Source organism: Mytilus californianus, unplaced genomic scaffold (assembly GCF_021869535.1).
Source record: "Mytilus californianus isolate M0D057914Y unplaced genomic scaffold, xbMytCali1.0.p SCAF_6, whole genome shotgun sequence".
NCBI classification, from domain to species: Eukaryota; Metazoa; Mollusca; class Bivalvia; order Mytilida; family Mytilidae; genus Mytilus; species Mytilus californianus.
The window spans coordinates 66,329,259-66,473,437 of NW_026262712.1; the positions used below are offsets into that span (position 1 = coordinate 66,329,259).

General features: G+C 34.0%; 1 protein-coding gene and 1 long non-coding RNA gene across 4 annotated transcripts; both read right to left on the reverse strand.

Annotated features, from left to right (window-relative positions):
- Nucleotides 1–63,990: 63,990 nt before the first annotated feature.
- LOC127704228 (uncharacterized) lies at nucleotides 63,991–115,274 on the reverse strand. Its single transcript, XM_052208182.1, has 4 exons — nucleotides 115,025–115,274; nucleotides 106,394–106,760; nucleotides 101,224–101,234; nucleotides 63,991–64,802 (listed from the first exon to the last, which is right to left on the reverse strand). Exons 2-4 carry the CDS (start codon nucleotides 106,650–106,652, stop codon nucleotides 64,146–64,148), a joined length of 927 nt encoding a protein of 308 aa, XP_052064142.1. The 5' UTR covers nucleotides 106,653–106,760; nucleotides 115,025–115,274; the 3' UTR covers nucleotides 63,991–64,145.
- LOC127704230 (uncharacterized) lies at nucleotides 71,986–79,651 on the reverse strand. Of its 3 annotated transcripts, none has more exons than XR_007983191.1 (3): nucleotides 78,046–79,651; nucleotides 76,432–76,969; nucleotides 71,986–73,744 (listed from the first exon to the last, which is right to left on the reverse strand). It is a non-coding gene; the product is annotated as an uncharacterized LOC127704230 (long non-coding RNA). The 3 variants fall into 3 exon arrangements; XR_007983192.1 differs by lacking the exon at nucleotides 71,986–73,744 and adding an exon at nucleotides 73,764–74,281; XR_007983190.1 differs by lacking the exon at nucleotides 71,986–73,744 and adding an exon at nucleotides 75,213–75,356 and having other exon boundaries at nucleotides 78,046–79,635.
- Nucleotides 115,275–144,179: the final 28,905 nt, after the last annotated feature.

A 144,179-nucleotide genomic window follows, 5' to 3' on the forward strand; every position in this document is an offset into this window, starting at 1 on the left:
TTTATTATTCTACCATTGCCATTTGTTGGTATCTTGATGTTGTTGAAGCGAAGACTTGTTCTTCTTGAGTACTGCTCTTGCTCTTCAACCCTTTTTCCAAGATCAGTTACTTTGGTTTGCAACTTGTTGATCGTTAATGATTGTGTTTTGTGATGTTAAGGCTTGTTTATTTTGTTCAATTGCTTCAATATAAGGTTGAATTTTGTCAGATACAATTTGCTCGACCATGGGTTTTATATCTAGAAGCACTTTTTCTAATACCATGGGAACTATTGCCTGGACGAGAGTATATTGGATAGAGACAGAAATTTTGCCTTGCACCTGGCAACCAACGAGTGGTTGCAGGGGTTCTTAGTGTGTAGAGAGCGTGGCACTCTCTCTACACGCCCCATTCTTATGGACGCAGCTGTGAACTTGTACTTTGCTCCAAGATGATTGTCGTACGATAACTTAAAAAGGCGGAAGTAACAAATACGGAACTACCCCTTAGTACAAAAATCAAATATTCCGTTTCCTTTTATTTGCTATTTAAAAAAAGAGGCAGATTTAGGGGGCAGGGGTGCATCCACCCCTAATGGAGCTACATATATGATAAATGCATACACTTTTTACAAGCATCAGACCAAACGTTGGCTAACTAGGCCCCCACCTTTTCAAATTCCTGGATCTGTACCATTATTGAAGCCCCTCATTGAGGTCTCCAAGTCAAATATACAGACATATACTATTAAAAACTTCATTAAGAGCAGTAATCACAAAGTTGACAAGTATACATTTTGCATATTGTTTGTTTATTTAGAGAATCAAAGTGTGTCAAAATCAGGTCTTACTAATAAATTTTTCAGACTTAGAGGAAACATATTTCTCATTTTCACCCTGTAGAGCAAACATGTTAGCCTTTTGTTTTATGTTATATTTAGTTTTTCAGAAAATATTGTTTTCGTTTTTATTTGTTTTGGTAAATTTCATTTCGTTTCGTTTCATTCTTATTCCGTTTCGCACTTGTAACAGGTATTCAATTTTTAGTCCTTTCCCCTTTCCTATATTTTAATCAAAAATTAAAAAATTCGAACTTTCAAAAAGCGAAATGATCAAAACTGCACGTTATGTTTAGTATTTTTAAAGTTTGAATAACTATCTAAACAATTACATTTTACAACGAATTCTAGAATTTTAGAATTTTTAATTTTTGGAGAAATTAAAAAAAAAAATATAAAAATTTAGAATGTTGATATTTCAAAACTTTGTTCAAAAATCCAAAAATCTAGAATTTGAAAACTTTTTTAGAATTTTGAATTGTTAAGTGTTTCACGGACCATTAGTTTCAGGAACTTTTTAAATTTCTATGACACAGTGACTAATTTATAATAACAAGTAATACATTATTTACTTAAATCTGTAGCACCTATTGCAATTTGCCACATGGCATTCGGAATGTCACTCTTAGAGATGGATTTTTTTTCAATTAAACAGAACAATCAGATACATTCCAATCCATTTATGAACCATATACAGAGTTATGTTTAGCTACTGGACAAAAGTCATAAAAGATCAAATGTTAGTAGTTTCTTCTGAACGATTTTTTTTATTTTTGCAAGTTTACTCGAAATCAGTTCTTTATATCAATGCCTCAAAAACAAAGTCATACAGATAAAAAGTGTAGAATCAGATGTTATGTTTCAAAGAAGAATGAACATAAGAGCAATACGTTGACACAGTATGTCCCTTTATTACCATGATTTACGAATTTGACCTCTGAATTATCAAACCAAATGTTTGACATACTCAACACGAGGTAATATTTCACAAATTCGGTGCCAGCATAAGAATAAATGCATATGAAATTGAGATAAAATTAGCACAGTAAACAGAAAAACTTACGTATTATGGTGTGCGGGAAACTGAGCGTGAAAACCTTTATTGGCGTTATCAAAAGTATGTCTGCAAACATTTAAGGTAAGAAAATGATGCAGTAGCGTGTCACAGAATCGGGATAGTCAAAAGGGTCAAACATAAAACCTGTCCAATTATCATTCGACTTGCCTCTAGGGATTTAAAGATGAAAATACTAACTAGCCAAAAAAATTGAAAGGTTACAATGATTAAGTTCTTGTTATTCAGGATCTAAAGACCATGCTTTTAAAAATTATATTTTTTTTAAACCTATGGCTCTGTTAATAAGCTTTAACCAGGGAAGGCAAAAGAATGTGTCTGATAAGAAACAATAGGAAGGAAATAGTTGAAAACCCAGATTAACTTTGTAAGCCTCGGATCGAAAGTGTCAAAAACGCTAACTTCTGATTACTAGACATTTAGTGGAAGACACCGAAATTTTAGAGATGTAAATACACAAAGTCCCAGATTTAACAGAGATAACTTAAGGTAGTTTGCTATTGTGCGGGAATACAACCTGTAAAATTAATTTAAACGGCGCTTAACATTTGCGCCAATTTTGAAAATATCATTTTTTTTTTCATTTGTGCCAAAACAAAGTTTTCATTTGCGCCACTTATAAATTTTTCATTTTTGAACAGGTCCGATCTGATACATTTTAGACAACTACCGTGACTTAGTAGGTAAGTGGTATTAAATGAGTTCATGTTCATGTTATATGTTATGATAAGATGGGTCTGTTGATTACCAGAGTTCTCAAAATCCTTTTCCCCTGGTGGTCCAATTCTCGGCTTTCTAATATTCGGCTTTGAGCGTATACTCAGAAAAGCGCTTCGGACGCATGAAATTATTTAACGTGTTTTTTTTATTTTTTTACAGCACTGGGTCGATACCTCTGATCGTGGATTATCTTAGTCTTGGTCTTAGATGCATGGTTTTTTTATTCGTTGTTATTGGCTTTGAACTAGCTGTCAGTAACTTCGAAAACTCTCAGATCTGTACTTGGTGTCTTTTTGTTGTTGGGATGTACAAGTACCCGGTCACGTCCACTCTGTGTTGTTGGGATATACAAATACCCGGTCACGTCCACTCTGGGTTGTTGTTAGATGTACTTCTATTTGTATCCATCTGATGAGTTAAGCCTTTTTCAACTTATTTTTATAATTTGTTCTTATGTTGTACGGTTGCACCACTGTCCCATGTTAGGGGGAGGGTTAAGCGCCCGCTAACATGTTTAACCCAGCCACATTCGGTATGTATGTGCCTGTCCCAAGTCAGGAGCCTGTACTTCAGTGGTTGTTGCTGTGTTACATATTTGTTTTTCGTTCATAAATTAGGCCGTTAGTTTCCTCGTTTCAATTGTTTTACATTAGTCATTTCGGGGCCTTTTAAAGCTGACTATGCGGTTTGGTTTTTTGCCCATTTTTGAAGGCCGTACGGTGACCTATAGTTGTTAATTTCTCCGTCATTTGGTCTCTTGTGAACAGTTGTCTAATTGGCAATCATACCACATCATCTTTTTTATATCAGTCCCCGAGTGTATCATCAGCTCAGTAGTCAGTACTTCGGTACTGACATGACTTATAATAAACTTTTCTTAAGTTGTCCGTTTATGAATTTTGAAATTATAAATAAACTGAGGTGTAGACTCCCTTAGTCAGAGTTGACCTGAGATGAATTTGGCTATTTTTTTTAGGTTTTTTTTAGTCTTATAGCTCTTCAACTGTTTCAGTTCTTGTACATTCTTCGCTTTCAAATGTTCGACTTTGAGCGTTCCTGATGAAGGTATTTTAATTTTTTTAAGAAAATCGGCTGTTCATCACTATTATTTTTATTGCAAAATACAAAAACTGTGTTGGCCCTTCTAAAATTTTGGGGGTTCAAACCTTTCAGATCACCACTTTTTAAGAACACAGAATCAAAAACATTGTTATCATATTAATACATTCTGTACAACTTATATGTCTCATGGCCTGCGTTTACCTGTTAATTTGCGCAAATGAAAAAAAAATATTGGCGCAAATGAAAAAAAAATATTGGCGCAAATGAAAAAGAAAATTGGCGCATATGAAAACAATCATTTGCGCAAATGCAAAACGCCGCTTTAGTTAGTAGTTCCGTTTCATTGATTTGTGATGAATCCGGCAATCAAAGTGTATTCATTCCGAAAGTTCGTCCAAGTTAAATCAAAATATAGGCTTTAAACGTGTGTGGTATTAAAATTAAAATTCCCTGATAAGGAAAAAATGTGCACATTTCGATATATTGAGTCCAAGCTTGACAACCTGGACGAAGTTGAGTTCTCAAATTTTGTAAAATTACCACCTTTAAGTAAAAAACGTACAAAGCATAAATCTGGTGGCATAGAAGTCTCTGTAAAAATCTTTTTATATCGAATATTATTAAAGTTCTTGAAAGCGCATATTTTGTATGAGTCTGTTTTATTGCATGTGTGCATGTTATATACTCCTAGAAAGCAGTTTTTATAGCTCCATTTACATTTTCGATGTTATCGAAGCTGAACTTTTGAAATACACAGTCTACAAAACCTGAAAGGTCTGCTTTCTAGACGACTTTAACGCGCATACCAGAAAAAAATGTTATATAAATCACTATGTTGGTGAATTTTTTCAACTTGACAATGAAATTAAACATAGTTTTGAATTTGTATACTTAGATGCATTAGGTATTTGTACTAAACATACGTGCTAGTCTGGATATGATAATTATGGAAATAAATTATAACTGTTATGTAAAGATTTAAAATTATTAAATTATAGAGTGTTCAAAGATAAAAATATTGACGCACTTACTTGTAAAGAATCCTCTATAATAGACTATTGTGATATGTCTCCTGAATTATTTACAAATGTTATGGATTTTAAAATTCTTCCTTAAGATCCAATGTTGCGATAGATCTGAATTTTATCGGATTTGGATCATATGTCGTTTTTAGTCTATCTCCAGATATACGTCAAGGTATATGATACAATTTCATACATTTTTTATTGACCAACCTCTATTTGGCACTGAGTCAAAATTTTTAAGTTTCATAATTCTGAAAGTTTTTTTTGTAAAGTTAATTAATTTTAAAATACCTCTTGAAATAATTACTGTTCAAATTAATCTGAGGTAGAACATTGATATTATCACATATTTTTCAAAAAGCTTTTAATAATGATTTCAGTACAGATTATAATTAAACATTAAATGGAAGCAATGTAACTACATTGGTATTCTTTATTCATTATTCTATTAGTTTCATAATATTGCAAAAATACTTAAGTTGAATATATACACCCTCTCCCGACAACAAAAAAAGACACATGAAATCCAAATGAAAGTAAAAATGAATGAAATTTTCACGTTTGGTTATAAAATTGTTACTTCTGTACATGTCAATAACTGTAGACTAAGAGGGTTTATCATTTGTTTTTCTCACTTTTCTCAGTGTAGAGGATCACAATGCTCAAATTTTCAGAACATTTTTTGTTAGATCTTTCTATTAGTTTCCGCATAAATCACTTCTTCAAAATGAAGCACCGCATAATACAAAAAATATTTTAATATGCAAAATATAAAAAGGAAATGATAAAAGATACAAAAAGTTGATAGAGTGATACTGTAAACAGCAAAAATGATCAGCAATACAAGATAGGCAAAACATATATTTTGGTCATGAATTATATACAGTCTATTGTGTTTGAGAGTGAACATTGTTGAAGATGCACATATGTTCAGGTGAGCCACACAAGCTCCTTAAAGCCTCTAGTTTAAGTAATTAAGTTGGATAAACAGTGGGGAAATATTCATAATCAATATCATCTAACTATACAGACACATAACATACCGCAAACTATAAATATCTTAAAATGTCCTGTACCAAGTCAGGAATATGGCAATTGTTATAAAATAGTTCTTTTCTATGTATGTTGACGTTTTTTTTTATAGCAGTTCAGTGTTTCTGTTGTTTCGTTGTTTTTCTCTTATAGTTGATCTGTTTCCCTCGGTTTTGGTTTGTGACCCGGATTTGTTTAAGTTAAATAGATTTATGACTACTGAACAGAGGTATACAACAACCTCTTTTATACGTTATAAAAGTCCATTACCGATGATAATTAGCCAATTGTAGGCAAATAACGTATTTTAATAAATAGGTTTAATCATGGATTCAAATAAGTTTTAGACAAAAAGAACTGTTCTTATAATAAATATTTTTGGGGTATTTTTATCTACGCAAACAAATATGAGCTGACAGGTTTACTTATTTCTCTGAATAAATCAAATAATAAGTGCATGAAATCTTAAATTTATTGTCTATCTGAGTTTTGAACATCTCTTCAGTTAAGTATTCAAAAAAATGTAGGACTTTTTTTACTTTTTATAGAATACATGTATATAACTCCTATATGCCTATAATAATGTTGTTGTTTTTTCCATACATGGGGTTAAGATAAGAAAAAAAGGGTTCAAGAAATGAGATGAGGTCAGATTTGGAACAAATAATTGTCAAAGCGAGGGGCTGACATGAAAAAGGGGTTCTAGAATGATTTCCGTCGTGAGTTAAACTTCCGAAAATTGGAAATTCTATCCCCACAGTCACTGACCGCTCTCTTGGTCCGCCAATTGAGGTGAAGGAGGAAAGAAAATCAAGAAGAGAAAGTTGTTCATGTAGTAAAGGGGCAGGCCTGCGTTTCGCAAAACTTCTCCTAAAATTGATCACAAGTATACTGAATTATATACAACTTAAAGTACGACCAATTTTAGTTGTTATATTTTGTTTTAAACGCAGGCAAGTTCTACAATTGTAAATATTTATTTTTACCTGACTGACTATTATTAGTTTTAATTGTTTGCTTTTAAGTATCCACTTTTTCGCTCCATGAGCCTCTAAATATAATTACCTATCCTTAAATTTTCTTGTTCATCTGTTTTCGAAAATCCGTAATTCACACAGACACTGATCTTATTCTAGATAATGTCGACGGACGTTTCCTGAAAACGAAAGTGAAAAAAGTAAAGACAGCTGGCAGACACAAACAAATGTGAATATGTATGTAACTGGTCTAATTGATTTACATGTCAATTATTTGATATGAATTGGCTTATAATCTTAAAGTACCTGATCATAAATGTTTGTCATGGTTGCTTCGATACGAATGCCAGCTTATCAGGAAGTTGAATAGTCATTTGAGTTTTTTATCATTATAAATCAATGAATATATAGTAGAATATGGCGGTCTGTTTTGGATTTAAATGTCATTAGTTTCCGCCCAATTTCAAATTACGGCACTTGCAGTCTCATTTAGCATTAAAGTCATAAACACAACATGGTTAATTTACATAAAGAATTCAAACATATGGTAAATTTTGCACAATGTACCATGCTCGTTCTACTTTCATCCATACGACTTTTAATTACAGTTACAGTTGTATACCATATGTCAAGCTAAACATTAAAAAAATCAATTTAACAAAGATTACCAAACATCTATGAAAGCTGAGAATGATCATTCAATTTTTAAAATTCAAAATTCAAAATTCAAAAATCTATCATGTTTCCTCGCGCTAACGAAACCCAACCAGATCGCACTCGAATATATTACTGAAAGCTATTTTATAAATGTTAAGAACACGAACGCGTTAAAACAAGACAAAGGGTCCATAGAAATTTCAAATGGATGTATTCACCTTTACCATTCGAAACCATTGGCAAAACAGTGTCCTTGCAAGCAGCAACCCTCTATCAAGAAAATTGAACAAGCAACGCAAGCCCAATTATATCGTATCGTATGGTATTGTGATATATATTCAATGTACAGGCGCAGCTGGAATGTAGCTTCACTGAAATGGAAGGTTAACAATGGGAAAACTGAAATCATCGCTTTTTCGTAAAGTTTAGATGTCAACGGACCCTCGTTGTCAATTCCTGAATGTAATACAGACTTACCTGTACCTGTGGTATCGTTATCTTAGGTTCATTGATACAGATTTAGAATAACCTAAGTCGACGAACGCTGAGTTATTCAGCTATGTAGCGAATCAGAAGTAAAGTTAAGATGAATCCCAGTTATTTTCATTTTAATTGAGAAGCTCTTGATTAAAGTCTGTCTCATAATAAAATAAGTGCTTTTCTGATTATTTTTATTTTTGACTGGTGTATAGAAATATAGTCTCCCTTAGTCTTTCATCCGATCGGGGGCAGTAAAACGCATGTCTAATCAGGTCATTTTTGTTGTACGGGACGTATTAATTCGCAGTCACACCCAGTCATATTGGAGACGATTAATCCCATGTCTCGTGTAGAGAGAATGACACGCTCTCTGCACATTTATAACCCTTGCAACATCTTTTTAGGTGTAATTGTGCAAGGGCATTCAGTTTTACCATTGTTCGTCTTTGCTGGACTGGGCATTTCGAAAAGGTACCAAATTTAAGCTTCATAATATAATGAAATATGTAGTAAGCTCCGTGTATTTACCAAACACTGCGGATTTAAAGTGCACCTGGTTCCCCCTAAAGATACAAACAAAAATGTGTAATAAATGTGTAAAAAGGTAGCTTTACAGCCAATTTTGCGTCACAAGGAGATCCACTAATTCCTAATTCTAAAGAGCGGCCCCCTATCTAACATCAAAGCATTGATCCACGTCTGACCTGTGACCTTTAAAAATGTTTAGATGTAATTTTAAAACGTGACCTTCTGGTGACTGATATATGCTATACATGTAATGTGAATTGTGCCTTGCATGTTGACATCTTATCGCTCTAGAATAGTCTATCACTGAGTGACTTAGGGTATTCTACGGGGGGAAATCTACACATTTTAAATGATTCTCAAGTTATGAACTGTGGAAAAACATGACACATTTGGAAAGAATTGAAGTAACACCCAATCTACACCTCTACCAGAGTATAAATGATGAAAAAAATATCACTAAGTCTTGTCTATGCACGCTTATATTATCAATCTACGGTATATATAAGATTAATTGATAAGATTAAGATATTATTTATAGTGTTTGGATTTCAAATGCAATAAAGCAGGATTATCTTTCTTGACTTGCGAGTTTTGAATTTTGAATTTTGAATTTTGAATCTTGAATTATGAATGATCCTTCTCGGCTTTCGTAAATATCAGTCAGACGCGTAGCAACCCGTATGCAAAAACGCAGTATAGCGTACACAACGAAAATTTTACCAAATTAAAATATGGTAAATCTAGTAAGAATAAAACTAAAGTAATAAATTAAATTAAAAACTATTATACAAACATGTAAATAATCACTTTGTAGCTATATTCCGGTCCTGAAATTACCTTTCATTTACGGAACCAGCATTGTGATTATGTTGCTGATGCAAACAGTTAACAAGGTCCTCGAGGTGTCAGAAAACAATTATTTGCCTCCTTACCCAGTCCTGGCATCTTTTCTGAAGATTTCAAAATAACTAACGAAATAAAATATGACGTTCTAAAGAGACCATGGACAACGATTAATTCTCATGATTTTCCTGTGAGGTATGGATAGTCTTAATTACATACATCGTCATATAACAGATTTTTTAAACAGTTCAGTCAGACTTTATAAGTTTGACGGGAGTGGTAAATGGTGATTTTCGTGTATCGTGTTTGCCTCGTTTTTAAAATTTTAATTGACGATCAATGTGTTTTTACATTTTTTTTATTTTTACGTTCGGTTGTGCAAGATGGATGCCTCGTTCAAAGTATTCCCCCAACTTAATTATACGTGCTTCAAAAGATTAAAAGCGCTTATTTTTCCATGCTTCGAGATTTACAGTGCTTGTTTTCCGTGCTTGGTAAAATTAGAAGACTGTCGTTTTGGAAGTTAATAAAAAGAAATCGGAAAAAATTTAATGATTTTCCTTATAGATTTCGCGACTTCAAACGTATATATTATATACTTGCCAGTTAAAGGTTTCCAACCGATGATATGCGTTCGTTATAGTAATTTTTGTCGAGCCTGCGACATCTGTCACAGAAAGCTCGACATAGGGATATGTTCCGGCGGCGGCGGCGGCGGCGGCGTTAATTAACTTCTTGAAAGCTTTATGTTTTAGAAGCTGGAAAACCTGGAGGCTTCATACTTTGTATATAGATGCCTTATGTTATGAAATTTCCGTCTGTCATATGTCCATGGTCCTTGACCTCATTTTCATGGTTCAGTGACTACTTGAAAAAAAAAGTGAAGATTTTTTTGTAATGTTAATTTCTCTCTAATTATGAGTAATAGGATAACTATATTTAGTATTTGCGTACCTTGCAAGGTCCTCATGCCTGTCAGATAGTTTTCATCTGACCTCGACCTCATTTCATGGATCGGTGAACAAGGTTAATTTTTCCTGGTCAAGTCCATATATTAGATACTATAAGCAATAGGTCTACTATATTTGGTGTATGGAATGATTGTAAGGTCTAATGTCCAATTGGCAGGTGTCATCTGACCTTGCCCTCATTTTCATGGTTCAGTGGTTAATGTTAAGTTTTTTGTGGTTTGGTCTTTATTTTTATACTACAATTACTACTATGCAATAGGTCAACTATATTTGGTGTATGGAAATATTTAACGATGAACATGACAGTCTGGCAGATTTTATTGTACCTTGACCTCTATTTCACGGTTCATTGCTCAGTGTTAAGTTTTTATGTTTTTTAGATACTATAAGCAATAGGTCAACTATATTTGGTGTATGGAATGATTGTAAGGTGTATATTTATATTTATTTAGGACTATCAACATAAAATTAATTGTCAGTAAAGTTGATGTCCTAACTTTACGAAAAATACTCTTTCGAAAACCATAGCCCTTGCCTTAAATGGATACTTGTCTCATTGCGATATTACCAAAAATGGTTTTTATATTAAGACAAAAAAAGCAACAATAAAGAACTTTTACTGTTCCCTTCAGTTTAAAAAAAGACTGTGATTAGAAGATTTCGTGTCATTTGAATGGATCAAGAAATACATTATTATTCTTGTATGTTTGTAGACGAGAAAATAGTCAATTATCAGATCTGCTTTTATATTTTGGTGAACGATCTTTAGCTATTAAACCAGGTCTAATCCACCATTTTCTACATAAGAAAATACCTGTACCAAGTCAGGAATATGACAGTTGTTATCCATTCGTTTGATGTGTTTGAGCTTTTGATTTTGCCATTTGCTTAAGGACTTTCCGTTTAGAATTTTCCTCGGAGTTCGGTATTTTTGTTATTTTACTTTTTTCTTAAAAGTTGTCATCTTAGCTATAAATTGATCCAATCTGATTAAAATTCTGATCCATATTAACTCGCGTGCTTGTATATATACAATCATCTCATATAAGTATAACGAAATCGGAGAACTATTTTTAATTAGATTGAAAATGATCGTTCATAAATAATTAAAAATCCAGGGTAAGTAAAAGTAAAACTGTAATACTAGTATCCTTATTTTTTCTTCGATCTTGAATTCAACACACAAAAAAAAAAACATTATCTTCTAGGTAAAGAAATTTTGTTTTTCGTATGCGTATTATAGGATCTCGAACTAATTAGTCCCGCATTACTGCTTGGTAGTAATTTTATTCTCTGCCTGAAACAAAACTATAGAGTTAAACAAATGTTTCTCTCATCATGTGCTAAATATTGATAAAGTTAAAAATGGTGATGTTATATATCAGAATCTATTAAGCACGATTATTACCGACCATGGGAAAAATTCAGATGGTTTAATTGACTCCTTTGAAGACTACACTTAACACAGAATGAACACATAACAATTAGTAACTACGTGTACACACCCAAACGAATTGTAAATATGTCATTTAGATAAATTCGCATAAATCTCAAGGTGTGTTTTTCATTTTCAATCTCAGTATTTTAAATTTTGTTTTGAATCTCAATGTGCAATTTGTAAATCTCAGTGTGTTTATGTTTTAGTTTTTCCACTTTTAATTTAGTGTAGTTTTTATATAAATATGTCCCAAATATTGCTTAAACAGATATGACGACTTCAGCTTGTCATGTGTCCAATATCTGAGATGTGTTCAGCACATTAATACTATATATTGGACGTATCATGTGGGGATTTCCACGAGGCATAGGATGACAACAATGTGATAGTCTGGGGGAGGGGCAGCAGGATTTTCGGCGGATTAAATATTCAATAAGCATCGTTGCCGCGCATGCTTATTATTTATTTTTTTTCTTAACATTTTCACGTTTGTATACAATTATTTCCTGAATGTTGTGTTGCAGAATATTTATTGGCATCTTATCTTTGGCCAAACTATTTATTTTCTGTTCTCTTCTGTTGTGTGTCCAAAACTGGATGAGTCTAATATGGGGTCCATCCATATAACTAGCATGTGTGCATCAAACGTTAACTTTGTCCACATTTTAGCATGAAGCGCCTCTTCATACAAAATATACTTCGATCAACTCTTTCACATTTGAATAAAAGTGCTAAAAGAAGCATTCAGCCATTAAATAAAAAATATCGATCTGCTCTTTACAATCTAAGTTGTCAATGGTCAATCTTGTATATACAATATAAACCGAATCTATAAAAATCTAGTGGATATGATCTGCATTGGGAGAAAGGTGCCAAAAACTAACATTGTAAACGTTGGAAATGCTGTTTTAAAAAAATACGTTGCAACCTAAAACTTATTTTGTTAAGCCCAATGGCATTTCGGCTTAAGGCGAAGTGTACGTAATCAACTACTCCACAGATTTTTTTTAAATTTTACATGTGGATTCTGCTTGTAAAAATACATCAGACAATAAAATAAAAAAAGGGGGTAACCGTTTTCGTTTTTCAGATACAAGCTGTTGAAATTAACAGCATGATACGCCAAAAATACAAAGGATATATAGGGAAAATCATAAAAATCGGCAGATGTTTTTACTTTATCAAGATTTTCTAATTCGTTGGTCCACAGAATTTTTTTAAAAATCGATATGAGATTCAAAAATGAACGACGAACCCATTGGTGCAAAGAAAATCCTTAGCAACCGTGCTAGTTTTCAAGCTATATCCTGTGGAAGTTTGATTTTTAGCGGAAAGAATAAAAAACATTCGGCGACGTTATTGATGTCTACTGTAACGTCATCACAATTTCTACTCTATAACGCTATTATACCGTACAGTGTCGTAACAAAATCGTGAGTGTTTATAACCCATTTTCCTAATTATTGCAAATGCTCAAGCGTAATCAATAGATAAGGAAATAAACTGACTATTTTTGAAGGATATTTCTGCTGCCAAAATAAAAGCAAATTGGCAAATAAATATACTACAAGTGAAAGAAAGTTACTGTATAGACTTTTACTCCATCTTTTCTTAATTAGACAGGGTTCCACATCTTTTTAAAAATGCTTGTATTTATAGCTGACTATGGGCTTTGATCATTGTTGAAGGCCGTACGGTGACCTATAGTTGTTAATTTCTTGTCATTTGGACTCTTGTGGAGAGTTGTCTCATTGGCAATCATACCACATCTTCTTATTTTTATATTGTATTGTTCTAATAATTATGAATCAAATATCAAGTTTGAAATTGTCCCGATTAACACAGCGTTGACAAAATGATTCTATACGTATTTAAATAATCGGTTATAATATTGGGATCGCGTATACACGTCTTTTTTAAAATCTTATTTCTGCATGTATTTATTTTTAAAAAAGTGAATATAATTTGCTGCATCTTTTCATGCTCACCATTTCCGGCGCTATTCAAGGTATTGCGCACAAAACCCATTTTATTTGTCAGGTTCACACACGTACACGTGACACAACTCTGCAATTTTATTTTAAAAATTTCCTGTCTAGATCGCTTTCCCTTTTCTTTAACTACACGACAAAGCATGATATAATGTTTGCCGGAGATGTTAAGTAAAAAAGGAAATAATTTCTTGTACCATTATTTGTTAAATATCCACATGCACAACTCCCAAAAAATAAGAAAACTGCATCTGCATATTATCTTGAGAATTTTTATGGCTGTAATAAGGCCAAAAGAAGAACCCGCATATGACTTTTAGCAAAGTAAAACACAATCTAATTAAAATATAGATCTCGAATTTCGTTATACTACGTTATACTACATACGAGGTAGTATAACGTAGTATAACGAAATCCGAGATCTATATTTCAATTAGATTGAGTAAAACAGATCGGAGATTTTGATATAACTTCCCGTAGCACAGATCATTCCCAGTGTTAGCCTTAGCATTGTGTATATTGTGTACAATGTATAATGCTATAGCATTGTGTATAGTGAAATGCTAAAGCTTTGTGCATAGTGATATGCTATAAATGTACTGGCGTAATACTATAAATGTACTGGTGTAATGCTATAAGAATGCACTAAGGGCGATGCTATACGAGTTTACCTAGTGTAGTGCCATACAAATTGTTCCTGTATATAATGCAAATGAATTGCAGTTTTGTTAATATAATATGAAAATAAGGAGATGTGGTATGATTGCAAATGAGACAACTATCTGCCACAGTTTAAGGTAGATCTGGTGTCAATCTAATTAAAATATAGAACTCGGTATTCGTTATACTGCATACGATCGTATGCAGTATAACGAAATCCGAGTTCTATATTTTAATTAGATTGATCGGGTGTCTTTTTCTGAGCGTCCGTTCTTATCATGTTGCAAAAATACTTTTTTATTTTAAAAATATTTTACCAAGTATCATTTAATATACAACAAAATACCTAACACTTGAAATTTAAAGATTGAACTATGAAAAATTAAGTGTCGTAAAGGATATTTAAAATTTTTGGGGATTTTTTCAAGAAAATAAGGCCCGTGACCCCCTATTTTTATTTGATATTTCTGAGTTATTTATGAAAAGCAATTATCTTATCGAATTTTAGCCAATTCTATCGTTTAATGTTTCCTCAATAAGGAAAACTTAAGTTTCCCCTATATTAACAATATAAAATAACCCAAATTTCGTTAATTTCAATGTGTTATTACGAAAAAACAAGGTCCGTGATCCCCAGTTTTTATATTAAAATTTGAAATTACATTGACCCAGAAGTCTTTTACAGAAGTTTAAGAAAAATTTATCGTCCAACATTTAGACACCCCAGCTACCTTAAATGATGTGGATGTAAGCAATTATTATAGCCAACCATACGGCCTTCAACAATGAGAAAAATCCATACCGTATAGTCGGTTATAAAAAGCACCAACATTGTAGACCTTATTTTCTTCACCCCTCCCCCTTCTTCCCCTACCTTATACTACTGCTGAATGATACACAAAAGCACAACAAAAGAAAACAAATTTCGTTATCCCTTCGAAATTGGAATTTGATAAAGAAAAAATAACACGCTCTATTTTTTTTATCATGCAGGTGTAGTTTCAGTTTCAACCATGGTTCTAAATTTAGATTTTACTTTCCCCAAAAATTGCGAACGGAATAGAAGACACCTTCTAATATTTGCTATACTGTCAATTTTCTGCACCTTGAAAACTGAGATTTGGATGACATAGATTTTACTTATTCTGAGATAAATGTAATAGTGCTCAATTCTTAGTTTCTGAGTGTGTAATGTTTTGTGGACGGAATCTGATAGTTTTTTTTTTGCTGTTGGCTTTTTCTTCGGCTTATAAATGTTGTACTAATGGTCGATTATCTCTTAGTATCTTTTATACTTTTTACATAATTAAATAATAAAATATAAAACATCATAAAATTTCCAATTGCATAAAAACGGACATGCCAATGTCTTTCTAGTTCAACACACAAATTCACATGCAATATAAGTATTCGTTACCTACAATTTTACGCTATACTGTGAATTTCGTTCAAAACTTTGGTTTTTCAAAAAATATTGTGGGGTCAATTCTGGTTTGATTTTAATGAATTTGATACGAATAGAAGCAGAATTGTCACTTGTTTATTTGTTTATTTGGTTATAATTTTGTTGTTTAGACGTTTTTACCTTCTGCTGAAATAAACACGAGTCGTATTGTATACCTGCTCCTGCGTGTCTAAAACAAAAACAGTGGTAATAGAGTCAGACTAACTCACAATAGGATACTCAGATTTCTGATTGGAGTCATTCTAATAATTTCTTTGAAGTTATTAGATGGCACAGGAATACTTGTTTGGATTCATGATAGACCGCACGAAGTCATTTTTCTTTCATGTGCCCATTTTTCCTTTCTTGGAGTAGGGGAGATAACCCGCGTAACTAACGACGCACGTTTTTTATCCTAAATTCCACTAGAGGCGTGCAATTACGTACACTTCGCCTTAAGCTCTCAAACGTTCTATATGCACTGTGCTTAAACGGCTGTGGGTAACTTAAGTTACCCACAGCCCAAGATGGAGCCGCCTGGCTTCGGTAAGAAACTTCTCTCTATATAATAACAATATACAATGAAAATAACACAAATGTTCAGTAATTAAAAAGTTGTATCAATCTTTTAGGGAAACACCTAAACATAAAAGATGATTAAATACTGCAAAATAAACGATCACATTACGATTTTCGAAAACACTTAGGATGTCCGTAACTTGAAAACAACTTGTCCGTAACTTTTTTCATTATACCAATAGGGATGTCTGTAACTTTAACGGGATGTCCGTAACTTTAACGGGATGTCCGTAACTTTAACATGATGTCCGTAGCCTGGGACATAATATATTATAGTATAATAGTCCCAGCTATAACTTTCAAAGAATCGATATTCGTGCATGGATGTAATAATTAAACATATTATAGAAATTGCATCGAATATATAATCAGAAATAAGTAGATTTCTAGTATGGTATAATTCTTTTGTGAATACCATGATTTCTGGTATTGTACCAAGCTAATAAACTCGAAATTGTTTTTTAAATTACATGTGTTAGTTTATCTAGTGACATAGATACCATGTTTATCACTCAATCAGCCAACACAATGAAACTTCAAAATTTAGCATAAGGAAACTAGTTTTGGACGAAAAATCAGGACATGCAGCTTATAAATCTCACCACTTCCCACTGCAGATATCACAAATTTCAGATCAAATTACTCAATAGATATAAGAAGATGTGGAATGAGTGCCAATGAGACAACCCTCCATCCATGTCAAAATTTATAAAAGTAAACTATTATAGGTCAAAGTACGGTCTTCAACACAGAGCCTTGGCTCACACCGAACAGCAAGCTATAAACGGCCCCAAAAATTACTAGTGTAAAACCATTCAAACGGGAAAACCAACGGTCTAATCTATATAAAAAACGAGAAACACTTATGAACCACATCAACAAACGACAACTACTAAACATCAGATTCCTGACTTAGGACAGGTGCAAACAATTGCAGCGGGTTTAAACTTTTTAATGGTACCAAACCTTCACCCTTATCTGAAACAATAGTGTAACATCACAACATAGAAAAACACACTATAAAATATCAATTGAAATGGTTTAACTCAATCAAAAGACATATTAACACCGGTGAACATACACTGAACAAATAAATTTGATCAATGATACAATGCAAATACAAAATAAATAAACTAAGGGAAGAATAATTAAAGTAACATGTTATACCGCTGTGAAATGTTAAACAATTTAGGAAAAACAATATACTTGAACACAAATATCAGCCATTTGCAATTACTTTAAACACAGGTAAAAAAAATAATTTTGTTGTTAGGTATACTTGTACAGTTCAGATAGAGAAATGAAATATTTTTAAAAAATAAATAATTTTGATGTTCATAGTACGAAGAAGTGAAAATTTATAGTAATACCAAACACTTATCAAAGCTGGTATATAGACCAGATATAACCCTGAATAACATTAAATTACAAAAAAGCATTACAATTAGTATCAACAGGTCATAAACAAGAAAGTACGATTTGAGAGTACTCGCAGTTACTGGCAGCTAGTTAAAAGCCAGAAACAATTAATAATAAAAAATCATGCATCAGAGACCAAAATCAACTAAAACACATCCCAGGGATTTAATATATTTTAACGTCATGGACAGTCAAAGAAGACAGGACTTGTGCAATGCCAAAAATAAATGTATCGACAGGCAGTAGGCTAGTTAGGAGTTAACCTCTTTATAGATCAAAATGAACGTGGATGTGTCTTTATACATCCCGATTCAAAAGAATACAAATTTAGTTATGTTTTAATTTGCTGATGACAAAATCGATATTAGTGCCAATGTAAACTATATTCAAAGATCTAATTACAACATTGGTAAGATAACCTTTACTAATAAGTTTGTTTAAAGGTTCGATGAGTTTACACGGATCACATAGTGATTTCCGCGCTTTAAGTACAATATTACCGTAAAATTTAGGATATGAAATACCATTTTTAATCAGTTTTCTACAGGTACAGCCAAATTCAGTAATCAAATCTTTGTATCTATGAAAGAATTTAGTAAACGTTTTACGTAATTTATGGTAACGAAATCCCTGACTTAATAATTTACCAGTGATGCATTGATTACGTTCGTTAAAAAATATGACATCACTACACACACGGGCATAACGAACGAGTTGGGATATATAAACATCGTATGATGGAGCCAAAGGAACATCGCCGTCTAAAAAAGGAAAATTCACAATAGGGAATGAAAAGTCGTCTCTTTTGTCGTAAATTTTAGTATGGAGTTTTCCTTTAGAGATAGACATGTCCAAATCTAGAAAAGGACAACTACTGCTGTTTATGTTAGATTTAGTTAAAGTAAGTTCTTTTGGGTAAATTTCGGTAGTATATTTAGAGAACTCTGGATTATTTAACGAAAAAATATCATTTAGATAACGCAAAGTATTGTTGAATGTATCAACCAAATGTAACAATGACGTGTCTTTACTGAGTTTGGTCATAAACTGAGATTCCTAGCAATACAGGAATAAATCTGCTATTAAAGGGGCGCAGTTAGTGCCCATAGGAATGCCTACTACTTGTCGATACACTTTATCGCCGAAACGTACATATATGTTGTCCAGGAGAAAATTTAAAGCTTCAATCATATCTTCACATTTCCAGTAAGTGTATCTAGCATACTTTCTTTGTTCGTTACAGAAAAAGGCTTTAAACGAGTAACAGCAAATAAATTTGTAATGAGATTTTTTAAAAGACCATTTAATTAAATATGAATACTTTTTCTTGATAAGATTGTGTCAAGGCTTTAAACCATACATTAAAAGTGAACATACGAAAATCACCTTTAAGAGAACAAGTTCAGATGTCAATCCTGAGCGGAAATACATAGACGGAGCTGTCTAGACCCCTGAAAAAGATATTTACGCTTTGATACCAAGTGTTATTGAATCCCTGAGGTCAATGAAACGTTTAGAAGATTTTAAATCTACCTTAATTGCTGTTATAAACGGACACCTGTTCAACAATATAGCTTTCCATTTACTTTAAGATGTTGGCATTTTATTTCATAACACCAGGTATAGTAGAGACCATACTTTTTTGGCTAACAATTCGGAAATTATTTAAAGGAAAAGGTATCAATTTTGCCCGCGGCTAAAGTGCCAAGGACTCAACAGTGAACAATCTATAAAGCCAGAAGAATGTAAGATAAATTTCGCCGTACCATCAGATCTTTTTTTATGTAAACACTCTGCAAAGTATACTTTGGATGCTGCTAACCAGGTTTACTGGATTAATCTATCAACATATTATCCGAAAATCGGGAATAAATTGAAAAAAACAACGGTAAATCCGTAAAACTCGGGTCTGATTTTTTACAGCTTTGTTCTCTTTTCTCTTGGTTATTTTGACGCATATCGTAATAGTATAAAACTAGGTAATAAATACGGGATTTGATAGTGTTTATTGTCCTTTAATTGTTGAAATTATCAACCTTACAATTTTGAAAACAAAAGTTACGGACAGTCTGATTAGTTTTGACCATAAAGTTACGGACATCTTATGCATTTTTAAAGTTGGCCTTGCGCTAAAATGAACTCAAAATTAACAAATTTATGGTAATGGTAAGTGATTTCTTTATTCAAGAATCCTATAAATATTTACATAGTGCATGAAAAACGTCGCAAAAAGTAGATTTTGTATCAATCATATATCAACGAGTTTAGAGACCGCCATCTTGGGCTGTGGGGTAACCTTACCCACAGCCGTTTGAGCACAGTGATATGATTGGCTTTCCAAATGTTGGTCACTTGTGTATATACTCTTTTGAGGTAATTCCAAACTTTGGTAACGTGTGTATATATCCGTTTTAGGTTAGTCAAAACTTTGGTCACGTGTTTATCCGTTGTAGGTTATTGCAACACTTTGTTCTCGTTTGTACCCTTTTGGGGGTTATTCTAATCTTTGGAAAAAGTAAAATAGCAAGAATACCGAACTCCAAGGAAAATTCAAAACGGAAAGTCCTTTATCAAATGGCAAAATCAAAAGCTCAAACACATCAAACGAATGGAAAGCAACTGTCATATTCCTGACTTGGTACAGGCATTTCCTTTCGTAGAAAATGGTGGATGGAACCTGATTTTATTGCTAGCTAATCCTCTAACTTGTATGACAGTCGCATATAATTCCATTATATTGACGACAATGTGTGAGCAAAACAGACCGACATAATAGGTGAAATTGTCAAAATTTGGGGTACAGCCGTCAACATTGTGTTATAATCTTAATCACTATAAAAACAAACAACTATTTCAACAACGAAAGCAAAATTGCATATAGACAAAGTACATGAGCAAAAAGGAAATACAAGAATATAAAAATTCACCATAGCACAATAACACGCCAAAAGTAAATCACCAAAAATGGACTAAACAGTTAAGGTTAAAAATATATCAAGACAAATAAAAAGAACACTATAACACGTAACTAAGATAATAAACAACGTCCGTACCTAGAATCTACACTTCAAGACCATCATATATTATTTGTGAGGTTAATATGGAATATTTATCAACAAGGTCTTGGTATCTCCCGGGAAACGTATTTAGAAAAAAGGACGAGACGTTCTTTGATATTACCCTGGTTCATCAACTTTCTGCTCAGACACTGGTGACATTTTATAAAGTCTGAGTAGCAGCTGCAAGCTCTTGAATATCGAATGAGTTGGGGAAATGTATATTCCATATGTAGGTGAAGTTGGTATATTGCTGCTTAGGTGGGGGAAATTTATGATTTCCAAATAAAAATCGTTTTGTTTGTCACAGATTCTGGTACTGAGATGACCGCTTATGTCAAATTAGAGGTATAAGTCTAAAAATGAGACAGACGAAGCTATGTCTGTTGTTTCTTTAATTTCTAGTTCTAGAGGATTTATTAATGAAACCCAATCAGAAAAGTTTGGATTGTTAAAGGAAAGAACATCATCAATATATCTGAATGTGAATTAATGATGATCTGGCTTCTTTGATCTTCTTGTTTTTGACAAGTGTCTGAAGGAAATCGTATGAAAATAAGAAGATGTCGACAAGGAGAAGGGCAAAGTTCGTTCCAATAGGAATGCGGACAATTTGTTGAAAACGTCTACCTCCAAATTCAACATATATGTTGTCAATAATAAACTTCAGCATACTGATCACTTGTTCCTCTGTGCAGCATCTTTTACTTTTTTGTTTTCCATTATGCTTTATCAGTACATCAAATAAGCAAACATGTTTAAAAAGCGACCTTACAATTTTCATATACTGTTTATACGCCTAACAAAAATATTCCGGAATGTGAAACAAACACAAATACAAAAGAATCATCTCGAAAAAAATTGAATAACACTAACTAAAATGTATGTTTAAGAATAACATGATTGATAGATGAGTTCCGAAAACGCAAAATTTGAAATTTATATTTATTCTATCAATAAGGAGACAGAGTTTGATAACCGCTTAATTTGATACAATAATCTATGCCCTATACAAGGTCTCCTATTATTGTTGCCGGTACTTAGCGACGCCTTATTGAAAGGGTGTACGTGATACAAGCCCAATATCCTTCACAGCATGGTCCTTTGTGGTCCAGACGAACTGCTGTATTCAACAATCTCAAACTCTGGATGTTCACGAAATTCATACATTAAAATCCCATCCGACATTAGGTTTACATCATCAGTGTCATAACTCCATGGACCAAACCGGAAGGAGCATTCGGTAATACCTTTACCTACATCGTTACAATCGTCAGCCAAATCCGAGATGATGGAACGTACACCATTCGACCACCGCCATACAACAACACATTTGGTTCGTAGTCAAGGTGTGTCGTTGGTCTACAAAAAAATATTACAAAACATGTTTTTAATTTTCATAAAAGAGGCATACTGTAAACATTCTAAAATAAGTCTAAATCACCGTTTTAATTATAAAAAAACGCACAATTTCAATAATATAAAAATAAATTTACTTTCGGAATTTTGGGCCCTCGATGCTCTTCTACTTCGTACTAGTTCTTGATTATGCCTTTTTAACTTTCTTGATAAGAGCGTCCATGATGAGTCTTATGTAGACGAAACGCGCGTCTGGCTTACACAATTTTAATCCTGGCATCTAAGCTGAGTTTATTATCAGCTAGTGATACTTTTCCATGTCCTTGTCTTTTGTATAGTATATGCTTTGTCAAAGAAACCTCATTTGTCACCATACGAAATAAAAATAGATTTTAAAGTTGTTGAATCCTCGGAAATCACGTATTATACCTACTTATTTTTAATTGAACATTAACTTTTCAATCAGATATAAAATATGAAAATCTTCGCATGAAAATCAATAATACCAGTTACTGTATCACTTGTTTGAAATGAAATTATAAACAAATTCTACAATCTAATTAAAAATAAACAATATAAGCAATATCACTTACCGCTGGTACAAAGTAATATCGGGTACCCATACTACAGACTGCGGAGTAGAAATATGACTGAAATCGTCCCGGAATCTTTCTGCTGCTGCACTGAGTCGCGTATCAATCCAAGTTGTTGGCACCCATGCAAAAAAGCAGAAATCAAATATTAATGTAGTGTTACTACTAAATTAAAAAGATGTTTGAACTGTAGTTATTTTAGCTCTGAAAATGGGCTAGTAGTCCTGCTTGTAGTATTTTATGACATGTGGTATACAAAAAATATTATACACTAATTTAAACACATGTGCTAGGGGCCGTCTCAAACTTGCAGTGAGGGAGAGTTTTTGCTCCGTGTTTAGGGTCTTACTGTCACTTTGAGATGAAAAACAGCAATAAAAGCGTTGATCATTTGTTTTTTTGTGTGTTTTGCTGTGTATGTATTGGTTTTGTGTCATGGATGGATACCCCATATCCTTTCTTTTATGATAAATATTATCGTTTGTCTAAATACCAGGAGACAATATTTAAAAACAAGGAGATTTAGTATGATTGCTAATGTGAAAATTATTCATAATAAACCAAAGAACAACAATGTAAACAATAAAAGGTCACCATACGGCCGTTAAAAAATGAAGAAACACTTAACCGCTATAAAACGTCCCGGAATGACAAAATGTGGAGCAACACAAAGAGAAAAAAACAAACAGTCTGATTTATACTACAACAATAAAGGAATAACAACTATAACAGACATGTACCGACCACAGCCACTGGATTACAATTATAACAGACATGTACCGACCACAGCCACTGAATTACAGGCTCCCAACTTGGGACAGACATGTACCGACCACAGCCACTGAATTACAATTATAACGGACATGTACCGACCACAGCCATTGGATTACAATTATGACAGACATGCACCGACCATAGCCACTGGATTACAATTCTAACAGACATTTAACGACCACAGTCACTGGATTACATGCTCCCGGCTTGGGACAGACATGTACCGACCACAGCCACTGGATTACAATTATGACAGACATGTACCGACCACAGCCACTGGATTACAATTATGACAGACATGTACCGACCACAGCCATTGGATTACAATTATGACAAACATGTACCGACCACAGCCACTGGATTACAGGCTGCCGGCTTGGGACAGGCATGTATAAGTAAATTTGTACACCCGTATTTGATTAGTGAAAAGGCTAATTGCAGAATAAATATAGTGATAAATATATGCTAATCTTTTATTTCTTTCTAATTGTTAGGTTTACTCTTTTAGGTTTGCAAACTCTTCTTATTATTTTCCAAAATTGTTAGATAACACTTACACTTACAAACTTCACTATCCTTTGTATTGCTAGACTGTGATTGACGTTAGAAATGAGCTGTTCCTTGTTTGAGGGTCAAACCATTTTGTTATAGTAAAGACAGGAAATCATCTTCGTTCATCAAAACACTATCTACTCGGTTTCCTACATGTACAGCAAGAGTTATGAATATTCATGTTCGTTGCACTGAACTGAATATTGATTAAAGGATATGTTGGATATACGTTAATGAGACGGCAAAATTAATGTCTACTCTGATTTATACATATTTTATTAAAGTGCAAATACTAGTATATAAAATTCATCAAATGAATTTATTTGCAGGATTTAGCAACGATCTATACAAATTGCACATAAGAACGTAAAACATTAATCGCATGCATGCTTGAAATTGATAGTTTATTTTACAAGTTCAATTTAAACATCGGCAAATTCATATAATTTAAATATCCTTATTGTTTTAATTTTTATATTTTTACATGCGAACTGCTGCTTTGTGGGGACAAAAAATATCACATGTTACACTATACCACCTTAAGCGGTTCTTGTAAAGTAAAACGTCACCCATTTTATAATGCTTATTCACATCAAAAATATTTTCCAAAGCAGTTTTTACAAAGTAATTCTAACCAAAAGAAAGAAATAAACTTATCCGAAAGATACATCAAAAAAACTTTAAAAATAAAATCGCAAACAGTTAAAACATCTTTTCAAATAGTTTTACTTATATTAAAGTTGAACTTACCACAGCTGAAGAGAAATACGATAAGCATCAACATCGTCTTTGAACATAAGAGCAACCGTCACGTTGAAGTTATTTCTATTAGTATGTTAAAATTGTCAACTGTATACTGTATTTACATGTATGTATTTTAGATTGGACAATGTCTAGTGGATTATTAAATATACTCACACGCTGTAATGTTGCACTGCATTTCGATGAACAAACTGAATAGATATATTCTATCTAATTTATCAAAAGAAATTCCCCCCTACCCAAAAAAACACATAAACATTTAATTTTTCTTGACTTCATTGACGCTAATTTGACATAAAGAAAATATGTTAAGTGTATACCTTAATGATACATCGCACAATTAGAGAAAAAATAAAGTTTCGCTAAAAACGAAACTCCACAGTTAAATTAAGATCTTTGTTAGGTCTGATAAGAGTCAAGGTATGATTCAAGGGCCGTAATCGAAGATGTACTTATGTATTGTTTTTGTTGTACTTGTATTTTTATTGCGATTAATTGCATGTGCGGTTGATTTGCATTAGGCGGAACAAAGATTTAAAAGACTCATAATCTTGTAGGTCCGAATAAGTCTTACGTGTACAAGTTATGCCAGATACACAAATAACATAAAAATATTAAATTAATTTTAGATCTTCGAATGTAATGCGTATGCGTTGATTTTTTCAGTTTGAGATTAAGTTCAGTTTAGCCTTCTTGTTGTTCTAAAAAGAAGTGGTGCATCCTTCATGTTGTTTCTTATATTTTAAAAAATGTGGTCAATGAAAATCTAAATTAAAGGTGAAATCAATGTTGAAATGTCCAGAATAATATCATAATAGAAATGAGTATCTGTTAGTTAAAGTTATAAGTGTGTTATTGCTTTTGTGCAATCATCTAAAACTATATTTAAATAACACCTATTGGACAAAATTATTAATAATTGCAGCAATGATATTAAACATGTTTTATTTATACCATGGTCACATAATTTCACAAAAATTATGGTCATATAATAATGCTATTGACATATAAGCCAAGGTCATCAATGATAGGTTTCTTGCTTTCACCTTTGGCTTCGATAAATAGAAGATACTTGTGTCGTATGCGTTAAAACTAAATGTGAATAATATAGAATTATGTTGACTCTATTGAAATAACTTACGTGACGGGTGGAACAGTATCTGCTTACCCTTCCGGAGCACCTGATACCAGTTTTTGGTGGGGTTTGTGTTGCTCAGTCTTTAGTTTTCTATGCAATAGCATTGTTAGTTTTTAGATTTATGAGGTTGAATATTCCTTTGGCATTATTCGCCTCTCTGTGACTCATATAGCTCCTCGTGTGTGTATACGTATTTTGACATCCCTGGCTTTCAATTGTTTAGGTTTGAGTGTTCCTAATGAAAGTAAATCCAAAAATCGCTTCAGACAAACGAAATTTAGAAAATGTTATTTTCATTTACTACATGTAGCACTGGGTCGCTACCACTGTTGGTTGATCATTTGTTCTCGGGGAAACCATCACTTCAGTAGTCGGTGCTTTGATACCTAACATGATTTATAACATCTCTTTTTAAATTCCTGCTGATATATCAAGAAACTGAAGTTCCAACTCCCTCAGGCAAAGTTGACCTAAATGAATTCGTTTTTTTTTTTGTCCCTTTTTATAGTTCTTAACGCCTCTTCGTATTTTTACATCACTGGCTTTCAAATGGTTAGGTTTGGGTGTCTTGATTGGGGAAAATAAAGAAAAGATCTTCCGACGAGTGATATTTATAAAGTGTTATTTTTATATTCTATTTCTATTTCGAAAATTCATGGTGTATCTATGTGACACAACTATTATCCAATACGACGATGAAATAGGATAGGCTCGAATTTAACCGTAAAAAGTAAAAAATCAAAAATCAAAGAATGCAATTGAAAAAAATAGTGATAAATCGAAAGACAGGTAACATCATAGACAAACTAACAAAAAATGAAATATTAGTCTAATGAAGGTACAGATGACGAAACAGCAGAATATTTTGACCATGCTAACAGACATCATGCTTTACTGAAATTTACTTACGTGAAATCGCAAACTAAACAACAGTTTTTAGATGACATGGGCGGGTCCAGGTGAGGGCGTAATGGGCGTACGCCCCCCTCCTTTAAAAAAAAACAAAAAAAAACTATCGTAATCTGCTATTGTATTGAATATGGCAATTTATCATATTCATTAATTAAACACATACTCTGATTTCTTTTTATACTGATGATCCCATTCGATGAATGATCCGTAAAATTTCGTAATTATTTTATGTTTTTTAGCAAAAAAAAGGTCGAAAACATTTTTCGCCTCGCTCCGCTCGGCCAAAGATTTCATTCTACGCCCTATCTTTCAAACATCCTAGAAAACGCCCCTGGTAATGTATTGGTATTCAAAGGCCCAAGATTCAGAGAAACAGGTTTCTTAGACCTCACCATATTCCATACAGAAACCGAAAATTATCAGAATTTAGAGAGCTCCATCTACTTTCAAAGCCATAATTAAAGGTGAAATGTTTCGCTTTAAGAGATGTTAAAGCGATCCAGTAGCTATGCATACATCATATGAGTTATCAACCGAAGTCGAAGGGGATATTAACCCTAAGCCGGGAACGTCACATTATATATCCTGTCTGAAACCTGAATTACACATATATTACGAATTACCCCTGCCTTAATTTTTTTTCCAGTAGGTACTTGTTAAACTTCACCATGCAGTATATATATTCAGTATAGGACATGTTATTGTTTCTTAACATTTTGAGTAATTGTTTTAAATGCAAGTTTTGCATCTTGACGAATAATTTTTTTTTTCGTTAAGAATATTTTTTCAATAAAGTTTTTAGATTTCATGTACACTGTTTGTATGTTTGTGACTTTTTATGTATTTTAAAATTGAGAATGGAAATGGGGAATGTGTTGTGTCAAAGAGACAAATACCCGACCATAGAGCAGACTTTGACTTTTTGACAACAAAAAAATTGAAAAACCGAACCTGTTATTTTCCGCATACGTTAACGATTTTGTAATTTGCTGTAAAAATAATTCTATCGTGTATGCAATAGGATATTTTATCGATGACGTCATCTCGGTTCTATTTTTAAATCCGAGGAAGTCAATCGGCCATTTCCGTTCGGCGCCATATGACTGAAACGGAAGTCTGCTGTCGTCTGTTTACCAACAAACTATCCACTGGTGTTAAACTGATAATCGCAACTGGAATTACGACGATCCCAATATGGCGACGGCAGAAATAGGTAAAATCTTTTCAGTCATTTTTCTCAAATGTAGCCCGTTGTTGTCAAGAGTTACTCAGCTGCATGGTATTTCTATACCATTACATCATATTTGAATCGTAACGGTGCACTATAATTGTCCAAGCGATTAGAAAATTGCCATCGAAAAATTCGGGATGATAATCGTAACTCGCAAAAATGATAATCGTAATTTCGGTATTAATAAATAAGAAGATAATCGTAACTGGATAGTGTTTGATTGGTATTGACACGAAAAACGTCTATCTAATAGCATATGATGAAAATAAGGTGATGAATTAATCACGAAAACGTTCGCACATCTTATTACATTTCTTTATGTGCATATATGATTAACAGCTACATACTAGTATATATCATAAAATTGGAAGGGGGACCAGCTTCAATAAATTTGTAAATGGGGAAACACGAACTATGTTAAAATACTGAAAACTCCAGGAAATAGGACCGTCACAAAATATGTGAGAAAATTAAAAAAATGTCATCATGATCTCTTCATGTTTAGAGTTAAAAAGAAATATTGTTTGGTATTCTATTTAAATACGGACTTGAAAACAAATGTCACACCTTTTTGAATGTGTAAAAAGTTGTATAGCCAATAAATACTATAAAAATGCTTAGCTACTTCATGACCGTCACTGACATTTCGATATCTCAGAAAATAACTCTAAATTTTAACAACACCAATTTAGTTTGGCATTCTAATAATATGACATCCTTAAAACGTTTGATGATAATATAAGAGTAAGTTGGAATGCTTTGTGTGTTATGGAGTTAAGCACATGGTGACTTTGAGTTCATTGGCAAACATGGATTTGTGTTCTTTAATAGTTTGGCCAAAAGCCCGAAGATCAAGAAATCAAATTGATGTGGCCTTAAACTACCTTACAAGCTATATTTATTCAAAGAATGACTGCAACTTTAAGAAATCATAGCGCATATTCCGCTATATCAGAAACAAACTGATTCACTAAATCATAAATACTTGGTATATGAAAAATATGCTGCATACATATGCATGGAAGTTATTGTAGAGAAAAAATATTGATGGTAACAAAGAACGTTTTTGTACTTGCATGATTACCATATACTTAGTACTTTTCTATCAAATGAAAACAAAAATTAGCCTTTCATAATTGTCATGCATTTTTCTAAAGCACAAAATATTTGTTTGATTATCTATTAAAGTCTTTGTAATTAAACCAGTTTCGACCGTGATGATCAACATATTATGCCTTCTGAGGACCAATACACATGTATATATAATATATATTTGTTTTTTTTCAGTCCTTCAAATGCTTCGCAAGACTATACGAGCCATTTAGTTAAGGCTAATAAAAACGATAAACACAAGGAACAATAAACACAAGGAACAATAAACACAAGGAACAATAAATACAAGGAACAATAAACACAAGTAACAATAAACACAAGGAACAATAAACGCAAGTAACTATAAACAATAGTAACAATAAACTGGTAACTATTTTAGATCCTTTACCATCCACCCTGTTTAAAGAAACGTCCTAAAATACATGGGTATTTAATCAAAATATTTGAATTTAATTTTCAAAATCATATAAAATATCAGTGTAAAACAGAACAAAAGTGAATTCACTTGAAAAATATGAACGGCTATTTGGACCGGGATACATTTCACTCCAAAATTAAACTATATGTGTTTCTATTGAAATATAAGGAAAAGGGCCAAATGAAAACTCATATCCACCAATCAAAGTATCAACTGTTAAATCCAATAATGCAGTTAAGTAACTGATGGAAAATTTTGTTCATTTCTCGCAGAAATTTAGTATAAACGTTCAGTTAATAGCATGTTGTAACTTATATATTTATATAGGAAGTAACCCACAGCCACCCCCGTGGTATAGGGAATATTGAGATAGGGGAGGTTCACTTGCCCTTTTTATTGATTTAAAAGTCAATTGGATATATGCAATATTTGAGGCAAAACATATGGCATATTGCAATGTGGTATACGGGACTTTCTTTTGAAAGGATTGCACTTTTGGGATATGGGATAATGCTAATACCAACCCACCTAAATATTAACCTGTAAGTTGCTTCATTATTTTTTATTTTGCGCGTAAATGTCATCGTTTAACTGGACATTGCCGTTTTTACACACAAAATACCATTGACAAGCTGGAAGACATATTTATTATTTTTCAGTTACTATTATCCCATAAAGAAATTACGATTATCAAACAAGAAAAATGCCACCGAATTACGATTATCATCCCGAATTTTTCGACGGCAATTTTCTAAGCGCTTAGACAATTATAGTGCACCGTTACGATTAAAATATGATGTAATGGTATAGAAAAACATTGCAGCTGAGTAACTCTTGACAACAACGGGCTACTTTTGAGAAAAATGACTGAAAAGATTTTACCTATTTCTGCCGTCGCCATATTGGGATCGTCGTAATTCCAGTTACGATTATCAGTTTAACACCAGTGCTATGGGTAAAGTGTGTATTGTGTTAGGTTGCAGGCCACATACTCGGGTCGTTCAGCCATTCTGATTTGGGAACTGTGTAGGGATCGGGGAGGCTCTCGGAACCTTTGTTGATAAGCAACTTTTCTCTGTATCTTGTTCTTGCCTCAGGTAATCCATTTGCATATGGAGACAACTTTTCTTCTATTTCTATTGTTTAGTTTTTCCCGCCCATGACAACAACAATTACAAAAATGGCGGATTTTGACCGTCAGTTCATTGCGCAAGCGCGGAAAAGGGAATTCCGTAAAATCTATAATTATAGGTTTCATAACGAGTGATAATTGGATATCGCTTGATATCAACTCGAGTTATTTAATTTCAATATAATAACGAGAGTTGATATGTACCGATTATCAGGTTGTCTGCATATTGATATTGTAAAATAGCTGCGAGTCGCACTATGAAGCTTTTTGTCGAGTGAGCGCAGCGAACGAGTTCAAAAAGGCTTCATATTGTGTCGTGCAGCTGATATTTTACAATATAAATATGTAGACAACAAGATAATCGATTTATCGGTTTGTATTTGCGTATTTTGCATGCTAGTTAGTTATAGAAACAAGTATTTTCTTTGTTTCACCAGCAAACCGGAAGAAGACTTGATAAGTTCATGTCAAACTTATCAACGTCGGTTCATACATTATGACGTCGCTGATATGTCCGGGTCAAAGTTACTAAGGCCTGGGTTGCGTTCAATATCGTAGCGGTTACATAGGGCTACGTAGATTTATGACTAGTGAACGTGTAGCTAGCATAGCTGCTACATAGATATTGATAGCAGCTAGGCTAGCTACTCGTTCAATAGTCATAAATCTACGTAGCACTACGTAGCCGCTACAATATTGAACGCAACCCGGGTCAACATATTTGACGTCACAGAGCCGTGATATGCAATTTTATTAAGAGCTGAGCAGAGTGATACAGACAGTGAGACGACCGATAACAAGAGATATCAAATTATCACGTGTTGTTAAACCTATTTCTCTTCTGGTCAACACTCTTTTAGAAATTCGCGAATCGTTAATCTAGTCTTTTGCACATACCATGAGTGACGTCATATGTCATTTTCCGGCGGCAAACTTTAACCTCAGACATTTCAAAACATTTTGTACGCTTCAGAATGTAATAAAATTTGCCAAAAAGAAGAATTCCGGGAGAAAAGTGTGAGTGTTTTGTATATTATTGAAGAAATCACATATGTCCGTTGCCATGGAAAGTTATCAATAACCTAACGAATAACCAATGGAAATGTCGTTATATCGTCTCATGATGCTAGATAAGCCAATTAAATTAACGCAGTTTTCGTATCACTTTTCCGTATCACACTCCGTGCAGTATGATACGAGATATATCTCTTTATGCAAGAAAAAGATAACAGGCCACAAAACCATAAGATAATTTATATATAAGGATTGTTCCAGCAATAAATAGTGAAATAAGGGGAGTCTACAAAGAAGGCTATTTTTACTCTTTCGTGCATAAAAATCTATCCCAATCAATCAAACTTCATAAGTTCTATCACCAATTGAACCGTACAATCAATTATGGAACAGCTCTTCTGAGTAACTGATGAAAGATAAAAAAAAAAACTTGTTTGTTTTGTAATGGGCCAAAAATTTATAAATAAAATTAGCAGACTAAGCGGGTTTTTTTAGCAACCAACAATAAATCAATCCGGTACAGATTTTTAAACGAACATGGCTGTCGTGGCTTTTTCTTTTTCTGGTGGACTTTGGAAAAGAAATTTCTCAAAAACGGCAAAAGCTATAAAAAAAAATTGAAAGTCCCAAACAAGTGATTCACATTCAAAATGGATGTCTGAATTAACAGATTACATTGCAACCCTATTTTAAATTATTTTTTGCTAATACAGTCAACAGCAGAAAAAGTGAAATTAAAACTTTCTTAACAGGAATGCTCCTTTATAGGAACTTTAGAAGTGTTTGAACTTTGATCTTAAAGAAAAGTAAATGAAGAGGGGGTCAGATAGTTAATAAAATAAGCGATTTTTGGACTGTTTTTTTTTTTGTAGCCTGCAAAAAAAGTCGCAGAATGCCTAAAGATGTGGATGCTGATCTGGGCACGGCAGAGTTGAGTTTATTTTTTTTAAAAGCTTTATATTAGAGAGGGACATGGATACTTTATATCTTGTAAACAGATGCCTTATGTTGGGAAGTATTAGTCTGTCAACGTCCTTTGCCCTTGACGTCATTTTCATGGTTCAGCGAATGCTTAAACTAAAGTTTTCTGTCATGTGAATTTCTCACTTATGACTGTATTTGGTATATTGAATAATTTCTAGGTGTATATGTCCACGTAGAGGGTTTCTTATCGTCGAGTTGTAAATTCCGAGTTAAGAAAATCGAGTTGCGAGTTACAAAAGTCGAGTTACGAGTTACGAAAGCCGAGTTACGAGGGTCGAGTTTTGAGTTACGAGGGTCGAGTTGCGAGTTACGAGGGTCGAGTTGCGAGTTACGAAAGTCGAGTTGCGAGTTACGAGGGTCGAGCTGCGAGTTACGAGGGTCGAGATGCGAGTTACGAAGGTAGAGTTGCGAGTTACGAGGGTCGAGTTGCGAGTTACGAGGGTCGAGTTGCGAGTTACGAAGGTCGAGTCGCGAGTTAGAAATATGAAAATTTTATATTTGAAAAGGTTTACATTTTAAAGATCTAAATTATATGAAAAGGGTGGGATAACAGAACCCCAGCGACACCCCCTATCAATTAAGTATTTCTCAAGGAATTCAGAATCAAACAATTCTTTAAAAAAAACTTACGCCTCTCCAAAATTTGGATGGTAGATGCCTGAAAGTACAACTTGATGCCATACTTACCCGTGCTCTCGTGACAGGCTATGTATGATATTAAAATGAAAAGGAAGCACATTTTTTTTTAGAAAAATGTACAATACACAGCTGATATCTGAAACTACAACATTTGTATCAAGGCTGCATGCAGGTAAAAAGTGAACGTGTGACAGACAAGGCTTCCGTGCTCATACCGTAAAAACACACGCCATAACATTTCTTAAAACTGTTTCTTTATTTTTTGTAACAGCGGTATAGCTTATTGTAGAATAACGTCTTTTCAAGGTAAAAAAAAAAAAAAAAATTATGATCTATGCCAGGAAGTTACCATAATGCCATATAAAGACATCTATAGCATGCTTATTTTTGCGTTGTAGTATTCAGATATACATACAGGAACCTGATGTTCAGTGGTTGTCGTTTGTTGATGTGGTTTATAAGTGTTTCTCGTTTCTCGTTTTTCATATAGATTAAACCGTTGGTTTTCCTGTTTGAATGGTTTTACACTAGTCATTTTGGGACCCTTTATAGCTTGCTGTTCGGTGTGAGCCAAGGCTGTGTTAAAGGTCGTACTTTGACCTATAATGGTTTACTTTTACAAATTGTGACTTGGACGGAGAGTTGTCTCATTTGCACTCATACCACATCTTCCTATATCTATTGAACAACTATTAACATTTCTGACTAATTCATGAGATATTTTCCGAAGTTAAATGTGCAATTGTGTCTATATCACCGTAAACAGGTGCTCTTTAAGACACACTTAGTAAATTATCTTGATAAATACAATTTATTGTATAGAATGCAGTCAGGCTTTCGCGCAAACCATTCATGTCAAACTGCGTTAACAGCTTTATTGGATAAATGGCTTAAAGCCATTGATGATGGCGATCTTGTTGGGGGCAGTGTTTCTAGATCTAGCAAAAGCCTTTGATCTTCTCAATCATGAACTGCTTCTTCAAAAATTATGCATGCCAAATACAAATTTGCTTATACTTCGTTATGTTGGTTTACATCATAATTGGCTGACAGATACCACATGTATCTATTTCAAATACATTTTCAGACGTACAAAAACAAAAAAAGGGTGTACCTCAAGGATCCGTTTTAGGACCTGTGTTGTTTTTAATTTTTATAAATGGTCTTCCTTTATCTAATCCTAATCATAACACCGATTTATTTGCTGATGATAGCACCATATCAGTTATTGGACAAAACAAAAGTTGTATCAGTCAAAAACTTTATACGGTTTTGCAAGATATTTTTTCGCTGGTGTGATGATAATAAAATGGCTGTAGATGTATCTAAAACGAAAGCTATATGTATTGGCTCTAAACAGAAGCTTTCTGTTACATTAGATGAAAACATTAATCTTGCCATAAATAGACAACAAATTAAAGAAAGTACATGTGAAAAGCTTCTAGGTTTTTTGTTGATAAAATTGAGACTGGAAATGGGGAATATGTCAAAGAGACAACAACCCGACCAAAGAGCAGACAACAGCCGAAGGCCACCAATGGGTCTTCAAAGCAGCGAGAAAATCCCGCACCCGGAGGTGGTCCTCAGCTGGCCTCTAAATAAAATTGTGTGCTAGTTCAGTGGAAGTAGACGTCACACTAAACTCCAAAACATATAAATGAACTAAAATTAAAAAACATACTAGACTAACAAAGACCAGAGGCTCCATACTTGGGACAGGCGCAAAAATGCGGCGGGATTAAACATGTTTTATGAGATCTCAACCCTCCCCCTATACCTCTAGCCAATGTAGAATAAAGAAACACATAGCAATACGTACAGTAAAACTAAGTTTAAAAGATGTCCGAGTCCGATGTCAGAATAGGTAACAAAAGAAACTAAGGAACATAACAATGATACATAAATGAACAAAGAACTACTAGCAGTTACTAACGTGCCAGCTCCAGACCTCAATTAAACTGATTGAAAGATTATGTCTTCATCATATGAAAACCAAGTACAATCCCTCCCGTTAGTGTTTTAGTATCATACCATCATAAAATATATGAGAATAACATAACCCGTATCATGCCAACAACTGGTTTTAGAATAAATGTGTTTATTTCCGATGCAAAGACCCTATGAGTGAATCAATATTAATACCAAAATATGCAATCCTTAATGACTTGACAACAGTATCGTAACTGTATCCTTTCCGAATTAGTCTGTTTAAAGGTTTGGTTAGCTTTTGAGGTGAATGCCGACATTTTTGTGCTTTGTAAAGAATATTACCATAAAATATTGGATGTGAAATACCTGAACGTATAAGATGTCTGCATGTTGATTTATATTTACGAATGATGTCCTTGTACCGATGATAAAATTTAGTAAATGTTTTGACTAGTTTGTGATATCGAAAACCCTGGTGTAATAATTTTTCAGTAATACAGAGATTTCTTTCGTTGATATCAAATACGTTGTTACATAATACACGAGCAAATCGAACAAGTTGAGATATATAAACACCATAAGATGGAGACAAGGGTACGTCACCATCTAAAAATGGATCATTAACAATAGGAAATGAAAAATCATCTCTTTTATCATAAATTTTGGTATTAAGCTTCCCGTTAAAGATAAAGATATCAACATCCAGGAAAGGGCAGTGTTCATTGTTAGTATTAGCTTTATTTAAAGTCAGTTCGGCAGGATAAATCTCTTTAGTGTACATACTGAAGTCACATTATTGAGATCCAATATATCATCTAAATATCTTAAAGTGTTATTAAATTTTTGAAACAGATGTTGTTTCGATGGGTCTTTGCTAATTTTAGTCATAAATTGTAACACATAACAATACAGAAACAAGTCCGCAATAAGTGGTGCACAGTTAGTCCCCATGGAAATTCCGATAACCTGACGATATACGGAATCTCCACAGCGAACAAAAATAGTATCTAGTAAATATTCAAGGGCAGTTATAGTATCAAAGCAGGTCCAATTGACATAGTTCTTTTGTTTGTTGTTACATGGACTTAAAAATGACCTAAAAGAGTTTGAACATATATATTCGCATTCCGACTTTTTAAATGCCCATTTAATCAGGTGTGTGAATTTTTTTCTAAATAAGATTATGAGGCAACGTGGTATATAGGATAGAAAAATCAAAATTTTGAACAGATTCGAAATCACCAATATAAGCATGCAATTTATCAAGTACTTCCAACGAATTTTTGACACTCCAAAAGTAATTAATTCCACTATTTTAAAAGGCCTTATTTGAACAATTTATTACCAGGTTTTTGATTGTACCAAATGTACTAGTAAGTAGAATAGATAGTTTAGTAGTGAAACAATGGCTTGAAGACGAAATAAATCTATCTTTGTAAGGAGTTTTATGCAGCTTCGGAAGCCAGTACATAGTTGGAACTTTCATTGTCTTTGGTTCTGCTTGTAAAGAGGTAGCTAAAAGTTTATGTTTGTTACAGATGCCATTTTCCGAAAATGGAGTCAGTTGGAATGTTGGTGAATTCGTGATTTCCTTTTGTAGAACATCGATGTAAAATTTACGTCAAACAATAATGATATTGTTAGCAGCCTTATCAGCCGGGACAAAAATATATTCCTTGGCGAGTTCTTTAGCTTATGTTTGATACGGGAAATTTGGCTATTATGGTTGTTGTTAGGAATAAAATGATCTTTAAAATGTTACATACGTATATCAACTATGTTCATTACCGAATTAAAAAAAGAATCTAATGATTTCTTGTCAGTTCTTTCTCGTTTTATCCATTTAGAGCAGTAAGTACGGAGTGAGTCGTGGATGATGTAACGACACTCATTCCAATTAATAATTGACGGGGGACGGTATTTAGGTCCTTTACTGAGGAATGATTTCAACTCTCGGTCACGAACGATGTTAAGGTCTCCTGTTATAACATGGGAACTGGGGCCATAAATATATTCGGATTTACTGCAATTTCATGAGGTAGGTGTATTTTCACTGATATTAACATCTTTACACACTTCGCTGTAATTAAACACATATTTCCGGGTAGATTTTTTGTAAACATAACAAATAAGAGGGAGTTCAGTATTATGAAAATAGCCAGGAACTTGTTCTTTAACAGAATGATCATTAAAAATACCGGCAATATTTACAAAATCAAAACCTTTATTGACATATTTAATTTTAATAAAATGTTTTTTGTGATCTTCAGGGCGATCAATTTTGGGAAACAATTTAGAATAATAATATGCAATTATAATTTGGACGATTTCATACTTAGGACTGCAATATGGAATTGTGTTGCATTCCTCCAAAATTTCATGTAATTCATTAACAGGCAAAGAACAGAGCTTGGTAAATAGATAGTGTCTACCGTTGTTCTTTGAAATAGAAATTAGGTCCGAAATATTTGTATTGTTATTACGAAATTTTCTTTGATTGCGATTTATTCTACGCCCATGAGAACGGTTTTACGTACTATTTTAGAAACTATATCCAAAATGTTAACAGAATCTGTTCTAGATATATTACCAATTCCCATGATATTGTCGTTAAGACCGAGAGGATAGACTGTCTGTAATTTTTTAATCCAATTTAATTCAATTATTTTTCGTGATCGTACAAATTTTGAATGAGATTTCCCAGGCTGCTTATTAACTACTTCTAAAGGTTGAACTGTTAAATATTTAAAAGGATGATTGTGCTTCTTAAGGTGTTGATAAATGATACTTTTGAATTTATGGGATCTTTTAAAACGATAAAGGTGTTCTTGCGTGCGTTTTGATAAATATCGTCCAGTTTCACCTACGTACTGAATACCGCATCCCGGTTTGTTTCATGTGTGTAAATATATAACACTGTTAGTTTTTCAAGTGATATCAGTTTCAAAATTTAGGGAAAATGTGCGACCATTAAACGTGGACCTTACCGTATTGCTGGTGGAAAGACGGGGACATGTAAGTAATTTTTTTGCATGACACTTATAGATAGAAGAGTAACCACGATTTTTGTTATTAAAAATGTTAGCGATTGTAGTATTTTCAGATAATCGATTTTGAAGATTGAGACGTGAAGATACCCTTTGAACGAGTTTAGTATTAAGTATTTTTCCATTTCGAAGTTTCATGATTTGTTTTTTGTTATCTGTTTTACCAATTGAAAGGAGCAAAGAATGGCGTCCAGAATATGAACCAGTAAACAGGAATATAAAAAAGTAAAAATGATGAAACTGTTCGGCTAAAGACGTCGAACGCTATCCGTCATCAAGTACCCGACAAAATACGTTAACAACCAAACAAAGAAAAAAAGATAGGGTATATCAGGGTAGCGTCTGACGTCTGACTTAATGGTAGAATGGAGCTGAATAGTGAAAACTGTGTTTTGAATAAATATTCCTAAAGTAATGAACATAGAGATGTTCTCGTTCGGACACACACTCCATTAACTAGTATATTATAAGAGCATAAACCTGAAGCACGGGGAGGCACTCTACTGCCTCCACACGGCACTAAAGACAAACTCTGTGAAAAATAAAATTGAAAATGGAAATGGGGAATATGTCAAAGAGACAACAACCCGACCAAAGAGCAGACAACAGCCGAAGGCCACCAATGGGTCTTCAATGCAGCGAGAAAATCCCGCATCTCTATCTTGGTCTACTCATATTGATCATATAATAAAAAAGTCAACTCTTCTTTAGCTTAACTAAAAAGGATAAACTGTTTTATAACGCTTACGTTTTACCTCATTTAGATTATTGTTGTTCAATATGGGGAAACTGCAACAACTTTCTATTTGATAGATTACTAAAACTGCAAAAGAGGGCAGCAATAATAGACTAACATGATTACACCAAACCTTCTAGCAAATTATTTCACTAATGTAACAGTGTGCCGATTACACAAAGAATACATTATCATAAATCATTACTAATGTATAAGGCAAAAAATGGTTTAGCTCCAGAATATTTGCCATGTCTTTTTTATCAGCTTCTGCAAGCCAAAAAATACAAATACGAGATTTTCGTCTTCAGATAATTTTATAATTCCAAAACCAAATACAGAGTTGTATACGTCTAGTTTCTCGTACAGTGGACCAAAAGTTTGGAATGCTCTTCCTAATACAATTAAAAAATCAAACACAGTATTAGAATTTAAGCATGACTACAAATCTATGTACTTTTAACATTACCATGATATTTGTACTGTAATGCCACATATTGTTTATTGAATTTAAATTGTATTGCATCTTTATCTTTATTATTATTATTGAATTTGTATTGCTTATTTGTAATGTAATTATTATTGTATTAAGAGAGCCTCATTGAAAATTGGTGTTATACAAATGAGTTACTCTTTCTAAATAAAGATATTATTATTATTATTATTATAAACCTTTGCAAAAGACGAAGAGTTAGAGCTTGGTATGCTAATGAATATCCTTTGTCCAAGCGTCACTGATGAGTCTAAGAAACGCGCGTCTGGCGTAGAAAATATTACAAGCCTGGTACCTTTGATAAGTATTACTTTAGGTCTAACACAGTGCCATATTCCGTGAGATGTCGATAATTTGCAAGTATATTTCATTTGTCTACATGATTTATTTTCTTATGCTTGATTTTTTCAGTACTGTATACATTTTGTCTCCTATCTACAGTACATCCTGTTTTATTTTAGAAAATGGACAATGTCGCTCTCATGAAAGAAATTTAAGCGTGCGTGACTTTTCAACATATAGACTCTTATAAAAGTATCACATAACTCTTTCAAATCCTGCAATCAAAATACCGGGACCCTCCCTCATGCAGTGTATAACTAAGTTCGGGTACATTTATGCTTTGTTTTAATATTAAATGCGAAGTAAACCTGAAAATTCTGTTTAAAAAATCAGACGACACTACCGTTTATATATACGACCGTTCATAACTAGACTCAAGCTGGCAGCCACTTTTAGCAGCCAATCAAGATAGCAGCCACTTTTTTCCAGCAGCCAATTTTGATGATATGTCTAAAAACCAAAAAACTGTATAAGACTCAAACGTTCCAAATATCTCAAAATCTTAGTTAAATGTAATTTAACAGCGGAATTTGACAATTTCACGGCTTGTAGTCATTCTCAAAGGATTTCAGTCCGTTCTAAATACCAATAATGATAGCAGTCACTTTTTTGTTGGCAGTTGTAAGGAATCGTGTTATATATATAATTCAAACCAATTTGGAATGAATAAACCAGATGCAATGCACGATAGAAAAGTTACATACATGCTTTCCATAAACTCGGCATCCTCAAATATCAAGTATTTTCGCTGAAATCATTTTTAATATTTATTTTTGTACATATGAAATGAAAACATTTTGATATACTTGTAATGGTTATCTATATTTTAATGTGAACAAGTATTTTCACAAAACTCCTGCGTGGACTATTTTGTACGGCATGCATCATTACCAACTCATTGAATTAAAACTGAAACTTTCCTTGTCAAATGTGCCAGTACAAATAATTGACATATAACTAGAACTGTGGTTAAACGGGCCCGGATCCCAGACAAATATTTAAGCGGGGAATAACCTAGGTCAACACCTTTAAAATGAACTAGGTCTGGTTCGGAACTTTGCCGTAGGGAGTTACCGAGGAGTACCGAAAGCATGTGTAGTAAATACGAAAAGTACGTATAGGGACAACTTTGAACCCCTGTGGTGGCCAGACGTATTTTTTTCTATAACAACAACTTTGAAAATCTACAAATACCGAATGGGCCTAACTCCCAAAAAAACCTTCCAGTGGACCCTTCCCTAAGTTATTACTTTTCATTTGAGCCATGTCCGGTAGCGAACTTTGCCGTACGAAGCTGGCGAGGCTTACCGAAAGAGTGTAAGGTGGAGACGTATTTTTTTTCTATAACAACAACTTTGAAAATCTACAAATACCGAATGGGCCTAACTCCCAAAAAAACCTTCCAGTGGGCCCTTCCCTAAGTTATTACTTTTCATTTGAGCCATGTCCGGTAGCGAACTTTGCCGTACGAAGCTGGCGAGGCTTACCGAAAGAGTGTAAGGTGGAGACGTATTTTTTTTCTATAACAACAACTTTGAAAATCTACAAATACCGAATGGGCCTAACTCCCAAAAAAACCTTCCAGTGGGCCCTTCCCTAAGTTATTACTTTTCATTTGAGCCATGTCCGGTAGCGAACTTTGCCGTACGAAGCTGGCGAGGCTTACCGAAAGAGTGTAAGGTGGAGACGTGTTTTTTTCTGTAACAACAACTTTGAATCCTAACCATTCCCAAATAGGCCTAACTTCAACAAATATTTTAGTAGGGCCTTCCCCAAGTTATCACCTTTTATTTGAGCCATGTCCGGTTGCAAACTTTGCCGTACGGAGCTAGCAAGGCTAACCGAAAGAATTTAGGATGTACACGTATTTTTTCTCTTAACAGCAACTGTGAAACCCAACAATTCCCAAATGGCCCTAACTCCCCAAAACATATTTCAGTGGGGCCTTTCCCAAGCTCTTACCTTTCATTTGTGTCATGTCCGGTGGCGATTTTGCCGTAGGGAACTGTACATAAAAATTGAAAAATGTGCCTATACCCATAATTGATAGTTAACTCATACTTTGAACGACCAGTGAAGTCATCATGTGCATTTTCCAACCCAGGTCTTCATATGTGTTGAAGAAATGGATAATAGTTTTCAATCAAACCACCTGTGGTCAAAAACTTTGCAGTAGGGAAATGGGAGGATAGCGATTCCTACCACCACCGCTGTGCTGCAAAATGAAACATTGGTTATATTTCTGGTGCACTTTCCCACCCAGGCATTATTATGAATAAAAGGGGCTTGGACAAGCTTTCAATTCTACTAGCTGTATGTTAATCTTACCAGTAGGACACTGTATACAAAGACTGAAAATAGTGAGACGAATGTACGGTGGACATTTCAACTATTAAAAAAGAAAAAAAAAAGAAACATAAACTTTGAACCCCTCCAATCCCTAGTAGTTTCTAAGTTAGTGTACATTTTCTCGCATTGTCTCTGCAAGCATGACCAGCTCTGTACGGCAAATTTAGTCACCGAACATGGCACAACTGAAAGGTAAAAAATCAGAGCAAGGCCCACAGAAATATATTTTTCTGGGGTTAGAACCTTCTGGGAAATTGATGGGGTTCAAAGTTGGTGTTAAATTTATTTTTCACGTGTCCACCGTTCATTTTTTCGGCAATCTTCAAAAGGAAATAAAAGGTAATAAATCAGAGCAGGGCCAAATGAAATTCTTTTTCGGGGGTTAGAACCTTCTGGGTGTCCTGAAAATGGGCCAAAAGACTTTAGAACATTATGTTATGTAATGGTTTCCCATACTTTCCCGCACTATTGTAATGTAACGTAGCACTATTGTTACTTATCGCATCGCGGGTAATTTATTACGTTGTGATTGGTTCAACACCGTCACGTGATGACTCCCTTTAGATCCGTAGAGGGTTAGTAAATTTTATAGGGGGTTCATGACGTCACGTCTACTGTTAATGGTGACGTCATCTATTGATGTTGTTGTATTTCATTGTTTATTTTTCTACAAAACGCTGCAGAAAAAGTCTCGCGTGCGATAAATTCGTTATACGGTTCACTTCTTACCCCCTACGGACCATAGAGGGTGAATAAAATTACTAACCCTTTATGGATCCGTAGGGGGTCAGTAGCGAACCATATAACTTATAGTATCTACGCATCTTAGAATCATACAGCATCTCAACTTGCAAGGCGATATTTTCTTTCACAAGTATAACAAAGTTAATAGATAAATAAAACAAATAGAGATGGTTCGCAACTCAAAACAGTACGAGCAGCACATCGACGAGCAGTAATAAAGCTTCTGTAAAAAGGAGACCAGACAGAAGATGTTGTTAACCTGAAATCCATCACGGAGCTAATCAAAACAAAGCAAAAGACATTGTCCGATCTTAATGAGAAGACTACGGACATTATTGAACAAGATTAAGACATCGACGAAGAAATTGAAGAAGTTGACATATACGAGTTAGAGATCCAGATTGGTATCACGAAAATTTAGAAGTACATCTCAAAGAAGTAAGTCTGTCAAAAAATCAATCCGCATCAAACCCTCAAGCACCAAACTTCATATGCACTAACCCCAGCGTGCAAGAACATTAAAATCCGATAAATTTCAACTCAGAACAAATTGCCTAAAATCAACCTACCCACTTTTGGCGGAAATAAACTAGAATGGTCAACTTTTTGGGATACATATAATTCTGCCGTACATGAAAATCCTTCATTGAGTGACGTACAAAGATTTAATTATCTGAAATCGTAACTTTACGGAGAAACTAGCCAGTGTATATCGGGAATGCAAATTACTAGTACAAATTATAACCAAGCAATACAAATTCTAGACGAGATTATGGCCAACAACACAAAATTGTATACGCATACATGCAAAACTTAATAAATTTGCCTGCACCAACGCCCAGAATTAAAGGACACGATGGAAAGTTATATACGTGAACTAGAAGGAATCGGTCAATATCAAGAATCGTCTCGAAGCCAATTAATACCACTAATACTCAACAAATTTCCAAATTTAGTCAGACAAAACATTACTCGAGACCACGGTGATGATGATTGGGATATCTCAAGTTTGCGTAAAGCAATAAAGAGAGAAATTTGTATACAAGAGGCCGCTAATGCCAATCATATTGAAACCGACATTATCTCAACCGCATCGATCGTTGGAAACATAAACTACAAATACAAGATGGAGGTCAACATGGTCTAAAGATAGTAACGACAAATGTACATTTAAGACTAAAAGGCCGTGTTTGTTTTGTCAAACCACGTATTACCCAAATGAATGTAAATATCACTGATATAAACGGCCGCACAAAAATTGTCCAGAAAAAAAAGAGTTTGCTTTAACAGTTTCGGTAATCATAAGGGTTCGGAATGTAAGTCACAATATAGTTGCTGATGAGTTAGACACATCATAGTAGCATTTGCCGTAATAATTTACAAAATAGAAATTCCACTTCGAATGAAGATAAAGCCTAATAAAGCCTAACAAAACCTGCTAATGGAGATTTTCTAAGTACTACAGATACAAAGAGCATCGCTATTCATTCTGCCGTTACAGCACCTACCGAAATTCTACCAAAAACTGCCGAAGCGCCCGAGTGATACCATGACGAAAGTGACTAACATTCTTCTCATTGAAGGCACACAAAACTCATTTATTTCTCAAGAAGTTTAAGAAAAACTCCATATCATACCGAATGGTATAGTAAGCAATCAAATTTAAGCATTTGTCGGGAAAGAAGATTAGGTACGCAACCTGGAGAAAGCGACAATATCGATTGAGACCGAAAGAAAAGAAAGAATTCCAATGGAAGTAATAATTGTTCCATAAATTGCCCAACCGATACATATGAAGAAACGTGTAAATATCAACAGCTTGTCCTATTTACGAGGATTACAACTTGGCCACACCGTCACACACGATGAAAAGTTCAACATTTCACTACTCGTTGGAGCAGATTACTACTGGTCTTTAGTAGAAGATGAAATTATCCGAGGTGACGGACCAACAGCGGTTAAATCCAAAATAGCCTATATGCTGTCAGGACCGCTAAACACAGGTATTAATACTAGATAATGGACCTCTACGGTGATGAATGATTTAGTGGCGGACAAACCGAAGGAGTGCGCTTTACAGAAATTTGGGGAGATTGAGTCGAACTGTTAAGAGATGGATTCTGTTGAAAATATAAAAAATGTACAAAACCTAATGCTTGAGTACCAAAAATAAGCATAACTTTTAAAACTTCCAAACTTCCATGGAAACCAGATCACCCAGAGTTACCTACAAATGAATATAAATCAAGAATGAGGACCAAGAATGTTACAGCTGGGTTAGCTAAAGACCCGGATATGTTACATTTATACAAAACGATAATCAAAGAACAGGAGATGAAAGACTTCATAGAAAATGTACCCTCTACAGAAATCGATCGCGAAAATGAACGAATCCACTACATACCGCACGATCCTGTTAAGAAGGAATCAAACACGACCCCAATTAGAATTTTATATGACTGCATTTGCCATGGAAATCTAGGTTTACCCAGCCTTAATGACTGCCTATCTTCAACACCACCTGTTTTGAATAAATTATCAAACATTCTTAGATTTAGATAAGAAAAATATGGAATCACAACAGACATAGAAAAGGCATTTTTACAAGACAAACTTGACAATGAAGACCGAGACGCTACACGATACTTTTGGTTGTCCGATTCAACTGAATCAACACGTGACTTGACAATGTACAGATTTAAAGTTGTACTTTTTTGAGCGACGTGTTCGCCGTTCATTTTAAACGCGACATTCCTAAAATATATCGATGAATCCGAGAAAAGTAGCTACAACTTGTCGTGAAGATAGCGCGAATTACGATCCTATGTTAATGTACTTTTGTTTGTCTACGTCGGAACAATGACTTCGGCGTGGGCGGAAGTCGAAACTACATGTATATGTTATGAAATAGTTGACTAGAACGGCTGTATTTCTATATATCTCCTATCGCCACTACTTTTTGGTGCCGTGACTGTCGGAAACATTGGAATCAAAGTTAAAAGCAGTACGGGCAGGACACAGAGGGCAAGTTACAAAGTTATTAAAGAAATTTGATGAAATTGAAAAGAATTCGGACTTAGACAAAGACGATGTAAAATCGGATGCAATTAAACAGAAACAAAGGACTATAGTAGATTTGAATGTAAAGATACTGGATTTGACGTCGGAGGAGGATGTAGCGGTAGAAATTCAAGAGTCTGATGAGTATATGTTTAATTTCGAGTCCAAGCTTCGGAAAATTAGAAAAATATCACATACTGATTCACTTTCTCAAAATGTCGCATCAACGTCTTTAGATCCAAACGTAAACAGTTTTATGTCATCTTACCCCACAAATTCATCTCTTACCAACGACAATGTTATACACAGCAATAAAACTGAAATTAATGTACAGCAAACCCACTTTGATAATTTCCGCTCCGTGCAAAATACACATCGTGATTTGCATTCTACAAATAATTTGCACAACCAAGGCTTTTCTTCGGTATCAAATAGTAGTCAAAACGACAGATTAATTAAACTTAAACTAAATTTACCGCAATTTGACGGAGAAATTTAACAATGGCAAACCTTTTGGGATTCGTATGAATCAAATATTCATTTTAACAGTAATTTGACAGAGATACAGAAATTTAGTTACTTGAAGGCCCAACTCCATGGTCACCACTCTTAAATTATTAAAGGTTTTGCACTTTACAAATGCCAATTACACCACAGCCGTAAATTTGCTCAAAGAGCGTTTTGGATCGCCCAACAAGATAATTTATTCCTACATGAAAGCGTTAATGGAAATGCAGAGCCAAGTAACAGTTTAAGAACTTGAAGCATATGTCCGGGAACTACAATTATTAGGTCTGACGCAAGAGATGTACGGAGCCCTGTTAATTCCGGTAGTACTTGGAAAACTCCCAGCTGAAATTGGCAAAAATATCGCACGAGAACATGACAGCGACAACATTTCTTTGATTGAATTATGCAAATCGATTGTAAAAGAAATCGAAATACTAGAAGTAGGCCAGACTACAGATTACGGAAAAAATCACATGACCGCTACCTTTTTCGCCAGAGCAAAGTCGAGAGAACAACCTCATTATGACCATAAACAGACAAAAGGGACACATACTTACGTATTTTGTGACGGAAGATAGTGGAGGATAAGGTGATACGAGATGATGGACCTACAGCAGTAGGCTCGAAAATTGGTAATTCATTGTCAGGACCAGTTAAGGATAACAGGACTTCATCAATTTCTCCCGTCCTTTTGAATATTATTTCAAGTCATCATATGGAGGAGAAAAGTTTTGAAAACTTCTGGAAGCTAGAACCACTTGGGATAAATCCAGGTGAAACATATGAAGATTTAAAGTACCTACATACATATCAGCAGACTTTACTGAGATTTGAAAATGGACAGTACCACGCCAAATTGCCATGGAACAGGACCACCATGACTTGCAATCAAATTTTTATATCGCTAAAACGAGAACAGAGAGCACAACCAGAAGACTTTTTTTGAGAACCATAGATACTACATAGATATGGGGATGTTATTCAAGAGCAAGAGAAAAGAGGATTCATAGAAAAGGTAAATGAAGATACAAATCCAGTCAAAACTCATTACGTTCCTCACCATGCTGTTAAAAAAGACTCAGCTACCACACCCATTAGAATAGTATTCGATTGGAGCTGCAGACAATCGCCATACCATGCCAGCTTAAACGACTGTTTAATGCCAATACCACCAGTACTTAATGATCTAACAAAATTCTGATGAGATTCCGACAAAATTGGAGTAAGCACAGATATTGAGAAAGCCTTTCTACATGTTGGCCTAGACAACAGTGACAGAGATGTAACACGCTTCCTATGGTTGAGCGATCCGAACGATCAAACAAGCAAGCTGACTACTTACAGGTTTGAATCTGTATTATTTGGCGCCACATTTCTCCATTTATCTTAAATGCAGCATTACTGAAACACTTAGATAAATACAAAACGGAAACTGCATCCACTATGAAGAATGATTTGTATGTTGATACATCTTGGACATCAAATAGTAGCCATCTACGAGAACTTGCACAATCTGAAAATGTACTTGACAAAGACACCAAAACGAAAATACTTGGACTACGTTGGGATACAATTACAGACAAACTTTCTTTTCCGGAAGTAAAATTGAACTAGGAAATCGGGAATATCACAAATCGGGAGATTTGAGGCTAGTCATCAAGGATTTACGATCCGTTAGTACTTTTAAGCCCCATAACTGTGAGTGCTAAAACATTAATGCAAGATTTATGGAGACAGAAAATAGACTGGGACAAACCTATACACTCGGCAGAACTACAACATCTATGTATAAAACTTGTCAAAGATTTAAAGATAACAACAACTGCAGAAATTGAAAGGCACTATTTCACAAGCTGGTTAGTTATTATGGACCACAATGAATTACATATTTTCGTCAATGCAAGTATGGACGCATATTGAGAATTATCATATATTTGTAATGGAAGACATTCAGCAGTAGTAATGGCGAAGAATCGTGTAGCACCACTAAAGAAGGTGACTCTTCCACAATTAGAACTCATGGCCGCATTTATTGGCGCTCGCCTCGCTAGCCACATCAGAATTACTCTACCTATCAACAAAGTGGTATTTTGGTCAGACAGTCAAATTGTTCTACACTGGTTGAATACGTCAAGACAGTTAAAACGATTTGTTCAAAACAGAATTGATGGGATCAGAAATTTGACTGCACAGGATGAATGGAGATATTGTCCAACTAAAGAGACTCGAGGATTGACTGCAGAACAGTTTTTTACAGAACGCACTCTGGTTTAACGGACATGAATTGCTAACCGATGAGGAAGAATGGATGTCAACACTCACAGATAGTACCGTATAATCATCCTTCGAAGAACACGAAAACAACGACGAACCAACAACAAAAGAAGAAAGTAACAGTCGAAATGAAGCTGGAATTGACATTATTATTGACAGTACTTGGTACAGCACTTTATTCAAAACTATCCAAATTCCAAAATCATAGAGAAAACCCAACCAGCTTACAACTAGTGAATTACAAACATGTACAACATGCCATGGAACTATGAATAATGAACTGTCAGCAGAGACAATACTTGGAGGAAATTGAAAACTTTAAGTCATAGTACAGCAAAAGATTGTCGATCGTGAAACAGTTAAGACTATTTCTTGATACAACTGGAACTATTCGTTGCGGGGGAAGGATTCACAACGCACCATTGACAGAGACTGCTAGATTCCCTTATTTATTAATTAGAGACCACCCACTTACTCGATTGGTTGTTCTGGGTGTACATGAAAGATTGAAGCATTCTGGAGTATTAGCTACAGTAACTCAGATGTGAAAAAACATACTGGATTCCATGCATTCGCCAGTACGTGAAGAAGGTTCTACACAAATGCATAACTTGCCTAAAAGTCAGTGGAAAACCATACATAGTAACTTATCCGCGGCCATTGCCGAATATCAGATTGACAGAAGCTCCGCCTTTCACAGACACTGGAGTGGACTTTGCAGGACCCCTGTACGTTAATGACAGACATTGAAATGAGAGGACAGTATTTATCTGCCTGTTTACGAGTGCTGCAACACGTAACAGTCATCTTGAAGTAGTACCTAACCTAACAGAAGAATCATTTATACAGTCATTTAGAAGATTGACTAGCCGTAAATCTCTTCCTCGTACAATGATCTGGATAATGCGTCTACATACCTAGCAGCAGCAAACACAATAGAGAAATTCACAAATTCATCAACTTTGAAGGACAAGCGGCTTGCAAAAAATGGAACTACATGGAAGTTCATACCACGACGCGCACCTTCGAATGGAGGCTTTTGGGAGCGTCTTATTGGTTTGACAAAAACGTGTTTGAGAAGGACACTTGGTAGGTTATACGTCACTTTGGAGACAATTCAAACTATCATCACAGAAATTGAAGCGATTATCAATGACCGACCCCTGACATATGTTTCTCCAAACATCGCAGACGAAGAGCCTTTGACACCATCACACCTGCTATATGGGAGGAAAATAACTGCAACCCCGTATCCACAAACAGACAATCAAGATCTAGCAAATATTTGCAGTGGAAAATCGGATATCTTGAAACGTGCAAAACTACAGAGTAACATACTGGACAATTTTTTGGAACCATTGGAAAAGGGAATATCTCACGTCATACGAGAATTCCATCGGACTACAGGAAACAACGAAAGAGCAATCAACACTGGTGATGTCGTGCATATTCATGAAGACATGTTACCAAGAAGCAAAATGAAACTAGCACGTCAGATCTGCCGCAGTGAGAACTAGCACAGGACACACAACGCGACCCATTGTTTAACTCTATCCAATTGAAGTGAATCTAAAAACTGACTTTGTACGAACAAACGATTCTAACGATCACGTTAAATCTCACGAAAACACATGTCGTACTTTATCAAAAAGAGAAGCATCAGTGCGAGCGAATGAAAGTATTCACCAGTTTGTATTTTGTGAAAGTTACAATTAAATTTTAGTGAAATCTAATATTGACAGTTTAAAGTTAATTTCATTTTCAACCGCAACTACACATGGACAATGTTGAGAACTATTTCATTTCTAAAAGCAATTAATTGGTAACAGGAAAATTGATTTTTTTATAAATTGTGTTTATTTTCTTTTGCGCGCCCGGAGAATGTCGTGGATTACGTTCATATGTTAATGTACTTTTGTTTGTCTACGTCGGAACGTCAATGACGTCGGCATGGGCGGAAGTCGAAACTATATGTTATTTAATTGTTGACTAGAATGGCTGTATTTATATATATCTCTTATTGTCACTACACAACTCTACAAGAAGACTTATATGTTGATAATGAACTTACCAGCATGTACTCCGAATAAGCAGCAGTTAAATAGAATCATTTTCATAACAGCGTGGACATGACTATTTCTTGGCGCGCTCAGGGTTATCAATTGACTGGATCTGATTAGTTGAACGTTCGACTGTAACGCCCAGTTGTCATATCGTACGTGTTATACACATTTAAACTGTAGGTCGCTAAAGGTTGTAAACGCCTAAATCATATTATACAAATAACTAGAGGACTAAATCTTGTGTGCTGATTTAAATGTGGAATACTTAAACTTTTTTCCCTCTCGTGCACCTGTTTGTATTTTACTCTTTTATTCCATTTATATCCCCACTTGAAGGCCTCTGACAGACTGAGTGAGGGTAAAATCACTGTTATCGATAGCCGATGACAAACCAGTTTAAAGAAAATGATTCAGTTGCATTACCAACATAAGTATTGCAATTGTCCACGCTGTTATGAAAATGATTCTACTTCAATGAATCGAGAAAATTACATAAAAAGGGAGGCTTTAACTTACAGTCATGGATGTCAAACAGCGACAAACTCAGAGATTTTGCCCCATCTGAAAAGTACTAGACACAGACAAGGAGACGAAAATATTAAGTATGCACTGGAATACAGTATCAGATACACTCAGTATTGCCGAAACGAAACAATTAAACAAGGACACACAATTGACAAAAAATGTACTTTTGCGACAGTCTTCCGCTATTTGTGATTCGTTAGGACTACTCGTACCGATCACTATTAGAATAAAAATACTTATTCAAGAAATTTGGGGAAAAGGATATGCATGGGACGAGACACTACCGAAAGAAATTGAAAACCCATGGACGATGTAGAGAATGACAGCTTATACATAACTTCGAAACCTAAATTACAGAGATACTATTTTGCAAACCATGACGAGGAAACTAGCGAATCTAGTCTACACATTTTTTTTGAAAATCAAAAAGCATATGGAGCTTCTGTTTACTTGAGTAAAGGGACAGTGTCGACACTTGCTATCGCATAAAACCGTGTTGCGCCTTTGATATTGATAACGTTACCGAATTAGAATTAATGGCTGCAGTGATCGGAACACGACTCTCATAAGATGTAATCGAAAACTTAGGAATTAAAAAGCAGTATTTTGGAGCGATAGTCAAAAAATTCTACATTGGCTTACCTCATAAAAACCGTTAAACAATTAAACAAGGACACACAATTGACAAAACGTGTACTTTTGCGACAGTCTTCCGCTATTTGTGATTCGTTAGGACTACTCGTACCGATTGTGTAAGTGAAATTAAAGATATAACTGAAACTCACGAATGTAAATATGAACCCACAGAAATGAACCCAGCTGACCTTCAAACACGTAAAATAACTGCATCGCAATTTGAAGATTCGACATTATGGATTTATGGACACCAGTGGATAACGGACGAGCGTAAATGGCCAACGTGGACAGGACATATGGAGATAAGCACTAATATATCCAATCTAACAGGAAAAGAGAGACACAAAATTGACGATAATACTGTACGCAGCGAATTTCACAGATCATAGATATGTCAAGGTATTATAATCTACATAAAATTATAACTGTGACTGGATACGTCTTGAAATACGTAAATAATTGTCAAAAAAACGACCAGATCGACATAGAAGTTCACAAGGTGACAGGAAGCTCAAAAGAATTTTAACAAAATAGGAAATTTCATTAGCTATGAACTTATGGATCAAAGATACACAACAAGGCAGGTTCGTGAAAGAGCTAGAACATATTTCATTGATTCCGAAAATTAAATCACTACCGCTTGTGCAACAATAACGTTTATATCTGGATGAAAGTGGAATCATACGATTTAAAAGCAGAATACAAAATTCATCTCTTTAAGAAAACGCTAAGTTTCCTATTTAATACCCAAGAACTACAAACTTACAGATTTTGTTATGAGGGATGCACCTCTAAGAAATCTACATGCAGGAGTCGGACAGACAATCATACTGGATACCAGCAATTCGACAATGTGTGAACAGTGTCTTACGTAAATGTGTACAATGCCAAAAATCATTGGTTAACCATATAACAGACCTGAACCTCCATCGCTACCAAATGATCGAGTAAAAGACAGCATACCACCGGACATGCCTCAAATGAAAGGTAATAACTTGGAAAAAGCTCCACTGACATGTTCTTGGGGAGTTAAACCCATTCAGGAATTGTTAGGGTTCAAAGTTGCTGTTAAGAAAAAAAAAAGAACGTGCCCACCCTTCATTCTTTCGGTAAGCCTTGCCAGCTTAGTACGGCAAAGTTTGCTACCGGACATGGCTCAAATGAAAGGTAATAACTTAGGGAAGGCCCCACTGGAAGTTTTTTTTGGGAGTTAGGCCCATTCGGTATTTGTAGATTTTCAAAGTTGTTGTTATAGAAAAAAATACGTCTCCACCTTACACTCTTTCGGTAAGCCTCGCCAGCTTCGTACGGCAAAGTTCGCTACAGGACATGGCTCAAATGAAAGGTTATAACTTAGGAAAGGGCCCACTGGAAGGTTTTTTTAGGAGTTAGGCCCATTCGGTATTAAGTTGTTGTTATAGAAAAAAAATACGTCTCCACCTTACACTCTTTCGGTAAGCCTCGCCAGACTCGTACGGCAAAGATCGCTACCGGACATGGCTAAAATGAAAGGTAATAACTTAGGGAAGGCCCCACTGGAAGGTTTTTTTTGGGAGTTAGGCCCATTCGGTATTTGTAGATTTTCAAAGTTGTTGTTATAGAAAAAAATACGTCTCCACCTTACACTCTTTCGGTAAGCCTCGCCAGCTTCGTACGGCAAAGTTCGCTACAGAACATGGCTCAAATGAAAGGTAATAACTTAGGAAAGGCCCCACTGGAAGGTTTTTTTGGGAGTTAGGCCCATTCGGTATTTGTAGATTTTCAAATTTGTTGTTATAGAAAAAAATACGTCTCCACCTTACACTCTTTCGGTAAGCCTCGCCAGCTTCGTACGGCAAAGTTCGCTACAGGACATAGCTCAAATGAAAGGTAATAACTTAGGAAAGGGCCCACTGGACGGTTTTTTTGGGAGTTAGGCCCATTCGGTATTTGTAGATTTTCAAAGTTGTTGTTATAGAAAAAAATACGTCTCCACCTTACACTCTTTCAGTAAGCCTCGCCAGCTTCGTACGGTAAAGTTCGCTACAGGACATGGCTCAAATGAAAGGTAATAACTTAGGAAAGGGCCCACTGGAAGGTTTTTTTGGGAGTTAGGCCCATTCGGTATTTGTAGATTTTCAAATTTGTTGTTATAGAAAAAAATACGTCTCCACCTTACACTCTTTTGGTAAGCCTCGCCAGCTTCGTACGGTAAAGTTCGCTACAGAACATGGCTCAAATGAAAGGTAATAACTTGGGAAAGGGCCCACTGGAAGGTTTTTTTTGGGAGTTAGGCCCATTCGGTATTTGTAGATTTTCAAATTTGTTGTTATAGAAAAAAATACGTCTCCACCTTACACTCTTTCGGTAAGCCTCGCCAGCTTCGTACGGCAAAGTTCGCTACCGGACATGGCTCAAATGAAAGGTAATAACTTAGGAAAGGCCCCACTGGAAGGTTTTTTTGGGAGTTAGGCCAATTCGGTATTTGTAGATTTTCAAAGTTGTTGTTATAGAAAAAAATACGTCTCCACCTTACACTCTTTCGGTAAGCCTCGCCAGCTTCGTACAGCAAAGTTCGCTACAGGACATAGCTCAAATGAAAGGTAATAACTTAGGAAAGGGCCCACTGGAAGTTTTTTTTTTTGGGAGTTAGGCCCATTCGGTATTTGTAGATTTTCAAAGTTGTTGTTATAGAAAAAAATACGTCTCTACCTTACACTCTTTCGGTAAGCCTCGCCAGCTTCGTACGGTAAAGTTCGCTACAGGACATGGCTCAAATGAAAGGTAATAACTTAGGAAAGGGCCCACTGGAAGGTTTTTTTGGGAGTTAGGCCCATTCGATATTTGTAGATTTTCAAATTTGTTGTTATAGAAAAAAATACGTCTCCACCAAACACTCTTTCGGTAAGCCTCGCCAGCTTCGTACGGTAAAGTTCGCTACAGGACATGGCTCAAATGAAAGGTAATAACTTAGAAAAGGGCCCACTGGAAGGTTTTTTTGGGAGTTAGGCCCATTCGGTATTTGTAGATTTTCAAAGTTGTTGTTATAGAAAAAAATACGTCTCCACCTTACACTCTTTCGGTAGGCCTCGCCAGCTTCGTACGGCAAAGTTCGCTACCGGACATGGCTCAAATGAAAGGTAATAACTTAGGGAAGGCTCCACTGGAAGGTTTTTTTGGGAGTTAGGCCCATTCGGTATTTGTTGATTTTCAAAGTTGTTCTTATAGAAAAAAATACGTCTCCACCTTACACTCTTTCGGTAAGCCTCGCCAGCTTCGTACGGCAAAGTTCGCTACAGGACATGGCTCAAATGAAAGGTAATAACTTAGGAAAGGCCCCACTGGAAGGTTTTTTTGGGAGTTAGGCCCATTCGGTATTTGTAGATTTTCAAAGTTGTTGTTATAGAAAAAAATACGTCTCCACCTTACACTCTTTCGGTAAGCCTCGCCAGCTTCGTACGGCAAAGTTCGCTACAGGACATGGCTCAAATGAAAGGTAATAACTTGGGAAAGGGCCCACTGGAAGGTTTTTTTGGGAGTTAGGCCCATTCGATATTTGTAGATTTTCAAAGTTGTTGTTATAGAAAAAAATACGTCTCCACCTTACACTCTTTCGGTAAGCCTTGCCAGCTTCGTACGGCAAAGTTCGCTACCGGACATGGCTCAAATAAAAGGTAATAACTTAGGAAAGGCCCCACTGGAAGGTTTATGGGAGTTAGGCCCATTCGGTATTTGTAGATTTTCAAATTTGTTGTTATAGAAAAAAATACGTCTCCACCTTACACTCTTTCGGTAAGCCTCACCAGCTTCGTACGGCAAAGTTCGCTACCGGACATGGCTCAAATGAAAGGTAATAACTTAGGGAAGGCCCCACTAGAAGGTTTTTTTGGGAGTTAGGCCCATTCGGTACTTGTAGATTTTCAAAATTGTTGTTATAGAAAAAAATACGTCTCCACCTTACACTCTTTCGGTAAGCCTCGCCAGCTTCGTACGGCAAAGTTCGCTACAGGACATGGCTCAAATGAAAGGTAATAACTTAGGAAAGGGCCCACTGGAAGGTTTTTTGGGAGCTAGGCCCATTCGGTATTTGTTGATTTTCAAAGTTGTTCTTATAGAAAAAAATACGTCTCCACCTTACACTCTTTCGGTAAGCCTCGCCAGCTTCGTACGGTAAAGTTCGCTACAGGACATGGCTCAAATGAAAGGTAATAACTTAGGAAAGGGCCCACTGGAAGGTTTTTTTGGGAGTTAGGCCCATTCGGTATTTGTAGATTTTCAAATTTGTTGTTATAGAAAAAAATACGTCTCCACCTTACACTCTTTCGGTAAGCCTCGCCAGCTTCGTACGGTAAAGTTCGCTACAGGACATGGCTCAAATGAAAGGTAATAACTTAGGAAAGGGCCCACTGGAAGGTTTTTTTGGGAGTTAGGCCCATTTGGTATTTGTAGATTTTCAAAGTTGTTGTTATAGAAAAAAATACGTCTGGCCACCACAGGGGTTCAAAGTTGTCCCTATACGTACTTTTCGTATTAACTACACATGCTTTCGGTACTCCTCGGCAACTCCCTACGGCAAAGTTCCGAACCAGACCTAGCTCATTTTAAAGGTGTTGACCTAGGTTATTCCCCGCTTAAATATTTGTCTGGGATCCGGGCCCGTTTAACCACAGTTTTAGTTATATGTCAATTATTTGTACTGGCACATTTGACAAGGAAAGTTTCAGTTTTAATTCAATGAGTTGGTAATGATGCATGCCGTGCAAAATAGTCCACGCAGGAGTTTTGTGAAAATACTTGTTCACATTAAAATATAGATAACCATTACAAGTATATCAAAATGTTTTCATTTCATATGTACAAAAAAAAATATTAAAAATGATTTCAGCGAAAATACTTGATATTTGAGGATGCCGAGTTTATGGAAAGCATGTATGTAACTTTTCTATCGTGCATTGCATCTTGTTTATTCATTCCAAATTGGTTTGAATTATATATATAATACGATTCCTTACAACTGCCAACAAAAAAGTGACTGCTATTATTATTGGTATTTAGAACGGACTGAAATCCTTTGAGAATGACTACAAGCCGTGAAATTGTCAAATTCCGCTGTTGAATTACATTTAACTAAGATTTTGAGATATTTGGAACGTTTGAGTCTTATACAGTTTTTTGGTTTTTAGACATATCATCAAAATTGGCTGCTGGAAAAAAGTGGCTGCTATCTTGATTGGCTGCTCAAAGTGGCTGCCAGCTTGAGTCTAGTCCGTTCATATGTGTATATATTTCATAAGAAATTAGATGAACATGATATTTTTGTAACTCGCAACTCGACCTTCGTAACTCGCAACTCGGCCTTCGTAACTCGCAACTCGACCCTCATAACTCGCAACTCGACCTTCGTAACTCGCAACTCGACCCTCGTAACTCGCAACTAACTCGACTTTCGTAACTCGCAACTCGACCCTCGTAACTCGCAACTCGATACTCGACAACAAGCGAATCTCGTCCACGTAGGGGTATTCATATTTTCATGCTTCATTGGTCAATGTTGAGTTATTATTATTGTTTGGTCCCAAATACTCGAGTCAATTAAGGCAAACAAATTTTGGTCTGGAATGATTGTTATATGTACACGTGTCTGCTTTTCCATGTTTCTCTGGATCTCTACCTCATTTTCATGTTTCATTAGTCAATGTTAAGTTTTCATGGTTTGGTCATTTTCTGAGATACTGGAGTCAAAAAAGGTCAACAAATTAGACTTGCAACGTGTCTGCCTTTGCAGGTTCACCTAATCTTTACCACATTTTCATGTTTTTTGGTCAATCATAAGTGTTCTTGGTTTAGTCTTTTTTTCAGATTAACAAAATTTGGTTTATATAATGATTGATGGTGTTTTGGTCTGTCAATATGAAAATAAGAAGATGTCGTACGAATGCCAATGATGACGTAGTAGTTATTAACTATAGGTCACCATACGACCTTCAACAATGAGCAAAAATTATACCGGATAACCAGCTATAAAATTACCCTTATATGAAAAATGTTAAAAATTCTAACGAGTAAACTAACGGCCTAAATAATGAACAAAAGAAAGGAAAAATAAATGTGAATATAGCTTCAAACAACCAACTTGGGTCAATCACACACAGAATGTGGTTCGGTTAAACATTTTGGCTTGTGTCCAATCCTCCCCTTACTCGGGACAGTTATTTAACAGCACAATATCATTGATAATGTCCAGTTTATGTGATGTTTGTAGTAGAACTTTTATTTGAAAGACTACATATATTCAATCGTTTCATTTCAGCATGTCCGCTTTTGTTGCAACCTGCAATGATTATATGTCTCTGATTATAGTGTAAATCAGTTATGTACATTCACTATTATTCACAGCTTGTCACACTTGTTGTTTGTGTTAATCCATTGATTGGCACATCTTGCATGAATATAAGCCAACGAACTCGCATATTGCGATGACAAATATCGGCTTGAAATATTGTTGAATATAAACTCTCTCCATGGAAAATTCCAGGAAGAGGAAGTTTCACAATTTGCACAAGAGAAAAAAGTTCCATCCCATGTCACCAGAGTTTTTCTGGTGTTGAATTAGATTTGAAAAAAGAGGATAGAAAGGGGATTGAAATGCCACTTGCTAAAATTTTATGCAGGTTTTCAATTTTAAAGGGGGTTAGGTGGGGAAGGGGGTTTGTAGGTTGTTTTTCAATAATGCACTGATCAACCTCTTTAAAACACGTGTATTATTTGTATTATAATAATCTCAGGATGTACCAAGCACAACCCGGTTTAGGTGTTATCATTCAATGATAAAGAAAATATAAATTGCCAATGACTAAAGGATCAACATGAGAAGATTACTGGTCACCGTACAGTCTTTAAATGTAAAGAAGACGACGATCCAGAATATTTATTCTGAACACAATGAACGGAAACCAATTGCTCCTTTAAATGTACTGTGCAAGGTTACTAGGAATAAGAGAGGCAACAGAGGACCTGATATCCCTTGAATAAGTCTTTTAAGTCAAGTGAGACCTATGTATCTGTTATTACCAGACTTTGTTTTTTTTTCTAGATTTTTTTTTATGCAACAATCAATATGTTGTTTGTGCTGTAATTAGACCCCTCTACCAAGAAATTTGTTTTGAATGCACACGTATGAAAATTGTGGTTTTTATCCAAAGCAATCATAGGTTTGAACGTTGTTTTCAATTTAGACTTGTTTATATTTTTTCGTTTGGGCTTGTATTATATTTGCCTTCGGGTTTATATGATCCGTTCATCCTATATCCACTCTTCAGAATTCAAGAGTCTATCCTAAATTGTATATGGCCTTCCAAATACCGTTTCGATTCCTAACATCACTGAAGAGAGATTAATTGTCGAAATCCGGATATGGTGTACTAATTTTTTCAACTTTTGTTTGCGGTATACCATCTTTTCCGCAAGTTTATTGTTTTCTGTTTGGTATTAAATTAATAGTTAAGATTCATTTTGTTACATCTGATGATCCGTTTATTTGGCAATCGCCAATTGCAGACAGCAGGGTTTAAGAACATCCGTTGTTCGACCTGCTAGTCAAATGCATTTTGTTAAAATATACTTTTTCACTTTTTTGGTCTTTTGGAAAATGTTGTTTGTGATGTATTTAGATGCTTCTACCAAGAAATTTGTTTTGCATGCACACGTATAGAAATTGCGGTTTTTATCCAACGCAATCATACTAGGTTTGAACGTTGTTTTCAATTTAGATGTGTTTATATTTTTCGTTTGGGCTTGTTTTATATTTGACTTCGGGTTTACATGATCCGTTCATCCTATTTCGACTCTTCAAAATTCAAGAATCTATCCTAAATTGAGGTAAATTATATGACCTTCCAAATACCGTTTCGATTCCTATCATCACTGAAGAGAGATTAATAGTCGAAATCCGGATATGGTGTACTAATTCGTGCACATTATGTTTGCGGTATACCATCTTTTCCGCAAGTTTATTGTTTTCTGTTTGGTATTAAACTAATAGTTAAGATCCATTTTGTTACATCTGGTGATCCGTTTATTTGGCAATCGCCAATGACAGTCCGCAGGGTTTAAGAACATCCGTTGTTCGACCTGCTAGTCAAATGCGTTTTGTTAAAATATACTTTTTCACTTTTTTGGTCTTTTGGAAAATGTTATTTGTGCTGTATTTAGACCCCTCTACCAAAACATTTGTTTTGCATGCACACGTATAAAAATTGCGGGTTTTGTCCAACGCAATCATAGGTTTGAATTTTCTTGGTGAAATTTGTTGTTTCGAACAAATACTTGCACAAATAAAAAAAATTGCGATGTTTTGGTGGACAACAAAGCTTGAGCCAAACTATATAGGGTGAATTTATTTGGGTAAGTAAAACAGGTGCGGGCCAAAAGTAGCTAGGAAATTCAGATATATATATTATGCTTCATTTTTTCATGTTCTATGTTTACGTGTTGCGTCTAGTTTTCCATTTGCAGGGTTACTAATAAGGAAGACATAAGACAATTTCGACAAAATAAGACTGTCTTAGATATATTACAAGCTTTTTTTCAATTTCCATATTTGTCTTTGTGCTTGATTTTCAGTATATAATAGATGAAGTAAGGATCGACTTCAGTGTACAGATTATACTGCAATTACGATTTCAATTAAGTTTAACATCAATATTCAATTATACAAATAAAAGAGATACATATTCACGCCTGAGAATATTACTAATGTCAACCATATCTGCAGCACGACAAAACCTTCTGTAGTTCTTTATTGCGATCAGCGAAAACGACTGGCGGAAGAAACCAAAGGCATATTCAAACTCAGAAGTCGAAGACAATCTGACAACACCATGACAATAAAACGGTGAAAAGACACGCAACATTCCACTAAACGCAACTCAGAAAACTTAAGGCTGAGCAACACGAATCTCACAAAAAACGGGAGTGATCTCCGGTACTCTGGAAGGTTAAGCAAATGTTGCTCAATCTGTGCTCCCCGTCGTGTTGATCCATGTACGTACAAATTCGGTTATGTTACATTTGAGGAAAAAAGGACGGGATTGTAGTAACGACAAATGGAACATATTGGTCGTCTTCTCTAAAAACAGATATTCATTAACGGTCAAGCAAATCGTGATGCCGGCCATTCAAATTTTTTAAATGATTACTTCAACCTTAACCACTAGGTGCCTTTTGTTTATTAGCTTCCTTATAAGCAGCAACCTTCTAAGCTGAATGTGTGAGCAACAATTATTATATGTTAATTGTGAATGTGGTTAATAATATTATTTGTAAGAAACAAACAAAGTTTTGTGTACACGAAAAGCTGCATGTGACGAAGGTTTCCTATCCTGTCATGACAAGTAGTTTCTAGGTGTCAGACCACTTATTCAAAATACCTATATATTCAACCAAACTTGCAATTTTCAATTTTCACAGCTTTCTAAATCGTTTACCTTAAGGTCAACTTCATAGTATATCCTGAAATGTAAATGAATCACCTTTCTACATGCCAATTTTCAACCAATAATCAAAGTCGTGTAGCGAAATAATTTTTAAATAACGTTCGGAAGACAAGTACTGCTAAAACCCCTGGTTTTCTGGAAATCTAAAATAAGTATTCTATGGAGCGCATTAATCCTCAATTTCATGGACAAGTAAATTTTGGTCCAAAATGGTCTACATATATTTCTCTTTCAACAAAAGTTTCATTTCTGCAAAATGTATTGGTTAGTTTAAGTAAACAATGACATCAAAAGCACTATTTTATGTCAGGGAAGGGTTACTTTTACATACGTTCTAAATTGGAGTGGGTGAATTGGTGGTCTGACACCTGTATTCCACTGATTGCTCATGGTGTGTAGCTCATATAGAGGATTGGTGACAGTTAACATACAAATTTGTTATAATTGGTGATAGCTATATACGAAAAACAAAGATGGGATTGTAGCTACAACAAAGTCAACGTGAACTTATCTATGGTCATCTGCGATGCAATCTTTCGCAATCCACGATGAGGCCCGTAATTATTTCAGCGCATACAAGCTTCATCATAAAAATATCAAAAATTCAACCAGATTTCTCTTTAAATACCAATTGATTGCATAAAACTAATTTTGTGGCAACGTATCATAGCTGTAACCCATTCAGACACAAAATCGTTCGCATTTTGATATTGTCGTACATAATTATCGACAATCTGCTAGAATTTAAAAGCTGTGATTCTAATACAATGAATCACGGTGTTTCAGACCTTTGGATACCAAATTACGCAGTCAAATGTGTAAACAACATTATGATCAGCGGGCATGGTGTATATACACTGCTACTTTTGCATAGGTACTATTTCTGTACCAAAAATCTATACTACTGGAAATTTACTTTTAATATTAAGTACTATTTCTTTACTTTAAAATTCTTGTAATATTTAGGTACCTGTATTTTATAGTACTTGATTTGTACTTGAAATTTTTGGTACAGAAGTAATACCAACAGTGACAACAATATTCCATGTTTGAAAATCATAACTTTAAGAGATTTGAAATAGACAAACTTTCAAAATGCTGAAAATGTAACGGTGTAACCAAAATTTTGTAGTACTTAAATTTCAAGTACATATCAAGTACTGTAAAATACAGGTACCTAAATATTACAATAATTTTTAAGTAACAAAATTGTACTAAATATTAAAAGTAGATTTCCAGTACTATAGATTTTTGGTACAGAAATAGTACCTATGCAAAAGTAGCTGTGTACACAAATCATGGTGTATTTATTGAGAAGTCGACGTATTCTTCGTATTTTTGCATCGATTTACAGTCAATACGAACTCGGGTGTATTTTGCGATTCTTGAAGGTTCCGTTTGACAATATGGCTCATTCAAACGTGTATAAATCCCTGACTTTCTATGTTTTGTTCGAGCGATCTAATAAATATAAATCCAATAAAGCGTCTCTGTTTCGTCAAATTGATAAAGTTATATTTTCTAATAATAGGTACACATGATAAAAAAAAATAAGATACAGCATAATTACAAATGCCACAACTCTCCAATAGAGACCAATTTGCGCAAAAGTTATTATAGGTTACCGTACGGCATTCAATACTAAACAAAACATCTACTGCATAGCAAGCTATATAGGCCCCGGAATACCAATCCAAACAAGAAAACTAACGGTCTGATCTATGTATTAGACAGTAAAACGAAAAACAAATACTATTACTAAGTATGATAAACAGCAACAAATGACAACCACTGAATTACAGGTTTCGGACTTGGGACAGGCATATACAGAATGTGGCATGGTTAAACATATTTGCGGGCGCCCAACCCTCTTCCTAATCAGGAAAGGAGTGTAACAACACAACATAAGACAAATCTATAACAATCAGTTGAAAAGGGCGTTACTCATCAGTGCGATAAAAAGCACATAAACTAAAAACGACTGACACAAACAATAAAGACTCAAAATATAGATCTGAGAGTACTTGAAGATACCGAAAGCTAGTTCAATTGACAACGTACAAAACATCACGTGTCTAAGACTAAAATATCAATCAATACACATCTGATTCGCAATATAAAAATACTAGTACCGAAAGATTGCAGGACCGTGAATCTTCATACGTGTACTGGAATACTATTTACTATTAGTTGATTTTGAATTATTAAAATAATAATCAAATATCTAACTCAAGCGTTAAATTGGTAACCTTTTATATAAGGTTAATTTAATGGATCGAATAGTTAACCCGGTTTGTATTTACAAGACCAGTAAGAAAGTATCTTGCATGTTTTTAAGTTTCAGTTTGATTTGTGTTTTTACCAAAATTTATCTGCCGTCTCATTCTAAAAATATGATAAAATACCTGACACAAAAAATTGTGACAAACTTTATCTATAATATGAATACAATACAATACCATTAGATACATTTTAATCTTTAATGAGATTTTTTAAGAGTTTGTTCTTCAAAGTAGGTTCATCTAGATTTTAAAGGAATGGAATTTATTCAACAATTCTATAAAATGCTTGTTATGTACTTCTCTTTATAGGTGGTAATTTTACAACCTGTGCTGCTGATATACCCGGTCTTGGCACATATCTAGATGATCTTTCTGACATTACAAGTGTTGGTTCAGACTCTAGCATAATTGGAACAGGTGTAGATGATGTTTCTGAACCTACAAGTGTTAGTTCAGACTCAAGCGTTATTGGAGCATATGAAGTTCCTGACGGTATAATTGCTTGTCCAGACACTAGATTGATTAGTGTATCAACTTTGTTGTTAAGGCCGTCCACCTTTTGTTCCATTCGAATACTCTGTATACGCATAACATCAGTTTTTTCTTCAAGGCTTTGTACTTGTGCTTTTGATGCCGCAATATCTTCCTGTAGTAGTGTATTTTCTCTGACTAAATCCCTACTATCAATCGTTGCTATTCTTTCTTCGATTCGTTTCAGCTCTTTCTTTGTTTGATTTAGTTCTTTACATTTTTCTGCGTAAATTTCATCCTTTCTGTGCATAAGTTTTAAACTATTGGCTTGTTCTCTAATCCTTAAATTCAGCGCCTCTCTTTCGCGCTGAAGCCTATCGTTGAAACATTGTAATTGTCTAATGTTCTGTCTCGCTTCTTGTAAATCTGATTCCATCTGTGCATTGATTGGTTCTATTTCTTCTTGAATGCTGACCTACAACATAAGGAACACGTATATACATTGGAAATTATTAATTAAAGTTCCATTACCAATCTAAAAAGTTGCAGTTCATTGACAGTTCAACTCAGAACACGTAAAATGAATAGGACACATCCTAAAAGTGCTTTGAGAAAAAAGAACTTTGTGAACTATTCGAATAATCGTACCACATGACCTTCACACTTACGTCTCTGTTTCGACTTCATTCGTGTTTGATAGGATACATGCAATTAACATACTAGGTTATACGAACATTGAAGTTGGAATCGTTGGAATTCATATTTATCTTACGGAATGTTGTGATACTCTTTGTGACTTCCGACGTCTTTTTATTTTTTGTCAAATTGACTGTAGTTGACAAGAGGTTTTATTTTTCACATTTACCTAATTTGACATCACAGATGTCTTCTCATTATTTGTGTTGTTGTTTTGCTGTCTAATTTACCGATACCCCACATCTTATTTAATGCATATCTATTAGTATCTTAGAATGGAATGTAACAGTTTAAAATGACGCTGATTCTCTAACCAAAAATAATCATCGATTCAAAATCTAACATTATGTATTTTCTTCGTCGTGAATATAAAAGTAAATTACAGTCCTCAGTAGACAATTCAGGTGTTCTTGAAATTTTGTTCAAATACACTCATCACCAAATTTAATTTATTCGTCTTGTTTAACGAAATTGTAAACTTTATAGTGACATTGGCTACCTGATTATACGGTTAGATTATTATTTATTGACGAGAAAGGAGAAGGTATGTTATGTTCTACTTCCCTATGCTCGCACAAACATAAAGATTGTCTTAATAATGCGTAAATAAAACAAAAAGCAATGTGAAATGAGAAATTGCACTGATTAGTTTAATGATAAATCATGAAAATTCAGTAAATCATTGTCTCCAAAGCTCCGAATAGATGGTAATAAATCTACAAATACAAAAATGTTCAATCAGAAAAGAAATAATTCTATTGAATAACATATCATGAAATCAAAATATACGTGTCGATCTGATCAGTGAATTTTTCTCGGCGAGAGAAAGGCGCAAAATCGAAAGATATATATGTAAGGAAACCGTATTACTCTAAGCGTATGCAAATACTTATACGCCAAATTAAGAAAAAATAATTTTATGTTCTACTTTGCTATGCTCACACGCTCATAAAGATTGTCTTAATGATGCGTAAATAAAACAAAAAGCAATGTGGGATGAGAAATTGCACTGATTAGTTTTGACAAAAACAAAGGAAGGTAGGATCTTCTAATCACAAAACTATAATCCCAAATTTTGAGAAATTTTAAGTCTATTGTCTATATTTTCTTTAATGTAACCATCTTAAGCCTTGTCTGTCTTCCATCTACCGTGAGCTTTCAAAAGCCTCTTCGGGTAAGAATTACTAGAAGCTGCTGTAGCGCCCCCGCTCCTTAAACTATGTAGGCCAAACAGAGTTCTATCTAAACCTATGTCAGAAAGTGCATCTAAAATAATTTCCCTAGCTCAAGTGTAAGATAAAAACCTTTTCTTGCAGGCTAGTTTGTGCTTATTAATAGACTTGAAATACGACAAAGCTCTAAAGATGTATTCGGCGCTTTCAAAGGGCAAACTTGCAGCGCGAAATAATTCTGTAGCATAGAAACTGGACAAAGATCTGTGTCCGTTCTAGAAATTAAATAATATCACCCTGTCGATTTCTATCCGTCTTACTTTTTTGAATGTTAATTTGTAGATGAGAATCGTTGAATGTTAAATCAGAAGAACAGATGTGTTCCAACTCATCGTAACTTAAAATCCAGGAAATACATAACAGCATCATAGAACAGATTCTCAACCCTGGTAAATTGTCGTTTTTGCCGAATTTGGCAAGGATACTCTTCAAAATCGTAGGAGTAATGGGTTCTTTCCTTTTCACACGGCTTATATAACAATCGCATGCCACCTTCTACTACCATGTCTAGTAATTTGTCATTTAATATACTGTTATATAAATTGAGATCGTGTTCCCACCTAACTGAATAGTACGCTGTGTTTAAGAAACTGTGATAGCGATAATTTGTGTATATTGTGCATCTTCATTTGGAACTATTTATAAAGAGTATTTTTCTTAAATCTGATATTTTTTAACTTTCACTGTGCACAAGAGGGCCCAAACGGGCTTATCTCTATATAATGTATCACCAAACTCCAATGTTGATTATGCCCAACCAGGACTTGTCGCTAAACAAAATCTTATATGTTATGCCCAAACGGGAGTTGTCGCAAAATAAACACAAACAATAATAATAATACCCAAACGGGACTTGTCACAAAATAAACTTAATATATTAAAACCCAAATGGGATTTGCTGCAAAATTAATTCAAGAAAAGTAGCTCCCAAACGGAACTTTTCGCCAAATAAACTCTAGGAATAATAGTTTCCAACTGGGACTTGTCACATACTAAACTTCGATAACAATAAAGCCCGAACTTATCGCAAACTAAACTAAGCAAGAACAGTAATGTCAACTGCGAATAAAAGCCCTGTTCATTGATAATTTTCTTTGTTTTCTATATATTGTGTGCGATTTTGTCCCATGTACATTTACTCCATATCCTTTTATTTTCTACAAATACTAGTAATACTTGTTATAAGAAAAAAGTGTTTTTTTTATATAGCAGTTCAGAACTTGATGACACAAATAATATAGAAAAAAAGGAAATAATTGATAATGAAGAAGGTAAAAGTAAAATTAAAATATAAGAAGGAAAAATAATAATTAAGAAAAGAACAAATGCACATAGAGTAAAATACTTACTGATTTAAATACAATCGATCTTTAATACGAGAACATTGAAAGTTAAAGGAGAATGGATAAAAATGCTGTTTCTATCCGAACCTTGACAAAAAAAATCCAGATGGTTTAACGTACTATAAACAAGTTGAAATCATCCCTTCGTAAGTTTTAGGGACGCCATGACGAGTTTGTTGACCGTTATGGAATATCCGTTTCAAAGATGATAGCGGATGTGTTCCTCATGTCGTAATCTACAATCCCGTCCCTGTTTCCCGAATGTGATCTCCCGAATTAAACTATATCTGGTTTGTTCTAACATGAGCAACACGACGGCTGCCACATGCGGAGCAGGATCTGCTTACCATTCCGGATCAACTGAGATCACCCCCAGTTTATGGTAGGGTTCGTGTTGTTCAGTCTTAGTTTTCAATGTTGTGTTTTGTGTACTATTGTTTGTCTGTTGGTCTTTTTCTTTTTTAGCCCTGGCGTTGTCAGTTTATTTTCGACTTATGAGTTTGAATGTCCCTCTGGTATCTTTCGCCTCTCTTTTACAACCAATGGGTCGATGTCTCTGTTGATGGACATTTTGACTCCGAGGGTTGTTGTCCCCGCAGATAAAGCCCCTAACAACATCGTTTTTGTGTGTAAATCACATTACATAAACTGCTTGATAAATTAATTAGGTATTGACAATTCAGTTGGAAACTCAATATATACCCCACGACACTTACTAAAGAGGAAATCCTGGATAATCATAGGTCTGTTCTATGTTCCTTTGGAATTTCAACCAAAGATGAAGAACTGGATCTTCCGTCACTGTATTGATACCTAAACTACATAAGTGTCCTTACATACAACGGTATATTGCTGGGTCTTCCAAGTGCTCCACGAAACCTCTTTCTAAATTATTAACATTAATTTTATCAGCAATCAAAGCCGGGCTTCAAAGTTATTGTGAAACTACCTATTCTAGAGGTGGCGTGAATCAGATGTGGATACTAAAAAAATCCAAAGATCTTTAATGTACATACAATCTAAGACTCTTTCATCTTGCAATAGTATTAAAACATTTGATTTTTCTACACTTTAAACAAGTATTCCCCATTCCAAACTAAAAGACAAATTGAAAGAATTAGTTCTGTTTTGTTTCATTAAAATAGAAAGGCCAACGTAGATACACGTATCTTGTCTTAGGGAGGGATAAATACTACTTTGTAAAAAATCACTTTGCTTCAAACAAACAATTCTCTGAAACTGACATTATCAAGATGCTTGATAAATCTTTTCATAACTTTGATAGGTTTCTCAATCTACAAATCATTCTACACTTCAGAACAAAAAACAAAATCTGCCAACATATACAATATTTTCAAAAACGAATTTGAATCATACTTTGAAGTAAACAGACACATGAAAGAACGTCAAAGAAATCTTATTCGTAAATTTCTGCAAATTATGCTAGATTAATATATATGTTAGCGGCAATAAGTGAAATTAGGCATTAAGCTAAAATCCTAGGCAATAAGCTTCCACCTAGGCAGTAAGTCTATTGCCTAAATAATGTTAGGCATTACTCTTAAATCCTAGGATTTAAACTTAAATCCTGAAAATAATGTCCAGGCATTAATGTTAATGCCTAAAATGAAAATGAGAGAAACTAAAAGGAAATTTATTCAAAGTTAAAATACATTTTGTACGTAATAAAATAATAAGAACTTTGAATGTCATTTACATGAAATAAAATCATAATTAGATATTGATGTTAAACCGCTTTGAATAAACCTCTTAAAATATATGTAAACTTGTTGGATAGTTGTCTAATTGGCAATCGTACTACATCTCCTTGTTTTTATATTGATAGAAAATTGTATTGAAATTTATTTGTTACAAATTGGTGCGGGGCTATGGCACAGACTATTTCACATTTTTAATTTTTTCGAGCATTGCTACCTGGTGATCGGCCAAAACCTTTGTGTAGAGCAGAATTCTTTTATATATGAATGAATTTGATTCCAATTGACCATTGTTAAGTCTTTGATTCTCAACCATGCAGTAAGCATGTCATGAATATTTCTGTTTGACCACTCAATACTACCCTGTGATTGGAGATGTATTGGCTTCCCGTGAACAATAACTAGTTCTGGCCACATTAACATTAATTTATATATAACCTTAGCTGTAAATTCAAGACCTTTGTCACTTTGCTGTTTATGTGGCACACCAAATATTGTGAAAACGTAAATTAAATTAGAAGCCACCTTTGAAGCACTTTTTGACGTAAGAGCTCTAGTAATAAAACTAGGTGATCTTGGTACACCATAACGAAAATATAGTTTTCATCTTACTTTGATTGGAAATCGATTAAATCAACCTGTCCTCTTCTATAAAACAATTTGGATAAAACAGGGTTTACTACTACTCCCTTCACTATGCACATTTTATCATGTTACAATTTTCACAAAATTGAAGAAATAGTACAATGGAAGCCTGGAAAATGTTTGCAAAGCCATTATTAGGTTGTTTAATTCTACGGTCTATGACAATAATAGGCCGCTTTGACATATTTCTTTATGTGTTTTTCCCAAAATAGCATACAGTTCCTCTAGAAAAAACATTAACTTTGAAATTTCCCTCATCATTCTCTTTTACTTTAGTTACCAGTCTTTCAAACCTCCAGTGGTAAAAAAATGTCATACAATTTTAAATTGCAATTTTCTATAGTTGCCTTATTTTCTGATTTTGAAAGTTTAATCTTTGCCAAATGATCATTGTACTTTTGCCTTGGGTATATGATCTTTGTTTTCCCTGATTCAAATTTATATTCCGCAAAGATTCAAGAAATTTGTTGTTGCTTCAATGCTGATAAGCCAGATTAAGAAGTGAAGAGACAAGATGAGTATTTAAGAAAATTTACATATCCAATAAAACAGATGGAAAGATGATGTGAATTGCAAAACTTCATATGTTCAGTTGTCTATTTTTGACCAGCTCAAACCGGCTTGACCATTAAAGAGCAATAACATAAAGAAATACGAGTAAGTTCTGATTTGAATACGAAAAATTACTAAAAATTGAAGATCTTTTAAATCAGTTTATATTAATTTCTGGAATGTAATTTTTACAAAATGGTATTTGGAAGATAAACACAAATCCCAAAATTTGCTTATTGCCTGAAATGATGTTTGGCAATAGGTTGAATAATCATCATCAGATTTCAGGAAAGAAGCCTAATGCATGGAAATTTCAGGCAATAACTTAATGCCTAGGCTTTAGCTTTTTGCATAGGATTTAAGCTTAATGCCTAATTTCACCTTTTGCTGCTAACATATATATATACCATCTTTTCCGCAAGTTTATTGTTTTCTGTTTGGTATTTAATTAATAAATTAAGATCCATTTTTACATCTGGTGATCCGTTTTTTTAGTAATCGCCATGGCAGTCAGCAGGGTTTAAGAACATCCGTTGTTCGACCTGCTAGTCAAATGCGTTTTGTTAAAATATCCTTTTTCACTCTTTTTGGCGTTTGGAAAATGTTGTTTGTGCTGTATTTAGACCACTCTACCAAGAAATTTGTTTTGCATGCACACGTATAAAAATTGCGGTTTTTATCCAACGCAATCATAGGTTTGAACGTTGTTTTCAATTTAGACTTGTTTATATTTTTTCGTTTGGGCTTGTATTATATTTGCCTTCGGGTTTATATGATCCGTTCATCCTATTTTGACTCTTCAAAATTTAAGAGTCAATCCCAAATTGAGGTAAATTATATGGCCTTCCAAATACCGTTTCGATTCCTAACATCACTGAAGAGACATTAATTGTCGAAATCCGGATATGGTGTACAAATTTTTGCACCTCATGTTTGCGGTATACCATCTTTTCCGCAAGTTTATTGTTTTCTGTTTGGTATTTAATTAATAAATTAAGATCCATTTTTACATCTGGTGATCCGTTTTTTTGGCAATCGCCATGGCAGTCAGCAGGGTTTAAGAACATCCGTTGTTCGACCTGCTAGTCAAATGCGTTTTGTTAAAATATACTTTTTCACTCTTTTTGGTCTTTTGGAAAATGTTGTTTGTGCTGTATTTAGACCACTCTACCAAGAAATTTGTTTTGCATGCACACGTATAAAAATTGCGGTTTTTATCCAACGCAATCATAGGTTTGAACGTTGTTTTCAATTTAGACTTGTTTATATTTTTTCGTTTGGGCTTGTATTATATTTGCCTTCGGGTTTATATGATCCGTTCATCCTATTTTGACTCTTCAAAATTTAAGAGTCAATCCAAAATTGAGGTAAATTATATGGCCTTCCAAATACCGTTTCGATTCCTAACATCACTGAAGAGACATTAATTGTCGAAATCCGGATATGGTGTACAAATTTTTGCACCTCATGTTTGCGGTATACCATCTTTTCCGCAAGTTTATTGTTTTCTGTTTGGTATTTAATTAATAAATTAAGATCCATTTTTACATCTGGTGATCCGTTTTTTTAGTAATCGCCATGGCAGTCAGCAGGGTTTAAGAACATCCGTTGTTCGACCTGCTAGTCAAATGCGTTTTGTTAAAATATACTTTTTCACTCTTTTTGGTCTTTTGGAAAATGTTGTTTGTGCTGTATTTAGACCACTCTACCAAGAAATTTGTTTTGCATGCACACGTATAAAAATTGCGGTTTTTATCCAACGCAATCATAGGTTTGAACGTTGTTTTCAATTTAGACTTGTTTATATTTTTTCGTTTGGGCTTGTATTATATTTGCCTTCGGGTTTATATGATCCGTTCATCCTATTTTGACTCTTCAAAATTTAAGAGTCAATCCCAAATTGAGGTAAATTATATGGCCTTCCAAATACCGTTTCGATTCCTAACATCACTGAAGAGACATTAATTGTCGAAATCCGGATATGGTGTACAAATTTTTGCACCTCATGTTTGCGGTATACCATCTTTTCCGCAAGTTTATTGTTTTCTGTTTGGTATTTAATTAATAAATTAAGATCCATTTTTACATCTGGTGATCCGTTTTTTTGGCAATCGCCATGGCAGTCAGCAGGGTTTAAGAACATCCGTTGTTCGACCTGCTAGTCAAATGCGTTTTGTTAAAATATACTTTTTCACTCTTTTTGGTCTTTTGGAAAATGTTGTTTGTGCTGTATTTAGACCACTCTACCAAGAAATTTGTTTTGCATGCACACGTATAAAAATTGCGGTTTTTATCCAACGCAATCATAGGTTTGAACGTTGTTTTCAATTTAGACTTGTTTATATTTTTTCGTTTGGGCTTGTATTATATTTGCCTTCGGGTTTATATGATCCGTTCATCCTATTTTGACTCTTCAAAATTTAAGAGTCAATCCCAAATTGAGGTAAATTATATGGCCTTCCAAATACCGTTTCGATTCCTAACATCACTGAAGAGACATTAATTGTCGAAATCCGGATATGGTGTACAAATTTTTGCACCTCATGTTTGCGGTATACCATCTTTTCCGCAAGTTTATTGTTTTCTGTTTGGTATTTAATTAATAAATTAAGATCCATTTTTACATCTGGTGATCCGTTTTTTTGGCAATCGCCATGGCAGTCAGCAGGGTTTAAGAACATCCGTTGTTCGACCTGCTAGTCAAATGCGTTTTGTTAAAATATACTTTTTCACTCTTTTTGGTCTTTTGGAAAATGTTGTTTGTGCTGTATTTAGACCACTCTACCAAGAAATTTGTTTTGCATGCACACGTATAAAAATTGCGGTTTTTATCCAACGCAATCATAGGTTTGAACGTTGTTTTCAATTTAGACTTGTTTATATTTTTTCGTTTGGGCTTGTATTATATTTGCCTTCGGGTTTATATGATCCGTTCATCCTATTTTGACTCTTCAAAATTTAAGAGTCAATCCCAAATTGAGGTAAATTATATGGCCTTCCAAATACCGTTTCGATTCCTAACATCACTGAAGAGACATTAATTGTCGAAATCCGGATATGGTGTACAAATTTTTGCACCTCATGTTTGCGGTATACCATCTTTTCCGCAAGTTTATTGTTTTCTGTTTGGTATTTAATTAATAAATTAAGATCCATTTTTACATCTGGTGATCCGTTTTTTTGGCAATCGCCATGGCAGTCAGCAGGGTTTAAGAACATCCGTTGTTCGACCTGCTAGTCAAATGCGTTTTGTTAAAATATCCTTTTTCACTCTTTTTGGCTTTTGGAAAATGTTGTTTGTGCTGTATTTAGACCACTCTACCAAGAAATTTGTTTTGCATGCACACGTATAAAAATTGCGGTTTTTATCTAACGCAATCATAGGTTTGAACGTTGTTTTCAATTTAGACTTGTTTATATTTTTTCGTTTGGGCTTGTATTATATTTGCCTTCGGGTTTATATGATCCGTTCATCCTATTTTGACTCTTCAAAATTTAAGAGTCAATCCCAAATTGAGGTAAATTATATGGCCTTCCAAATACCGTTTCGATTCCTAACATCACTGAAGAGACATTAATTGTCGAAATCCGGATATGGTGTACAAATTTTTGCACCTCATGTTTGCGGTATACCATCTTTTCCGCAAGTTTATTGTTTTCTGTTTGGTATTTAATTAATAAATTAAGATCCATTTTTACATCTGGTGATCCGTTTTTTTGGCAATCGCCATGGCAGTCAGCAGGGTTTAAGAACATCCGTTGTTCGACCTGCTAGTCAAATGCGTTTTGTTAAAATATCCTTTTTCACTCTTTTTGGCTTTTGGAAAATGTTGTTTGTGCTGTATTTAGACCACTCTACCAAGAAATTTGTTTTGCATGCACACGTATAAAAATTGCGGTTTTTATCCAACGCAATCATAGGTTTGAACGTTGTTTTCAATTTAGACTTGTTTATATTTTTTCGTTTGGGCTTGTATTATATTTGCCTTCGGGTTTATATGATCCGTTCATCCTATTTTGACTCTTCAAAATTTAAGAGTCAATCCCAAATTGAGGTAAATTATATGGCCTTCCAAATACCGTTTCGATTCCTAACATCACTGAAGAGACATTAATTGTCGAAATCCGGATATGGTGTACAAATTTTTGCACCTCATGTTTGCGGTATACCATCTTTTCCGCAAGTTTATTGTTTTCTGTTTGGTATTTAATTAATAAATTAAGATCCATTTTTACATCTGGTGATCCGTTTTTTTGGCAATCGCCATGGCAGTCAGCAGGGTTTAAGAACATCCGTTGTTCGACCTGCTAGTCAAATGCGTTTTGTTAAAATATACTTTTTCACTCTTTTTGGTCTTTTGGAAAATGTTGTTTGTGCTGTATTTAGACCACTCTACCAAGAAATTTGTTTTGCATGCACACATATAAAAATTGCGGTTTTTATCCAACGCAATCATAGGTTTGAACGTTGTTTTCAATTTAGACTTGTTTATATTTTTTCGTTTGGGCTTGTATTATATTTGCCTTCGGGTTTATATGATCCGTTCATCCTATTTTGACTCTTCAAAATTTAAGAGTCAATCCCAAATTGAGGTAAATTATATGGCCTTCCAAATACCGTTTCGATTCCTAACATCACTGAAGAGACATTAATTGTCGAAATCCGGATATGGTGTACAAATTTTTGCACCTCATGTTTGCGGTATACCATCTTTTCCGCAAGTTTATTGTTTTCTGTTTGGTATTTAATTAATAAATTAAGATCCATTTTTACATCTGGTGATCCGTTTTTTTGGCAATCGCCATGGCAGTCAGCAGGGTTTAAGAACATCCGTTGTTCGACCTGCTAGTCAAATGCGTTTTGTTAAAATATCCTTTTTCACTCTTTTTGGCTTTTGGAAAATGTTGTTTGTGCTGTATTTAGACCACTCTACCAAGAAATTTGTTTTGCATGCACACGTATAAAAATTGCGGTTTTTATCCAACGCAATCATAGGTTTGAACGTTGTTTTCAATTTAGACTTGTTTATATTTTTTCGTTTGGGCTTGTATTATATTTGCCTTCGGGTTTATATGATCCGTTCATCCTATTTTGACTCTTCAAAATTTAAGAGTCAATCCCAAATTGAGGTAAATTATATGGCCTTCCAAATACCGTTTCGATTCCTAACATCACTGAAGAGACATTAATTGTCGAAATCCGGATATGGTGTACAAATTTTTGCACCTCATGTTTGCGGTATACCATCTTTTCCGCAAGTTTATTGTTTTCTGTTTGGTATTTAATTAATAAATTAAGATCCATTTTTACATCTGGTGATCCGTTTTTTTGGCAATCGCCATGGCAGTCAGCAGGGTTTAAGAACATCCGTTGTTCGACCTGCTAGTCAAATGCGTTTTGTTAAAATATACTTTTTCACTCTTTTTGGTCTTTTGGAAAATGTTGTTTGTGCTGTATTTAGACCACTCTACCAAGAAATTTGTTTTGCATGCACACGTATAAAAATTGCAGTTTTTATCCAACGCAATCATAGGTTTGAACGTTGTTTTCAATTTAGACTTGTTTATATTTTTTCGTTTGGGCTTGTATTATATTTGCCTTCGGGTTTATATGATCCGTTCATCCTATTTTGACTCTTCAAAATTTAAGAGTCAATCCCAAATTGAGGTAAATTATATGGCCTTCCAAATACCGTTTCGATTCCTAACATCACTGAAGAGACATTAATTGTCGAAATCCGGATATGGTGTACAAATTTTTGCACCTCATGTTTGCGGTATACCATCTTTTCCGCAAGTTTATTGTTTTCTGTTTGGTATTTAATTAATAAATTAAGATCCATTTTTATATCTGGTGATCCGTGTTTTTGGCAATCGCCATGGCAGTCAGCAGGGTTTAAGAACATCCGTTGTTCGACCTGCTAGTCAAATGCGTTTTGTTAAAATATACTTTTTCACTCTTTTTGGTCTTTTGGAAAATGTTGTTTGTGCTGTATTTAGACCACTCTACCAAGAAATTTGTTTTGCATGCACACGTATAAAAATTGCGGTTTTTATCCAACGCAATCATAGGTTTGAACGTTGTTTTCAATTTAGACTTGTTTATATTTTTTCGTTTGGGCTTGTATTATATTTGCCTTCGGGTTTATATGATCCGTTCATCCTATTTTGACTCTTCAAAATTTAAGAGTCAATCCCAAATTGAGGTAAATTATATGGCCTTCCAAATACCGTTTTGATTCCTAACATCACTGAAGAGACATTAATTGTCGAAATCCGGATATGGTGTACAAATTTTTGCACCTCATGTTTGCGGTATACCATCTTTTCCGCAAGTTTATTGTTTTCTGTTTGGTATTTAATTAATAAATTAAGATCCATTTTTACATCTGGTGATCCGTTTTTTTGGCAATCGCCATGGCAGTCAGCAGGGTTTAAGAACATCCGTTGTTCGACCTGCAAGTCAAATGCGTTTTGTTAAAATATACTTTTTCACTCTTTTTGGTCTTTTGGAAAATGTTGTTTGTGCTGTATTTAGACCACTCTACCAAGAAATTTGTTTTGCATGCACACGTATAAAAATTGCGGTTTTTATCCAACGCAATCATAGGTTTGAACGTTGTTTTCAATTTAGACTTGTTTATATTTTTTCGTTTGGGCTTGTATTATATTTGCCTTCGGGTTTATATGATCCGTTCATCCTATTTTGACTCTTCAAAATTTAAGAGTCAATCCCAAATTGAGGTAAATTATATGGCCTTCCAAATACCGTTTCGATTCCTAACATCACTGAAGAGACATTAATTGTCGAAATCCGGATATGGTGTACAAATTTTTGCACCTCATGTTTGCGGTATACCATCTTTTCCGCAAGTTTATTGTTTTCTGTTTGGTATTTAATAAATAAATTAAGATCCATTTTTATATCTGGTGATCCGTGTTTTTGGCAATCGCCATGGCAGTCAGCAGGGTTTAAGAACATCCGTTGTTCGACCTGCTAGTCAAATGCGTTTTGTTAAAATATACTTTTTCACTCTGTTTGGTCTTTTGGAAAATGTTGTTTGTGCTGTATTTAGACCACTCTACCAAGAAATTTGTTTTGCATGCACACGTATAAAAATTGCGGTTTTTATCCAACTCAATCATAGGTTTGAACGTTGTTTTCAATTTAGACTTGTTTATATTTTTTCGTTTGGGCTTGTATTATATTTGCCTTCGGGTTTATATGATCCGTTCATCCTATTTTGACTCTTCAAAATTTAAGAGTCAATCCCAAATTGAGGTAAATTATATGGCCTTCCAAATACCGTTTCGATTCCTAACATCACTGAAGAGACATTAATTGTCGAAATCCGGATATGGTGTACAAATTTTTACACCTCATGTTTGCGGTATACCATCTTTTCCGTAAGTTTATTGTTTTCTGTTTGGTATTTAATTAATAAATTAAGATCCATTTTTACATCTGGTGATCCGTTTTTTTGACAATCGCCATGGCAGTCAGCAGGGTTTAAGAACATCCGTTGTTCGACCTGCTAGTCAAATGCGTTTTGTTAAAATATACTTTTTCACTCTTTTTGGTCTTTTGGAAAATGTTGTTTGTGCTGTATTTAGACCACTCTACCAAGAAATTTGTTTTGCATGCACACGTATAAAAATTGCGGTTTTTATCCAACGCAATCATAGGTTTGAACGTTGTTTTCAATTTAGACTTGTTTATATTTTTTCGTTTGGGCTTGTATTATATTTGCCTTCGGGTTTATATGATCCGTTCATCCTATTTTGACTCTTCAAAATTTAAGAGTCAATCCCAAATTGAGGTAAATTATATGGCCTTCCAAATATCGTTTCGATTCCTAACATCACTGAAGAGACATTAATTGTCGAAATCCGGATATGGTGTACAAATTTTTGCACCTCATGTTTGCGGTATACCATCTTTTCCGCAAGTTTATTGTTTTCTGTTTGGTATTTAATTAATAAATTAAGATCCATTTTTACATCTGGTGATCCGTTTTTTTGGCAATCGCCATGGCAGTCAGCAGGGTTTAAGAACATCCGTTGTTCGACCTGCTAGTCAAATGCGTTTTGTTAAAATATACTTTTTCACTCTTTTTGGTCTTTTGGAAAATGTTGTTTGTGCTGTATTTAGACCACTCTACCAAGAAATTTGTTTTGCATGCACACGTATAAAAATTGCGGTTTTTATCCAACGCAATCATAGGTTTGAACGTTGTTTTCAATTTAGACTTGTTTATATTTTTTCGTTTGGGCTTGTATTATATTTGCCTTCGGGTTTATATGATCCGTTCATCCTATTTTGACTCTTCAAAATTTAAGAGTCAATCCCAAATTGAGGTAAATTATATGGCCTTCCAAATACCGTTTCGATTCCTAACATCACTGAAGAGACATTAATTGTCGAAATTCGGATATGGTGTACAAATTTTTGCACCTCATGTTTGCGGTATACCATCTTTTCCGCAAGTTTATTGTTTTCTGTTTGGTATTTAATTAATAAATTAAGATCCATTTTTACATCTGGTGATCCGTTTTTTTGGCAATCGCCATGGCAGTCAGCAGGGTTTAAGAACATCCGTTGTTCGACCTGCTAGTCAAATGCGTTTTGTTAAAATATACTTTTTCACTCTTTTTGGTCTTTTGGAAAATGTTGTTTGTGCTGTATTTAGACCACTCTACCAAGAAATTTGTTTTGCATGCACACGTATAAAAATTGCGGTTTTTATCCAACGCAATCATAGGTTTGAACGTTGTTTTCAATTTAGACTTGTTTATATTTTTTCGTTTGGGCTTGTATTATATTTGCCTTCGGGTTTATATGATCCGTTCATCCTATTTTGACTCTTCAAAATTTAAGAGTCAATCCCAAATTGAGGTAAATTATATGGCCTTCCAAATACCGTTTCGATTCCTAACATCACTGAAGAGACATTAATTGTCGAAATCCGGATATGGTGTACAAATTTTTGCACCTCATGTTTGCGGTATACCATCTTTTCCGCAAGTTTATTGTTTTCTGTTTGGTATTTTATTAATAAATTAAGATCCATTTTTACATCTGGTGATCCGTTTTTTTGGCAATCGCCATGGCAGTCAGCAGGGTTTAAGAACATCCGTTGTTCGACCTGCTAGTCAAATGCGTTTTGTTAAAATATACTTTTTCACTCTTTTTGGTCTTTTGGAAAATGTTGTTTGTGCTGTATTTAGACCACTCTACCAAGAAATTTGTTTTGCATGCACACGTATAAAAATTGCGGTTTTTATCCAACGCAATCATAGGTTTGAACGTTGTTTTCAATTTAGACTTGTTTATATTTTTTCGTTTGGGCTTGTATTATATTTGCCTTCGGGTTTATATGATCCGTTCATCCTATTTTGACTCTTCAAAATTTAAGAGTCAATCCCAAATTGAGGTAAATTATATGGCCTTCCAAATACCGTTTCGATTCCTAACATCACTGAAGAGACATTAATTGTCGAAATCCGGATATGGTGTACAAATTTTTGCACCTCATGTTTGCGGTATACCATCTTTTCCGTAAGTTTATTGTTTTCTGTTTGGTATTTAATTAATAAATTAAGATCCATTTTTACATCTGGTGATCCGTTTTTTTGGCAATCGCCATGGCAGTCAGCAGGGTTTAAGAACATCCGTTGTTCGACCTGCTAGTCAAATGCGTTTTGTTAAAATATACTTTTTCACTCTTTTTGGTCTTTTGGAAAATGTTGTTTGTGCTGTATTTAGACCACTCTACCAAGAAATTTGTTTTGCATGCACACGTATAAAAATTGCGGTTTTTATCCAACGCAATCATAGGTTTGAACGTTGTTTTCAATTTAGACTTGTTTATATTTTTTCGTTTGGGCTTGTATTATATTTGCCTTCGGGTTTATATGATCCGTTCATCCTATTTTGACTCTTCAAAATTTAAGAGTCAATCCCAAATTGAGGTAAATTATATGGCCTTCCAAATACCGTTTCGATTCCTAACATCACTGAAGAGACATTAATTGTCGAAATCCGGATATGGTGTACAAATTTTTGCACCTCATGTTTGCGGTATACCATCTTTTCCGCAAGTTTATTGTTTTCTGTTTGGTATTTAATTAATAAATTAAGATCCATTTTTATATCTGGTGATCCGTTTTTTTGGCAATCGCCATGGCAGTCAGCAGGGTTTAAGAACATCCGTTGTTCGACCTGCTAGTCAAATGCATTTTGTTAAAATATACTTTTTCACTTTTTTTGGTCTTTTGGAAAATGTTGTTTGTGCTGTATTTAGACCACTCTACCAAGAAATTTGTTTTGCATGCACACGTATAAAAATTGCGGTTTTTATCCAACGCAATCATAGGTTTGAACGTTGTTTTCAATTTAGACTTGTTTATATTTTTTCGTTTGGGCTTGTATTATATTTGCCTTCGGGTTTATATGATCCGTTCATCCTATTTTGACTCTTCAAAATTTAAGAGTCAATCCCAAATTGAGGTAAATTATATGGCCTTCCGTTTTTTTTGGCAATCGCCATGGCAGTCAGCAGGGTTTAAGAACATCCGTTGTTCGACCTGCTAGTCAAATGCGTTTTGTTAAAATATACTTTTTCACTCTTTTTGGTCTTTTGGAAAATGTTGTTTGTGCTGTATTTAGACCACTCTACCAAGAAATTTGTTTTGCATGCACACGTATAAAAATTGCGGTTTTTATCCAACGCAATCATAGGTTTGAACGTTGTTTTCAATTTAGACTGGTTTATATTTTTTCGTTTGGGCTTGTATTATATTTGCCTTCGGGTTTATATGATCCGTTCATCCTATTTTGACTCTTCAAAATTTAACAGTCAATCCCAAATTGAGGTAAATTATATGGCCTTCCAAATACCGTTTCGATTCCTAACATCACTGAAGAGACATTAATTGTCGAAATCCGGATATGGTGTACACATTTTTGCACCTCATGTTTGCGGTATACCATCTTTTCCGTAAGTTTATTGTTTTCTGTTTGGTATTTAATTAATAAATTAAGATCCATTTTTACATCTGGTGATCCGTTTTTTTGGCAATCGCCATGGCAGTCAGCAGGGTTTAAGAACATCCGTTGTTCGACCTGCTAGTCAAATGCGTTTTGTTAAAATATACTTTTTCACTCTTTTTGGTCTTTTGGAAAATGTTGTTTGTGCTGTATTTAGACCACTCTACCAAGAAATTTGTTTTGCATGCACACGTATAAAAATTGCGGTTTTTATCCAACGCAATCATAGGTTTGAACGTTGTTTTCAATTTAGACTTGTTTATATTTTTTCGTTTGGGCTTGTATTATATTTGCCTTCGGGTTTATATGATCCGTTCATCCTATTTTGACTCTTCAAAATTTAAGAGTCAATCCCAAATTGAGGTAAATTATATGGCCTTCCAAATACCGTTTCGATTCCTAACATCACTGAAGAGACATTAATTGTCGAAATCCGGATATGGTGTACAAATTTTTGCACCTCATGTTTGCTGTATACCATCTTTTCCGCAAGTTTATTGTTTTCTGTTTGGTATTTAATTAATAAATTAAGATCCATTTTTACATCTGGTGATCCGTTTTTTTGGCAATCGCCATGGCAGTCAACAGGGTTTAAGAACATCCGTTGTTCGACCTGCTAGTCAAATGCGTTTTGTTAAAATATACTTTATCACTCTTTTTGGTCTTTTGGAAAATGTTGTTTGTGCTGTATTTAGACCACTCTACCAAGAAATTTGTTTTGCATGCACACGTATAAAAATTGCGGTTTTTATCCAACGCAATCATAGGTTTGAACGTTGTTTTCAATTTAGACTTGTTTATATATATATATATATATATATATATATAAGTACGTTTAAACAAGTGACAACTCTACGACAGATCCATGCATTTGATCACCAGTGAAGGTGATACACGGCTGAAATATATATATATAAACCCCAACAAGTGTACAAAACAACACCAATATTAAAAAAAAGGAAACATTAAAATATAGTTGTAATGCAAAAAGTACAGAATGATAACTGATGTATCTATAAAATGAGAAACAACACATGCAAATTTAAAATTGACTCCTCTCCGTCCGATAAGAAGACTCTTAAATTACACTAATTTTAGAATTTGAATCTTAACACAAAATTCACGAAAAATTATGAAAGACAATGAAAATTCTATTTCGATAACAAAAAACATACAATACCTTACCTTTTGATTATAATCTAAAATTAATAAGATCAACGCACACACCATATCCTGCAATCATGTCAGGTTATGATTATTTGATCCCACTGAACACACGCACGATTTTTCTAAACGAGTAAAATATGTATCAATTAGACTGTATAAGGATGGAAAAGTATAAGTCAAATCCGGAAGAAAAAAATAATTACAAATTTAGTTGATTTGCCTTATATATATTTGTATTAAAGTATGTAATTAACTAACAATTATAAAGTAAAACTTATCTTCAAGACACCCTGTTCTTAAACATGTTTATAGTGTGTTTTTCTATGTTGTGATATTATACTATTGTTTCAGAAAAGGGAGAAGGTTTGATAACATTAAAACGTTTGATCCCGCTGCAAATGTTTGCACCTGTCCTAAGTCAGGAATCTGATTATAGTAGTTGTCATCTGTTTATGTAGTTCATACGTGTTTCTCGTTTCTCGTTTTTATATAGATTAGACCGTTGGTTTTTCCGTTTGAATGGTTTTACACTAGTAATTTTGGGGGCCCTTTATAGCTTGCTGTTCGGTGTGAGCCAATGCTCCGTGTTGAAGGCCGTACCTTGACCTATAATGGTTTACTTTTATAAACTGTAACGTGGATGGAGAGTTGTCTCATTGGCACTCATACCACATCTTCCTATATCTATATAAAGATATTAATATATCAGAGTACCTTATTTGTGAAAGCTGTTGCAATAAGGTAATTGTAACAGCTTTAAACTAATAAATCAATAATCATATTATCATTGTCAAAAAAAAAGAAGCTTATTTTCTTGATTGACAACATATTTGTTATGTTTGGAGGACGTGTTTTTCAACAAACAATCGGCAAATTCATGGTAACCAACTGTGCCTCTCTTCTTGTCGACTTGTTCCTTTATTCATATCAGGCTGACTTCATACAGGAACTTCTTAGAAAGCAGTATCCTTTAACTTTACTTTCCGCTTTAAATTTATAGATGATATTCTCTCACTCAAGTTTGGTGACTATGTTGAACGCATCTTTCCCGTCGAACTTGGGATAAAGGATACAACAGATACAGTTAAGTCTGCCTCATATCTTGACTTACGTCTAGAAATTGACAATGAGTGTAGATTGAAAACAAAACTTTACGACAAAAGAGATGATTTCAGCTTCCCAATTGTGAACTTTCCATTCCTATGTAGCAACATTCCAGTAGCGCCTGCATATGTATTATATATCTCCCAGTTGAAACGATATGCCAGGGCTTGTATTTCCTATAATGCTTTCCTTAATAGAGGGTTGCTGCTCACAAGAAAGCTATTAAACCAAGAGTTCCAAGTGGTGAAGTTGAAATCATCTCTTCATATGTATTACAAACGCCATCACGAGTTGGTTGACCGTTATAGAATATCCGTATCAAAGATGATTGCGGATATGTTCCTAATGTTGTAGCTACAATCCCGGCACCTTTTCCCGAATGTGACCTACCGAATTAGACTTATTATCGGATTTGTACTAACATGAGCAACACGACGGGTGCAACATGTAGAGCAGGATCTGTCTACCCTTCCGGAGCACCTGAGATCAACCCCAGTTTTTGGTGGGGTTCGTGTTGCTCAGTCTTTAGTTTTCTATGTTGTGTTTTGTGTACTATTGTTTTGTCTGCTGGTCTTTTCCTTTTTTAGCCATGGCGTTGTCAGTTTATTTTCGACTTATGAGTTTGAATGTCCCTCTAGTATCTTTCGCCTCTCCTCTACAAAATCCTTAACTTTGAATTTTTTCTCTGGTATCTTTTGCCTCTCCTCTACAAAATCCTTAACAAAAAGAGTTTTAACAGTTGCTCGATGATGATCACAATATAGGCCAAAAACATGATGAAGTCCATTTTGGAACAACGAGAGTACCCTTTCCTTTACAAATTAACATATGATACAATACTCTATCTACAAGATGAACAGGAGGAACTAACCAACAGTTATAAGTATTCCAGGAGAACACAAAAGCATCAACACTAATTTGCCGAAAAGAAAATAGATAATTTGTGATTCTTGTAGTCGGCGAAAACATCGCAATCGAACGGACCCCATAAAGAATTAAAATAACTAAAATACACATCGTTAATATACTAGTCACTGTAGTCAAACAATTTTCTGTAAACATCTGCTGTGATGTTAATTATATTAGTTCAGGGGAAACCCATTCTACTTCAAGAGAAAGTAGGGTTATAAAAAAAATACTGCTGAAAGTTCTCTGAATGTAGAGCTTTTCTTCGCTTTGTTAGGAGTCCTCATTTTATGAACAATTTTACTGGACGTTTGAACAAAAAAAAACTACACAAGCGAAGCCACTTGCGTCGGTAAAGACAATTCTATCCGGTAGAAATGAGATGGGAAAGAGAGATTTTCTAGAAAGCAATTATTCTTCCAAAAGTTTAATTCTAGGATTGCTTCGTTAGTTAAGTGAATACAAAAATCCCAATGGTCGCTAGCGGCGATGAGGATAAGCATATTCGTGGACATTATCCTCAAATTATGCCAAAACTGGGAATAAATGAAATTATCTTGCCAGTAACTCTTGCTAATTGTCTAGCGGTGATATTATTGATGTTGTTAAAAATATCATCTATGATAGTTTTCAAGCGTTCAATATCAGCTTCAGGTATCTCCAAATTAAAAGTATCCAAATGCCAACGGAACGCAAGCCAAGTTAAAACTTTTGTGAGGTTCTAAGTACATTTTTCATGATTCGAGAAAAAAAAAACAACCGACAATAAATCACGCTTTACAACCTTAGAAAGTTTCATGCAATCCTCAAAGAGGACTCGATCCCCCAACCATCATATAAATATATGATCATACGGTAACCTTGTGATCTCAAGTGCTTAACTCATGGCCTCAAAACTTTGGAAAACATGTGACAGACTGTAGATAAACCAATTGATAAACATCTGACAACGAAATACCGAGTGTCGGTTGGGAATTGATGATATCCACATCTCAAATCAAATTTAAACATAAATCCTGGATTTGATACAAATTGCAAAGCCTCAGTAACGCCTTCGTATTTAAATTATTAACGTGCCTTCAGTCCAAAATCAACATCTTTTTACCTGAGTCGTTAACTGACACCGGTAACAGATTTACGATAAAAGGAATGTGATCTTTCACCTCACGAATCACACCTGTTGACAATAGTTTTATAATTCACGACTGAACAAAAGATGTGTGTTTTATAGCTAAACCAAAAGCTGACATAGACAATTTGAAAAAGGAATTAGGTATCCAAATTCGACAACGTTTTGAACAAAATTATTTTCGTTTAAAGTGAATTTCCAAAAATCTAAATTGCTTCGTAGGTTATCTACTCTGAACGAGCTAGCTATGGAGCAGTCAAATTCAAAATCTTGTTTATGAATAATAAAAAGAGATAAATTGTACTTAACTGTTTCATAACTTTGCTCCTGTGGAACCGCTGGTCTCGGCTAGTTGGAACCTACGTTTCTTTGGGCAGTGACCCTCGCCATTGCAGTGGTAACACCTGTCGCAGGGATGTGAACTGGTAAAGTAGTCGTTCTGGTTCTAGATACCGGTGTGAGGAGCTCCTGTTCGGGCTTGTGTGCCTTGTCCAGAAGAGTATTTGCTAGGAGATGCTGTGCCAATTTTACGAAAATGCTCTTGAGTCACTTAATGAGCTCTCTCTTGGTCTTGGTTATAAGTAGCAGAACGGGTTCTTACTTTGTCTCGTCTCTTTACTTTAACCCTGTATTCAGCTTGTCGTAACTTGGTTGCGCCGTCGGTCCCGTCTGTAATTGGATCGTCGTTATATTCATCCACGATTTCAAATCAGTATTTATTGGCTATTGGCTATTCGTAGAATCTTATTTCTTTCCTTCAGGGCTTTGACACTCTTTTCTAGATACTGAATGGCTATAGCCGGAGAGTCTTTCTCGATACCTTTAAGAGTCTTTTCTAGTTCTACTATACGTTCCCCGTTAAAATTAAATTTTCTTCCATTAGCTTCGTAACTCAATAAAGGAGTCTGTTGTGTCTATCTCCTCGAAGAGCTCATCTTTCTGCTTTTCAGTGTCAAATTTAGGCTCTGGGTGAACAGCGCTAATGCATACACAGGTGAAAATCGAGTAGACCCTTCATGTTCTTCACTGTGTTCAATTCGTATAGGCGATTCCGGTTCTGGTTCACTCATTTTAACAAGGTTAGTATACGTGTCGATCCAATCAGTGATTTTTTCTCGACGAGAGAAAGGCGCGAAATCGAAAGATATATATGAAAGGATGAAAGGAAACCGAATTAATCTAAGGGTATGCAAATATTTATACGCCAAATTAAGAAATGAATATAATGCCCCTTTGGTCACTTGCATTTGAAGTCAATACATGAACCATATATCAATAAAAAGAACCTTCACGTGTTCACAAAACAGTATTATGTTTATAGTTTTGAATTGTTTCATTATGGCTTTAAACATCTTTTTATTAGACAAAACGCATCAAAGATACCAGGCGTATAAAAAACTAGAATACTATCAAAATAACCTCATTAGAAAACATTAGGCTAGTAAACTAAGATAAGAGTCATGGCCTTATCTAACAAAACATTTTACTACAAGAAGATTAAAACAAAGATGTTAATGTTGATAAGACTAAATGTTTTAGTAGATATGACCAGGATATTGACGAATGAACTTACGAAAGCGTACCTTGACGAATCGTACGAAACGGGAGCTGCTGTTTTATACATATAGTAATGCGTGACTCTATCATAAAAACGCTGGTTGAGGTATAGTAATTCGCATCGTCTGCATGCAGTTCAAAGAAGATATTACCTGTATCTGTATATTAAAAATTCAACGTTTTCTACAAGAGCAAATGGTGCACTCAATATTCAAGACTCAGCTTTGAAAATTGAGGTCCCAAAAGGGGTTTTAATGAGTTTTAAGGGTAATATAGATATTGAAGTTTACTATATTGATATGATCGATGATCAATACGCATATAACTAAACAAAATCGTATCACATTTCAAAGGTTAAAAATAATCTATTCGCTCGTGTATGTAACACCGTATTTGATATCAACGAAAGAAATCTCTGTATTACTGAAAAATTATTACACCAGGGTTTTCGATATCACAAACTAGTCAAAACATTTACTAAATTTTATCATCGGTACAAGGACATTATTCGTAAATATAAATCAACATGCAGACATCTTATACGTTCAGGTATTTCACATCCAATATTTTATGGTAATATTCTTTACAAAGCACAAAAATGTCGGCATTCACCTCAAAAGCTAACCAAACCTTTAAACAGACTTATTCGGAAAGGATATAGTTACGATACTGTTGTCAAGACATTAAGGATTGCATATTTTGGTATTAATATTGATTCACTCATAGGGTCTTTGCATCGGAAATAAACACATTTATTCTAAAACCAGTTGTTGGCATGATACGGGTTATGTTCTTCTCATATATTTTATGATGGTATGATACTAAACCCCTAACGGGAGGGATTGTATTTGATTTTCATATGATGAAGACATAATCTTTCAATCAGTTTAATTGAGGTCTGGAGCTGGCATGTCAGTAACTGCTAGTAGTTCTTTGTTCATTTATGTATCATTGTTATGTTGCTTAGTTTCTTTTGCTACCTATTCTGACATCGGACTCGGACTTCTTTTAAAATGAGTTTTACTGTGCGTATTGCTATGTGTTTCTTTTTTCTACATTGGCTAGAAGTATAGGGGGAGGGTTGAGATCTCACAAAACATGTTTAACCCTGCCGCATTTTTGCGCCTGTCCCAAATCAGGAGCCTCTGGCCTTTGTTAGTCTTGCATGTTTTTTAATATTAGTTCATTTATTTGTTTTGGAGTTTAGTGTGACGTCCATTTTCACTGAACTAGTACGCACTTTTATTTAGGGGCCATCTGAGGACCACCTCCGGGTGCGGGATTTTCTCGCTGCATTGAAGACCCATTGGTGGCCGTCGGCTGTTGTCTGCTCTTTGGTCGGGTTGTTATCTCTTTGACATATTCCCCATTTCCATTCTCAATTTTAAGGTTTGTTATTGGGGACTTGCCATTTTCTTACAAGGGGGAGGAAACTTCTCTTATTTTTTTCAAGTCCCCATCTAGAAAAAAGAAAATAAATTCAAAAGACATAAAAATTTCAACACCCACCCCACCCAAACATGTTTCAATACTTTTATTCATTACAACAAAAAGTGCATGCATACAATTTCTATTTATATTATTATTATTCAATAAAGCAGTGAATCAGGATGGTAATTATAGGTATGCCTGTTATGGTCTCAGTAACATTTACCACACCTTCTTTCAATTTCAGCACATTGTTCCTATTCTTTGCGTTGGATGTGGGCGGGTCGCATGAATCCATACCCTCAGGTCATAAAGGAACATTATTCACGTTAAGACGTATTAAAAATGCCACACTTGACTGCTAGATATCATCTTGAACCATCGAAATATATGCTCAATCATGAGTTTTGCGATTATTAAATCATGTAAGGAAACAACTTTTGATATTATCAGTGTTTTATTATATGGAAAGGGGTATAATATTAAGAAGACTTTTCCGACAAACCTAAAATAAAAACTGAAAGACATCAAACCATTATGCCCTATTAATGTCAGTTATAGATATGACATCTGAATCAAGTGTTAGACACTTTTGTTGAATAATCAGATACTGATTTAGAGTATCTTCATCAAAATTAGCTACAAAATGTTCATGTTTGAAATATAGAACAGCTAAAATCTTGTAAAAAATGTTCAATGCATTTCCTCTGACATGGTTTGATATCCATACTAAAATACTGTTTAAATTGGATATCAGAAGATGTGGTATGAGTGCCAATGAGACAACTCTCCATCCAAGCCAAAATTTATAAAAGTAAACCATTATAGGTCAAAGTACGGTCTTCAACACGGAGCCATGGCTCACACCGAACAGCAAGCTATAAAGGGCTCCAAAAATTACTAGTGTAAAACCATTCAAACGGGAAAACCAACGGTCTAATCTATATAAAAACGAGAAACGAGAAACACTTATGAACCACATCAACAAACGACAACTACTGAACATCAGATTCCTGACTTAGGACAGGTGCAAACAATTGCAGCGGGTTTAAACGTTCTATGTATGGATAGTAAAATAAGGGGTTGTAACGGAGTTGGTAAATTCACTCGAAACTAGGTGAGACATACGCAGTAGTGATGGATAAGTGGTATAAACATAGAAAGTTGAATATTTTAATCAACGATAATAAGGAAAATTAAACACAAAAAAAGGGAGGATCTACAGTACAAGGGACTATGGTCATTTTGACATATATATGTTTTTTTCTAATAAATAGTTGTAAGGCTTTAAAGTTATTTTTAATGTCTTCGTATGCGTTATTAATGGTCCAAATATGGCTTTTGTCAGTTAACTCCCTCAAAATACTATATTTACACCTATGACCAATTGTTTACACTACAAACGTTTTGCCATCGTTTGAGGATTGACAGGTATGATAAAAAAAACTTCTTTGCAACAGAAATCATTTTTTTTAATTGGTTCAAACACTAAAGGTTCTCTTTTTTTTATCATAAACTGATAAATTTGTTAGCTCGAAACTTCAATATCCAATTAAAAACATACGATCCGACAACAATAATTTGATAAATTATTTCAAATCATCAAAATTCTGCATTCATATTTGTTTGAACACTTTCGGAACCTTTAAAAGTCTTTCATTTATATTGTGAAAACCTATTTAAAATAGGTGTATTTTATGCATTTCTATATATTAACGTGATTGCATCCAAATACACTTTTAACATGATAACAGCTTTTAAGTTTTGAGTTTTGAGTACGTTTGTAAATATACAATAACCGCTCCTATTACGTTTGTTCGTCGAGATATGTTCGTTCGTCAATATAACGAACAAGTGCAAAAGTTCCAAGATGTCAACCTTATTGCATATTCTGTCTTCTTTATAATGAAATCATGTATGCAGACAATTTAAATTTTAAGGAGAGAGATTAACAGTCACTTATTAAGCGCATTATTGAATATTTAAAGCGTTTTTTTAATAGACGCACATTGTCCCTGAAATTCGCGTAAAAGTGATAAAAATGAGTGAAAACCAAAATATTTGTTTGTAATTCAACAGCTAATCACTTAAAACCCTGTAATTAGTGCTAAAGAAGTTTTTGAAGTCATCAATTTCTTACAATAATGCTTACTTCTAACCAAACAGCAAATCAGAACAACTCATACAGTTGCCTAAAATACCACCATCTGCCGAAACACAGCTTTTTAGCTCCTCTACCGTTTTAACATTGTATGTAGTCAATTTAAAGTCATATGAAACTTCAAAATTTTTAAAAAAGTTGAACATGTTTTACATACATGGATGGCTAAGTTTTACTCCAAAAGAAATTATCGTGAACTTTTTTTTCAAAGAAAATCCTTTATATTATCAAAATCTTCATAAATATACCGATATTGAAATATTGACTTCCCAGACACTTATTCGCAAATGTTTTCCCGTATGCAGTGACCTTAACTACGAGACCTCTCGTTATAACTTCTGCCACTGCACAGCGCAAGTGTGAGGGGAAAACCGTGATGAAAGAATGTAAACACACGTGCTCTTGAAGGTAAATAGAAATAACAGATTCTTAAAGAACAAATTTAATACAACAAATCATTTAACAACTGCCAAGAAATAGTTTAATTAACAAATGTGAACGCATGGAAAATATAAAACAAATGTCATGGCTCTTTCAACTCACTTATCTGTCACGCTTTCCACGTGCTCTGTTTTTATTGTTTATTAATGTCACGATCCGGTAAATTTCGGCAACAAACTCGAAAGTTAATGAGCTTCGGATCAACAACCACTGGATGAAATATTATTTGTCGATAACACGTTATAGATGTGTAATAAATATTATAAAAATTGGTTCAATAATTTCGATAACATTAAAATTTCAAGAAACTCGTTTCACATGACTTTAAGATTGAAAAAACAAAATTCTAAAAAATAAATAATGTGAACAAATTTAAAGGAAAAACATATATGCTATTGCTTGTAATTAACAAGATTAAGGGAGCGAAACTTCGATATTTCAATGTGCGTTGTAACTGTTAGAAAAAAGGTATTAAAAATATAGAAATAGATAAATAAAAAATCAATTAACGAAAAGTGAAATTTCCAAGTATTTACTGGTGCAAATTAGAAAACTTGTCTTCTTGGCTGCTTAAATACAGTGTTCATTGTTTAAATGCATACATTCATCGACAACAGAAAAGGGTGTTAAAATTATATACTGACATTGTAATGATCTGTATGCCTGTTCTTAGCAATAAAACTTATAGTAATACGTAATTTTCAAGTATAAAGACATGTTGCAGTTACATTGACTTTGAGTTCATTCTTTTAATATCTTACTTTTCTTTAATTCTCTGTTGATCAACTTAGAATTCTTTACGAAACTTAAGTCCCACCTACCATAAACATAGTTGACCTCAAATATTTCTTATGCTATTGCTCCGCACGTTTTCAAGTAGTTATACACCCTTTGCTTTCATAACTTTGGTTTTGAGCGTTCCCGATGAAGGTAAACCAAAAAATTGAAAATGAATAATTTGGTTTAAAAAATTCTATTAACTAGCAATAACTTTAGTTACAACTAGACTTCCTGAATAGTCCTTTATTCATATGAGGCCGACTTCATACAAGAACATCTTATCACTCTGATTCAAACAAAAAATTCTCTGAAACTGACATTATCAAGATGCTTGATTTCTTGATTGACAACATATTTGTTTCGTTTAGAGGACGTGTTTTTCAACTGACTGTCGGAATTCCAATGGGAACCAATTGTGCCCCTCTTCTTGCAGACTTGTTTCTTTATTATTATGAGGCTGACTTCATACAGAAACTTCTTAGGAAGAAAGATAAGAAGTTAGCAATACCCTTTAACTCTACGTTCCGCTATATAGATGATGTTCTTTCACTAGAGTTGGTTGACCGTTATGGAATAACCGTTTCACAGATGATATTGGTTACGTTCCTTCTGTCGTAACTACATTACCCTCCCTTTTCACGAATATACTTACCGAATTAGACTATTTACTGGATTTCCAATAACATAAGCAACACGACGGGTGCCACATGTGGAGCAGGATCTGCTTACCCTTCCGGAGCACCTGAGATCACCCCAAGTTTTTGGTGGGGTTCGTGTTGCTTAGTTTTTAGTTTTCTATGTTGTGTCATCTGTACTATTATTTGTCTGTTTGTCTTTTTATTTTTGGCCATGGCGTTGTCAGTTTGTTTTCGATCTATGAGTTGGAATGTCCCTCTGGTATCTTTCGTCCCTCTTTTATGAAGAAAGAAAAGAAACTATCATTATCTTTCTACTTCTCTTTCCACTATATAAATAATGTCCTATCACTGAACTCGAAATTAACAATGAGGGTCGGCTGAGAACAGAACTTTACGACAAAGGAGTTGATTTCAGCTTCCCTATTGGGAACTTTCATTTCATTGTAGCAACATTTCATCAGTGCCTGCATTGAGTATATATATCCTAAGTGCTTCCAGAGCTTGCATTTACTTTCATGATTTCCTTGATAGAAGGAAGCTATTAAACTTGAATTCAAATAGTTGAGATGAAATCTTCCCTTCGAAAATGTAACGGACGTCATTACGAGTTGGTTGACCTTTATGGAATATCCGATTCACAGATGACTACGGATATGTTTCAATTATCGTAACCACCATCCCGTCCTCTTTGCCTTGAATGTGACCTACCGAATTAGACTTACCAAACGGTCAGTCCGTACTAGTGGACTAGTGCAACATATGGAGCAGAGTCTACGTATTCTTCCACCACCCATGAGGTCACCCCAAGATTTTGGTTAGGGTCTGTGTTGCTCAGTTTTTGGTTTTATATGTTGTGTTTTGTATACTGTTGTTTGTCTTTTGGTGTTTTTTTCGTTTTTTGCCCCGGCTTTGTCAGTTTGTTTTCAACTTATGAGTTTGAATGTCCCTTTGATAAATTTTGCCTTTCTTTTAGTAATGAAAGTTTTAAAAATTGTGGTTGAATCTATTATGATTAAGAATTGGTTATATATCCCCGTGAGCAAATTAACTTATTTTCGCTGATATTTTTTTTAATGAGTTAAGTCCTCTTTACTTTACTGTAAGGCGATTTTTTTTTCGATTTTCATTTCTGCAACGAAGTGTCTTTAAAGTAAAATGATACCAAGGGAACAATCTCAAACCATGAATCAAAGAAACTAAGATAACACTATGACCAAAATAAAATAAAAAAACATCCCAACAGACAAACAACAGTCTACTAAGCACAACACTGAAATGTAAAAACGAACACTACATAAAACCGTGAAAGGTCTTAATGTGGGAGGAAGGATATTCAACCTTTCATATATTCAATAACACAACTACTAATAATTTCGTTACATACACAATAACCAGCATTTGTGTTTAAAAGCTTGTGGTGAAATCGACCAAAACAGATTTCATTTGAATATTGAACCTATTCATCCCCGAGATTCAAGTTTCTGAACACATTTATCACGTCTAGACGTTTTAAAAAACAAAAAACTGCAGCAGCATTATTTCTAGTTCGTTTTTATCACGCTAAAGACAATCAAGAGTTTCCGAACGCTGGTTACTTAATTCAATGTTGCCATCGATTTAGTCGAAAAGTCATGTTTGCATTTCAACATCACTTAAGAAGGTATATAAGTTTGACTTCGAAAAAAAACATCTGTTTACCTCAATTAGCTAGTATGTTTCTTTTCGAACGTTCAATATCCCTTCTTTTATTATGGAAAATTATTGTCCTCCCTGACATTGACAATTAACGATGTGATATCTTAACGTAGAAAAGCAAAATTATCGATATTTGCAGATGGCAGTTTATAGGGCAACTGCAAACATTTTAACAAAAGGCTGTTCCAAGAACATTATATATTAATTACATCTACAAATTATGAAAAATATTTCTTGACCTAAAAACCATACATTTATTTAATTTTTGAGCATACAAATATCGATCCCCAAGATATTTTTTTTTTTTAGAGGATTTTCTAATTTTGTAGGATTTGTTAAGAATTTCAATTTTCGGGAAATATTGCGCAACTAACCTCTTATTTTTTGTTTGATTCGGGATCACTGTATCCTGTTCTATAAGGTTCATATGATTTTTTGGAAAATTTTATCCTTAAAGAACTAGAAAATAGGAATTTGTTTTATTATCGCAAAAATATGGAGTATTTATTCTTGACCTTTGACCTTGATTTAACGGAAATTGCACCGTACGATTTTTTTACGACCGGGCAAAACAGAATGTACTGATGATTTTGAATGATATATAATACAGCCGTGTGTTAGGTGGGTGCATTAAAGTCCTTAAGTAAGCGTCTTTTTGAAAAATGTCACTCGCCCAAAGCTTTTGGCAGGCTACAGGTTGTTCAAACTGTCGATATTTCAATGTGCGTTGTAACTGTTAAAAAAAAGGTATTAAAAATATAGAAATAAATAAATAAAAAATCAATTAACGAAAAAGTGAAATTTCCAAGTATTTACTGGTGCAAATTAGAAAACTTGTCTTCTTGGCTGCTTAAATACAGTGTTCATTGTTTAAATGCATACATTCATCGACAACAGAAAAGGGTGTTAAAATTATATACTGACATTGTAATGATCTGTATGCCTGTTCTTAGCAATAAAACTTATAGTAATACGTAATTTTCAAGTATAAAGAAATGTTGCAGTTACATTGACTTTGAGTTTATTCTTTTAATATCTTACTTTTCTTTAATTCTCTGTTGATCAACTTAGAATTCTTTACGAAACTTAAGTCCCACCTACCATAAACATAGTTGACCTCAAATATTTCTTATGCGATTTCTCCGCACGTTTTCAAGTAGTTATACACCCTTTGCTTTCATAACTTTGGTTTTCAGCGTTCCCGATGAAGGTAAACCAAAAAATTGAAAAAGAATAATTTGGTTTAAAAAATTCTATTAACTAGCAATAACTCTAGTTACAACTAGACTTCCTGAATAGTCCTTTATTCATATGAGGCCGACTTCATACAAGAACATCTTATCACTCTGATTCAAACAAAAAATTCTCTGAAACTGACATTATCAAGATGCTTGATTTCTTGATTGACAACATATTTGTTTCGTTTAGAGGACGTGTTTTTCAACTGACTGTCGGAATTCCAATGGGAACCAATTGTGCCCCTCTTCTTGTCGACTTGTTTCTTTATTATTATGAGGCTGACTTCATACAGAAACTTCTTAGGAAGAAAGATAAGAAGTAAGCAATACCCTTTAACTCTACATTCCGCTATATAGATGATGTTCTTTCACTAGAGTTGGTTGACCGTTATGGAATAACCGTTTCACAGATGATATCGGTAACGTTCCTTCTGTCGTAACTACATTACCCTCCCTTTTCACGAATATACTTACCGAATTAGACTATTCACTGGATTTGTAATAACATAAGCAACACGACGGGTGCCACATGTGGAGCAGGATCTGCTTACCCTTCCGGAGCACCTGAGATCACCCCAAGTTTTTGGTGGGGTTCGTGTTGCTTAGTCTTTGGTTTTCTATGTTGTGTCATCTGTACTATTATTTGTCTGTTTGTCTTTTTATTTTTGGCCATGGCGTTGTCAGTTTGTTTTCGATCTATGAGTTTGAATGTCCCTCTGGTATCTTTCGTCCCTCTTTTATGAAGAAAGAAAAGAAACTATCATTATCTTTCTACTTCTCTTTCCACTATATAAATAATGTCCTATCACTGAACTCGAAATTAACAATGAGGGTCGGCTGAGAACAGAACTTTACGACAAAGGAGTTGATTTCAGCTTCCCTATTGGGAACTTTCATTTCATTGTAGCAACATTTCATCAGTGCCTGCATTGAGTATATATATTCTAAGTGCTTCCAGAGCTTGCATTTACTTTCATGATTTCCTTGATAGAAGGAAGCTATTAAACTTGAATTCAAATAGTTGAGATGAAATCTTCCCTTCGAAAATGTAACGGACGTCATTACGAGTTGGTTGACCTTTATGGAATATCCGATTCACAGATGACTACGGATATGTTTCAATTATCGTAACCACCATCCCGTCCTCTTTGCCTTGAATGTGACCTACCGAATTAGACTTACCAAACGGTCAGTCCGTACTAGTGGACTAGTGCAACATATGGAGCAGAGTCTACGTATTCTTCCACCACCCATGAGGTCACCCCAAGATTTTGGTTAGGGTCTGTGTTGCTCAGTTTTTGGTTTTATATGTTGTGTTTTGTATACTGTTGTTTGTCTTTTGGTGTTTTTTTTTCGTTTTTTGCCCCGGCTTTGTCAGTTTGTTTTCAACTTATGAGTTTGAATGTCCCTTTGATAAATTTTGCCTTTCTTTTAGTAATGAAAGTTTTAAAAATTGTGGTTGAATCTATTATGATTAAGAATTGGTTATATATCCCCGTGAGCAAATTAACTTATTTTCGCTGATATTTTTTTAATGAGTTAAGTCCTCTTTACTTTACTGTAAGGCGATTTTTTTTTCGATTTTCATTTCTGCAACGAAGTGTCTTTAAAGTAAAATGATACCAAGGGAACAATCTAAAGCCACGAATCAAAGAAACTAAGATAACACTATGACCAAAATAAAATAAAAAACAGCCCAACAGACAAACAACAGTCTACTAAGCACAACACTGAAATGTAAAAACGAACACTACCTAAAACCGTGAAAGGTCTTAATGTGGGAGGAAGGATATTCAACCTTTCATATATTCAATAACACAACTACTAATAATTTCGTTACATACACAATAACCAGCATTTGTGTTTAAAAGCTTGTGGTGAAATCGACCAAAACAGATTTCATTTGAATATTGAACCTATTCATCCCCGAGATTCAAGTTTCTGAACACATTTATCACGTCTAGACGTTTTAAAAAACAAAAAACTGCAGCAACATTATTTCTAGTTCGTTTTTATCACGCTAAAGACAATCAAGAGTTTCCGAACGCTGGTTACTTAATTCAATGTTGCCATCGATTTAGTCGAAAAGTCATGTTTGCATTTCAACATCACTTAAGAAGGTAAATAAGTTTGACTTCGAAAAAAACATCTGTTTACCTCAATTAGCTAGTATGTTTCTTTTCGAACGTTCAATATCCCTTCTTTTATTATGGAAAATTATTGTCCTCCCTGACATTGACAATTAACGATGTGATATCTAAACGTAGAAAAGCAAAATTATCGATATTTGCAGATGGCAGTTTATAGGGCAACTGCAAACATTTTAACAAAAGGCTGTTCCAAGAACATTATATATTAATTACATCTACAAATTATGAAAAATATTTCTTGACCTAAAAACCATACATTTATTTAATTTTTGAGCATACAAATATCGATCCCCCAAGATATATTTTTTTTTTAGAGGATTTTCTCATTTTGTAGTATTTGTTAAGAATTTCAATTTTCGGGAAATATTGCGCAACTAACCTCTTATTTTTTGTTTGATTCGGGATCACTGTATCCTGTTCTATAAGGATCATATGAAATTTTTGGAAAATTTTATCCTTAAAGAACTAGAAAATAGGAATTTGTTTTATTATCGCAAAAATATGGAGTATTTATTCTTGACTTTTGACCTTGATTTAACGGAAATTGCACCGTACGATTTTTTTTACGACCGGGCAAAACAGAATGTACTGATGATTTTGAATGATATATAATACAGCCGTGTGTTAGGTGGGTGCATTAAAGTCCTTAAGTAAGCGTCTTTTTGAAAAATGTCACTCGCCCAAAGCTTTTTGCAGGCTACAGGTTGTTCAAATTGTCAGTTGTTTTAAAAAATATACAGGCAAAACACTTCTGTGTGAATGGAAAAAACATGAATAATAGAATGTCAAAATGAAATGTTAGGAGACAGCTTTTAAAATGTTCTTTCAGAAAATAAAAATACAGATTGGGGTCGGAGTAGTCGTTATCTTGCTACTAAACATATTGATTAATTTACTATATATTCCTATTATCTGAATTTTGTATCCCTTTACGTGAGTAAATTAAAACTTTTGGATCAAACAACCCAACTTATTTTATTTGTAAAAACAGTCGATATACCTATATAGTTTCTATTCAGTTAGATGAAAAGTCTAACAAATGAACTACATTCCTTTTTCAAAATTTTCACATTTCATTATAGAACTAGAACGATTGTGTTTTGCATTTTTACTGTTCATGAAATAGGAACAAATTCAAACTTCCTTCAGTCAAATATATCAATTTCAGTATAACAGTTTCCATTTAAGTATCCATATTATATTAGCCTATCCATTAACCAATTAACAAAAAAATCATAATTAAATTAAATGAACAATGTCTATAATTTTACAGTATCAAAGGTCAGTTCAAGTTCTAATCATTCCTCCTATGACCGTAATTATTTTATCTAATGAAAAATGAAAAATGAAGAAAGAGTAATTTACTGTAAGTAATTCTTTTTTCCTGTAAGTAATTCTATTTTCGCAAGAGACTTCGCGATAGAAAAAAGTACGTAAATAAAAATAGTCGGCAATATATTGGATACGTTTGATCTTTATATATATATATATATATTTATTACTCATCAACAAAATAACTCGTCGCGTAGCAAATAAGAAAGATCTTAACATATTTGAAACCGAATGGTAAATGTTAAACTTGTAATGTTGAATATTTAATTGAATATTGACCATCGAACATTTCGCTAGTGAATAGAGACACAGACGCATTGTATCGATGAACCAATTTGTGATGATGAGCGTAAAACTTATGTAGTGTCTATCTCAATCGTTCTCTCAGATAACTCTAATGGGGCAATTTTGTTGTAGGTCCTAGCTCCAGTTAATGAAGCATGATTGACATGAACATGCACGAGTGTAAGGTTAAACTACAAACATAACATTTTTCCGAGATCTCCCTTGAATGATAAGGCAACATTCACGACATCTTCTGATAAAGTATTATACTTATACAGATATCTGCGTAAAATATTTTTTTAGTAAGACTTTGCTCATATTTACTTTTACCTTAAATTTCAAGTAAAATGCATTTTTTCGTTCAAATATGACATGTTTATAATGTCACAGAGTGGGATACAAGGCAATCGTTTAAACGTGATAATGGATCTGCCTGAATTAGGAAGCCGAAAATTGAAAAGTAAAGTTGTAAATTTGAACGAAAAACGTTGAACGCAAATCATGAATGTACAGTACTGATAATTAAATATTTAGTGTTAAATATCAAAATCATATGCGATGTTAAAAATAAAGTTGGATGCTAAACATTTAGTGAAAATTAGAATTGACCGTTAAAACTTAAACTATAAATGTAACATCTGAATGTTGAGATCAAAATATAAATTTTGTGATTTTTAACATGTTGAATACAAATATCAAAATAAAGCGCTGAAAATTGTCCAACTAAACTTTCAAAATCTAAAAATTAATATCGGTTGCTATGTCATAAATAAAACTTGCATATATATTTTTTGTTATGTTTACAGCAGAAGACTAAACCTTGAAACATGTAACCTTGATATGCATTAAGTATTTAAAAATAATTTGATTGTTTTTCGATATGTCTTTTAGCTTTCAATATACATATATATATATTTATATATATATATGGATTTATCAGTACAAAGATTAATACAATTACACAAATGAAATTAAATATTGCCTAACAATGTAATATTAACACACTATTTAGCATGTTAATATTACACTTGGGCAACAACGTAAAAATCTAGTTGTTCGGGGATAGAATAAAAACAGTATTGATACAGCTTTCGAAAAAGCAAACAGAATTAACCGCAAATAACTGCTTAAGTATAAGGATAAGAATAACGGAGTCAACAGAACAGCTCTTGTACTCACTAAACATCCTGATTTTAAAAATGGTGTGGATGAACGCAACTATGGACTTCAACAATGAGCGAAACCAATGCCGTATATTTAGCTATAAAAGACACCAACATGACAAAATACTAACCATTCAAAAGAATAATCGGAATAATTTATGCTTTAACTTGATTTTTATCTTCTAAACAGATTTATGAAATGTTATACTATTGTTGCCACTCAGTTTTATATTCCGTGCGATTTGGATTATTTTCATTGCTTGATTTCATTTTTATAACTTGATTTAAATCTTCTGGGTGAAGTTAATATCGATTCCGTTCTATGCTTCCGGATCCTTCTCTTGTATTGATATGATATCTTCCTTCACATACGAAATATTTAGTGAAATCGACATTTGGCTATATTCAAATTCTTAATAAAACAAAAAAGGCATGTCTTCAAGGTAATAATAAATATTTGATAAGAATAAGCACAATTTTACATACCACAGCATTGCCTATAAAATAATAATTTATAATGTAAATAATGTTTCAATCTTCATTAATGTCAAAAAAGTGTATAAATACGTTTCATATTGTAACGAACCGACGCCACTGGCCGTGTAATTGTAGAAAGGTCTGTTGACAATTTTTGGTCTCATACTTTCGTCAGGAATTTTGCATCTCGGGTTCCTACCTCCAAAAACAAATGGAGGACATGCGATGTATATTTTATATTCTGGTTCAAATTGCAAAGCACAAGTTGTAAACGTATATAATATTTATTTACATATATACAAATGCAGACGACAAACCAATATTACATGAATTGGAATGTAATTGTTCGAGAAATTTATGGTTACTCAGTGTGGTGGGGGATAATTACCACTACTTTGTTTTTCTTAAAAATAAATCATTTCTAGTTTCCTTAATTCTACTTAGATAAACCTGTTTAATTATTCCTCCACTTCAAAAGTATAGTTGTGGAAATAAACAGTGTTATATAGAAGCAATAGCAAATTCTATAAACAATGAGTTGTCTGTTTGTTTTGTTCACACATTGTTGTCAATATAATGGAATTCGATGCGACTGTCATACAAGTGACAGATTTAGCTAGCTATAAAACCAAGTTTAATCTACCATTTTCTACATAAGGAAATGCCTGTACGAAGTCAGGAATATGACAGTTGTTTTCCATTCGTTTGATGTGTTTGAGCTTTTGATTTTGCCTTTTAATAAGGAACTTTCTGCTTCGAATTTTCCTTGGAGCTCGGTATTTTTTATATTTTACTTTTTGTATTTCTTACTCTGGAAGATTACTATATAATTTTAAAGTATGTATTTGCAACAACAAAAATATTTTCCTTAGCGGTCACATGATCAGTAAAATGGCTCTTAACGGGGAAACGGGAACAATGGTGGAGAACGATGAAAAGTCTTAACTATTGCCGTTCTTAATCAAATTCATGACTTACGATTGGTTGGAACATAATTTCAGGTTTATGAATATTTGTGCCACACACCTTGCCAGCTATGAAAATATGTTATAAAGTGAAGGAAGTGTGGTAAAAAAAAATGGAAAGGGTACTTGCCAAACAAAATTGAAAAACATTCAAAGGTACAAATGTAAAAACATGAGCAGTTCACGTTAATGTTTATACAGTCACTTATATTTTCCATTGCAGGTTTGCTCCATTAAAGTGTATATCCACATGTTGTTGTTGTTTTTCTTTCTCAGGATCAAGTGTTAAATTACATTTTGTAATATTTGTTATTCCAGTTGTTACAATATTAAAGGCAAACGTATGATACAGTCAATTATTTACGACTTGCACACATAAAATCCTCGTCAAACAAAGGACGTCTTTTAAGCCTGGTATCTTTGACTAGTTTTCAACTTTTTTTTAATGTTCTTTATATATTATGTTATATAGATACAATGGATAAGCGTGGATTCTTGAAAAAGAAACCATGAGCCCGGAGGGCGAATGGTTTGTTTTTCATGAATCTACGCTTATCCATTGTATCTATAACTTAAACTATTGTGTTAATTTCTTTTCAAAATTAAAGCCTTTTCTTAATTAGAAGGTATTGTAAGTGAGTTTAAATAACCATGTTATCGTGTCCAACGATGCATTGATAAATCTCAGATCACAATTAATTGGTTAACAAAATACAAATATAACACTTCTACCTTTAAATATCTTTATATTATCGGGCATCTGAATATTATCTGTTTTTACAAAATAAGACATATTCGAACTTATTTCTAATAAAATTGAGAATGGAAATGGGGAATGTGTCAAAGAAACAACAACCCGACCAAAGAGCATATATAAAGTCTATATATAATAAGTATGTTACCGAAATTTCTAGCACTCTAGGCACATCACGATTTTCTCGCATAGGAATTTGCGAACAAACATTTGTAAAATTATGTAGTAAGACAGATGAAATCATACTATATTTATACAACAAAAATTGACAAATAGAATGTAATCATTTTTGTTTCAAACATGTGAAATAGTCAATAATAATCCAAAAAATAAACGGTAAAACTCGCTATTATTACAAAAATATCCACTATAACATGCAAAATTAGAAAAAAAAAACAGAATTGGGACAACAGAGATAATACAGGGATTCGAACCTAAACCGACAAATCCCTATCTTTTAACTCGTTGATTTAAAGCATGCTAACCTCGCGGCTACCAACTTATACTATACGACTGCCCATTGTGTATATATATAAAGGTACAACCCCTGTGTGTCCGATGTTCATTTATATATATAAAATAGACATATAAGTTGTAACCTATTGGTAGCCGAGAGGTTTCGTCGATGTGTTGATGTCGGTCATTTATAACAGATTTCAAGGAAGGGTTCGATTCCCATTGAAGCCATATACAAATTACAAAAATTACAAATTACAAAAATTTAAGGTAAGTTTTTAAATTATTTCCATTAGTGAACAGAAATCAGTAAATTAGCCAATTCAAACTTAATGAAATTAGACACACAAAGGAAACAATTGAATATAATTTGGTAAGTCCATTTCAGTGGTAGATTTAGGAAGCGTTGATTCTAGAAAAAGAATCCACGGTAAATGAATAGGTTGACGTCACCACAATGGTTTAATCTGTCTGACACCTGTAATGTCATATATCAATATAAAAACAAATGACCTAAATTGTTAAAAGTTCTAGTTTGGTCAATGTTTTTAGAATTGTACATGTAAACAACGGAACAGTGATATTATTTACTGATAAAAACTCATCAAAGATAACAGGTTTATACGTTGAACGTCAGACGCGCAATTTGTGAACATCATTCTCATCAGTGGCGTTCTTATCAAAACACCTGGAAAGCGAAATCAAATACAAATTGAAGACCATGAATAACATAAACATTAGAAAAGTTGTGCAAAAACCGGCTAAGACAATCTTTACATGGGTATAAAAAAAACCTCAGTATTGAAAATCAATTGTGCTAATAAAATTGCATCTTTAAAAGTCACAAGTCACAAGTCAAACACAAATATCTTAGAATAAAGTCTTTGACTTATACGACAACTTTCATCAACGCCCAATTATTTTTCATTAACACTGCTGCTCAAATGTTATTTTACCTAATATCATATTGTAATTATACAAAATAAATGTTCCCGATAGAGTATTATCAAGCAGTTAGTAAGCTATGTAAAGGAGACCAAGGACATATGACATAGGCAAAATAGAAATTTTCAATGTAATGTATTAGTGAGGCTTAATAATCTTAGTTTAAGTTTAATTGCATGTATTATAAACTGCAAATCTAATTAGAGAGTACGATAATGATAAAAATGACAAATGCTAAAAACAAACTAATAAAGCAGCACACAAAGAAACTGAATATATGAAATCCTAAAGCACAGCGTATTCAAAGGAGTAATGCCAATAAAGGAAAACTTGGTACAGGAATTTCCTTATGTAGGAAATGGTGGATTAACCCTGGTTTTACTGCCAGCTAAACCTCTCACTTGTATGACAGTCGCATGAACTTTCATTATATTGACACAATAGGTAAAAATGTCAACGTAGGACTAAAAAGTTAAGGTTAATAATTTAAAAAGACAATAAAAGAACACTATAACACATAATTAAGATTATAAACAACGTCAGTACCTAGAATCTATACTTCAAGGCCATCATGTAAATTTGTGAAGTTGATACGGAATATTTTTCAACAAGATCTTGGTATCTTCCGATGAACTTTTTTAGAAAATGTACGTGACGTTCTTTGACATTACCCTGGTTCATCAGCTTTCTACTCAGACACTGGTGAAGTTTTATAACGTCTGGGTAGCAGCTGCAAGCTCTTAAATACTGAATGAGTTGGGAAATGTATATCCCATTTGCAGGTGAAGTTGGTATATTACTACTAAGTTGGGGGAAATTGATAATTTCAAAATTGAAATCGTCTCGTTTGTCATAGATTCTGGTACTGAGATGACCGCTAATGTCAACTTCGAGGTATAAGTCTAAAAATGAGGCGAAGGATGCTGTGTCTGTTGATTCTTGAATTTCTAGTTTTGGACGATATATTAATGGAACCCAATCAGAAAAGTTTGGATTGTTATTGGAAAAAACATCATCAATATATCTGATTCAACAAATAATTGTCAATAAGAAACTTCAGCATACTGATCTCTTGTTCCTCTGTGTAGCATGTTTTTGCTTTTTGATCACTATTAACAAAATATTCCGTATGGTATCCAAAAGTAATAAATTTATAGCGTATGCTACTATTTTTATATTGAAAAGCATTGTGAGTTATTTCTTTTAGACGATTTTTTTAATTTCACACGGGGAATGGTATACAGGGTTGAAAAATCGAAATTTTTGAAAGAATTAATTTCAGAGAAAGACCGAGATTCAAAACTATCCAGAAGTTGTTTAGGTTTTATAGAATTCACATATGTAAATAGCACTACGCTTTCACGGTATTTCTTCCACTGCGGACAGAATTTTTGTCAATCTAATAGACAAATCCTTTGTAGAACTTGAAGATGAGCCGGCAATGTATCGTTGTTTGTACGGAATTTTGTGAAGTTTAGGTATCGAATCCAAACAAGGTAAGTTCTCAGATTTGCTGTTCAATTTAATGTTCATTGAAGCCATAAAGGACTTATAATTCGCCAAAATATCATCCTTGTCAAATGATATGTTTTTGTATGTGGAATTACCTGAGTGCTCATTTATTCCTTATTCTTTTAAGAGACACTCGTAGTAGTACGATTTATATACAAAGGCAATATTATTTGTAGCTTGGCCGCAGGAACAACAGCATATTTTTCGTGAAGAGATGATAGACATTTCACAGCTTCTTTGTCTCTGAAAATGGTCGATCATTCACACAGTTTTTCAACTTATAAAAACTTGATTGTTTTGAGTCATTCTGACAAAGAATGCAGTTCAACGTCTTCTCGTTTAGCCCATACTCTGGTGTAGTCTTCAATGGAATCCATAATTAGGTGATAGAACGTTTAAGCGAATCATATGTTTGTGACCGTATTTGTTGTTTAGGTTAATTTCAATTTAGTTCAAAACACTTTCAACATTTTAAATTATATAAATTGAATTGAATTTCAATTAAATAGAATTATTTTCAAAATGATTCAGCTTTTTTAATACTTACCTTCAACCAATTGTGCGCATTCTTTAAATCCACATGTGTATAATATCCCTATGAACTTCATGAAGCAACATTTTTCTTTCACTACATCAAGAAGTTTTTTTACACGCTTTTGTGTAGTCAAATTTATAATTTGGAACTTTTCTTCGCCGGTTATTATATTATTCTCATGCATTCGCCTTGCAATTTCTGGTACTCCTTCATGAGTTATAGTCCTTTCGATGGTTTCCCTGTGTTTTTCAAAGTTTCGATAGTATTCCATTTGTGCACTAGACAAAATAACACCTAGAAATAACTTGAAATCTCAGAATTGAAATAAGAAGATATTCTGCGACCGTTGATTTCTATTGAATGTTTGTTGTCTTAAAAACTGAAACAAGAAATAAGATGACTTTTGTTATTAAAATTGTTATTCATGATATTACCTGCCGATATCTTTGTTAATAACAAGAAATTGCGATAATCTATACAAAGATAACAATAGGAAAACAAGAGATTAAAAAAACGGGACAATAGAAAAGTAGCTTTTCAATTTATCAAGGTAAGATTATAAGTCCATATTTGTTATTTTACTTTGTTAACCGCACTGTTTAAACGTAATTTCAAAACAATGTTGTGTATTGTCAGTCATTCGGGAAAAATTGAACAAAATTAAAAAAAAAAACAGACGATAAAACCAAAAACAGACATAAAAAATGTACAAACAGACGTTACAAATTAAAAACAGAGGTTGAAACTAAAACAGATTATTTTGGATAGGGACAGAAATGAAATGATAGTATACAGGATAGGGACAGAAATTTTGCCTTGCAACAGGTCACCTATGAACCCCTCACAGAGTTGCTGCAAATGTTCGCAACGTGCAGAGAGCGTGGCACTCTACACGATGCATCGGATTAATTTCCCCATTCATTCTGACCGGACGTGGCTGAGAACTTGTGCATTCCGTACAGCCAAACTGACGCCCTACTTGGCAAGGGTTTTACGTCCGATCAGATAAGAACTAAGCGACCATAATTCTATTCCCCAGGTACCCATAAGGTGATTTTGGAAAACAAATAGTCTAAATTGGAATTAACATTAAAATATAAGCTTGTCCAAGGCCTGATGAAAATGAATATTTGTCCTATAAAATGCAGTACTTTGCACGAAATAGTTGTATACAAAAAGTGAAAATAGATACGCCGTACTTTCAAACTATGTATAATGAACATTCTATCAGCCCAAAATACTCCTCCCACTGAAAATCAAATGGTCCCCTAAAGCTTTAAAATTCAATCAGGTTTTACTGAGCAATTTATGAGTTTTTGTTATATAAATAGGTAAATACCTTATTTTCATAATATTATCATAATCATTTTTATTCAATATATGTAACTTCCTTAAATATTCATAATAAAAATCCACGTTCTAAATATCTAGTTTTATGTACACTTAATCCACGCCAGGCATACATTGACTATCGACTGCATGAAGTCAAAACTTGTTTTTAACTACATGTAAACATTGATTTGTATCAATGGGAACGTAATGGAGTTCAGTTTAAGTGTTGAGTACACTTACACCACACCGAGTTTAGCTCAATATAAAGACGATTTTAGTTCCTCATTACAGACTTGATCTTATTTAAATGAGAATTAATCTGCAATTTTATTTTTATTTTTATGTCACTTGAGAGCCTGCATTCAGTTTATAACAGAGGTCATTTTGAAAAGAGGGGATCAATTCCCCTTAATTCATTTCACGCCGTGTCAACTTTAAAAAACAATCTCCTAATCATTACTAAAATTCACAGAATGGCAGCTTCGTGTGTGACCTTTGAAGTTCTTACAACATTAAGGGATATGTTTTAATAAGTTGAAAAAAGTGCTCTTAAAACTGCACTTTTTGTACAATTTTGGCAAATTATCAAAAATGGTAAAAAAAAAGAATAAGACGGATAATCTTGACCATACTGAATTGGAATTGAAGCTATATTTTTTTTGAAATTAACTATCAACTGCAGTTACTTGTTTTACTTTTTTGTTGTTGTCGTCTATATATTTATTTGTATGTTTGTTTGAATTGTGTAGTCAGTGTATGGTGTTAATCTGTGATATTTTAAAAAGTGTTGGCTGCTAGATCCCAATAATTCTAGTGACAAAATTGCCTTATGGACTCCAGTAGAAGTGGATAACTAGGGTTGCAAGATATAAGTCCAATCACGATGTTGCCTATCCGCCTTTCATGGAATTCTTTGCACTTATTAGAGAGATCAGTAAGATCAAGAACGATTCAGGGTTCAACTTCGAATCATATGTTACATTAATCATAAAAGGTGCTGCGCCATATGATGGCAGTTGAATAGCATCTTGGCGACAGCGGTCAACAACAAGATCTGTGTATCCTACACAAGACAAAGCATCCCTTGAACGAATGCTGAGCGTTCCAAGCCAAATCAATTGAGGAACGCAAGGAATTGTTAAGACAAAACAAAGTGTTACAAGTTCTGTGAGTCAACTTCACACGTAAGTCGGGATTGCACCGCGAGGATCAGTTGTAACGAGTGTGGAAGTCAACGACACACCACCGCACTGCACATGACAAGGGTGCAACTACACGAAAATTCTCAATCTAGTTTCTCCTGCACAATCTACGGCGGGGAGAAAACAGAGTCAGCTTAAATCAAGTTAACATCTGTGAGTTCAACCTGCACAAAGATCCTAAGAGTGAGAAATATTGTGCTAAGATATAACCCGTGAATGTGTTTCATAAGGACAAGGTGGACAAAACTATCCGGATGTATGCCATCATTGACGACCAAGGTTACCGGTCTCTTGCCTCGCCCGAATTCTTCAGTCTTTTTTACATCCGTGATAAAACGGAAAACTACAATCTATAAACATGCTGCTAATAGGATGAGACCTTATAGAGGCACGCCGCGTCCTTGAACAATGCTTAGGACCACCTAGAACTCAATTTGCCCAAAAGTTGAAATTTGGTTGGGTCACAATTGGAAGTACACAAATTATAAACAAACTGTTCCGCTTGAAGTCAGCACGAAGACGAATAACATATTGCTTACTGAATCAGAACGACTTGTTCCCTCGCTACCAGAAATAGCTTTCGAGGACAAAAATGAAATACTAGTATTTGGCCAAGATAACAACCAAACATTTATGATTCGAATGTCAAAGTTGCAAAAATGCATGCCATACAATTACCTGAGTGTACTGGATCCTGCACCAAGACTAGTAGATTCACGAATTTCTCTAAGGGAACAGCACTTGTGTCACCAAAAGTGAAATCTATGACTTCTATGGAGAATTCTATGGATAACCCAAATTTCATTCTGGAACAAGTAAGACATGAAGTTCACAGAAGAGAAATACGTTTCATTCGCAAACAACAACCTATTACGAAGCAAAGACCGATGGCCTAACTCAATCCGCCTTTGGACAAACAAGGACTACTCCGAGAAGGAAGCTGTATCGTCAATTCTGACTTGAATCGTAATGAAAAGGAACCAGTGATCCTATCTGGATATCATCATATAGTAACGTCTTTTGGCAGACACTTCTACGACAACATCAAACATCGAGGTTGCCACTTCATAGATATAGCAACTAGATCCGAAGGATGAAACGTAAGGACGAAACGCTTGATTTCGTCTATTATACACAAATATGTGACATTCCGCAAACTCAGAAGAGGACCAAGTACTTACTCTCGTCTGACCTACCAAAGGACCATCTTCGATCGTCATCGCCATCTATCTACGTTGGAAAAAAATAGGTCATACCGTCGCAACAGCAACAATAGAAGATGCCATACCTCATAGTGATCTTGTCGGAGACATCCTTTTTCTAAATGATAAGAGACTGTGTCGAACCCAGTTTCCCGTGTGATAAATTTAAACTCTAAAGCGAAAAGTTGAGAACCGACATTTCTCACATGGCCAATAGTGGAATTGATTCCTGTACCCTGTACATATTCAATTTATGTTGGGATTTATTTAATTTATATTCATACGCGATGTATCTATGGAATAGTGATAACGGATATATATCAGATGAGGAGTCTTCTGTAACATCATTCATTATTTATAGTTCGTTGGTTATAATCTTGATCTCTTTATGTGTTCCTGACCTAGGAGGATTATACATCTTTAAGCCGTATAAGAACTTCAAAATATCGAAGTTACTGTTTCCTGTTCCCTTTCTCACATGTATCTATTACAAGAAAACTGCAAGGTCATTACGATACAGAGGAACATTTCGTACAGATGTCATCTTGGACGTGATTTAGGGCTAACCACAGACTTTTTACCATTTGTTAGATTGGTTCTTGATTAAAGTATCAGCACCTGATAGTCTTTTCTGCTTGAGCCCAATCGTCGGTTATACTTAATGGTCAGGCAATTACAGAAAGCATTATTTTTTGAGACACTCGTGTCGGTCAAGTATTCGTGATGGTGACCATAAAACGTATGTGGTATCGATTTAAGTTGTGCTTACTAATTCCCTTTCTTGGTCAGTTTTATGATATTGTCGCACAACGTTTTATTGAAGTCCGTATATATCTTTAACATGCACTGGCGTAAAGTATCGTACCAATTACGATAGATAAACATCGTATAATGGGACAGAGGGTATATTAAAACTGATAAATGTGAAGTTGATAATGAGGGAATTAAAATTGTCTTGTGTAAGGCAATCGAAATTATGTGCAAAACTGTCTTCAACAATAAAGCATAACGCTGAATTAAGTTTGATATTATGGATATGTTTGAAACTATTGTAAAATCTCTAATATATATTATGTTGATTTGTTGATATTTACATTCCAATAAGTTATAATGTCCGGATATTTAACAATGTAAAAGAGTGAAAAAAATTTAGGTGAAATAGAGCCTACATCTGAAAAGTGGTTGTGACATTTTAAAACGTTTCTATTATTCATGTTTCATAAATCAAGACAATGTGTCCCACATAGTGATCAGACATATTCTGTTTAAACTTTAAAATATTACTATATGAGAATAGCCTGGTGCAGTATGGGACCCATACCAACAAAATGTAATACAGATTGGATATTGTTCAAAGGAGGACAACAAGGTATGTTATATACTAACAGATATCACAACAACTCATCTGTAAGTAACAAGCTTGGACATCTTGAATGTATTTCCCTGCAAGAACGAAGTAAACACAGCCGCTTAATAGTAATAACAACTATGTCAAGATTATGTAAACATAAACACTGAGGACAAACTTTTTTTCCATTTTTACTTTTTAAGATGATGTTTTACCAAGTATGTGTTTTTATACTAACTGTATCATTACATCAGCAAACAGAGCATCACATGTGTAACAATTTAAATGTAGTGCCATATTTTAACAGTACTTCTGAAATATTACACTGTCAAAACTCTACAGGCACGTATAACGTGACACTAGCAAACGACCTAGGTATTGGATTTCACTTCATGATTTTTTACCACATAAAGCACAGCAGACGATGCCCAGCATATATCCAAGTTGAGTTTAAGCAACGACATCACAGACTACTTATACTTCTTGTCATTAGCGGTGATAAAATACTCAGTCCAGGACCAGCAAAATCCATGCGGTCACTGCTATAAAGCATTTGCGAAAAACCACCGTGCAGTTCTATGTGAGGCTTGCAACCACTGGTGGCACATTAAATGTGCCAATATTTCACCTACCATTTACACTGAACTATGTAATTCTGTGGATCCATGGTTATACAATGACTGCAACTCATTTAAGTTTACCAACTCATTTTTTGATATTTCGTTATAGACGAAAATTCTATGAAAACTAGCAACTTATCTTCATCAACAGAAGGTTCAGACAGAGTCATCTTTACTGAACGTAGAGAAACTAGAAAGAAACATATGAACTACTTTCATATAAATACTAACAGTATGCGTTACAAGTTTGACGAAATTAAACCGATTTTAATTGATAAAATTGATAACTGTCTAATAATTTCTAAATTAAATTAGATTCTTCTATTAAAGACTCCTTATTTGAAGTTGGTGGGTATAAACTACAGCGAAGAGACCGTACTAACAATAGAGGAGGTATAGCTACTTTCATGCGAGCTGACATACCAGTCAAAAGAAGACTTGACATTGAATGTAAGATTCTTGAAAAAATTGTTTACGAGATTACTCTTGATAAAAGAAAATGGTTAATTTATGCCATTTATCGTCCATTTATCGTCCACAAGCAATGGCGAATAATATATTTATTCATAAATATCCTCTTAGATAAAGGTTCTACATTTGTAGAAAATTATATGGTTATTGGTGATGTTAACTATGATTTTATGGTTAAAAACAAATCACAATTGTTGGAAGATATATGTGATATTTTTGATCTGTCAAATATAGTGAAAAAAACCTACATGCTATATGAAAGGATATGAACCATCCCTTGTAGGTGTTATTTTACAAATAGAACAACTCTTTGTTTCAAAACACCGAATTTTAACACTGGTGTTAGTGATTGTCATCATATGATATTTTCTTTTATAACAGGTCATTCACCTTATTATGTAAACACAAGACACAATATAGACGTTTTGAATCTTTTGATGTTGAAAAGTATATAAATGATCTTGATAATTTTAATTTTTTACATGATTAAGATGAATGTATAGATGAAATAAACTTAGTATATAATGATTTTGAAACTAAAGTCTCTGAGGTAACAAATTGTCATGGACCGATGAAGTACAGATACCCTTGAAAAAACTCATATTCTATTTCTACATAAGTATAAATCATTATGATGATGTCAAAGAGACCCATTTCAGTCATATCTGATTACTTATCTTAAATCATTCTCAAAGTAGGTATGTATGTATTTAAAACCGCAAAATAATAACGTTTAAAGGCAGACTTTTGAATGATGAGTCATATGTTCTTGACTTTATATACACTATTTAAATTGTTAATTTTTCTTTTAAATAAAATTCACTGTATACTTGGAAATGATTAAGGAAGTTGGTCGTATGTACTGTGATAAATTGGTCACATTATTTTCAAATAATGTTTTATCATTTCGGGATAATAATAATGTGCTGTAACTTGCATATATATCATATATCAAAGTAAACACGCAGTTTATATTTATGATAAACATTTTGATGTTAAACCTATACATGTTGACACTGTAGACAAACTGGTGAAAAAGATCAGTATAGAAAAGCTACAGGAGTAGATCAGATATCATCTAAGCTATTACGAGCTGGTGCACCAATACTGAACAAACATATAACAACACTTATAAATAATACCATAGAATCAAGTGAATTTCCAAACAGACTTAAAGAAGCTCAGGTCGTACCACTACACAAGAAGAACAATCCACTTGATAAAAAGAACTATAGACCTCTGAGCATTTTACCTACATTCTCAAAAGTATATGAAATGGTTATGTCTGACCAGTTAACAGAATTTTTTGAAAATATATTTCATGCTTTTCTATGTGCATTTAGAAAACGTAAAGGATGTCAGACAACCTTGCTGAGACTCCTTGAAAATTAGAAAACAGCTCTGGATAAAAATACGTATGTGTCAGCAATACTTATGGATCTTTCGAAAGCTTTTGACTGTCTGCCACATGACATTCTTTTAAGTAAATTATCTGCCTATGGTCTTTCTTCAAAATCAGTGAAATTACTTCAAAATTATCTTACAGATCGTAGGCAACAAATCAAACTTCAGGAAGTACTTAGCAGTTTGGCTGACATCCAGAAAGGGGTACCCCAAGGCTTAATTCTTGGACCTCTATTATTTAATATTCTATTTTATTGAACATGGTACCCTGAATAACTATGCTGCCGATAATACTCTGTCATATGCGGACAATTTTGAAAATTTATTATGTACACTTGAAAGAAAAAGTGCTGTTTTAATTGATTGGTCTAGATATAATTGTATGCAGGCAAATCCTGATAAATTCCAAGCCATTGCAGTTGGAAATAAAACATTTACAAAGAAGCCTGTTTTTAAAATACAGTCAGCAAAAATATCATGTGATGAGATTGTCAAACTTTTAGGTATTGATATTGATTATCAGCTCAATTTTAATCACCACATTAAAAATATTTGTCGTAAAGCATCTCAACAACTGAATGTTTTAAAGCGCATCGGTTGCTATCTAACTAAATTAAATTAATTGACCTTTTTCAAACCTTTATTTTATCCATTTTAATTTTTGTCCTATGGCATGGCGTTTTAGCAACAAAAATAATAAAACTAAATTAGAAAAAATCAGGAAAGGGCCCTTCCAGAAATAACAATGAAAAGGCATTCAGAATTTCATCATGTAAAACAACTGTACGGAAGGAGTCGTTTTATCCTAAAACAATCAGATAATGGAACACCTTGCCCTACTGTACTGTCTCCGCTGAATCTTGCAAGGCCCAAATCCGTCATTAAATTCAAATGACATGTTTTAATTGCACCCATTTTTGTTTATTCAATTTCAAAAAATTACATACGCTCACTCCAAAAATGTGGCAGATTAGTCAACCAGTTGACGGTGGCCGCTTACCGGAAAAGGCAGTAAGTGAAAATGATTATTATACAAAAAAAATACATATTCATAAATTTCTTACCTGAGTATGTGTTTAGTTTAAGATAATTCCTAATTACTTCTCGTAGTGTCACCCTTCGTACTAAAATGCAGAAAAATGTTTCAATCGTTGCGTAAAAAATATTCCAAAAGTGATTTAATTCTTTAGAAGAAAACGCGTCATATACAACTAAAACATTATTAGATATCTTTGCAATGGACACCATCCTTTAAATAAACTCTGGACGGATATGATATTCTGGCAATTGTACAATTAAAATGTACAATATTTATTGAAGAAATGTATCACACGCAATGTCAATTTCGCAGGGAAATCAATGGGCTATACAAGTATGATCAAATTTAAAAAATAATTTCTTTTAAAGAGGTGAATAAGTGGCTTTATTGAATTTTTAAAATAATGAATATTGCCTCTTATCGGAGGTTGGAAATGATCTGGTAAGCAAGCACTTTTATACTTTGTGCTTAAAATTCGTTGAAATAAAATACTTCTAAAAAATCATTCAATAAATTATAATGTAATCTTTAAGTAGGAAATATTTTCGTTGGCTAAAATTTTACCCTCAAATCAATCCACAATTGACATGTTTTGGGCCGCCATATTGAACTGCTAAAATTCAGAACTATATAGATTAATGTAATATAATCAGAAATAAAACATATCCTATATGAAATCGAACAAGTAACGAAATAACTATCGGATTGGATGTTTTGTCTGGATGTTTATGCGCCAAAATGAAGTTTAGCGGAATTTAATCATATCTTCAAAATCTAAATTAAAGTGCATTATAATACAAATAAAAGTACTGCATTTGAAGATTTGTGGTCGTCAATTTGAATTTGAAGGAGGCAACTCTTCAACTACAGGACTGTTATTTCTTAATTTATCGTACTCTCAGTTAGAACAGACTACAACGGTTTAAGATTGATAAAGATGCTAGGTAAAGAAAAATTAAAAAAAAAGATATATGAACATTCATATTGACTGGAGGAAATTAAGACTAGAATGTCAAGACTTATAAACACGTGAAATATATTGATAATTAGTTATATATTTTTTGGTTTCCTACGTTTCAGATAAGATAACGATAAGATCTTTTTATTGGTTATACCTGCAAAAAAGCATAGCATTGAGCCTTTTTATAATCAAAAACAAACAACATCACTTTGCAGGTCGTATCATATCTTTTACGTGTTTTCTCTTCCTCGAAATTTAGTTTTTTATGTGTTTTCTGTTTTTGGGAACTATCTTTTTATATTTCAGTTCAACCATGGTGTTTTCTTTGTTCAAATTACGGTAATTGATTGTCCATTGGTATTTTTGCCACTGTTTTACTTTTTCATAACGAGTATTTTAGCTTTTGCTTTATTTTATTCATATTCATATCACAGAAAACATGCTTTTCAATTATATTTCTACATAAGTATAAATTATTATGATGATGCCAAAGACACCCATCTCAGTCATATTGTATTACTTTTCTTTAATCATTCTTAAAGTAGGTATGTATGTATTTAAAACCGCAAAATAATCACGTTTAAAGGCCGACTTTTGAATAATAAGTCATACGATACTGACTTTATATAAACTATTAAAATTGTTAATTTTTCTTTCAAATAAGATTCACTGTATATTTGATAATGATTAAGGATGTTAGTCGTCTGTACTGTGATACATTGTTCACCTAATACACCTACTTCATGTAATTGCAGTAATTCCGAATACATTTATGGACCCATTTCCCATGTTATAACAGGAGATCTTAACATCGTTCAAGACCGAGAGTTAAAATCATTCCTCAGTAAAGGACCTAAATATCGTCCCCCGTCAATTATTAATTGGAATGAGTGTCGTAATATCATCCACGACTCACTCCATACTTACTGTTTGAAATGGATAAAACGGGAAAAAGCTGACAAAAAATCTTTGGACTCTTTTTTTAAATCAGTAATGAACATAGTTGATATACGTCTTCAACATTTTAAAGAACATTTTACTCTTAACAATAACCACAATAAACCTATTTCTCGTATCAAACATAAACTAAAAGAACTAGCCAAGGAATTTGTTTTTGTCCCGGCCGATAAAGCTGCTAATAATATTATTATTGTTTGACGTAAATTTTACATTGCGGTTCTGAAAAGAGAAATCACCAATTAACCAATATTCCAACTGACTCCATTTTCAGAAAACGACATCTGTAACAAACATAAACTTTTAGCTACCGCTTTACAAGCAGAACCAAATACAATGAAAGTCCCAACTATGTATTGGCTTCCGAAGCTACACAAAACACCTTACAAATATAGATTCATTTCGTCTTCAAGCCATTGTTCCACTACTAAATTGTCTATTCTTCTTACCAGTACACTTGGTACAATCAAAAACCTGATAATAAATTGTTCAAATAAGGCCTTCGAAAATAGTGGAATTAATTACTTTTGGAGTGTCAAGAACTCGTTGGAAGTACTTGATAAATTGCATGCATATATTGGTGATTTTGAATCTGTTCAAAGTTTTGATTTTTCTACCCTATATACCACATTGCCTCACATTCTCATTAAGAAAAAATTCACACACCTAATTAAATGGGCATTTAAAAAGTCAGAATGTGAATATATATGTTCAAACTCTTTTAGGTCATTTTTTAGTAGCAATAAACAAAAAAACTATGTCAATTGAACATGCTTTGATACTATATATGCCCTTGAATTTTTACTAGATAACATTTTTGTTCGCTTTGGAGATTCCGTATATCGTCAGGTTATCCGAATTCCAGTGGGGACTAACTGTGCACCACTTATTGCGGACCTTTTTTTGTATTGCTATGAGTTACAATTTATGACAAAAATCAGCAAAGACCCATCGAAACAACATCTGATACACAAATTTAATAATACTTTTAGATATTTGGATGATATTTTGGCTCTCAATAATGACGACTTCAGTATGTATACTAAAGAAATTTATCCTGTTGAACTTACTTTAAATAAAGCTAATACTAACAATGACCACTGCCCTTTCCTCGATCTTGATATCTATATCATTAACGGAAAGCTTAATACTAAAATATATGATAAAAGAGATTATTTTTCATTTCCTATCGTTAATTATCCATTTTTAGATGGTGACGTTCCCTTGTCACCATCTTACGGTGTTTATATATCTCAACTTGTACGATTCGCTCGATTATGTAACAATGTTTTAGATTTTAACGAGAGAAATTTATGTATTACTGAAAAATTATTACACCAGGGTTTTCGATATCACAAACTATTCAAAACATTCACTAAATTTTATCATCGGTATAAGGACATCATTCGTAAATATAGCTCAACATACAGACTTCTTATACGTTCAGGTATTTCACATCCAATTTTTTATGGAAATATTCTTTATAAAGCACAAAAATGTCAGTATTCACCTCTGAAGCTAACAAAACCTTTAAATAGACTTATTAAGAAGGGATATAGTTACGATACTGTTGTCAGGTCATTAAAGATTGCATATTTTGGCGTTAATATTGATTCACTTATAGGGTCTTTGCATCGGCACTAAACACATTTATTTAGAAACCAGTTGTTGGCATGACACGGGTTATGTTCTTCTCATATATGTTATGATGGTATGATACTAAACCCCTAACGGGAAGGATTGTGCCTGATATTCATATGATGAAGACATAATCTTTCAAACAGTTTAATTGAAGTCTGGAGCTGGCATGTCAGTTAACTGCTAGTAGTCTGTTGTTATTTATGTATTATTGTCATTTTGTTTATTTTCTTTGGTTACATCTTCTGACATCAGACTCGGACTTCTCTTGAACTGAATTTTAATGTGCGTATTGTTATGCGTTTACTTTTCTACATTGGCTAGAGGTATAGGGGGAGGGTTGAGATCTCATAAACATGTTTAACCCCGCCGAATTTTTGGCCTGTCTCAAATCAGGTGCCTCTAGCCTTTGTCAGTCTTGTATTATTTTTAATTTTAGTTTCTTGTGTACAATTTGGAGTTTAGTATGGCGTTCATTATCACTGAACTAGTATATATATTTGTTTAGGGGCCAGTTGAAGGACGCCTCCGGGTGCGGGAATTTCTCGCTGCATTGAAGACCTGTTGGTGACCTTCTGCTGTTGTCTGTTCTATGGTCGGGTTGTTGTCTCTTTGACACATTCCCCATTTCCATTCTCAATTTTATTCACATGTTTCCAAATAATGTTTTATCATTTCGGGATAATAATAATGTGCTGTAACTTGCATATATATCATATATCAAAGTAAACACGCAGTTCATTGAAAATCTAAATACTAATATGAATTTTGTAGAGTTGATAAAAGCAAAAATGACAAAAGGACACAAGTTTGTAAAACCTTGATGTGCATTTCTTTAGATTTTGAACTAAGTATTTTAAACTATGGTTTCAAATGTTTAACGTGTCAGAGTGCACTCTGTCTTTCATCATGGTCATTCATGTCAGCGTTCTGAACGAAATAATTTGTTTTTAGTTATTCATAATTTACATTTAGTTAATTGTTTATCATAAGCCAATTTTTTATTTCATTTTCACACATACTTTGCACCAATTTACAGTCGACGCATAATTGTATCGAGATAGGAACTGATTGCTTATGTAATATTGAAAAATTAAGCTTATTATTCACGTTGCAAGAAATGGTCCGTCAGAGCAGCAGCAGTTATCGACAGTGTGTTTCAATTATATATCTTAATCATTTTTTTTTATTTGTGGAGTTTAACAATGCTTAGACGTTCGGGTAGGAATCGAGAGAATGGTGCCGTAAGAAGGATAGAGTGTATTGCTCCAGTGCCACAGAGGACTGTTTTGCGTCCTGGCAATAGTGGGTACGCACAATTCGACCGAAAATACAGTTGCATTCGTTTCACAGAGTTTGGAGATGGTACCTATGGCTAATGTAAAATACCAGTCACTACAATAAGCCCTGCAACACAATCAGGTAATAGAAAGACATTTCAAATCCCATCTCAGTGCAGTTAAAACTCTGAACAGACTTATAGTGTGTAACACTATACGCGAGTTTCGTCTACATAAGACTCACCAGTGACGCTCGAATCCACTGAATATTATTGCGGGTTGTTATTTTCGTAATTACAATGCATTTACTTTTTTGTGTTTGAACCATTTTTTTAAAAATTTACACACTGAGAATTAAAATAAAACACGCACTATTACAAATCAAATGTTGTGATTCAGCCCATTCTGAGGCTAGTTTGACATTTTTTCTGACCATACTTCCAATAAATTTTTTGTTATCTTCATTTCCATAATCTCACTGTAAAATTTCTATTCTATTGCCAAAAGATGGAGAATTTTGCAATACTGATGCAAATTATTTTATATTGGCATTTTATTTGAAAACACTGTCAGATTTTTTTTCATTCTTTTTTAGAAATTCAATGATTTCGACAAGAATGTAAAGGGAAATCTTCAATGTGTAGCATATTATTTATATGCCATTAATAATAATTGGCTTAGTAATTTCCAGAAAGAGGCATTAAAAATTCACTTTCTCAACAACAACAACAAAAATAAATAACTAACTTTTATCTAAAGTGGTGTTCATTCTTCATTAAGAAAAAAATACATTTCCTGTATTCCTATATACATGTACAAATACCTAATGCTGAGATAATTTCAATTACTCTTAAATAGCAATATAATGGGGAATATACACATAAATCTATTGCAGAAAATGCTTAGGTAAGAGTTATGCAATTGTGTTGATTGTTTCAATCAAATTACTGATTATTGTATTAAACTTAAAAATACCTTAATTATTAACTTATGTCAGATGATTATGATCCTATTTCTACAACTATTGAGGTCAAGATTTTGTGTATTCAGTTAGATGTGTAATAAACTGAATACAATTCTTGACCTCAATACCTGTATGATTAACAACTGTCATGTTATACTTATATTACTGTGGTCAATTAGAAGACTGCTTTTGAGTGGAGTTAAATCCAATTAATACTTACACCTTTGAATGTAATTGTTTGAAAATCGCGGCAGCTGTCCATCATACCTTGGTATCAATAATCTCATTTGCCTAATGCAAGAATGGGAATAATAGCATTTCAAAAAAGTGTGGGAATCAACTCTGATATCAATACACACATATTTAACCAAATTTTATTCAATAACTTACAGGAACATAAGAGACTGATAAATCACTTTCATTATTCTTATCAACTGCTTAAATCTGATAAATCACATTTTCCACATTAATTAATAAATGGCAGTTTAATATAAATTTGATTTACAAACAAACTATATGCAACTGTGTATATTTAAATAAAAGAAGTTGTTCGCCCGACCTTTTCTTAAATTAAGGACAAATAACATATTAAAAGTTGGCAGTTGATGATTAAAATGGTGTATAAAGTTTCTGCAAATCATAGAAACACATAATAATTTTCATAACATGTCTTGAACTTAGATTTTGCACCATCTCCAAATCCAGATTGATAACATATATCCAGCATGGCTGAATCAAAAATGAAGACACAGACACACTGAGAATTGAAAATTTAACACTGAGATTTCCAAAAGACACACTGAGATGAAATAAACAATTTTAGAGTGGTTTGTTATAAATCATGTCAGCATCGAAGTACTGACTGCTGAGCTGATGATACCCTCGGGGACTGATAGTCCACTAGCAGAGGTATCAACCCAGGACTGTAAAAAATGAAAACAACAAGTTATTAATTTCATGCGTCCAAAACACTTATCTAGATTTACTTTCATCAAGAACGCTCATAGCCGAATATTTGAAAGCCGCGTAAGTATAAGAATCGAAACAGTTGAAGAGCTATATAACCAAACAGTACCTCAAAATAGCCAAATTTATCTAAGGTCAATTTTTTCCTGAGGGAGTTGAAACCTCAGTTTCTATATAATTAAAAAACTATTAACGGACAATTTTAGAAAGGTTTACCATTAATCAAGTCAGTACCGAAGTACTGACTGCTGAGCTGATGATACCCTCGGGGACTGATAATCATCCTGCAAAGGTAACGACCCAGTGCTGTAAAAAATGAAAGCAAAACGTTATTAATTTCATGCGTTCGAAGCGCTTTTCTGGATTTACATTCATCAGGAACGCTCAAAGCCAAATATTTGAAAGCCGAGGATGTCTAAGAACCGAAACAGTTTAAGAGCTATATAACCAAAAAGCACCTCAAAATAACCAAATCCACCAAAGGTCAACTTTGCCTTCGGGAGTTGAAACCTTAGTTTCTTTATGATTACAATTTTTATAAAAGGACACTATAAGAAAGGTTTGTTATTAATCATGTCACTACCGAAGTACAGTCTCAGCACAAAATGGAAATAAAGTCGCCAGCAAGTTAATATATTAATTTATTTTATAGATATGCACTTTATGATGTAACAATTATCGATCAGAGATTAATGCAAAAAAATATTCAAGTGCGACCGATGCACATGTAAGTCGCCATCGCTGAATTAGAGGATTCTTTGTTTCGTTTTCAGGTGATGAGTTTTGACCTCAGCAGAAGAAAAACACGTCACCAGACATTCCTTCGGAATTCATTTAAATCATTTTGAATTATGCCAAGATAATTAGTTATCAAAGGTACCAGGCTTTTAATTTGATACGGCAGACGCACGTTACGTCTACATAATACCGGCGTCACACATCAGCGTATAGCACCGACGTACGCCGGGCGTGGTCAAAACCATGTACGCTGCCAATACGCTAGTAATGTTGGACGCATTCAACTTGTCAATCATATCTGTATCGTGTACACAACGAGCTTTAAGCGTGTTTAGGGCGTACGAGAAGCGTACATAAGCGTTTATCGGGCGTTCAAGTAACGTATGTCTGGCGTTTGTCTAACGTAGATGAAATGCACGCTACGAAGGAAAAACGTCCCTTGAACGTATTTGAGGCGCGTCCCGGTCGTACCTGGGACGATTATCCGTGCTTTCGGCGTGTCTGGGACATGTAATTATGGGGTGTTTATACTACTTCTGGATACACATGGTCTTGTGTTCCCACCGTTTTCATAGCAATTCATTTCGAAATGCCACACAAAGGAAGAGGCAGAGGTAAATCAGTTCTTGGTCGTGGCCTGGGCCGTGGGATGATGAGAACGTCGGAAACAAGAAAGGGAGTGCAAGGAGAAAATACTGGGAACCAGATTCAAGACGTCAGTCTACCAAGTCTTCCAAGTTCAATTCGTCCTGTTCGTCCAGAAAACGTACTAAGTGGTCCCAACAGTCCTGATAACCCATCTGTTATTCAGGAAAACCAAAAGTCATCCGGAACTGACAATGAAAATGATGAAGACCCTCCAGTACAAACAGTTGTTAAATCTGGAAAACCGAAACCGAAACCACGCGCAGAGAAGCAATATTGCAGTATCAAGGATCCTGATGTGGAAAATGATCGTGTTACATGGTATAGAGATAACCCATTCTTATTGGACATGAAACATGTCGACATGTAGACAAAAAACAGAATATCCTTGTTACCAAGGCAGCTGAACTTGGATTAAACAGTGAGTTGTTTTTCTAATTCACTTAACTATAGAAAAAGTAAATACTGTAAATTCAGAAATTATTGCGATGTTTTTATTATTGCGAAAAATGCGATGGGATTATAATCGCAATAATCTAAACTCGCATTTTGAAATTTTTTATATGAATTAAACAGGATTTTTCTCAATATCGCAAAGATTAAAATCGCATTTTAGTCTCAAATGACAAAATCGCAATAATAAAAGCACGCAATAATTTCTGAATTTACAGTATCCTAATTAATATTAGATATAATTTTAGATATAACAAGTTGATTTGATTTATCTATTATAAATGATTACTTTAAAGAGGAAATCGATTAAAATCCAATTCAACGACACCCTTTTTACACGAAGGACATTTTAAAAATATCTTACCTCCAACATCTGCCCATATAAACTTGTAATCACCATCAATTAAAGCTAGCATGACTATGGAGAAGAATCGCTTAAAGTTGTAGTATAATGAGCCTGAACGAGTCGGTTTCTTTATGGCAATATGCTTTCCATCCAGCGCTCCACAGCAATGTGGAAAATGCCATCTGCGCATAAATTGATCAGCAATTGCTTTCCATTCCTCTGGATCATTTGGAGGAGTCATGACCTCATCTGTATATTTATCAATAATTGCACTGCATACTTTCCTAACAACTACAGACAAGGTGTTACCAGGAACTCTCCAGGAAAATTTCATATCGGCATAGGTCGACCCAGCAGCAAGTTGGCGAATAGTTGCGCATAGTTTTAACACAGACTCTAGCGGTTCTCTTTGAATATACAAAACGGAACAGTTACACTTAAAATTATAATTGTTTACATTCAATGTATAATACCATTTTATTTTATTTACTTTTCTAGATTCAATATTGTGTACTTGGTAACTTACAGCTTACAATTTCTTATTGATAAGTCTACCTCATATCTTGACTTACATCTAGAAATTGACAATGAGGGTCGGTTGAAAACAAGACTTTACGACAAAAGAGAAATTTTCACTTGTGAACTTTCTATTTCTATGTAGCAACATTCCAGCAGCGCCTGCATGCGGAGTATATATCTCTCAATTGATACGATATTCCCGGGCTTGTATTTCCTACCATGATTTCCTTGATAGAGGGTTGCTGCTCACAAGGAAGCTATTAAACCAAGAGTTCTAAATGGTGAAGTTGAAATCATCCCTTCGTAAATTTTACGGACGCCATCACGAGTTGGTTGACCGTTATAGAATATCCATTTCACAGATGATAGCGGATATGTTCCTTATGTCGTAACTACAATCCCGTTCCATTTCACGAATGTGACCTACCGAATTAGACTTATTACCGGGTTTGTACTAACATGAGCAACACGACGGGTGCCACATGTGGAGCAGGATCTGCTTACCCTTCCGGAGCACCTGAGATCACCACCAGTTTTTGGTGGGGTTCGTGTTGTTAAGTCTTTTTTTTTTATGTCCCCGCGACAAAATGTCGGAGGCATATTAATTTACCCCTGTCCGTCCGTCTGTCCGTTTGTCCGTCTGTCCGTCCGTCCGTCTGGATAAGGATACATTGTTTGTCCGGCTATCTTCTCCTACAGTTTTGGAGGTACAACTTTAATATTTTGTAGGATGTTCATACACAAAATGAAGGTGTGCATGGCAACAGGATTTTGATTTTTTTCAAATATTCTGAAAATGACAGGTAGTTGGACTTAGTCATTTTTTTGTTACTTGCTGCATGAAGAGATCATGATTTGTCCGGCTATCTTTTCCTACAGTTTTGGAGGTAAAGCTTTAATATTTTGTTGGATGTTCAAACACATAATGAAGGTGTGCATGGCAACAAGATTTTGATTTTTTTCAAATATTCTGAAAAATGACAGGTAGTTGGACTTAGTCATTTTTTTGTTACTAGCTGCATGAAGAGATTATAATTTGTCCGGCTTTCTCCTCCTACAGTTTTAGAGGTAAAGCTTTAATATTTTGTAGGATGTTCAAACACATAATGGAGGTGTGCGAGGCCACAGGATTTTGAATTTTTTTTTCAAATATTCTAAAAATGAAAGGTAGTTGGACTTAGTCATTTTTGGTACAAGCTGCATAAAGAGATCATTGTTTGTCAGACTTTCTCCTCCTACAGTTACATCATCATACACAGTGTTAAATTTATAATTTCCTATGGTCAGGCGGGGGCATCATTTGTGTCTTACATACTGTGTAACAATTTCAAGTTGTATGCCAACATCACTGTTTGTCAAATCTAGAATATGTGGAACTATACCCATGCATGTGGCAGAGCAGAAAAGGGGGAGGGGGGGGGGGGGGGGGGGCATTGTCCATATCTAGTTCTATGTTGTTTTTTGTGTACTATTGTTTGTCTGTTTGTCTTTTCTTTTATAGCCATGGCGTTGTCTGTTTATTTTCGATTTATGAGTTTGTATGTCCCTCTGGTATATTTCGCCCCTCTTTTAAGGACGTGACTCAATTATCAGACAGTCGGACGCTACTATTGCGTACTGATTATTTCACTGTATTCGTAATGACAGAAAACGGCAATTTGTTGAAGCCATAACAAAAAAACCTACCGGAACCATGTATATTGTTTGGAAACCCTATGTTGATCCTCTGAAGAACTTCATCGTACATTTCTACGGGCATTCTCATAAAATTCCTGAAACTGCTCTGATCTTCTTTTCTAAGTTGAACTAATAGTTGGTCATACATTCCGAACTGCTTTCTCCGTGATACCCACGGCTGCTGCCATAGACGTCTTCGCTGACGTCTTCGGTGCCTTCTAATGCCTTGGAAGAATTGGTGCATGTTAAGGTGAATTTGGTCTACATGTTGTGGAGCCATGGCTAGAAGATATGCCCTCCTGATTCTCTCCAAGCAATCCATTGTAGCAAGTGCCAAACTGAACACTGCCCAACCTTTTATATCATTTTATACATGCACTTGGCTATGCAAATTCACGGATTTATGCCACTATAAATGTCAGAGCAAGTTTCGTTGAATATCAGAATACGTTTTTGATACGCCACGGGTGCGTTTGAGCGCTGAAACTACGCCAGGCGTCTGTTACAAACACGCCCCGTAAACGTGTCTCAAACTTACCTGTAGCGTTTTTCAAATCTCTTCTAACGTATGTATTACGTGCGTGTTGCGAACAGGTATCCGCTTGACAAACGCTAGAGCTAGATGAAATACGGCGGGCTGACGGCAAGTTGATATTTGCGTTTGTGTTGTTTAATTTCTTTATAGGCATATGTAGTATAGATAATACTTATATTTACGTTTGTGAATCTTAGGGATCACCACAGTAGTTCAACTAATCAGCGGGCTTATGCTGCATAAAGATTTCTGGAGTTATAGCGTTCGCCAAGCGTATACCTTTTGCATTTCGACGTACTTCAAACTTATGCAACGCGCGTCTAACGATTGCTTAGCGTTCCGATGATCCCGCTTGCCAATCAACATGGTCGAAATGGCTTAAAATAGAACATAGGGGTAAAATGTAAGTTATGTCTATTATATTCAAATCGACTATAGATAGAGAAAATCTGACGAGGGCAGAAATGTTCAGAATGTTGATTTCTATCAATTGTTCATGTACGACAACACTGTCAGACGACATCTTACAGGAGTTATTGCCCTCAAATTTATTTACTATTATAAAAATATTAATTTTCGCGAACCATTTAGGTCACGAAATTCCACAAAATTCCCAAGAGAAATGAGAGTTGTACAAATAATGTGAATACACAGAACCCCGATCAAATCCATCTTTTATAAAAAAAAAAAAAGAGTTTATTATTCCCTGTTTTATATCTACTTACAGCATTCCATTTTTCTATAATTCCTATTTAAGTGTGCAACAAAACTGCATTAAAAATAGATATATCCAAAGTTAAAAGCCCGCTGATTAGTTGAACTACTGTGGTGATCCCTAAGATTCACAAACATAAATATAAGTATTATCTATACTACATATGCCTATAAAGAAATTAAACAACACAAACGCAAATATCAACTTGCCGTCAGCCCGCCGTATTTGATGGACGCCGGATGTAATATCTTAATAACAAATACAATATTGTTTCTAACAGCAAATAACAAATATGTCGTAATTCTATGCTTCTATACATTTTAATAGAACATTCTCTCTCTTTAAATCTTAAATCTTTCGAAAATATTTCCCTCACGGATAGTCGAGGCCGTCCAGGAAAAACCCTGTTGTTTAGTGGAAACCTGTATCCGACGACAATGCGCAAGCCTATCTCAGGATAAAGGTGGTCGGACCTCACCTACTATAACGAGAGAAATGACATAAAACAAAAATTCTTGCTATGAAAAAAAATATACTTAAATAGTATATACCACATATATATATGTAATCTTCTCTGTTAAACATTTGTCTAGCTGTGACGGCGTCTTCGTATTTGTGACGGAATTTAAACAAATGTGGATTTATATGTCTGGCGTCTAATACCAATCTTAGTTTTGACCCATTATTAGCTACTGTTAGAGGGTTTATAACATGTGGTTGTTCGTTTACTCTGCTTATGCACCCTTTTTTCAACAACTTTTCGATTTCTTCCGAAACAAAAATCTTATTGTCACGCGCCGACTTGTTATTTTCTAACACTACTCTCTCTGGAATTGTTAAAAACGGAATCACATATCCGTTTCGTAGAACATTAATAACGTGTTTGTTAGCACCTATCTTTGTTCAGTTATTAACATTTTCTAATAAGCGACCTACAAGTGAAATACCTAAGAGAACACGATTACTATTAATCGTAGCATGTGTATTGATAAGGAATGTTGTGTTGCGTAACGTTTGTTTTGTATACAAAGGTGTACTCGAACTACTACTAACGTTACATAAAAACATATTAGTACTTATCTTGTTTTTATGCTCTATCGTAGCATGTGGACACTCTCTCCTCCAATGACCAGTTTCACTACAATTGAAACATCTTCCAGGGCGAAACATCTTATTTACATTCACTGGAATCGGATTCTCTGGAGCCAGTTGTTTTGTCTTATAAGGTGTTGGCCTTGAATCGGTCTTGCGCTAAGCCTTCTCTTTCTTTAACTTGGAATCGGCTCTATCTTTGCCTTGTATATTCTTTTTTCATCTTCAGAATCTTCTGCTAATGGATTAGTGGTATATTCGTCGACAACTCTCCATCCTTCGTCTGAAGAATCTGCTAACTTAATGAGCTTTTGTCTTGACTTTATCATTTCCATACCTTCCGAAATCTTTTTTTTTTTGCGGTTTGGATGTTGTCATTGGTCAAATTTTTTTATTCCAACTGGTTGTTTGCTTCAAGAACTTTCACGAAAACCTTCTTGTTGTGTTAATATTGTTCTTCGTTGCCCCTTTTTCGAAACTTGAAGGTCTCTGTCATGGTCTCGTCAATTTTGGCTAACTGTGACTCGGACAATGCCTTCTGGCTATCCTGGATGTTTTGCTGGAAACCATTTAACCGTGTGTCAAGCAGTGAAGTAAAGCGGTTCACTAGTTTGTCCTGAGTTCCTTGTATGGCGCTTTGAACTTCGATTTGGATTATTTCTCTGATATTGGCGTCCATTTTAAGTCATGCCCGTACGAACGGCGGCTAGAAAGTGACAAACAAATCAAACTTGCCTACATACCCGGATCTGAATCAACCCCTCTGATTGGACAATACGCATATTACCCATAACGTCAATACAATATTTTCCCGTTTTACTTAAAACCGCGAGAAAATATTAAAACATTTCCTCCGCTGAAATGTAATTCCTAAGTGAAGCTACTGTAAAGGTAATATATTAATCCTGATGTAATCTTTAATATTAAATGAAGCTGAAACTGTATATCAGAAGAAGAGAAAACACTGACAGATTGTTAAATGAACGTATAATTTTGTTACATAAAATTCGGTAGTGAGTAAGGATCTATCGCGCCAAAAAATAAATCCATGAATGAGACTTCTTCGACTTTGAAACGGCGAATATAATCTTTTTGTTTTCAGCAATTCCGTTGAGCATTATTTACAATTCATAATAATAATAATAATAAATGATAAATATTTTATTTAAAGATGGTAAAATCAGTTAGTGCAATACTAATCTCCCCTGATGCCCTCTGAATAACTCAAAGTATAACAATAATATAATATATACATATACATACATACATACAGCTTTTTATGTAAAACAAATGGTGAAAAACATACAGATTCGTTTCATGAACATATTTTATGAATGATACACAAGACAAATTTATGGATTTTTAGAATAAAGATAAATTTCTGTGATAATCATTATTTGGTTGGTTTTACATGTTGTATATAAATCTGATAATTAGCTTTTTTAGTTTAGAAACAAGAAATTATAATACGTTTGTTTGAACTGTTCTATCTTTTCTATCTTTTTTATTTCTACGGGAATACTGTTCCAAAGAACTATACCGGAGTATTGAAATGTCTTTTTCATAAAATTTGTTCTCGGACGTGGTATGAAAAGACAATTATTGTCCAATGAACGCAAAGAATATCTTGCATTGACATTTTGATTATTGTTAAATAATTGACAAAGATAATCAAGTGCAATACTATTTACACACTTATACATTAATACTCCTTTGTGATATATGATTCTTTTTTGAAAAGTTAACCATCCTAATTGTTTGAATAAAGTTTTTGACTTTTTATCATATGCTTAAGAATGATTCTGGCTGACCTCTTTTGTAGTTTTAACATTTTTTCCATTTTTAATTTATCATTTATGTATTTATTATTATCATTTTCTTATTTTTGCCTTTTATATTGAAATCTGAAATAGATAGAGAACAACTTAAATATCAAGAATGATCAGCAAGACCAGATCTAAATATAAGTCACCATGCATGACTGCAGTCGATAGATGGCTCCTAATTAATTGGATTTATTGTCCTTCAAAGACGAATTTTGCTTATTTCTGTTTTAAATCTTAAAATCTATAATAGATAGATACAAACTTAAATAAGCAAAAATAATCAGCAGGACAATATAGACAAATAATTTTAACAGCTGAAATTGTCTGACAACTCCTTATGGGAGTTATTGCTCTCGGATGACGATTTTTGTCCATTTTTAGTGTTGCCTACTATATAGAGATACTGTAAACAGAAAAAAAATATCACCAAGATAAGATCAACAAACAAGAAATGTTTGTCACGAATCACAATGTTGTAGAGATCCATTGTTGAAGATGTACTTATACCTAGGTGAGCAACACAAGCTCTGTAGATCCTCTATTTCAATTTATTCATACGTCAAAACAGTAAAAAAAAACGTGCAGACAAGATTAAGAACACATTCGGGAAGTTAAAATAAAACGACATTTCCGTTGTCTTAAGATAAAAGAAAATATGATTACCGTGTGTACAACGAGTGTTTCTGGAAAAAGCGTCATCGATTTGCTTATCACCACATGTATTGAAGCCTTCAAATTAAACGTTTGAGATCAAACACGTCTGAATAAACAGCAAATATCTATATATCGCGAATATAGGTATAGACTCATAATTGATAATCAATTGGGGATGGTGGCTCTCAAATCGATTTTTTTTCTTTATTTCAGTCGTTTTCCCTTGTAACCCTAATGGAGAAGCTTGTTTATTTTTGGAAGGTTTCGCTGTTGAGATAGCAATTTCGGCATCTTCTTTTCCTTGCTTTCTTAAAAATTATGCTTACTGGTTGTATCATACATGTGCATTTGAATGTAATCAATATCTTCCTTAGATAATAAGATTTCCAGAAGTTAAATTGTGAAATATGAATTCTTGTTAGGGTATCTTTGGCAACAATATGCATTAATTTGCTACAAAACATTGCAAAAGAGGGGCGCAAAGATGTCACATATTTCCCGTCAATTTGGCAAAAACTAGAATTACCCCGTCTTTCATTGACTTCTGTTTTGAGCTGGCCTTAAGTACCAACTTACATTTTATTATTCAATCAATTTGCAAGATTTATATGCAATTACATACACCCTCCTTTATATCAATTTTCCTGAATATGAAGGAGTTTATTATCACTGTAAGTTTAGTTATTACCAAACAATTAATATATTTCATTAAAGAATATGGTATATCAATGGAGGATTTTCACGAAGAGCTAGGATTATAATGATTTTTAGGTCAAAACACTACAAAAGATGATAACAACACTTTATAAATTGTATGAGTCCTAAGCGCGTTTCTGGATTAACCTTCAACAGAAACGATCGTTCTTATGTTGTACTGTTACACCACTTTCCCAGGTTAGGGGGAGGGTTGGGATCCCGGTTATATGTTTAACCCCGCCACATTCTGTATGTATGTGCCTGTCCCATGTCAGGAGCCTGTAATTCAGTGGTTGTCGTTTGTTGCTGTGTTACATATTTGTTTTTCGTTCAATTTTTTGTACATAAATTAGGCCGTTAGTTTTCTCGTTTAAATTGTTTTACATATGTCATTTCGGGGCCTTTTATAGCTGACTATGCGGTATGGGCTTTGCTCATTGTGGAAGGCCGTACGGTGACCTATAGTTGTTAATTTCTGTGTCATTTGGTCTCTTGTGAAGAGTTGTCTCATTGGCAATCACACCACATCTTCTTTTTCATAAAGCCTAATAAATAAAAGCCAAGGATGTATAAGCACCGAATCAGTTTTTCGGTACAAATTTTTGCATAGAAATATTTCCCATAATTTATAACAGTTTTAGCATAATTTAATTTGGCCGCAATCCTTGAAATAAAATTGTGTCTAGGTATTCAATTTCAGCCTTGGCATCTTGTAGTTACACACATTTTGAATCGTAGATTGCGGCAAAGGTTTTCCTAAAGGTATTAGGTCCGAAAACTACCACAAAATCATCGTATTTCAGCAAAAACTCTGAAATATGGAGCCTATAATGTACTCTCATGACGAGATTTGTTTTACCTAGAATTAAGGTTCTTGAAATAGATCCATAAAAGAACCAAATTGTCGTCTTTTTTTATATTTTATGAGAAATATAAAATCCAAGGCCATAATGTGCCAAAAGTGAACTTTGTCCTTTTGTGAATTGTCATGCCTTTCCATGTATTTCTTTCTCCATAACAACCATGTGTATTTTCTAATTCTTATTTCTCATGAGATTTATATGTATTGAACTTTCATAAGTAGCTTAAGTTCAAATCTTTATATAATTTTTTGGATTTATCATTACCGTTATCATTATCATGACGCCAGAATAACGTATTGATAAACTGCATTATTGACCAAATTCTCATACACTATTCGGTATATGATATCAGCTTCGCCTGCTCTAACAGGACTATATCAATTTTGATGTTCTTTCAGCATGTTATGTACTAGTAAAGTTTTCGTATTTTACGAGACATTTTCTTGCAAATTATTCACACTTTGATGTATCGAGAGGGTCAAAATTACTTTCAACCAGCAAAGAATTCGATAAATCTGGCTTCATATCTGTTGAAGCTTTTCAGCCACGCTATACTGATTTCAAATTCTATTTACTTTGTGTAGCTTTAAAACAAGACCTGTAATACCTAAATATGATGGAATCAGTTTCTTCATAATTACAGAATTCACTGAAATCAATAAATAAATCATCACGTCTCACTGCTGCTGCGTTTGGCAGACTTTTTTCTATATTCTGTTGCATCTTTTCTTGGTTTCGGACGGAGCTAGTTTTAACGAACCAGTGTAATTGTCCTTTTACCTGATTATCCAACGGATCGAACACACATGATAACCAAACGCATCCTGCAATGATTGTCACTTTCACGGTTAAATTCAACGAACACGACTAAGCAACAATACCAAATAACATAAATAAATCGCAAAATTTCGGAAATTCTAAAGTTAACAAGAATTACGAGTGATAATAACTACAAATGACCATCGCAAAATTGTCTAACGTGGGCTTATATAACAAATATTCGGAACTGAAATTCTGATAGAATGCAGATGATCATATTGCTTATTACTAATTTTCTTTCAAAATTAAATCGGTTCAATTGGCGTATTATACGAAGGCTTTACGGTTGTACCTTTAAAATACACATGTTTTGCACGTGCAAATAATGCTAGGTGAAAAACAAATATTTTTTTGGTGTTTTTTCCACAATTTGCAGATGCTCTGTGCTTTAATATAGGACTAATTAAAACTTCCCTTTTATTGTATGAAGGAATATGGAGTAACCATAATTACCAAATCAGCTGCAAGTCATTTTTAGAAAGTGGTTAATCATATCATGAGGATAATCTATCGAAACTGCAGTGGGGTCTTCAATGAAAGTTGGGTAACGTCAGTTAATTAACGTCACTGGCAAAACATTTGACATTTACGAAAAGTATTTTTCTGAAATTGAATAATCGATAGACATTTTAAGATATTAAAATTTCCATTAGGTATTTAGGTAATTTTAAATCGTTAACTACCCGTCTTTTTCAACATTCGCCGCTCCACTATTAAATTTGAGAGAACTCGCCGACTTTTTTATCTTCTGTGCCAGGACTTGGGTAGTATCTGCCATATTACTTTCTATATCAGATAAGTTGTTTATGAACTAAGATTTCATCAATGATAGTAAAACTGCATTTGTATTTTGATCAGAATCTGTCTGATTTTCTCACTTATATCAAGTACCTTCTCAGAATCGGTGTCGGACATATTCAACTTCAAACTTTAAAAACGATCGATGTTCAGCACTGGCCATTGTCCAAAGCTCGATAATAAATCGTGCAAATTTCTTTTTATACTGACTGTCAAAACAGGCTTATCTCTTATAAAAAAATCATTACGCTAACCACACAAATTTCTATCGACATTATGATCTTGGAGTTGAGTTGTTTAAAAAACCTCACGGTGTCTTTCGGTATATCGAGAAAAAAGATCGTGAAAGAATACCTAACTGTGCCAAGTATTGCGATTGGATCGTGAAAGCTCTGGTATAGGATCGTGAAGAAAATCTTATCAAGAAGACATATGTAAGGTCAATTACTAATCTGATTTAATAAATTATACGGACAAATTTACAAAAAAAAAAAAAAGTATCTGAGAAAATCAAGATTCAAAAGTAAACCGTTTTTACAAAACTACAAAAGGCAGGTTGCTCCTCGACATTTCAATGACATTAGATATGTAAACAAGCAAGATTTTTCTCATTATTCGAATGACTAAACAACTTTTTTTTTAAACATATCATTCTATTTCGATGATTCAAATGGTTCTTACAGTTAGTTTGTGTTAGCATAATCAGAAATTTTGCAAAAAATGAAATATCTGCCAAAAAATGATTTTTTGGATTGTGAAAGATCACGTTTCGCTTTTTGAAGATCGTGAAAAGGATCGTGAAAGATCTGATGCTACGAAAACGTTCAATTCACTATTTAATTATATGATAATTTATATTTTTAATTGGTATAGCAAATATTGGATTTGCATACCTCATTCCGGTTCTCTTTTGTTGGTAAACAGGGCTATAATCGTTCAATGCTATTGAATCTGACTATCTTATAATGCCACACCGACTAGGTGCTTTATAGCAATTTCAGTATGTTTGTCAGTCCTTCATAAGTTTTGATTTCTTATACAAATTAAGGTTGACAATAGAACCTAATCGGCTTAAATACAGTTCAAGCTATGCATCATGCACAATCGATCGCCAGGTACGTTGATTGGTAATTTCCCCACTAAGTTGGTACAATGGTGTATAGCTATTGTGAACAGACTGATCAAACAACCAAGTAAAAATAACGTTATCTTGGTACCTTTTAAGTTTATGTCAGCGCAGCCACGAAATAAACAATAAATTAGCCAATATTGTCATAATATGTACGCACGAACGACACTCCATAAAACTGAAGGTAACAACAACCCTTACACAAAAGAAAAATTAAAAGCGTACACATGCATAGTCTATATTTTCAGGGCGGATGCTTTAAGCATTGTAGATACATATATACCTTTACTTTTCGAAAATTTACGCTTCTGAAGGTCCTTTTATCTTGGAAGTCTACTTATTTCGGCACGTTTTTGCTTATTTTAAAAATTTTAAGGAAAAGTGTTGAATTTAAAAAAGTGAAAAAAAAAATGAAAGCATTAATGTTCGATCAAAATAATTATACACTTCAACTAGTTGCAAGTTTATCAACTGGTAAAATAAATATTGTCTTCTGATTATTAAGTCTGGTCCGGTGCTGGACGTTTGCGCATTTTGATAGGAAATTTTCGCTTTTTTTTAAAAGACATTTGCGCTTATATTTTTAGGACATTTGCGCTTCTTAAAAAAGTACATTTCCGATTTATTTTAGAGAACATTTGCGCTTTATCAAAAATACATAAAAAAATCTTTTGATATAAAAAGAAAAAAACACAAACTATTCATTTATCTCTATACAATAAAAGCATCAACCTTTCCCCATCATGCTTGTGTCAGATAAAAACGACAACAGTCCAAGAGAGTTGATGGGCGTAAATTCCTTATAACAACCATGCGTCAACAGGTACAGCAGGTACCGTGGTTTAAAAATAAAATTCCGGTCTTCACAAATTTGACCTGTACCTTAGATAAAATATATGATGGTACAGTTCCTTTAACTATTCAGGCAACAGAATAACCACAAGAGGAATATAGTTTCCAATTTAAATCCACTAATAAGAAAGCTAATTGAAGAATTTCGGTCAAAATTTAAATGTTCCATCTATAAAAGTTTCCTTTTCTCTATCGTTTACCCAGAAACGCATAGTGTATATTTTATAATATGTCTGGTTTACCCGAATAATTTTTTTTTTATTTTGTTGTTTGTCCGGAAGAACTTTCAAAAAAAATGTGAACATCTTTCTAAGACTTCGCTAAATTTTATAAATATTACAGGTAAAAAGCGCATATGTCTAGTCAATTTTGTTCAGATGTATCAAAGTTTAAAGAGCAAATGTCCATAGAGTTTGAAGCAATAATGTCCTTTAGTGTAACAGATAAAATAGCGAAAACGTTCTGCGTCCGTCTAGTCATGCCTTATTTTTCACGATCCAGATAATGCGTTGCCCGATCTTTCACGATCAATTTTGATGAAAAATCAACAAAATTCAATGTTTTGGAACGGCTTCAAGCGAAACAAAAACTTTTATTTTAATGTACTATCTGACACACTAAAGATTCAGTTTCAAATATATCATTATATATTGGAATGTGACCATTATAAGTATAAAACGAGTTTTTTTTAAATGAATCTCATAGACTTGTGTTGCGCCTTTTGTGTTTTCTCATAAAGTACTGGATATTTTCTTTATCTTATTACACAGTATTATTGAGAAAGTTGAATCATTTTGACAGACATAACTTTTTTTCGGATTTGTTCCGCGTTTTGAAAATACAGCAGATTTTCCACAGATTTTGAAGTAAAATTACAATAAATAACATTCACCATCTGATCGCAATGCTTGACTACCGTTAGGTTTTTCTTTCACGATCATTTTTCTCGGTATACCGAATGACAGCCATGAATCTTGTGGGCATTAAATAATTTGTATTATGAATATAAACATATGATCATCTCTACCAAAATCATGCACTTTATTAATAATGCAACCTATATATGCTTTAACCATTACCGGGTAGACATATATAGCAAACAAGGAATCAAGTTTAAAGATTGACATAATAATCTTTATATCATACTTCTTTATTTACTTAGAATAAATACTGCGAAAAGGTAAAACAAACAACAAATTAATGAAAACTGATCCTCAAAAAGCTTAAATAACACAAGGTATCACAAACAAAAAAAACAGATGATTGATAGATGTTCCACAAAAACTCCAAAATTGATATAAAACAAGTGTTAATCAATAGGAAGACAAATTTATGATTGATTGATTGATTGTTGGTTGCTTAACGTCCAGTGGCAAATATTTCATGCATATTCAGGACGAGAACAAATTAACAATAAATACAATAGGTAGGTTCTGTAATAGGGGCGTCCGGGGTTAAGGTCGGCGAAATTTAGACTGCCACGGGAAATGAGGGAATATTGGATAGGGACAGAAATTTAGCCTTGCAACAGGTCACCTACGGACCCCTCAAAGAGTTGTTGCAAGGGTTCTTAACGTGCAAAGAGCGTGGCACTCTCTTTATACGAGGCATCGGATTTAACGTCCCCATTCTGACCGGACGTGGCTGCAAATTTGTACATCCCGCACAGCCAAATGGACGCCCCACTTTAGCAAGGGTTTTACTGCCGGTCGGAGGAAGACCAATGGTGACCATACTTCTATTCCCCAGTCACCCTTGGGGGTGGAAGACAAATTTAAACAAGACAAATTTAAACGAGCCGATTAATATGTTGAAATATAAGGTTGCCGGTACTTAGCGACGTCTTATAGAAAGGGTGTGTTTGATACAAGCCCAATATCCTGAACAACATGATTGTTTGTGGTCCAGACAAACAACTGTTGATTCAACAATCTTAAAGTCTGAATGCTCACGATATTCATACATTAAAATCCCATCCGACATTAGGTTTACGTCATCAATGCCATAACTCACGAGAGAAAATCGTCTTCATTCACCGAAGCACTATCAGCTTAAACTCCTTTGTGTACTTAAACTCGTACGTGTACAAGGCGAATTAAGAAATATTTAAATATTCATACTTCGAACTGAACTGAAAACAAGTCAAAAAAAAACCCCCAAAACACCTCCAAGGCAAATTTAAAAAATGGGAAGTCCATAAAAATTGACCAAATCAAACTCTATCAATCAACGTAACAAGTGAAAAGCAACTGCCATATTCCTGACTTTCCTGAAGAAAATGGTGGGTTCAACCTGGTTTTAGAGCTAGCTATACTTCATTGTTATATAAAAAAAGAGATATTTGATATACGTTAATGAGACAGCAATGTTATTGTCTGCTCAAATCAGTTTACTTGCAAGATTTAGCAATCATAAGCATGCACTAAATGAATAGTTTACATAATTACATATATACAAATTAAACATTCAATTTGCCAAATTTTGATAGTGTAAGGTAAATTGTGTGTCTTTTTCTTAGCATCATTGCTGGTCATGTTGCAAAATACTTTTTTGGTTTAAAAATATTTTTACTAAGTATTATTCTGTATACAACAGAAACATCTTAAACTTGAAAGATAAAAAAAATGTCGTTAAATGAATTTAAAAAATATATTTTGAAACACTGGTCTAACTTAAAAGATGATGAGGAGGCAAAACTCAAAACTGTTGTTTGATTAAAGACCTCTATTAGCTTTTCACAGGGACACAAACAACCTCTGAAACTCTTGTAAATGAACATAAAACATGTGAAAGTATATTCAACACATATATATGGATATTAAATTTGTAAAATAAATGAACATGAATAGTATTTTAGAAAAGTAGATGGTCAAACAAATTATTAGAAGTCGGGCCCCTTAACATATTACAGTATTTCTTTGAAAAAAGTGTCACCATTGGCTTGGGCTCTTGACGATGGACATGGTCTCATGCTAGTGCCGTGTGCAAAATAAACAAAATGTCGCGTGATACTTATGCTGTTAACATTTTGTTGATTTGCAATATTGTCAGACAGCTGATTTAAATAAAAGATACCCAAAAACAAACAAAAAACACTTGATTCATTTAGTTCGTCTGAATCGCTTTTCTAGATTTAACTTCATCAGCAATGGTCAAACGGGAATCTTTATAGCCAAGGATGTATAAGTACCTTATAAGAAATACGTAAAATGGCTATATGGCCAAAAAGGGAAAAAAAATATAGCCTTATCCAACTAATGTCAACTTTGTCCTATGAATAGCTAAATTCATTTACGGTCAACTTTGCCTGTGTGATTTTGAATCTTAGTTTCTTGTGAAATGTTTATTCTATCGACGGAGAATTTAGAATAATAAGTTACAAATTATGACGATATCACAGCATTGAAAACTGTGCTGGTGATTTGTTCTTTAATCGGACATGGTCAAACCTTCACATTTGATGCCGAGGATGTTTATATATGTAGAAAGTTATGAGCTATATGACCAAAAGAAATTACCTAATTAAAATTTGGGTGAGGGAGATTGAAATGTAGTCTCTTATTTATTTCTTATTTATCAATAAACTCACCATAAATACCAGGCGTCCATGTCATATGCCAGACGCGCGACCCATTAGTGACGCTCGAATAAAAAAGTTAAAAAGTCCAAATAAAGAACGAAGTTGAATAGCATCCCGAAAGGTATTGCCAAATACAGCTAAAGTAGTCTATTGATGTCATAGAAAATCCTTAGTATTTCTAAAAATTCGATGTTTTATATATAAACAGTTTATTTCTTATTATGACCATATCAGAGATAATTCATGTCAACACGGACCGGAGAATAATAAAACAAAATGTTAAAACAATCATTGCAATACTGAAGCACTGAATACCGATAATACCCTGGGGACTAGTAGCCTACCAGTATTGGTATTAAACTAGTTCCAGTGAATTGAAAATATGCTTTATAAATTCCATGGGTAAATTGTATATTTTGGATGTAGATAAGTTTCTAATTTAATATGTCTACTACCTAATATCTTAATATAGTTGATTATCATATGATTGTTTAAACCAATCATGCATGTAATCAAGAAATCACAACACAGTTTATGTTTTGACATTGACTCAGAAAGTTTATTTGTATCTGTCATTTCGGGCGCATGAAATTTATAAAATGTTGCTTTCATTTTTTACAGCGCTTGTTCGATTTCAATACTGATGACTATCATCGGCTCAGTAGTCAGTACTTCGGTATTTATAACAAACCTTTCTAAATCTATCGTTTTACAATTTATAAATTATCAAGACACTAAGGTTTCAACTCTTTCAGGCAAAGTTGGATTTCAAATAGGCTATGGGTAGGTTCTTTTTGGTTTTAAAGCTTCAACTGTTTCGGTTCTTATACATCCTTAGCTTTCAAATATTCGGCTTTGGTCTTTCCGCATGGAATTTATAAAGAGTTGTTTTCATTTTTTTTTTTGCACACAATTTCTGCAAATATTGCAGAAATAAGAGTCTTACGAGGGAATGAATACGGCCTTTTTATATAGTGATTTTCGTCTAGTGTGTTTTTTGTCCAACTAGATTGAACTAGCGAAGCTGTTCCACCTGGCCAACCTAAACTTATTCCTCCAGATATTCTTCGAGGAGATATTTTCCTATTTGTTTTTAAGTGTTCTGAAACCGAACTCAACGGAATAAATCAATGATGTAGATTTCAGATCATCTTTATAGGCACACTTACCAGCATTGTAAGACATAAGAGCATTGTCTTAAATTTAATCGACCAAGCTTTTTTCCACAAAAGTGTTATTACTGTCCATATCTCCTCTTGCTGTTGCATAAGTATTATAATGTTTTTTTTAATGCTTCGATCTATATTTGTGAATCAATTGAATGGTAATTGTAGTCCCTCCTGGAAGTGTATACTTGTTACTGTTGCTATTTATATTTTTGTAATGTTTAATATAAAATAATCGTATTATTATCGACAGCACTGTCTGATGCATGTGTAATAAAACATTATCCATACTTTTAAAAAGTCAATACTGCGTAAATAGGTCACAATAGATTTAGCAGGTTGACAGAAAAAAAAATATGAACTTTAACTTAAACTAAATGGAAGTATTTGTCATATGTATGTTTTACTTTCGAACGCATACAACTTTACCACTTGGAACACTTGATCCGATAGCTTCCTCGTAAGCAGCAACCCTCTTTCAAGGAAATGTTGAAAGGGAATGTAAGCCCTGGAATGTTGCATCAATTAATAGACATATACCCAATATGTAGTGCCTATTGGAATGTTGCTACATAGAAATGGAAATATAATAATTGGGTAGCTGAATCATCTCTTTCGTCGAAAAGTTTTTTTTTTTTTTTTGGATAATAGCGTTTAATTATCATTTTCGAAAAAAGGACAAGAAACTGAAACAAACAGTATTTCTATACCCTCATGAAACCAACGTTTGAAAATCATCAAGATAATGCTAATCAAGTGACCTGTGTACTTTCGAATGCTAAAAATGTTCTACCTCAGTATATATTACCTTAGCTTTGTTCGAATTTGGGGTACTCAACTCTCTTCAACTCATATATAAGTGAATAATATGAAACTAAACTCCGCATTAAATTGATAACATAAGTTTGGTAACCTAAACGAAGTTTGTAATCCAGAAAAAAAACCTCATATTATAAAATAAGTATGTATTTCTCTCTGATATACAAAACATTTTGGATAACTGTTCCTTTGGCTCATTGGTGAGGTTTTTGTGTGCATCCCCATACCTACCACGAATGCACATTGGGCAAGGACGTATAAAATACAAAATATACGAACTGAAATTTTGTGAAGAAATCTTACTAGGCTACCACTTCACATTGTTTCGAATGAAGCTCAATCGGGAAAAGGCCATTGATTATAGTTCTGATATTCTCGTCCAAAAAAACTTCCAAGAGTGACCGTATCATCGTCCTTTTTAGTTCTGACAAAAATTAATTTCTGGTAAAAAAAATAACTCATTATGTCTGCCAGTTTAACTTTCTGGATTAAAATGGTTTGTGTTGCGTTTCATACACCTAATTAAAGTTGGTGGCTCTTTATCTTACTAACCTAAAACCATAAGTCCAGTATATTCCGACTGTAGTGTTTTGATTTTTGCAATAAGTACCATGTAAAGTGAGAAGATGATAATAATTATATGTCAGCGTTCTATAAAATTATTGTCAAGTGATGTCTATCTAATCGTTTTAATATATCCTTACTATCAAATTCAATTGTTAATATTACCTTGTTGCGCGAGTCAAACTCGCTGAACGTCTTTGCTCTTTTTTGTTTTGGTGTAACATTGGACAAGACGCTTATTTATCATGCGGACCTAATGTCTGGAATTCTGACTCGTGCATGACAATACAATGTTTTGTTTAGGTTCAATACGATCCAATATTCTTATCATCTCTTCATGAACAATGCTTATGTTAAAGGGGTTGCAATACCCCTAATGCTCACACTTAGAATGCATCCAGATTTTTATATATTCGTTATGCCTGTAAATTGCACATTTACAAAAGACGATGTGTTCACGACACTATATCCTAATTCTGGATGACATAAAGGTGTGACTATATTACAAACCCAAATACATTTTGTTTTTCTAACTTGATCCAAAAAGTGAAGTCAAACTTCATTTTTTTTTTGTTTTGGTAAGGAAATGACAAGTACTGATATGATATAAAAGTGAATAGACGCCTGCATTCATTGGAACAATAAAAAAAATGGCACAAGTATGATAAAACATCACTCAAAGTATCTGTTGTTTAATAGAAATTGATCAAATATGAAAACAAAATATATATTTTGAATCAGAGTTATGTTAAGGTCAACAAACTATTCGACACCAACTCGGATTATTTTTTATAGGATTATATGAAACGGTTAATCAATTGTTTGATAACGTATATAGCTGCGGATATTGCAGCTGTTGGTACACCTCCTACAGAACAAATATGCATGCTATAAAATACCAAATACCAAGACTAACTGCTTTGTTGATTAACCATTTTACTAGTTGCCGTAATGTCAAACGACCTTCGAGCCAATCTTTAATCATCAAAATGATCTCTAGGATGACGAACATGTACTGCAGTAGTCCTTCAATAAATTGTAACTGTGTTTCTGTCAATGGTAACGATTTTAAAAACAAGCTTCTGATTTCTGTAAAACTTTCGTTTTTAAATGTACGCATTGAACTACATAATGCATTTGTTAAAATTTTCGGATACTCTATGTTCTTAAAACCCTTTTCTATGCTTGAATCAATGATAGAGCCAAGCAATTCGGATACAAAATCCGTAATAACCTTTTGACTTATATTTTTAGCTGCACTTTCGATATTCTTTTTAATGTCCGTCAATTCAAAAGGACTTCTTTGTGACCTATCTTTAGCGTTATTGTCAGTTTCTTTGCTTTTTTTGGCTCCTCCATTAGTGCCTCCTCCATAATTGAAACCGTCTCGATTTTTGCCTGTCTCTGAAAACAACTCATCTTCTCTATTTTGCATTCCACTTCCTTCTGTAAGTCCTCCATCTCTTAATTCTAAAAAGAGGAAATTCAAAGAAATCAGTGCGTCTAAAAATATTAAAAATAATACCGTTGCCGGTAGTGAAATTCCATGTGATACGAGCATTGCATATAATCCGTCGGAAATTCAGAAACATATATCAGGTGTTTATCATGGAATGTAAACAGGGGGTTTGATGCAAAAATTTAAAAATTCCAAATTTGGTGTGCACTTATGATATTGTGATTTTTAGAAAAATGTTGGATCAATAATTCATGTGATGTTGAAAGTGGCTAAATAATTGTTAAGCAGTGCCACTGTGAAGAAAGAAGTATGAACAAGGTTGTGGTCTTTTGTAAATACGCAAGGATGTATAATCCCTGTATATAGTTCTATACAATAGATGAATTTCGACACTATTTCGAATTACTTGATCTATAAAATACAAAATACCAAGACTAACTGCTTTGTTAATAACCATTTAACAGTTGCC

What these genes read in the sequence shown, in the direction of transcription:
- LOC127704228 (XM_052208182.1), bottom strand. Translation starts at nt 106,652, where the DNA reads ATGGAATACTATCGAAACTTTGAAAAACACAGGGAAACCATCGAAAGG.